This window comes from Strongylocentrotus purpuratus, unplaced genomic scaffold (genome assembly GCF_000002235.5).
Source record: "Strongylocentrotus purpuratus isolate Spur 01 unplaced genomic scaffold, Spur_5.0 spur5_scaffold_8, whole genome shotgun sequence".
Classification (NCBI taxonomy): domain Eukaryota; kingdom Metazoa; phylum Echinodermata; class Echinoidea; order Camarodonta; family Strongylocentrotidae; genus Strongylocentrotus; species Strongylocentrotus purpuratus.
In genome coordinates this window covers 5,971,430-6,115,608 of record NW_022145614.1, presented here as the reverse complement: position 1 = coordinate 6,115,608, position 144,179 = coordinate 5,971,430, and the positions used below count along the sequence as shown (strand labels likewise).

Sequence of the window (144,179 nt, the reverse complement as noted above, 5' to 3'; positions counted from 1 at the left end):
AATAGTTTTGTATAAAACCAGCAACTTTTGCAAGCAGAAATCTTTCATGAATTTTGTGAGTGATGTGTGAGTTTGTTTTTTTTTTGCCATAAAAATGCCCAATGTTTACAATTCATTAAATGTTCTTGTTTAACAATAAATTAATATAAGTAAAAGTTCACTTTGTAATTGCAGTAAATAACCAACAGGAAGACACATCACCAAATGAACATAATGTAATACATTAAACGTTTTTCATTTGAACCCTTACATTTTGTGCAAAATATAATATTACCATTTCAAATTCCATTTGCATGCATTTCCTCATCCATCTTTCCTCCACTTAAAACCCATATAATCTTATTGCAAACCAGCAAGTTTGAATTATAATGAAATAAAAAGAGATTAAGAACAGGAAAAGGGGTTGTCAAGTTGATTTGTAACTCTAATTATGAAACAAACTGTAAACAATTGTAGAAACAGGACAAAGAACCTCAACATGGAAATTGAACACTTCCCATTGACAAGCACTGATAAGCCCTACCAGCCGGGCCATGTCTCGGGTCGAGTCTCGATCTGGTGCACAGGCAAGGTTCAACTTCACAAATTGGCATCAGAATATTGTGTGAAGTTAATGCTGAGCAATCTCACATAAAACAGAGTATGTGGGACATACTGTGAGGAAATACTGAAATGGCATGTGAAATTAGCTTTATATTACTTAGCAGCCTTTCAGTTTTAAGCAGGACTCCATATTCTATCAGGTGTTTGGCAGATTGTGTTTGTTTGTCTGTTTATTAGTTTTCTTTGTTTTGTTTTGGTACTGTTTTGGTATTTTCTCTTCTAACTTTTTTAATACTTTTCATTTATTTTATATCTAGCTTTATATAATGGGGCCAGTTAAATATTCAACTAAAGGGGATTAATCAAAGAGGAAGCAACACTAATAAAATGAGAATATCGATCCAGCCTCAAATCTAATGTCACTTTGAGAATTTATTGAAAAAAATTAAATTGATTGTAAATCTAACATACCCTTTGAAGAAATCAAATGAATTGTGCAATTTTCAAACGTTGCATAAAGAGTAAAAGCTAGTATATATATATATATATATATATATATATATATATATATATACCCCAAAAAAAATGTAATTGCACAAAGTAGAGGCAGTGTAGGCCCTATAAATTCTTCTAAACAAATTTTATATAATTCAGCGTAATACTTACTGCCCTCTCTCATTTTTATTACAAAACTATAATTCATGACATGATATACATGAAATTGACACCAACATTTTAAAAAGGTGATTATTTCATCTCATCATTATTCTTTGGACAGTCTGTAACGTCAGACTATCGGGAGTGGAAAGAAAGAAAGTGCAAGTCTGAGATGATTCCTTCTAGTTGGTTTATCAGGTCCATCAATCTGTCTCTTTCTATTCCCTCCCTCTTAACCTCTTCTCTACCTACCACTAATAGAAACAACACAGCGTAAATTGTAGCCTCCAGTTTTATGACCAAGGCATAATACCAATGTCAAAATGGGGTAATATGCCCCCCTCCCTCCCCTCTCCACCCCTCTTCCCTTCCCCCTCCATCCTAATGGCTCTCTATGTGCTTCTCCTCCTCCTAAGTAACAAAACTAAATCTGTTTGTCCTCTATTATATCATATACCTCTGCATTTTTATTTAGAAAAAGTTTAAAATATTATCTGTTGTTGTTTAATCGAAAGGGGGTAGTCAAAGTCAATACATGCATGTTTAAAACAAAATTTAAAAAACGCATTCCTATTTACTTTCTCCATTTCCCTTAAAAGTATGAATGATTTTTTATATGCTAAACAATACTGATAATTAATTCTATTTCTAGAGTATTTTGTATCTTTTACAATGACCAAGCAAATGCTAAGTCTCTATTCATGTCATTAAACAAGTTAATAATAATGTTGTTATTCTTGTTAACTTGCATCTACACAAAACAGGTAGAGTATAGTGGCATTACCAAATAGTTAGGCAAACCAAGAACTCCCCTTTATAATCTCACACCCTCCCTCAAGAAAGTCACACAGTTAGGCACTTCTACTTGCCATACACCATAGCTTCGGATAGCAGCTGAGTGGGAAATCCCTACATTCAATGTGGGCGGAGTCAAAAGTATTGGTCATGAATATTCATTATCTTAAGAAACTGTAAAACTCATACTTGGTTTTGAATGAATGTTGCCCTCTATTGGTGGGAGTTTCTTTCATCCAAATATGTAGAATTTTTTGCAAATAGGGTGTTCTATCTGCTCTTGCATTAAAATTAGTTATATTTTGTCTAGGTTTCAGTGATATAGAACAAATTGTTAATCCTTTTTTTTTTGGTGTGTGTGTGTGTACTTCTTTCCCTCTATCAAACTCTCTCTTTCTAAAGAAATGTTATCATCATCATGATAAACATACATTGCTTATACTTTTTATAGAAAATATAGTAAAATCGTGTGTTAAAAAGGGAAATGCAAAATATCCACATTATATGTATGTTTAGGCAACTGTACAATATCCATTTTGAAATCAAACATGTTCATTTCTATTGAAAAATAAACAAGGGAATAAATTTCAGTTTGCATACAGTTCTGGACATATCATTGTCTATTCTGACTATTTAACCAATTTTCTCAACAGTAACTTATCAACAAAGTATCACTTTTATTGATTTTGAAAATATTTTCTGGAACTTTTTCTTCTTCTGGTAACAAAGATTAAAATCTGTTCATTTTGCTATAAGTAGTCTATTAAATATTTTATGTACATCTATTTATGGGAAAGTTAGATCATTTGTACAAATATTAAAATCTGTTTATTTTGCTATATCAAGTGGTCTGATAAGTAATGGTGCATAATTTCTTAAATTTGATATTCTAGGAAAAAATCTCTCTATTTAAGATTAAAGAAAATCCATGGTGACCCCTCAGCTTCAAATCATTAATAAAAAAAGGGGGGGGGGTATTAATGGTAAAAATATTCATTCATGAAACAGGTAGAAGAGAGGAAATGTAAAAAAGGAAAACAAATCCTGGGTTCAGTTTCACTCTTTCACTGTTTTTCTTATTCAATATCTTGAAAATCATTTAGACCGAAACACCATTACCTTGGAGATACATTTGAATACAGCAACAGGGTCATATTATTGTATTCCCCTAACAGGGATATGTGTAGTTGGTACTGTCAAATATCAGTTATATTGTTCAAAGGTTATGTCCAGTCACAACACATGATCACCTTCATCAAAAAAAAATAGATTGTAATCCTGTTCATATTTTGGGCATAGGTGAATTTTAAAAAGGGCATTTGCATATTATACAGAAGAAAAACAAAAGGGTGATCTGTATTATTTCACTTCGAATTTGCTTAAAATCCTAAACCAGGAGGATATCACCTTTAAAGGGATCGTTTAACAATGTTAAATCTGAGATACACGGCCCTACGTGTTATCAGTGTCTGTGATATGGTGTAATATTGAAGCCCTGAAAAAATTGCGCTTCAAAATGATCAAGAAGTGCCTCAAAAGAGTAAAAACCTTTGAGTGACCGGTTTTACCATACTCGTTTTCCCCAATAGACCGTAGTGTTATGAAAACCGTCAGGCGAACGGTTTTCAAAATTTGTAATTCCAATCAAAAATATCTTGATAATCAGACAGGCGATCGGCTTGTAAAAGTCATGGGGTTCCTGACTGACCTAAAGGTTTATAATTATCATTGCATCATGAGCTAAATCCAGAATTTTTGTCAGAATCTGAGACAAAGTTACCGGATCCCTTTAACAGTTGTGAGCATTTTGCTTTTCATGAACACAATTAAAAATTAAAAGGAAAAAAAGGAGTACATTAGGAGGGGGTGGCTCATCAAAACAGAACATAGGCTTGAATTTGTATTCATGTATATATACTTCTTGTCTTCTCTAGTAGAAAAATATTCATGAATTCATGAATGCTTACATTCACAATATGGAATGAAAAGAAATATGGTATAAGCGAATAAGCCCCCTCCTTTTATTCCACCCCTCCCCTAAAAAAAAAAAACTGCAATTATTTATCATGGGGATCAGTACAATACTAGACCATACAACAGACAGCAGTAACTGCTCTCTCTAATCTGTACAAAAATATTTAAAGCAAAACAAAATGACTGATAGCCAGAACTACCAAACATCTAAATGCAGGACTACTCAGAAGTACTCAAACTGTCTGTACTAATCATGTCTACATTCTTTTTCTCTTCCTATTCTCTTTCGCTTCTTTTCCTTTTCCTTATAACGTTGAGTAGCCCAACATTGACTTTGCTTACCCTATAAATCAGTTTCTTTTAGTTTCTTTCACTGAGTTTCAGTACATTCCGTGAAATGGAAAGGATTGTAGTGATACCTCACTCACCAATCTTTTTCAGAACCGCTAGCAGGGGGTTAACTCTAAAGTGCACCTATTAAACTAACGACCTTCATTTTTTTTCCCCCTCACAAAAAATCAAAGTAAAGTAAACAGAGACAATTTGAATTGTCTGGTTTTGTAATCATACATTAATTGATCAATAAGGCAGCTGTAACTAAATTACTTACATTCATAAGTGGAGAATACAAGAGGAATCTTAGAGGATGGTGAAGAGTGCTTTATGATGAAGCCTTATTCTGTGATATCAAAACCCACTTAGTAATCTAGGAGCTGTGTTATGCTCGGTGACAGGGTCTTTACTCCCAGTTCACTGCTAATAGCCCGAGAGCTTTTAAGCTTGCAGCCTTCATCAGGTTCAAACTCAAAGGTGTATGTTGCGTCCCAGAAAGTATATATGCATCAGCAAGCAAACGCAATGCAACAGGTTGAGCACTCGCTCATAGCCAGAAGGATCTTAACTCGTATTATTTAAAGATAAAAGTTAAATACTGTTCTGGAATCTGTTTTGTAAGGTTTTGAAAGGTGGTTAAATTGTAAATAGTAATAATTTTGCATTATGAGGATTGAAATCGTTAAAACCATGACAAATTAAGTAAATGCTGCTGAAAATCATGAATAATAGAAAGGATTGGAAACAGATATGGGTATAATGGGAATACACAAATATATGGTATCAGCATTTTGTCTAATATCATGAATTATTTCTAGTCATATTCCAAATACAACAAAACACTTCAAGAGCAATTATTTTATCAAACGAGACACTGCTACTATGATAATCTTCCATACCGGATTTAAAAGAAGTAGAATGCTTATAAACTCTTTCCATCTTTACTAGAAATCTACTCTTAACTCCCTTCTTGCTCCAAATAGACAAAGTCATGTAGTATCTTGGAGATCATCTCTATTTTGGATCCATTTCTGTTACAGTTTGTGCCTGAATAAAAATGACAGTCTGGTAATAGTTCGGCTGTTCCGACAACAGAGTTTCTTGTGTACATTTCTGCAATAACACTAGAGATATGATAGAAACCACAACCCAAAAAGATCAATTATTTGTTTCAAATTTTTAAAACTGGTTTCAAATTAATACATACATGTGCATAATGTCTCCGGTTAAAAGTAGAAGAGGAGGAAGCACATGCTTTGCATATCCTAAAAAGGTGTGCTTGAATTTCCTTGTTTCCTAATTTTTTCAGGGTAATGATAATAAGTATTCTTTCTAAATTCACAAGTCCTCTGATTCAGTGTTTCATAAAGATGAACAAGCAAATTAATTTCTATTTTGTGACTCTTTGGCAACTTAATTGAAGTTATGCTTTAACAGTAATAATAAAAAAAAATTGATACATATTATTGTTTTTATATGATTTTTGGTTTAATTGTTTCATTTCAGACACATGGAGCAGATTTGTGGGTTTATATAGAATTATGGAGCTAAAATATCCTGAAAGAACAAGGAAATGAAAGTGACAATAACGGAGGTCATATGAACACAAAGCCATACCTCAACCACTCACTCAATCTCTCTCAAAATAAATCTAGCTACAGGAGTCAGTGATAGGCTCAGATTGCTAGTCCACATTCTTACAAACATAGGAAGTATGTATTACATTGTTAGTGTTGGGAGACAGGCCATATCTATTACTCCCTTCGCTCTTGTTTTATTTACCTCCACCCCCCCCCCCCTCCTGCTGTTACTTCTCACTTCTTCCCTCTCACTCGAACTCCCCTCCCCCTCGCCCCAAAGATCCCCCACCAGACACTTTCTTAGGTGTTTTTTTTAACGCACTACACATTCTCTCTTTATGTTTATCTCTCTCTTTCTCTCTCTCTTCCTTTTTTTTTTGAGGGGTGGGGGGGGGGGGCAAGGGCTTCTTTTCACTCCCACTCACTTTCTAATCAATATTCTACAGCCTCTTTTGTTTACTCTTCTCTGTTTCTCCCCTTCTGTTTATTTTCTTTCCTTCCCCCCCCCCCCTCCCTCGATTATACATAATTACATGTAGTATACTTCTTTCTATGTCTATTTTCTTTCTCTGGTTCTGCTATCGCCCCCAGGCAAAGACATCCTGGGACAGGAGGCTAGACAAGGAAAGAACATTGGATATTCATGTCACACTCAATCTGACTAACCTACTGCTAGCAACTATCCAGAGGTTGCCTAGACTCCAAAATACAGTCTTTATCTGATTTAACTTAAAAGATTAAATACTATGTTTTGTTATTTTCAGCTGTGATGTAATCATGCAGAAAGAGGAATTCATTCATGAGAACTAACGCAGTATTAGGTTTTAAAAAAAAGAATTACTACTAATAAAGGAAAATCAAGCAAGTGATTTCAACAAAACACCATACAATAGACACTGCCCATATAATATTACAGTCCTAACACAATTTGGACTGATTGTTTTTCAAAAAATGATATGAGCATCTATAAATCCCCAGTCCTATTTAGTACTTTTTCTACAGAATAATTCCCAAAAGAAATATCTTCTGCAGATTGTGCATTGTAGCACAGGGAATCATAACACAAATCTATAAATACAAACATGAATCAATCGGAATGTAAAAAGTGTGAATCCCTTTCTCTTGGAAAGAAATCAGAAATTTCAACCATTCCATCATGCATATCAGTTTTTATCACTCACAAAGGAGGGAAGCTTGGAACTAGTACTGTATAACCCATTCTTGTAGGCTGTAGGAAATTGTTCAAATATCTTCATGTTCAAATGAATTTATTTTTAAGATTAATGATAATGAAAAACTAACTTATTGACTAAACCAAACACCATTTTTACAAATTTCTATACTACTTCGGCTTGTACAGCCTACCAAAATAATTAACATTTCATCTTGACCATTCAAACACTACGAACAAGGTCTTTAAAAAAATGTTACTGTGACATCCATGTTCTGAGGTTGACTGGGGAGGAGAGGCTAGCTCTAGAGCAGGACCTGTCATGGACCAAGGACAGTACCCACTGGCGCCTAATTGGGGGTCTTAATTGGTTCTGAGTCTGGTGTTTGGCCCCCAGTCCTAAACAAAAGGAACTGATACCGTTACTGATAGGTCCACAGCTCAGATTCAAAAGGACATTATTCAACATTATCAGTAAATCATTACAAGGAGCATGGACCTACTACAAAAGGTGTAGTGCTAGTAGGTCCATGATAGTAGTCTTATCTATTTATCAATGTTATTCAGAGACTAGTACATTAATACTGCTTCAGAACATTTTGTAAACCTATTTATCTATATAAAATTTGAAATAAGCCATTTACAGTAACAACAGATATTCCATCGATACCCGTATGATTTTCAATGGATACAAGTTTCTTTGTTATTTTCATAACAATATTTAAAAGCTAAATTAAAATATTGTCAATCATAAGTATATAGAAATGAAGTAGCCCTTTTCAGCCCACTTTCTCTTCCACTAGCTCTAATGATGTCTCCCTTCTGTTTCTGGTTTGTCAAAGTTGCAAAAATTTCAGACTATATTCTATTAATTATCATCCTTTTGCCATCATTGCCAGTAAATTTAATTCAGAAAAGTGTGATATCTCATTTATTTAATTCTGTATTTATCAATTTATGTAACACTAAATTTGATTTAAATGGAAAATTGGTGATCCACAAAGCACTGGTGTTTAAACAAATTAAAATATTGAAAAGTTAGCACAAAAGGAAGGATCCATCTTTGGTTTTGACTTTTAAAACAATGTCTCTCATTGCAGACTTTCTTCCAGGTTAAACTTGCTCACATATACCTAAAATACAACAAAATAGCACTTGTGCCTTTTTGCAATTTCACTGTGTTTATTGAATGTACACACACTGAAGTAGGAGGATAGATTTTGAGAGGGGCGGAGACAGTAAGCTATATTTGACAGTTCTTCCCTGCCCTCTGTGACCTCTAGGGGACGAGTCATGTGACCTAACTGAGGCCATCCTCAAATAGTCACATAAGAAAAAGAACCATCTAGTCACACTGCTTGATTCACAAAAACTAGACAAAAGTTATATATAAATATGTCAAAGGAAAATTAGGAAAAATGAAAGTACTATAGTACGCATTTAAGGGCATCTAAGGTCCATGTAATCCACTGAAATATCAAACTTTTCTTATTATCTTACAAAAGACAGTTTTATCCCAAACGACATCTAAAAAAAATGCAAAAACCTTGATTAAAGAGGTTAAATTTCTGCAATTCTGGTTCTCCTTCTTAAGAACAAAACCCTCTCCAGCTGACAAAACTAACTACATGTTGTTTCGCCATGGTGGGCTAGATGTACGTTTGCTATCTGATAGCCTATTAGCAAAATAACAATCATTGTGAAGAACTACACCATGCAGAGGTCTAGATACCTGATACCGGTTCCTAGGGTTGGTCAGAAACAAATGACATTGATCAGTAATTTAACATAATTAAAATCATAACCCTACAAACAGACCACCACGACTCCACCGCCTCGTGGCTATGCACCCCCGGACTTCAAGACACAAGCGAGTGAGTCGGCTCAAAGATACAGAAGTATTTAGAAGGCCAGGGAATAAAGAAGTCTTAGAGGAAAAAAAGGACAAGATTGTTTGGATTGGGCTGGCAATTACTCCAGGCTTTTCACCTGATGAGAAGGCACTTGCCAAGGACCCTCCGACCCTGAGGTAAATCTATCCTGGTTATTGCACTGCTCATACACGATACATGCTACAAACGAAGTGGGAGTACACTTACGGACAGCTCAACGACATGGGCTCATATATTTGAACCTACAAGCAGCACAGAGCCTGGGGGTTAGAGTCTACAGCGCGAGTGTGTATGTTATTCTTAAGCCCGACATAGGGGGGACATTGCCGCCCCCTCCATCTCCCTTTATGAATACGGAGGGGGGCGAACTCCGAGGCAACCACATCACCTCTGGCGACGAGATCGGGGAGACAGATAGGGAGAGGATCAGAGTTTTGTAAACACAACCCTCAATTCAGCTCCTCCGTCGTCTCTATATTCAATCAATGCATGGAGTCTATAGACCTGTACAGTCAGTCGGTCTGAGGAGTATTATCTTTTCAAAACTTTACAAGATTTCCCTCTCACATTGTTGTTCTAGCGATATTGATATGTGGGCTAGACGTACAGAGGAAAGGATTAGTACCATTGGCCTGCATGATTTAATTGCAATTTCTTGCCCGAGAACATTTATGATTCATCCCTCAGATCTGGCATGATAAGTTTTAATAAAACATCTCTCGCGACTAGAGATCTAATACACGATATACACAAAATAACGTCTCTATCAAACTGTCTGTATGCGTCACAAAAAACATGCTTTAACTATTCATATGACTCATTTCTTATTAAAACTTGCATAATTGTGTAATACACATATTAGAATTTCTAAAAAGAAACTGAATGACAAGGATTAATCACAGACAAAAATACATCAAGCATGAAAGCATACAATACAAAAGTAAAGAAAACTATTCTGAATACTTACAAACTGTTGTTGGTGATGGTTCAATATCCAAATTTTCCAGCGATGAACAGAAAGAGCCAGTAGCAAAATCGAGAGACAAAACAGGAGAAAAGAGAGAGAGAGAAGAACGATTAATATTTAGCCAATTAAACTTTAAGGGCACTTATGAATTAATACAAAGAGTAACTGGTGTACATGAATATAGATGTATCAAACAATAGCGCCTAAGATAGAGAGAGATGGAGAGAGAGAGAGAGAGAGAGAGACAGCGAGACAGAGAGAAAGGGGGAGAGAGCAATTGTTGGAGCACGAAGGGGCAAGGCGATAACCCCCTCCCCCCACTTCCCTTATATTTGCATCATCCATCTTCTCTTCCATTTACTCATACTCCATCACCAGCAATCAATATCGGTGTCATCATCATCATCTAGATACCAGTGTCAACCTCGTCATAACTATACCAGCCTCATCATCTTCCATTAACAACCTTACCCCTGATGATGAGAGAGAGGTCAGAGCCACGGCCGCCGATTCATCTGACCTAGATGGGCGCTTCAGCGTGACAAAGGAATATACATGACTCTTGAATGATATGCTTTCATGTTGGTCATATGCAGGAATGTATACAGGAGCATATTCAGGATAATCTTAAAGAGGGGGGGGGGGGGGAGATGGGCATTTTTATTTTGTCACAGCTAGAAAATTATTTTAAAATAATGTCAATGAAAAAGGGGTCCCCTTTCCACCTTTCTCATAAGTAGGGGTGCATAGCAATCATGCCCCCTCCCCATTGCTTACTATGCTAAAATTGATGATTGAGGCCATCCATCCCATTACCATTTCAAACCCTACCCCTCCATTGGTAATACTCCTTTTACCCTAAACAAAACTGTTTTAATTTAAATAAAATATAGTTAACAAATTGTTGGCAAGCTTTGGATTTAGATATTTATCATAAATCTGACAAGAGTTTCACTAATCAAAAACCAATGTCAAAAGTATAAATGGTATATTGCACATTGATGATAGCACATGCCTCAAATCCCTTCCTTTCTTTTTTGATTTTCCAGTTATAAACTTGCAAGTGAACTTTCATCATCAGGACTATAGGATGAGGCTTTTTTTATAATTCCTCAAAAATTCCATCATCCTTCCCATCCAGTTGTAAGCGGGCATCTAATGCACCTCTATCGCACATGACCATACTCGTATTAAGAAGTTCTAGATGGAGTGAGACACGGTAGAATTACATTCTATTCCTCTTTACGTTCCTTCCTATCACCCTATCGCCAAATACTCCAGCTCATCAAGTGTTTGCCTGACGAAAGTCCTAAGAAAAGCGTGACGTGACAAAACCGGGCCCATCGCCATGACAATTTGATGGTTTCCCCCCTCGTCTCCGTGGCTGGAGCTGCCAGGGGCGTGAGGAGGTTTGGGCATGAATGCCGGCATACCACGCACAGGTTCCACTCTTAATTACTCAAGGAGTCGCCACTTGTTTGACCAGGCCAGCCCGGGTAAGAAGCATGCGATGCACGCAGCTCCCTGTTTGAACAGAAGTGTGTAATCCGCATTGATCGCGCTAAACGCGACCGAGCTCTCATCCTAAAGTGATGACGGCATTGACTTATCTCTCCCTCCTATACCAGTCACTCTGCCTGCGCCAGGCCGGCAAAGAGAATAAAGCGCAATCATCAATCACCTCATTCGGCGGTCGTCCCAGGGAAAAAATGAAACCGGAGAAAAAACAACCAACATAAAGCGGGCCTTTGTCGATTACGTCCAAAATCAATGGTTTCTTTTTGTGGGGATATGAATCCGCAGGGAAGGAATGCTGTTTGAAGATGGATTAGGGGTTGTACGGAGTAGTGAGGTTATTGTCAAAGTGTATGTACAGTGGTAGTATGAGTCAATAAGAGAGAGTCGGTCATACTGCCTTCCTATAGCAGTCCATCCCAGAGATACCTCAAAGGTATGTCGGGTCTTATACATCATCATCTTCAACCAGTCTCGTCTTCAGACCCAAGGGATGTTCACTTCAGCAGGACATGGTATGGTAGTCTCACATGCAGAGTTCAGACCCATATAATATTGGCTTCCACACACCCTGACTAACCTAGTCTGATTCGAACCCTCCCCCCAAAAAAAACAAAAACAAACAAAAAAAACAACATATTATCTGTTTGGAGCCAGAAGGGCATCAACTCATATACTTAATCACAGAATCAACACCCTTCTGGCTCTGAGCATGATGATATGCATGTAGGGCCTACATGTAACCCGGCTCATTATCATACCTACATCCTTGTGATTACAATTTATACAAGCCGTATTATTTCAAACATTGATTATTGACTAGCACATGTGCTATTATCTGGCCCCTTTTACCAACCAACAGTTTCTCTTCTTGTATATGTAAAATCATTGTATGAAATATATGTATTGCTGTTGGTAAATAAATCAAATCAAAATCAAATCAATTTTAGGGAGGCACGATAGCTCAGTCGGTAGAGCAGTGGTCTCGTAATCCAGTGACCCGGGTTCGAAACCAAGGCGATGCGCTAGTGCCCTTTGGTAAGGCATTAATCCTCATTACCAGGTCCCTCAGAGAGGACCTAAAGATGTTGGCCGTCTGGTTGCTTACTTACAAGCATTTATGCTTTCTTAGCAGTCAGGTAAAATAACCACCACTACCCCATGATATTTGAGGTTTATGCTAACAAATCAAATATCACCTTATTTCTGACATTAACTTCTACCCCTCCAACCAAGAGTTTGGTTTGTGAAAGAAGTCCAGATGGAATAACTAAAATCATGTTTACAGATACTTCTTGCTTTTCCTTGAAAATAAAGTCATAATCTTTCAAAATATGTTGATATCTTAAGTAGGCTTAAATGTTCTAAACCATTTTAACACAAGAGGCTGTTTTTGCTTATAAATGCTTTAAAATTATTTAGTGCTAGCTTATACGAGATATCCCATTGTCAAAGTAATTTGCAGGATATAATTTCACTAAACGTTTGAATCAATTCTTCATTATTCCTCAGTGTGCTTTTAGCAAGTATTAGGCTTTTATATAATCACTCTTACCTTGGATAAATGTACATTTAACCTGGCATAATGACAGACAAATCTTCTCAATCTCATAATTTTGTTTCCCTTTTTCCAAGACCTTTCTTTCTGATCAAACATGATAATAGAACACAAAGGAAACCAAAGTGGTCTTGCTAAGTATGCAACAGCCAAGATGTGTCTTTACTTCAAATACTCCATTCTTAATCTGACGACCACAAATTGACCACATTTGCAGGTTTAATTTTGCAATGGCCACAATTTCTTTTCACATCTTAACATAAAAAGGTCATTTTGCCGCAAATTACATGATTTCTAAGTTGTTCATATATTTCTCTTGAAAAGATTGACTAAAATGTTTTCAATAAATTCCTCTTTTTAAAGGTACTATGTCCCATTTGCAGACCAAAAAAATGAAAAAGTTAAATTCCAACTGCATTTGAAAGATAATACTAATTTAGAACTTCCCTAAAAAAGGTGGGGCTTGAAAATGTCTTCAAGTGGGAAAATAACGACTATTAGTTGTCAAATCGACTTTAGGGCTATAGAGCCCAAAAGTAATAGTCTTGATTTTCAGACAATTGTACCGAATGGTCATACGTTTTATGCTGCGCAAAGATTCAATCAGTTTAATCTTGGCCATCACAAGAAGTGGGTTATTGATGTAGACAAATGCTCATGTACCCTTTACAACTCTTTTCATGTATGTTATTACCAAAGAAGAAAAAAAGACAGTCAGTCACTCAATAGTGTCTGACAGTGAAGTCTAGCAAGTAAACGGGTTTCCTTGCATAATTTGAATATGAGGACACTGCTAACGTTTAAATTTCACAGATAGGACATACATGACATATTCATAATTCCTGCAAAGTTCTACAGCATTTGAGGTTGGCTGCAAAAGGGACATAGTACCTTTAACTAACCGCCTCCTCTTCAACTTAAATAAAATCACTGTGACCCTAAATATGTTGCAACAGTAAGTGATACAAGGAATTTCTTAGTTTGCTTCTTTCACAAACAATCTTAAAATTATCTTATCATACTCTTCATAAGTATGGTAATGGTTCATTTCTGCTTCTTGCAAATCATAATTACATTTCAATTAATTATTTAAATTGCCATAGCACATTATACACTTTTGAACATAAACTTTAATCACATTTGAATTTACGGAACTATTAAGTAAGTGTCATATTTCAATTTCCTAAACATCAACTCCTACTTTATACCCAAGCATATCTTCCCCAGCTTCTTACATAATTTGGGGGACCCTGCACATATTGTACCCTGATAATACTCTGTATACAAACTTTCTCTATCCAAACAATAAATCCTTTTATTTCTTTCCTTTAATACAACCATTACCATCCACATTAAGAATATCAAGTAATTCCCAATGGTATTTCCAGGTATGTTTATGACTGTTTTTTTTTTATAAAACCTCTTATTTAACTTCTCTGTGATTTTTAATCTCCCAACATTAACTAAACATGTTTGTCTGTTTAATGCTCAATTGCCTCAAAACTTCACAAACATTTGAACATTTAAAAATAGATTCTTCTAGGCCCATAAAATTTAGTGATAGCAATTTGCTGAATAGATTTACCCTAACTGTTTCTTAAATCCTACTTTATATTTTAGGCATGCTTAACCAATATTTAGATAATCAATCTGACCCTGGTCAGTTGTGTGTTGTACAGGTAATTTCTGATTTTGGTTACTATCACACTCAAACTTCTCAAGGCTCAAGCTAAACATTATGTGATTTCCCCCCTCTTCTTCCGGTAAACCCCATCATTCAAATCAAACATAAGAGAAGAATATCAAATAAGTCCAGGTGACATTACTTGGTATATTTATAGCCCACTTTTCAATTTTTTCTAAATTTATTCTAAATTCTTAATCTTTCGACATTTACAGAACATGTTTGTAGGCTTAATTCTCAATTGCCGCAAAACTTCAAAAACATTTCCAACATAAAGAGGTTGTTTTCGCCCATAAATTATATCTCTAAATTTCCAGCATTTTGCTAGGAAGAGATGCAATTGAGATCCAAGGACGCCTACGGCCAGTCACCTCTTTTGGCCATTAAAGGTGTTCCAAGCGGTCAATAAATAAAAAGCTTATTATCCCCATTTACATTTAAAGAATCTTAATCTCCCTTTGATCCCACTCTGAAGTACGGCAGTCAGGCCCTCATCCTTACCTCCCCTTCCTCAAAGCTTTTGTGTCCACCGACAACAGGTTTACTTCAACCCTTTTGCTTCCTCCTCCCACTAAATCTAATCAAACCCATGTAATCCTTCATCAATGCTCACCAAAACATCTTCAGCAACAGATGACAATCTTCTTCTTTCTTCCCTTTGCATTTTTAATTTTCTCACTCTCTCTCTCTCTCTAACTCTCTGTCTCTCTATCAATCTCTCAACCACAATCATAAAACTCACAGGATTAATTCAATTAAAGACATCAACACTACACTGCTATTTCACACCTTCGAAGACACCTAAATCGCCGATGAATGGTCCACAGGACAATTGAGCGATAGCTACGATGCGCCCTGCCAGGGGTACCCTAATCCATCTTCTCAAGGAAGCACTCCACAATCGCTCATTGATGGACCCCCCGACATGTTGGAGTAGGATGCCAGTGTCCGGCTTATCCCATCAATGTTTTCATCTCCTATATCTACCTAGACCCCGGCCTGAAAGCGGAAATGTTTGTGACTTGCCTTTCACAACGAGTCCTTCACCGTTGACATGTGTTCTACACTGTAGGCAAACAGGAGGATTTCATCCACTTATTCTTGTCGTTCCCTTTTATTCCCTGACTTGTTTGTTAGTTTCCTCCACAAGATGCTCTCCTGATCTATCAATGTCTGAATAACAGAACTTTTATATCAGATATAGATCATCATAAATGGAATAGTGTGATGGATCAAGTTTTTTCCTTCTCCTCTCCTCTCTCTCTCTCTCTCTCTCTCTCTACAGTACGTCATCCACTATACCATAAATGTACTTTAGGTAGGGAACATGATATCAAGCTGAAAGATAACATTCATCAAAAATGTCCTTAAAAGGTAATAATTTTGGTTAGAATGACATACTAATTTTGAATAAATTTGGCACGAAAATAATAAAAAAGTGCATATTCCAAAAGTGTATTATGTAAAGTATTGGAGTATTAGAAAAACATGGTACAGGTATTGAGCATACATTGCATACTCAGAATTAATCTGCATCAATCTGAAATGAGCTGTTTATGAGCTGTGTAATAATTAGGTGTATTTGGATTTTATATATTTTGTAATGACTTTTCACATTATCCATCAGGTTGGGAAGTGGGAGAATACAGAGAAGAGATAGGACAGACTGAAGGACAGAGAAAATAGCCAAAGATTACGTATGAAAACAAAGAAATTGAAAAATATACCTGTATATGACACAAAAGGCAGAGAAAGAAGGAAAGCTGCAGACAAGATTAACATGTATTTAAGTCTTTAAAGATAACTGAATAATACATTTTTTTTTTTAATGTTACAGTCTTTTCATTGTTGCATAATTCTTTTTTTCGGTTCATCTGAGATAAAAAAAATTTCTTCAAATAACGAAACACAAGAGCTCAAATTTGCTTGAACCTAGGTAGGTCTATACACATAAAGAGAGAGAGGATGCATGGTCAAGGCATATTCCACTATCTAGCAGAACAAATGATTAAAGCTTGTTAGGGGACTCAATACATGAAAATGAATGAATGGGACCATTCTTTGTAAAGAGCAAGGAAGGTGCGAGAATTGCCACCTTTGCCCCCAATAACGATTTGTACGATGACAACTCTGCTGTTAGAATCTCATTGTTTGGGGGATGGGGTCAGGAAGGGAAGGATTCTTATAGCGGCTGTATATAGACAAAACCTGGGGGGTGTTTCACAAAGATCCTAAGTTGAACTAATCTCCAAGTTGGACTTAACAATTATGGAAAGCCTTTAGCATCTTTGAAAATATTTTGCAAAAGTTATTTCAAAAGGCATAAAATGTTGATTCAAATCATTCATACTTCAATTTTTGCTTTTGAATATATTTTATTATAAGGCTACCAATGGCTCTCCATAATTTTAAAGTCCAACTTTAGAATCTTTGTGAAACACCCCCCTGCCCGTGTTTGGGGACTAATCTTGTTAACACCGCGCAAGCCTTATACTCACCCCCTGATGAGACCAAACCCCGCCAGAAACGAGGCAGCGCCACGGCAACAATAACCAGGCCAGACGATGATTTAGAGAGAGGCCCGATGTGGAGAGGCAATTGGTCAGAAGGCAATCAGGCATGGAAGACACATTGAAGCCAGGGGTTGGGTAAGAGAGCAAAAGGGAGGACAAAAAAAGAAAGAGGAAGAAATCATAAGTTACTGAATTAAAAAACAAAAAGACTCATAGAAAATAAGATGAAACTGATGCAAGGGTCACTCTGTGGCCTGGACCCACCCTCCTCAGGTCATCACCTTTCTTCACCTGAGCCAATTATTTGTAACCTCAGGGTTTCACCATCACTTCATGTGCTTTACAAAAAACAAAGGCAAAGCATCACTCTTATCAGCAAATGTGTTAGTCCAGGCTTCACCCTTTGAATTATTTGCATAGGTGATGCTTCACTTTTGTCAGTTTTACATAGGTGAGGCTTCACTTGTGTCAGTTTTCCATAGGTGAGGCTTCACTTTTGTAAGTTTTCGGCCGGTCTGAAGCTTCACCACTGTTTCACCATACTGGCCATTTGCATAGTTCAAACATTGAAATCTCGCGAAAATATAGGCTAAGTTTTATGCACAGATTTCGTTAATAATCAATCGTAAAACAGGGTCGGAGTAGTACCGTCTCAAAATGATCGGAAAACTCTGAACTTTCTATTTTTTTTCAACTCACCTCGCAAAAACTTGGGGCCAAAACTTGGCACGATCTGCGCTGCGCATGCTTGGTACAATACCGACAGCTCGTAGGCTACTAGTCTCGTTTCCAGACTTGAGGCTGGCCTTTCAGGCACGTATACTGCGAATACTCACGCAACTAGTTATGTGTAGGAGACTAGTAGACTACTCGAAAACGATCTCGTGAAATCTCGAAATCAGTTTCGCTGGAGAAAAGTTCGGTGACCTCAGGACGATCACTCTGCGAGTGCATGAGTGACCGGAATAAAAATTAAATAGTTGTTTTGAAACGCACGATTTCGACATGATTTCGACATATTTTCGACGCGACCGGTAGTGGCTTCGATGTCACATCACCTGAACAAACAAGGCGACCGATTGGATTCGATGTCACATCACCAGAAAAAAACAAATTACTCGTCAAAGCTTCACACATTTCATCAATTTGTATAGTAAAGCTTCACCCAATGAAGAAAAACGAACGTTAGGACTTCACTACAACAACAAATAGGTCAGGGTCAGGCTTAGGCGTCGAGTCGACGTCGATATTTGGCGACCTCTGAGGAGGGTGGGTCCAGGCCACAGAGTGACCCTTGCATGAATGTATACAACTTTTTGCACCTTAAAGAGAAGGTTGAGTTCTGGGAAGAGGTGAAAAATAATTTGTGAGCATTACTCATTCTTCTTATGCAAGTGTGGAAGAACATCAGTTAAGACATGTTCCCTGAAAAGCATGGCTCTGCAAATGCCTTCATATTCTAAATATGCATGTAACATCGTAAAAATCGGGGGGGGGGGCCAGCTTTTTACGCCACGTGTTCGTGTAGTCCCATATACATCTTTCTTTGCAAGTGTTTGTAACTTTACCAAGACTTGGCCAAATTTCTTATCATTTTGATGATTCCAGAACCTTGCAATACACACAAATTCTTATATGCTAGATGATCAACCTTTTCTGGTCGGTTCCACATCGTTTCTTTCACAATGCAATCGCATGACCAGAGCTCAATTTCATCTTTAAACATGTAAGCAACATATGCAAAAAGAAAATCATGATCAAGTCGAAGGGGCCGTTTTAGAATATTTTATTTGATATTTTATCCCATATATTACCAAAGTAGTTGTTAATTCAATTACCCATTATTCCTTAGTATCATATGAGATGCCACAATTGTACAAGCAAATGCTTTTTAGTGGACCCCTCTGTTTCCAAAATGTATTCCTAAATTGTTGTAAATGTTTACAATTGATTTGGTAATGTTTTGTTGGAAACATAAATAAATTGAATTGCATTAAATTGAAAGTATAATGTCCTATTTGACATACAGCCCCAAAGTATGATTTTCTTTCATGATATTTTCGTCTGATCCAAGAAGTAGGACTCTGAACTTGTTATAATTATTGGATTAACTAAGATCTTTCATCCGGTTTGGAAACATACAATGAGACAGAGTTTACTTGCCCAATGGGATTACTGGCTTTTGGTTGCAAGTGGGTTAAAAACAACACCTTGTTTAAATTACTTCATGTTAAAATCAATGCATTACAAACTGTCAAAAAATTCATGTAAAAAATGAAAAATCATGTTCCCAATATAAACTGACATGCTACAATAATCTACCTTTACACCCACATACACTACATAATTGATACATCGTTAAAATAGTTTTTGTAAGAGTCACATGTAAATGTCTATTGTGCTCAAATTCATTGTTGTTGTTTTTGCATCCTGTAAACGACATCTGTTAATCAACGTCAAGCAACCTAATCACAATTTTAATGGATTAAAAAATTACTAATGGCAAAATGAAATTAGAAAGCATATAGTTTCAGAAGGCTAGAAAACAATAAGCTGGCAAATAACATCATTAAATATTTTGCAAAATCACATCATTACTTACGGTGATAAAGTCCTGTGGGCCGGTGATTGATGAGGTGATAATATGGAGGAAATGGAGAAAAAAGGGAAGGAAAAACAAACATAGAGTTAATTGTTTAATACAAATGAAATAGCCAAGAGTGGAAGAAAACAGGAAACATTTGCTTTTACGATCATCAGAGTATACTTTTCATATTGGGAGAAAAGGGAATTTTGAGGTATAGACTTTGTACTGTTGTAAAATCGTAAAGAGAATATTTCCCAAACATGATTCTATGTGTGAGAGTAAAACAAATACAAAAATTATGAATAAAAAAATTATTCAGGACTACCAACAGTCCATTTCAGGACGACACACAATCTCAAGAAAGAAAGATTCCCAATCCTCCCCCTCTCTCACATGGTGCAACCATGAGCCTACTGTATAACACTTATTAACTGACAATAATCTTTCTAAATCCATTTACAATGCAACATTGCATAATCACAATACTATTGATTGCAATTTCAATGAGTACATTTGTCTAGAAAATATTTCATAACATGAAAATCTTTTTTTCCAAAAACAATTTTTTGCATTGTTTGAAATCATTGTAATACATGCAAATGCTTGTGAAAAACAATAAATGATTTATAAGAGGGAGATGTATGAAATAATAATTTCACCCGCATAGCAAAGTTCATTCTTCCACTCATCTATGACTCATATACAACCTTCTACTGACCCAAACAAGTGAAGTCAAGTGAAGTTCCTAAAAAGTTTATGGTTTTTATTTGCCTGACCTAACAATACATACACAGACAGGCTATCAAATTAATACTACAAATGAAAACAAAATTCTCTGATAAAGAAGTGGAAAAAACATCTTTACTGTGAGAATATTTTTGCACTACATTTGCTAAATTACAGCGTAACAGCCGTGTAAAATTGGATCACAATGACATTCCGCTTTTAATCACCATGATTTTGTCCGAGGGTAATCTCCGTTGAAGATGAAACACAAAATAATTTGTAGACGCTACCCCCGATGACAATAATTGTTGACCGAGAATGGGGAACACAATATTTGATGACGACAATTGACTAGAGTTGATATGCCCTAGTTGCTTCTTTGCATGGTAGCGGAGCCGTGAAATGCGAAGAAGAAAGGCTATTATGATCTCCCTGAGCAAATAGTAATTCTCCATATTGTTTATGTGTTATTCTGTTGTTTTTCTCTTGCAAAACATAATTCTATTTTGGACTAGAGAAAGAGCAGCTGTCAATGGCCTGCGGAAGTCATTTACAGAGTTTGGATTTAACAAATTAAAAAGAAAGATCAATTAACTCTCAAAAAAGTGAGACTCAATCAAATTTTATGATGTTGTTTGTTGCATATTTGTTTTGATTACGTACATGCTTTAGTATAAAGGCAAATGGAAAATGAAAAGTATTTGTTACAATATTTGTTAAACATTCATCATCGGTTCAACAAAAAAAAAAAAATATTTATAAAAATTATATGTATGTTTAGTTGCAACAAGAAAGTTTTACAATATTGATATAAAAAGCATTAATTTTAAAACCATTTGCACGTGGTATTGATACTTCACAATATATTCACAACAACTTAATGGCTTTGCTGAATTTTGATATAGTTCTGAAAAGAGAACTTACAAAGTAATAAACTAGATTGGAAGCAAGCTTCATAAATATCTAAACACTGGTGCCAAGTTATTGAAAAAAAGGTTTGAAGCTATGTCTACTGAAATAAATTATACAGGTACCACCAAACCTTTTTTCTACTTTAAACTACATTAATCAACATTGCATTAAACTACTAATGGCTGAAAATATCACGCAAGAAATAATGGCGGAAAACCCACAAGTCTGATCAACCAAGCGTTCTTTGTCCGCCATAAAAGAAAATAACCTCAAAAAGTCAAGATGGCCGATTTAATCTGCTTTTGACAATGAGGAAGCTCGTAATGACAGGATATACCGCGAGCAAGAACTATAGTTTTTGGTTCGTACATTACGCAAACAAGAGGTTCGCCATTTGTTGCATCCTCCTCTCGAACAATACAGTCAATGGGTAGGAGCAAACCACATCCATGCATCAGAACCTCTCATATCCTAAATGTGTTTTCATCAATTGCTTTTATGCCAAGCCTGTACTTGTTGAATGGGGTGGGTGCTTTCCCACCCACCATAAATGTAGAAGCCATCAACCTTATTATATAGAGAATTTCTATTATGAATAAAGTTCCTCTTTTGTACTCCCCCCCCCCCCATCCCCTCACTCGATCCCTTTCAATAAGTCTTTCTCTCCCTCTCTCTCTCCCTCTCACTCTCTCACTCTCTCTCTCTCTCTCTCTCTCTCCATCTCCATCTCCATCTCCATCTCCATCTCTCTCTCTCCCTATCTCCCTCCCCCCTCTCTCTCTCGCTCTCTCTCTCTCTCTCTCTCTCTCTCTCTCTCTCTTTCTCTGTATCATTTATCAGGTACATGTACTGTTAGATGAGATGGGGTTTCTACCAAAATATAAAGAATGATCAATGGACATTTCTTTTTTTATCAACTTGCAACTAATAGATCAAAAGGAACTAAACGAATGCAGACAAAATGTTAAAATTTCACACAATCAGATTTACCAACCTAAGATTAGAACTTTTAAAGGTTTGATATAACATTTCCAGAGAGAAATCAGGAATTGCTCTTCAAACAAAAACTTCATAACAACCTAACATTTTCCATTTCTCTTAAAGGATTATACTTTAACATAATTACAAGAGGGTCCACAAATGATTACATTCGATCCAACGTATTAAAATGTATTGGCGAGTTTAAAATTAAAATAATATTTCTTGGGAGGGGGGGGGGGGGGAATTGATGAATACCCAAAACAACAGTTAAGAAAAAGAAGGAATGACATAAAATGTAGTCGTCCTCTACACAAATTTTAAAAATGTAGGAGGAAAGTCCGGAAAATGTTTAAAATCCCATCAGTCATTCCTAATCCTTTTATGAAAATATGTCATAATGTGAAGTACACTTGCATTATTTGTGTACCAGTTCCCAAAGTTTGTGAAAGCAAATGTAATGGCTCATTTGAGTTACGTGTAATGAGCATTGAGGTGAAATTGGCAATTAATCTTAGCACTATCAACCCACACATAGTTACACCCCCCCCCCCCCCACATAAAAAGGCTTTATACTACTTTAGAGGTTGCATGCAAGACTAGACCGATTCTTAATAAATCATTTTCCAAACAAACTAAGCTTACAAAACACCCCTCCTCCTCCTTTTCCGGAAAAAGGATGCGCTTTGTGTACCCCATAAGATTGGCAGCTGTAAATGACCTGTGCAACAAGTTTACACAAGGTCATACTTTTGTGAGGTTTGCATGGTTTCATTTTTATTGCATGCCAAAAAGTGATTTCTGTAACCGAGCCTTTTGATTGCGGGTTGAAATCTTTTAAGATCATTACGCAAATATTAGGAAATGAGTTGTGTAGGCTGAAGCGTTCCACAAGAGACCTTCATGGTACAGGTTTGTATAACCACAATACTAATTGCTAGCAGTCAATAGCACTTTTAATGATTCAACTAATTTGTTTCCTTTGTATATCTTATGTATAGTCCTGTGTCCCATTGGACCTTCGTCTAATTGGTCCATTGGTTTATTGGGCGTTGGGTTAGGTTTTCATTGGACCTAGACTTAAAATTCTACATTTCATTCATCCTACACTCTGAATATCTTTTTATTAAAATCACATTTAAGACAGGAAATATAATAAATTCATTCATTTCCTTGAAACCTTGAATTTGAGAGTCAAGCTCAAATAACTGTTGGCTGAATGCTACACATAGATTTTGAACAAGCAAATCAAATTAGTTTGTAATAATTCAAACACGTTTTGGAAATTGGAATTACACCAAAAGCTGAATTGAGATTAATATGAAGATGTTATTACAAGAATGAGATATGCAATAAGTATCATATTGGCAACATAAATGAACACAACAATAAACCTTTTCTTCATACTGTCTGTAATCTGGAAAAACACTTTCAAAGCAATAGTTTCAGAGCAATAATTTCCTGCAGATCACAATTCTCTGCATACAAACTATATTACTTTATGGTCAATGAACTTCAGAGACAGATATATACCGTACTTTACGCTTTATGATTTTAGAGATGGATATACTTGATGGTTTATGAGCTGTAGAGATGGAGATAGAGATAAACACATGTTATTTAGCTAAATTTATTTGGAAAAAAATTAAACTGCCATCTTTCATTTTGTAATCATAAAAATGATGTGTATCTGTGAAACTTCTGTGATTGTGGTTTCATGTTCTTAGTTGTTGTTTTTGTTCAATGATCATCATGATACATGTAATAATACATATTTTTGTTAATGCTTGTAATATGATATAACTTTTAAATAACATTTGGATATAGGAGTCTATCTGGATTACAGTCTATTTGTGTATCAACACATTCACATGGTTTCAGTTAAGCTGTTACATGTATATAAAGTGCTGACATATCATTCTAGGGATCACAAACTAAACAGTAATCATTAACTACACACCAGGTTATGGAGAGACAAGTTTGTCAAAGTGCATTGTGATGGACCAAACTTAGACAAACCACCATTTGTACTTGAAAGAAATGGACACATTACTCAGTATCCCCTGCGGTAGAAATACATCTGCAATCAGACATTACAAAATTAGTAATAGATTGTTGATGATCATACACCGCTCTACAAACAGAATGACAGAATGAGTTAATTGAAAAAAGTTATGTATTGGAAAGTGCTACCGACATAGCTGAATCCTAATGCATCAAGAAGACTTTGATTAAAAGTACATCTTGTGTGTGTTCAGTTAATGATCATAGGATAGTTCTCGTGGTCATCAACCTTCCCAGGACTCGTCAAACTTTAACCACATACACTCTAGCAGAGTGTCAAGACCTTCATCAGATCGGATGAGCCTCCTAATCAGGGTTATTCCGCATGGACTGCATCGTCTTAGTGCAGTGACTTTGCACTGTGGTCATTAAACAAGGTACCTCTGGAAGACAATCACTATATACATCACAACGCTCCCACTCCGCCAATCCTTCCTTAAGTACATGCCAGAGAGAGTCCTTGTCACCCTGAATTTAGCTCCTAGAAATGATTATTCAATCGTAGGACCTTGACGCAGCCTGGTTCCTCATCATCATCATCAGCATCCCCCTCGTGTTCCTCATCCTCGTCGTTCCGTCCGCGGAACAATGGTCGCGCGGAAGGGGCGCTCTCCGTTTCGTTTCGGAAAAGGCAAGGACACGGCTCATTAGCAGAAGACGATACCCACAAATCAGCCAACAAGGAGAAAACACATGTAAGCTCGATCGGGGACGGCTCATGGTTTTGACATCAGGGAACGGAGGAATATCACGAGCTGATGATGGAGAGATGATGGGGTGATTGCCTCCCAATCATCTCCCATTGTTGTTGCGGAGTTTGATGATGATGGTAATATGATGAGATAGGCAGGCTTGGGGGTCACCCCAACCTGTTCTTTTGTTTCCAAGATGAGTTGGAAGCACTATTTCCATTTTGTGTATACTTTGCTCTGTACTCGTGAGAGTTTTCCACAAGACAGACAACATGATAGTTTGCAGTGGAACTATGACAGGCTGTGGGAATATATCACCCTTGTACTTTTTTTTTACATTCCTAATAAATTGTTGAATAGCTGTAAAAACCAAAAGGAATCATGCTCATCATGCTCAAGATTTACTCCAACATAAATACAAAATTGCCAAACCAATAATAACACCTATTCTTTTCTATTTCAACTGTATGTTATCTACCTGTCAATTACAATCACAATTTGCAACATTGAAACTGACTTTGAAAACGACATTGAAAATAACTTTCATAAGGGAGCACATAACTGTGAACCTGCATTCCATGTTTAATGCACACAGAAATATGTTCCATTCCATTTCATTTTTGTGAAATTATCTGAGAGTTGTAGAAAGGAAATGAAAGGTAACAAACATGAAGAAAAAAAACTGGCAGATAACTGAGAAAAGAATAAAAAAGGAGAATTTTAAAAATCAAAGTGACTGAGAAGATTTGAGAAGTAGATTTTGATTATAACGGAAACAATCTGAAGTATTCTTTACACTACATCCAACTAAACTGGCTAGTGGAACAGAGATAATAAAATAGTAACAACTGCATTTTAAAATATTATCTTAATTCTACACTCTAGCTTGCACAATAGAATACAAGCCTCAGCAAAAACAATACAACAGAAGTGAAAGTAGATGAACAGGGTAAACAATTGAAACAAGACACAAATGGAAGGTATTAAGGATGCCCGAGAGAGGAACAAGACAAAAAACATAGACAACAAGCGTAGAAATGGAGTGACTTCTTTTTTGGTTGTCTAGGTAAGGCAAGACTGAATCAATCACACACAGCCCGGGGTGAAGATTACAGCGGATGTGTCGGAGAGAGAATTATCAAATCAATATCAGGTCTTGAGCAGCTGGGTGAGACGAGATAGAGAGAAAGAGAGACAGAGAGAGACAGAGGGAGACGGAGAGAGAAAGAGAGGAGACAGAGAAAAACAGAGAGAGAGGGACAGAGAGACAGAGAGAACAAGACAGAGAGAAACAGAGACAGAGGGAGACAGGGAGAGACAGAGGGAGACATAGAGAGAAAGAGAGACAGAGACAGAGAAAGACAGAGAGAGATGGAGAGAGAAAGAGATAGACAGAGACAGAGGAAGGATCAGGTAGCCCAGCAACAAGCGGGATTTATCCCATGATAAACTAGTTTTCTGTCTTGTGACATACATTCTAAATATAATCAAAATGTTAGATGTTGCCTCATTAAATGTCTAAAAGCCTTGCGGATGCTGTAAACGAATGTTGTCTTGTAGGATTTGAACACTGTTCTAACTAACATGTGAGAAAGCAGTGCCATCAGATATAGGGCAATTGTCTTTCCTGAATGAAGTTTTATATTTGTATCACTATCCACAATTAAGTTTTGATGGTTTCAGACATACTGGATATCATATCATAAAAGCAAACAATATCATGAAAAATAGACTGGAAAGTGTGAGGGTGTCTTCATCTTTGAAATTCTTCACTTGATCAGAAAGAAAGAAAAATTCAGTTTATCATTCCAGTGCAGCTAGAGCCACAATAATTACTGCTAACAAACTGTTCCATAGATATAACACCTAGGAAATGTATTTGTAAGTGTTTGTATATCTCTTCCAATTCCGACGATTCCATTTCAGTGATTTTCATTCCTGAAGTTATCAGCATGGAGGCATATTCAATTATTTTGGTCTCCACTAGGAATTGTAACACTTGAATAATATAACCTCTTCATTCTCATTCCAAACAAGAGCATATCTGTGCATGTTATCACACCAAGGATTGAAAGAAATCCTAAGTATGCCTGCTGTTCTTTCAAATTGAACAACGTCAAGCATGAACAATAAAAAAAGGTCCCCAATCTTCCAAAACACCTCCCCCACCGATCCTCCCTGAAAAGATAACAAGTCGATCCTTTTGTGCAAAAAACTTGCGAATTAAATTTAGCTTTTTTTCAAGGTCATGATCGACACTCTCCATCAATGGGAATTGCCATGTAGCTAGATGCCTACTGTTTGAGTGGGTGTCGAAGTAACACCTTTATCAAATTCTGTCCTTTTTGCTATGAGCGGCTTGGGACAGCTTAACAAGTTCGGAAACAGAGAGTCAACAAACAGAATCACCCACTGCTACCAGCGCGCTGATTTGATGTCAGAGAGGTGAGAAAACCAGCGTCAAATGGAGGTTGAAATGTTGGCTTAGGAAAAGGAAAATGGAAAAGGTTTGTAAACTTTGTAATTGCATTCCATCCGAGTGTAATGATTATTTCCCCAAAGTGAAGATCATCTTCAAACCGGAACATCTTCAAAATGGAACATACCGGTAACTTGCAAGCAGCTATACAGCCAAACAGACATACAGACAGACAGACAGACACACAGACAGAGAGGGAGACTGAGAGAGTGAGACTGAGAGAGGGAGACCGAGAGAGTGAGAAAGAAAAAAAAACATCTCACTGTACTATACAGTGTATTCACATCTCCTTTGGATAAGGACAAAGTACCTTCATTAACATACAGCTTGATCCCTGACAATGAAACCAGAGCCAATTTGCGGGGCAGCCTAAAAGGATGTTTAATGTTCGGATCAGCAGATTCTTTCTATATTACATGCCCTTTGTCATAGAAACCCCTCTCCAGCTGAAATCAATACTTCATTATGTTTATGAGATGTAACATACCCACCCTTTTTCATCGATTATCAACCAACTTCCACATCAAGCATCTTTAGGAAAAGAAGGAAACAAACAGCATTTCCATAAAGGATCGCATGTGCATTGATGAAACGTTTTGATAAGGAGTTCCTGTCCCTTAGCCCCTCCCCAGGGTTCTACTGTACCACACCCGGGAGCCTGGGGAGTGCATAAACAGGGATGCCGGCTGCGTCTGGCCCAGCCTAACACGCCTAGCAGCTTTGCAGCATCGGCTTCCAGGGGGTTACGTGGGAAGTGGAGAGTAATTAGCACAGTCACTCCAGGCTTCTCCCAGCATCCCCTCCGCAGAGCGAACCACAAACCCAGCGGATCACAAGACGGCTACACAAAAGAAGGGGAGGGGCGAGGGAAAAATTACTTTTTTTTTTACGAGGGCTCTTTTCAGATTTTCCCTTAAAAAAATAGCCCCCCTTAATTATTTTGCGGTGGCTATTTTGGAGCTCAGGGGGGCTTTTTTTTTTAAAGGTTGTATTTTTTTTAAACGCAGTTTTACCTAATTAAATTCCAAGCAAAGGCAAATATAGATACAATTGTAGCGTACATATGTCATGTAGAGTATTGCAGACATTCAGATACCCATGATTTATTCACTTTGTGTTAAACGTGTGGCTTTATGATTTACATATACATGTAACTAAAACTTGTCAAAAGGAGTGTTTTGTTTAACTGTTCGTTTTTCATATCCTCAGAAAATATTATCACTGACATGCGGGCTAGGAATTAATTTTTTTATGGGGGCTACTTTTCCCCATTGCCTAAAAAAAACCAAGGGGCTACTTCCTTAAAGCCATATTGTAAGCTGTAACAATAAGTTGTGTTTTTCCTTAGCCATCATACTACTAGCAACCAAATTGGTAGGTAATATGTTATTTAGTCTTTTTTTCTGTCCCAAATTTAATTGTTATCATGGACAATGCAATCCCATTAAAAAAAAATGTAGACCAACTCCCTTTAAAATTGTGTTATTTAGACCATTTATAACCATTAAATGTGAGTAAATATTTTTACTGTTGTCCCACATACCGATGTAGGGTCTATTTGTTATGCCGAAACATGCAAAATCATGGCCTTATTTTTTTTTTATAGACTCTAATTCTAAAGGCCAAGCCAAAGCTAGTTTCATTTCGTAGACAGAAATTGATGTCATCATCCCTCATGACAATTGGCCTGGCATCGATCGTATATAAATAATTTAATTTAATTAAACAGTTGTAAGAAAGATTCTGAGGAGTAGGAACATCCTTTATATATTTATTTACGGTTTTTTTTATAACAAAATTCAATTTCTGTGTACGAAACTTGCTTTATACCGATTTTACAGGAAAAAATCCGGCATTGATTTTGCACGTTTCGTTATTACAAATATATCAGTAAGTGGGACAACAGTAAAAATATACTCGCATTTAATGGTTTTAACTTATAAATAACACAATTTTAGACGGAATAACATTTTTTTAATGGGATTGCATTGTCCATGATAAAAATTAGGGCCAGAAAAAAGACTAAATAAACATATTACGTACCAATTTGGTGCTAGCAGTTGAGCTCTCGTCACTCGCAAATACTTATTTGCTTCATACAAGGAGCGTGCGGGCGCGCGCTGGAGCTGAGCTAGTACGTTTCTGTGTATTGTGAACGTGTGCGAACTACGTATGCATTCATGCTGTGCACGAAACTACATCGGGGCCGGTGGCCTGTCCGGCCGCCGGGAGCTTAGGCGCAGGCAGGCGGATACCGCTGTAGATCTAGCTACAGTAGGTACGACCGCCGATCCGCTGCAACTCACAAAACTTTTTAAATGTTGATGGAAGTTTCTAGTTTTGGAGTTGGTAGTTGGAACGGAGATTTCACTCAGACACATCAATAAATTGGTTTATTAATTCATAGGGAATATCAATTTATGGCGGGGGCGATTTTTCAAGATATATTGATTTTTTTTCGCCCTCGTCTTGATTTTTACCGTGGCGATTTCAGAGGTTTAGGGGGCGAATCGCCCGTCGCCACCGTGTATTTTTTTCGTTGGTGCAAGCATAACACCAAGGTGTCGCAAACAGGTGTTAAGGAATTTGGGAGAGGTGCGGTGGAAGCAACACTTGACAGTTCAGAGGAACAACATTCTCTACTTGTTGACTTTAAACATCCAAAAGTTCAGCTAAGAGGGGGTAAGGTGACAACACTGTGCTCAGAAGTGTACAGTATCAATAGCAGAAGACCAAGGTGTAAAACTGTTATTCAAAATGTTCTTGAAAGTATTCTTAAAGATATTCTGCAATGTATTAGATCTGCCTAATATCCAAAGTTCACAAAACAACATTCAATTTTCAAGCAAGTGACGTAATATCAAATGAATGAGTGAGGCACGATGGCTCAGTGGTAGAGCAGTGGTCTCATGACCAGGAGGTGCTGGGTTCAAAACCAATTTGATGTGCTATAGTGCCCTTTGGTAAGGCATTAAACCTCGGAGAGGAATTAAAGCCGTCTGTCCCCTGGTTACTTACTTACAAGCATACAGATGCTTTCTTATCAGCCGGATACAAAAAAAAAGCAAGCAAATACAATGACATAGAAATTTGAGATACGCATGGTATCATAATTAAAGAACTGTTACCTATCCTTATATTAGAGAAAAGTTTGGAATTCTTGACATGATATCTCTAATTTTTCAATATTCTGAATTCTAACACAATATCATTGACCACTTATAATATTCTTGAGCTGTGTTGCTCATCTGGTATGAAACATTAGTCTATGTATGTATTCACTCTGCAGGAACTACAAAAGCTGATTTTTTAAAAATAAATGTAATGCTTCCTGGGGAAAATTTCAATTATTTGAATATATTTGTGGCTTACACCCAGTAAATAAGATTGATTGATCGATCTTATTTACTGGGTATAAGCCACAAATATATTTAAATAAATAAAAGCTGATTTGTTTCATAAATTTGAACCATTTCAGATTTTTGTAATGGTATTTCACTATAAAGGGGACTTTGAATTTATTAATTTTACTAAACTATTTGTAAGGATTATTGGATATATTCTAATGAAAAAGAGAATAAAATTCAAGCCAGGTTCCAACTGTGGTTGAACTCTGATGCTACTTACTGCATTTCTTCCATTTTATTGCGTTTTCTGAACAAATTACTTTGATAACACTTTTTCTTTGGTGATAAAAGGCAACCATGTCAATAGTCTGCCAAACACATGTAAGCTGATAAAGCGATCAAATCCCAGATCAATTTCAATACCTGTTTGTAAAGGTGAACTGATTTGAATGGAATAAATTACATGGAAATCAGCTCGGGAGATGGAGCCAGAAACTAACAAACCCTTTTGTGATTTATCGGATAAAGTATGCTTGCATCAAAAGGAACCGCCAGAGAAGGAGCAAAGCTGGTGAAGAAAGACGCACCATGGCCCACCTCCGTGTTTGGATAAGCTAATCACAACAAACGTCCGGTGAACTTGATTGGGTAAATTCTACACCCCTCCGAAGCGAAAGACCGCTAAAGTTAGCACGGAGGATTAGCCCCGCATTGGGGTGTCGCTGAGCAGAAAATTCTAACGGTAACTCCTTTTGATTTGGACAAGAAAAGATCAGCAGCTACATACACAAATCACTTAACCTTGGGAGTTGTTAACAAAGAGAGAAAGAGAAAAATGGAGCTGTGAACAGAAATCTTTTCAACCTATATTGTAAGTTCCTTTGTGTCAGTCTCTTGTAAACAGTTTAGAAGTACTACTTCAGGCCTCTACTCCATACAAAATATTTGTAAAAGGCTTCAACCCACACCACCACAGAATAATATTGCAACTCCTTTGTAGTTCAAAGTACTTTTCTGGTTCATTAATTTAACATATAACTTAATCAAGTTATTGCAAATAGTGGGGAGGCATGAATCTGGCATCATTCAAAACCTCAACTTTGTATGAACAGATTTTATGGTCATGCGACTCTTTTTATACAAGAATCAAACAATTCTATGTATATGCCTGATTACCGGTAGCCATATAGTGATAATATTCATTAAAGCAAAAGTATGCACCAAAAATCATGGCCTAGATTTTTCTATTTGTTTGCGGAGGAAAAATAAGATTAAATAGAAACATAACATCAGGTATTATTTTTGTATTATGTCGATAGGAGCATTGTATGATTTTTGTTTAAAGAGAGATGACACATTCCTTTTTCATAAATGAAACAACCAAAATATGTCCATTATAGAATACAGTAACCAATCACTGGCTGTATTGCTAACCGGAAAGAATTATGACCTTTTCTCTCTATCAACTGAATGAAATATTGGGAATTCTTGTAGCTTGTTATTCTACTTCTATTCCTTTTAAAACCATAAAATTTAGAGTTCAAAAGCGAAAAAAAAACCAATATATTTCTGTTACAGAATACAGTAACCAATCACCGACTGTATTGCTAATTGAAAGGAAAAAAAACTTTACTCTCTCTCTCTCTTTCTCTCAATCGAATGAAATATTGGGAATTCTTGTAACTTGTTATTCTACTCCAAATTTAAAACCTTTATTTCTTCTTCTTGCTGATGTTGTTAAAAGGGGCTCTATTTGCAATTTGAAAAGAAATCAATATTTCAAGTTCAACAAGAGTATTTTCAAATATCATTTTCAAACCTTCTAAAAAAATTGCTCTCTGCTCCATGTATATTTTTTTTCTTCTCTTTCCTCTTTTTTTTATTTACCTTCTTCTATTTATCATTTCTTTGTCTCTCCTTTCTCCTTCTCTTATCCTATCAAGAGATCTTGCACAAATCTGAGTCTCTCTGATATGATCAAAATATCTGACGGCCTCAGATTCTCCCAAGAAGAATCAACCTGCATGCCTCAATAGAATCAACTGTAACAACAGCTTGAGGCTTGGATATGGGTCTCTTTTAATTACACTGGGGTCAGTTTAGGTTAAATATATGAGAATATCCATGACACCTTCAAAATCAAGTACATTTCAAACCTATATGATTCTTTTTGAAGCATAAACATTTTAGTTCTTATAGCATTCAATTCTTATTAAGTTCTTGTTGTATCAAAAGATCTTCATTTTATTTTATGATGCAATCAGAGAAAAATTTAAGTTTGTTTTGGGTTATGTATAAATATGCAGGCATATGAGGCTTTTTAACAGGCCTTTCTTCTTGGGGGTAAAATAATTACCATAAAGGTCATTACATGTGAAAATATATTTTTAAGTTATTAGCACTCAACTTGTATTTATTAATATTTTTTGTAAAACAGTATTCTTATCAGATTTCTTTTTAAAATGTTGTTTATTAAAGTTATGCACTATTACTTGGTAATAGTACATAAATGAACTTGAAATTTCAGGCAAGGAATGTGATTTACCAAAGCAGAATAAATTTACATTCATTTGATTCTACACAACCAAACACATCAATTCGTTATATATCACATGGATATTTTAAACACTTATGGGACAACCGGTAAGAGAAAGTATGTTATTTTGCAAATCAGGACACTATTAAAAAAATTGCTACCGATCAAAAATAACATTTTTTTACAAAACCAATATTTTTATAGCATTTCGTACTTCCTATATGCGAATCTTTGCTTCGTACCCATACCATGCCAAACAATGCACGGTGTATGACCTGGCCATATGGTTTTATTTACGCTACAATTTGTAGGTTATTTGTCCACGCACCGAGTTCTTTATCAACCCAACACACCCCTGGGCTTATGCCAGTAGCTCCACAATCTAGAATAATATTTTGAAAACTAGGTTAAGAATGATTGCAAGCGGAGCTGTCAAAAGACGAATCAACCAGACTTGATATGGAAATGTGATTATTGGCGAAGATAATAGTCTAATATTAGTCATATCGGCTAAGTTCGTTAAATTGTAAACCAATTTGCAGATGATACAATGATCTTTTATTTATCAAAAATGGGATGACCTCACAAAAGATCATGTACACATTCTTTGCACTTTCTTACCGATATAAAGCAAGACAAACTGGTTCTCGATAATGATAAAACCAAACCATGAAACAGGATTGAAAATTGAAATCTATATTCTTGGAAAATGTGTCTCTCTCCTCTCTTTGATTTCACTGTACAGGAGAGTCAGACACAAATTACACTAAAATGAAACACCTTGTTTTTAACAGCTGCAATAAAAACACTAACCAAAACAATTGGCTATATCAATCAGAATTAAAATGTAGACACTTTATTTTATAAAGCTAGCTTTTTTGGTTCCTTGATGTATAATATACAATTTATAATCTATTATTTGAAAAATTGTAAACCTTTGTTTTCTCCCCCAATTCCCTCATTTCTTTAAATTACAAAAAAAAAATCGACAGAGAGAACATGTTATATATATATCCAATGGAAAGAAAATATGCAACAAATAGCAGAGCTGCCAACCTCCAGAACAGAAAATCAGTAATCACAAGGCTCAAAATCAGTAATTTGGGGTATAAATCAGTAATTTCTTATGCGGCGCTATGAATCTAAAAAAACGACACGCCAACACTGCGCGGACGCATGATTATCTGACATTTTTGGTGATTTTACTCACACAAAGATGTTAAGTATTGAATTTCAGGTCATCACAACACAGTTTATCATGAAAAATGGCTCCTATTCACAGCACTCGCTACGATAAATCATATTTAATTCATTAAAAAAAAAAAAAAAAAAAAAAAAAAAAAAAATCTTGTTTTTTTTTTTTTTTTTAAATCCGTAATTTGAGACAACATTCCGTAATGGTCGTTAATTTCCGTACCAATTACGGAAAATCCGTACTAGTTGGCAGCTCTGAAATAGTCTTAATATTGACTTTGGGAGTAATATTGACTTTGGGAGTATTATGACCACTTTTCATTGTGGCGTGATTGAACAAGTTGATGCGTGCGTAACACAATACATTTCCATTTGTTAACTACACCTCATGATATGTTCAAGAAGAGAGCATCTGTATATATACGACTGAAACAGGCCCATCTAATGTTGGCTAAATTGTTTAAGGTCTCCTCTTAATCGCTTCCTCTTTCGCCCAAACAACTCCTATAAAACAATCAATGATGTGTTAAACACCCAGCCAGCCTCACCAGGGAAATCAGCCCCGGCAAAATTAAATTCAAACGGCTCCATAAATGTCATTTTCGGGGAGGCTTAGAAGCGCGTCAATGCTGGAAGCATCCATCGCCGGCCCGCTGGAAGCGAGCGAACGGGGAATCTAATATGGTGGCGCCTTCGGGGAAATCAGGGACAGATTAATATTGGTGAAAGCAGATCAAAGTAATCGTGTTAAGAAACTAATCTGGGCAAGCGGGGAGCAGGCCGAACAGCAGTTTTAGCTGCTCCCAACAGGTGTAGTGCAGTCAGAGACTCTGTTCTACACTAATACGACATCATCCGTAGTACCCATGCTAAAGGATGCAGCATCCCGGTAGGAGGCACTATAGTGGTTAGCTAGCTAGCTAGGATAGGCCATTGTACTGATGATGCTGCTGCTCTCTATCAAAACATCAATGCCTTCAAACTTTGTTCAAGGGATGTGAGGTTGGAAACTTTCCCGTTTTTATTAATCTAATCAGCGTTTAGATGTATACAAAGCTCAAGTTCTAAATTGTTCTTCTTAATCGCAGCATGAATGCCTCAGAACTTTGTTTAAAGGATCAGTGAATAATTGTGAAGCATTACTTCAACATTCTCTTCAGAACATAACTTTCTCTACAGATGCCACAAAACTATGTTTAAGGGATGTCAGAATGGGTAGCTTTTTCATTCTGATTTAATCTACTAACTTTTCTCTGCTTTTGATCTCAAAAGGGCATAGTTCGACATTATTTTAACATTATAATTCTCTCCATTTTCTCTTACTAATTGTAGATGCCTTCAATCTTAGTTGACGGATAGGTTTGGTTTGATTTGATTTATTTAATAAAATAAATATCCATTACTTTTTGGTGGATAATATTCAAAGTCATACTTTAAGATTATTTCATAACTTCCTCCACATTTACTTGCCTTATATAGTTCTTACAGTTCAAGATTAATATGGCAGCTACGGCCACAAGTTGAAGTAGAGAACAAGCATTCTGCCGTGAACATATATTAGATAGAAATATGATAGCTGTGAAGTCATCTTTAGAATTAAAAGAAAATTAACCTAGGATATAATACTATTTTTGAAAGTATTATATAAACAAGACTCCTGGCATACAGTATTTAAGTTTGAAATACATACAATCTTGATTTCTTCCCCACCTATTTCCTACATGTGAATTAAAGTCATGTTATAACCAAAGTGGTATTTTTTTTTTTTAATTCTCTAGGCCTATATATAGCAGTTGCTTTGTTCCATTTCCTACATTTCCCACAAGATAATTTACAAGTGCATTTAGTAGATCGTTGTCCCAGATATTTTTGACATTATGTCAACGGCTTTTAAATGTGTAAAAATAAGACAAAGTGTGCACCTTATGCTCTTTTTTCAGTCCAGTTCATTTTACAAGATAATAAAATCCAATGAAAGTACTCTATCTTCTGTTTTCATCTCATATTCTGAAGATCTAATTTCATCTAATTGCATTTCTTCATGGAGATTTAAAAACAAAAACACCTCCCCCATTTAGTAATTGGTGTCTTGACTGACAGGTTTGATAAGAGAAACTTTAAGGAATTGGGCAGAGTCAAACCTTAATCCTGTAGTTGAGGTTAAGGAAAAATGAATTAAAAATTTGTTGGAAAGCGGATAAAAATGAGCGTTAAATGAGTGGAAAGGTGTGTGTGTGAGGGAGGGTTGTTAGAGCATGAGGGAGGATTGAGAGTTAAGGTAAACACGGCAGTGATTTGTACCCCTTTTGGGAGCCAGTAGTGGATTACTCCGTTAAATCAATCATGAGGACGGTTTGACGCAACCGGACGATCGACATTCAGCGTTCTGAACCCACATCGTAGCGCAGATCACCAAGCATAAGCGCAGAGATGATCAGCGTGGAGCTGCTACTACTACTACTACATCTGTTGAAAAATTACTGCGAGGAAAAACCCATGACTAAATCACATTTCCCCTTGCATGGATGCATGCAGAGAGCCTGTGATTCTTGGGAAGGGGTTTTATTCTCCAAAGGCTCTCTGTCATCCTGTGTCGACCGCTGGCTCCGCTGCACAAGCCAGCCGACTGGAAGAGCCAATTTTCCCTCTCCGCTGAGCAACAATTGGAGGTAAACGGGGACTCCCTTGCCCTCCCTGGAGAAATCAGCGAGGAGAAAACCCTCGGGTCTACGGCCAAAATTACAAATTCATTGGACGGGCTCATCACGGTATCGCCGGGTGTTAAGCGGACGTATGGAGATGGGGATTACAGATCATATACCGCCGAGATTGCGCTCTTGACGGTGATCATACCCACAAAGTCCTTGGATTGATTTCATATCCTCCCGATTCCAAGCAAATTACTCCCTCGGTCGAAAACCTACAAACAAACCATTACCTCATTTGTTGGAATATCTGTATCGAATGTCTCGCCTATAAAATGTGGTTCTTCAAAAGAAGGAACGACTACAAATGATCATTTGTCACACGTGACCTTCCCTCACTTTGTCCCTATACCCACAAACCGAGGTAATCACATTTTAAAAAAGGAGGAAATATGGAACTGAATGAGACTTTCATTGCTGACAGCCAGAAGGGCAATTAAGTCTTTGTTAAAGTATAGAAATTAATACCCTTCTGGCTCTAAGCAGACGTCTCCTATTTTCCCTTGTTTTTTGTAAAGAGGAGGACATATCTACAGAACATGAGGGACACCATGATAAATTTACACATGGTTTACATAGCAGCCAAGAAAAAACAGGTATTTTAGACACAAGCTAAAGAGAGGCCCAGGAAACATCTAATTCTCCTTTGGAATTAACTTTCAGCAATGAATACAAATGACATCCTAACCAATACTAACCACCAACTTGTTTATGGGAAGAATCACCACCTTGGGTGACAAAGAGAGGAGATGAAGGGAGGAAAGAGATAGGGGAGATCAAAAACGAATAAGAGAGGAATAGAGAAAGAAATTATAAAAGACAAAACATAAATACATACTTAAATTGAGAGAGAGAGAAAGAGAGAGAGAAAGAGAGAGAGAGAGAGAGAGAGAGAGACAGAGACAGAGTGTGGGGACAGAAGAGGGAAGGAAGTATAGGGAGAGACAGAAAGATATAGACATACAGATAGATATACATGCATGTAAAGAAGAGACTAAGATAAAGAAAGAGAGAGGGGGAATAACGAAATTATAAAAGACAAAACATAAATATATACAGATATTGAGAGAGAGAGAGGGTGAGGAAGGGAGAGGTAAGGAAGTATAGGGAGAGACAGAGATACATGCCTGTAAAGAAGAGACAAGATAGTGAAAGAGAGAGGGGGAATAACAGGATGTGAGGGCATTGAAAGAGAAGAGACAGAGATAAATAAATGATAAATGGGCACAAGAGAGTGATATAAGACAGAAAAGAGGGGGAAAGAGGAAAAGAAAAGAGAAACAGAGAGAGATAGAGAAAGAGGGGGTGAGAGATTGAGTGGTCGGTGGGGTGAAGAAAGGGAAGAGTATGGAGATAGTTCATCAATACTTCAAGACTCTCGCTGCCTGGCGTTGCCGTGGAGGAGTCCCATGGTGGGTATCAGCGGCTTCTGACTAATGAGAAAGAATGCTCAAGTTTCAATTTCTTGGCACCGTTGTGCAAATCCCATCACTTTCATAAATCACCCGAAAAAGAAGCTCTAAAATATGAATTTTTCCTCATCAATGATTCAGGGGCAGCCGGGCAATAAAATACGCCAAAACCGATGCTTCTTACAAGGAAAGTAGATGTCTGATACCCCGTTACAGGCTTGTTTCTTGATATAGTTTGAATTACGGGCTGGAAATAATGATCCTATAAACAGGGCGTATATCAAGTCAAGGGTGAAAGGATTGACTCTTCAAGAAAGAATATTGGATCGAGGGAGGGAGGTTCAAGTCTAGAAAAAGGTATTTGCTTTCTGGGCAACCTCTGAAATGTATCTTTGATGCTTGCTTCTTTCTGTTTAGTGTGATGTGAAGAATTTGATTAGTATGAAATTGAGGAGATACAAAAAAAAAAAAGGCTTTCCTTTTTAATTAACTTCTCAAAATATCATTAAATTATCAACTTAATAAAAATTCAAATGCTATCCCATTTACCACTTTCTTTCTTTATTTTCACAAATTGTAATATTGAACATATTCCCTGCTGCTTGATAAGCATAATTTTATGATTTTCTCCAAGATTTAATATGACCTGAGGACTTCTCAATGATATATCTAACCTCCTAACTCTTCAATTAAAATTGAAACACAAAATACTTGCACTGTCATAAGTAACCTTTGGAAAAAATAAAGGAATTGTTTATTAAATGCAAGTTCTCATCTCTTCTCTAGCCTCTCCCTCTCCCACCCCTTTATGATTTACAAATTTATATTACATATAATCACCCCAAAATATAAAACTAATTACACATCTTCCTTTATAAGAAAAAAAAGGCAACAAAACTACAGAAATTCTTTTCACAACCCCTTTTCTCCCTATTCACGATTACAAACACATTTCAATAACTTGTAGCCAGGCAAAACCTGAAATATAGAAATAAACAAATAAAAGGAAACCAATGCGAAGAGTATTGGGCTCTGTTTAATCTAATAATTTCTATTAACAGTTATCATTTGTAGCTTTCTTTGTCCAAATAAGTGATTTAAGTCATTTCAATCTGGGATCAACCGACACTATTTGGGGCGAAAATGGAGGCATTTGAGAAATTAAACGGTGCAGACCCGACGGGGATCCTGGCATTGAGTGGATAAATTTCATTAGCAAGTGCGTGGTGTGGAGAAGTGGAAAAGGGGAGCAAACATAACGAGCTTAAATTTGATAGATGGGGAAAGGAGATTCTTTGATGCAAACCTAAGGATAGCGAGAAGGAGATGGATAAAAGAGAAGAATTGGAGACGTAAATGTTGAGAAACAGGAGTAGGGGAGAAAGAGAAAGAGAGTGAGCGAGAGAGAGAGAGAGAGATAGAGAGAGAGAGAGAGAGAGAGAGAGAGAGAGAGAGAGAGAGAGAAAGAAAAAAAAGAAGAGAGAGATTTAGTAATGAAGAGAAGAAAGAGGGTGTGAGAGAGAGGCATGCATGAAAACAAGATATATGAAACAGAGGCAGAGAGTTGGGTATTGGTCTGATAGCTGAGTAAAATAACACATGAGTGAATAAATACAGAGATTAAACAGGCAGAACAGAAAAAAAATAGAAATAGAAATAGGACTGGGAGATGAAAAATAGGAGGGGCATTCTATTGAGATCCCCTAGATGGCAAGAAGAAGACCCCCCCCCCCCCCCCCAGAAGAAAAAAAAATAAAAAAGTCAAACAACCCCCTTTCTAATTGATTAGTGACTATACAGATATTATTTATATGGGATTTCAGATAAAAGAGGACAACGGCTTTTTGAGGATGTACTATGCAATTGTTTTGATACATGAGAATGAAATCAAGACAAAAGGAGCGATGAAAATGATAAAGACGATTCATAAGGGAGATAAAGAGACACTAATAAGATAAAAAGAAAAGAATTTTATTTTATTTTGAAGTCAATGTAGTCCCAACAAAAGTAATCAGGTTGAATAAAAGATATTTCACAATAGGGGCATATAAGCACTCAGGGAATGATTACCACCTATCCAGATAAAACGATAAAATTTGGGAGAAATTAAAGAACCTTTATGTTCAAGCTGAAAGCAAAGAAGAACTACAATATCCTTAGAGAGAAAAGGACTGAAATTAGGAAAGGCAAAATCCAATTGAATGATGACTGATTTGAAAAAGGCGAATCCCTTCATGATTGCTCCCCTCTCTACTCTACCTTAGCAAACCAATGTACTAAGTCTTCGGGACCCAGGGGCTATTGGTGCGTATTAGGGCTGATGAATATTTGGAGTGAATGAAATTATTTTCCAATAGGGGGGATTAATATGGGCCCATGGAGGCAATTACTCAGTGGGAGGGCCGGAGAGCGCGTCTGCTGAGCTGCTCGCTCGTCCACCACAGCTCGGCGATGCATCAGTGGGGTACGGCAGGGGATGAAAAGAGCAAGCGTTGGGTAGGCGGTCACAATGACTCTAAGACAAACTCAAGAACAGCGAGTATCTTTACGGGGGAGGCATTGATACATTCTCTCCTCTGCCGCGAGAGCTTTTGTCTAGCGGCACCTGAAACTTTACCAAACATCAAATTTGACACCAGGGTACTTGTTTTTGTTTCGCTATCTTTATTCCCTTTCATTCAAACATTTCTTCAAAGTCTTTGAGCTAAACTCCAGCTCAGGAAACGGTTTAAGAAAACTGATGCCAGGCAGCTGTAGGTATGGACACAATGCCTTGATCCAACGGTTATTCTTTCAACCACAAGAACTGCTGAATATCAACATTAAAGATGGCATAGATGGGCGGTGATGGGGAATTAATGCTACTCACTAGAGAACATGTGTCAATTCAATTTCAAGTTCAACAATCTATGATTAATTCTTTGCTGAAACTATAAAGTTCTCTCAAAATTACACCCAGGCACTCTCCTCAACGTTGCCAAACTGTTTTCATCGGTTTCAATAAGAACAATCAAATTACAGTGGGCAACCCCACTGACATGGATATGTTCCTTTCATACTTGTATTCACACTCTACAACCATCTGCAGAAAGAAATTTCTAACTTTCTTAATTTCCCTTCTTGATTTTATAAAGATTGACCGCAACAACATTAAAATATTCAAAATTGTGGCTTTGTTATTACTCATGTTTTCTAACAGGTGACCATCAATTCTCTCCCTCTCTCTCTCTCTCATACACTTTCTCTCCCTCTCTATCTCTCTCTCTGTCTGTCTCTGTCTCTGTCTCTCTCTCCCCTCTCTTTATGTCTGTCTGTCTGTCTCTGTCTCTCTCCCACTCTCTCTCTCTCTGTCTCTCTGTCTCTCTCTCTTTCTCTCTGTCTCTCTCTCCATCTTATTCTTTAATTCTGTCCTTATACGAAGCTGCAACATGGTTTGTTTTCACAAAACAATTAATAATAGAAACATAGATCTTGAGATATGAAGGAAGACATCTAGCAAATAAATATGGCTGACAATAAATGATCTATCCCTTGGATCTTTTCTTCTACATCTGATATAATATGAATTATGTCAAAAACCATTAAGAAATATCAAAATAGCCAGAGATTGGTCTGACATAGCATCGAGCATATCATGCCAAAATAGTGCTTCGCATTGGCTTTGTAACCTATTGTTTCCATAACTTCTGATAAATCAAAGCATTGAATTCCCATTTATTTCCATCCTGAATTAAAAGAAGGTGCAAATATGTGAACACATCCCTATTTACACATTCGCTTCTATCTTATACAACTCATTGCGCTAAGACACCTTCACGTTGCCCCGTAGGTTCGGTGTCTGAACGTTGATTGATTACTCAAACAATGATTAATGCATCCACTTATAGGCAAAGTCTTCCATGTGATTAATGGCATGCCTAATTGTATGAACTCACCCAGTGATAGAGCCGCTGACTCCTGCGCAGTAAATTGATTCCTCGAGATTCATTTTATTTGTGATTCATTTTATTTTGTGATTCAGTCCAGAGAATCAATCAATGTGTTTGATAACATGCAGCTCTTGCCATTCATAAGAATTTTTTCATTCCCTTGTGATATATTATTCTATAAGTAGTTCTTTCTACTCATATTATGAACATAATTTTACTTGTATATATTTTATATTTTACAACAGATGCTGATATGTTTTACAAAACCATTACAAAATAAAAGAAAAAACATGAAAATCAATAAAGGTTCCCCCATATACTAGTGTTCCCAGAGTGAATCCATGTGCATGTTATTGGTATTTGAAAATATATTACAGTAGAATCAAGATTGTTATGAACATTGATCAAATGCATCGTGATTGCAATATAAACGAAAAATACAATTCTTGAGATATAACCACTTACAAAATGTCCAATATAACTGGATTTCCCCTTCTCTTTCAAGAATAGAGCATTCAAATGATGTACATGCATCTACATCCTTTGCTAGTGCAAGAAGTCAAAGAACAGCTTAAATCAATTACTGAAAAAACTATTTCAGATTAATCAAACATTTTTCCTTTATTTGCCTTCAATTTCTATTTCAATATTCAATGCATAAGCATTATATTCCTTTATTTATTTGCTTGGAAAGTACAAAATGGCACTTGGCTAAACAGATTATAGGAGCACTTTCTGCTACCACTTAAGATTACTACAATGCATTACAACATCAAAGGGGCCTAATGAAAATGCAAATACACCTTGTTATTAACAAACATGTACAACAGATTGGTTGATTTTCAATTTTATTTGAAGCTATATAAAGAAATTGGGTTTGCTTATTGGAGGATGATATCAAACAATAGAAATGGTTGTGTGTATGATGGATTTCAAATCTTGTTTGAATAGATCTGGGCCTCTATGAATCTCTATATATTCAGGATTGAAGATGTTGTCAAAAATTGTCTTTCTTTGACAGTTGAACATCTGTATATGAACACATGTCAAACTGCAAATAGTTATACAGTGTACATATACTGTGTCTCCGTCTATCCTTCTCTTCGCTCAACCTGTCTTTCTCTTTTTCCTTCTGTACCCTATCCCTCCTTCTCTCTAGTGTTCTTATTCTTTCTTCCCCCTTTCCCGTTTCACCATTTTCTCTATTTCTCTCTCTTCTTTGCCCATTTCTTGCCCCCCCCCCCTCCTCTTAACATGGCCATCTCCATGTCAATGTGTTCTGTCTATTTGTATCTCCCTCTCCCTCTCCTCTCTCTTTCTCTTTCTCTCTCTCTCTCTCTCTCTCTCCTCTCTCTCTCCTTCTCTCCTAGCTAGCTCTCTCTCTCTCTCTCTCCCCCCTTTCTCTCTTTCTTGCGCTACATTTCTTTCTTTCTCTATCTCTCTTTCCATTTTAGTCTCAAGCAACAACATCTAACAAGCCCAAAAATCAGAAAACTTGAACTCAGATTTGAACCAAGTCCCTTTCCTGTGGGATGTAGGCCTATGTCCTTAAACCATGCGCACAAATGATTGGAGTTCATGGCAGAGTGTACAGAGATAGGGGGTATAAAGACAAGGCATGGACATGCCAGAAAAGTGCGGTGATACAGTCATGATTAGCGGAGCGTTGAGAAGAGCGTTGCGATGGTTAGAGAAGGGGAGGGACGACTTGGGCTTATAAGAGTAGTGGTCGTGACGGAGAGACAGAGAATGGAGACGGACGAGGTGTGAGCGTGTTAAACAAGCCCTCTTGGAGTTATACACCGGACACTCTGTAAGCACTTGGGAAGTACTTGGGAGGAAGAGAGAAGGGGATAGAGAGAGAGATGGGATTGGGAGGAAGAGAGAAGGGGGTAGAGAGAGAGAGAGATGGGATTGGGAGGAAGAGAGAAGGGGTAGAGAGAGAGATGGGATTGGGAGGAAGAGAGAAGGGGGTAGAGAGAGAGATGGGATTGGAAGGAAGAGAGAAGGGGGTAGAGAGAGAGATGGAATTGGGAGGAAGAAAGAAGGGGGGTAGAGAGAGATGGGATTGGCTGTAGAAAAGAGTCTAAGATGCATCATTAGCAGGTGGAATCAAAAGAAGGAAAAAGAAAAAAGAGAAAGAGCAAGAGGATAGGCTCAAAATGGTTAAAAAGATGAAATTAATTAATTATGATCAGTAGGCCCTATACATCTTCGATTAATTAAGGTAGATGATGAGAAAGTTTAAATTCATATTAAGCAACAAAGATTATCCTACAAGAAGAGTGACCATGCTCCATACTTACAATTTGTTTCGTTATTTAGGGTTTATCAATTCTCTAAATTGGGTAGGGGGTGTTCCCATGAATATTCCTCTCTTCTTTCTCTAGAGCCATTGTTAATCCCCCCCCCCCCCCACCCTCTCTCTCCTCCCCCTCTCTCTTCTCTCTCTCTCTCTCTCTCTCTCTCTCTCTCTCTCTCTCTCTCTTTCTCTCTCTCTCTTTTTCTCTTTATCTTTCTTTCTCTCTCTCAATCCCCTGAATAGTCTTATCACAACTCTATGCTTCTCTATAAATTAAATGTTACCAAGTAACTCCTTGTGCACACATAAAAGTAAAAAAACTTTTGTGTAAGAGCCAAAATGTAGCAGACTCTTTGATAATCAACAATGTGCAATACTTGATTCTAAATCTTTATAAAACACATATTAGCTATTCTCAGCATAATTCTGTATTCAAATAATACAAACCACAAAGTATTCCTTTCAAAACCCAAACCTCAAATCTGTTTTGTCCAACAAGAAGTTGCTCTTGTAGCCTTTTTTCCTTGGCTCCTATTTATGAAATTTCTTAAAATTCTGTTTTGCTAATTAACCATGCACTACTGGCGCCATTGTATGTTACGGATTAAAGGCTAGAGGCCCATTGACTAGCACTGTTTCCTTCGACTACAGCCAATGTCTTTCCCAAATTGTCACATGACAGATTTACTGACTGAGAGAGATTTATGATACATGTGCAAGTCTCTAAATTTGCCAGAAGTAAATTATTTGTTGCCCACAGACAAAAAGGATATGTTGAACTTACTAAAGACCATTCCTCATAAATTGACATATTTATGACCATTTAATCTGTATGGAAATCCTTCAAAATGCAAAATGTGCACTTGATATTCTCCTGCTATTACTGGCACCACGGTCATTATGCTAGATTATTCAATTATTACAAATAGCTCAAAAGAAATGTACATAAAGCTTTTAGAAAGGACTGCTGGAAATTAAAATTCTGAAAATTATAGTCCCATTTCCAATGTTGCTGATGCTTGAAAAAGAAAGGGGAAAAAGAACACGGAACCTTCTTCCCTTTATTTGGAATGACCTATTTCTGTTGGTAATGCTAAAAGGCATTGTTACAAAACAAAACAAAATGATTATTTAGTTATTAGCAAGAGAGAAGAAAAAAAAATATTGTGCAAAGCTTGTTGAAGTTATTTGCGAAGATTTAAACCCCAAAAAGGGAAATAATTACTCATTTTGTGAACTACAAAACTTGTTTTGCAAAATTAAAACAGAGCAATGCAGATTGAAGTTTTTGTCACATACACGGAGAACCAAATGGATGCTATTAGTCATATTCCTTCACATTTATTGCCCTTTTAGCTATCAGCAGGTGATACAAACAGCCTTTTCACACACAGCTAAAATTCTATAAACATGATTAGTATAAACGTGTTTGAAACGTGTTTAAACTAATCACGAGCCTTTCACACACAGAAATTTTGTTGCGATCGTTAATCGTTTCGTGATTAACTACTGCTCGTAAAATGCGCAGTAGTGCCATTGTGCATTGAAGGTCAGGTCATATCAAACAGAGCGGTCGCTCCATCCAGTTTAAACACGTTTAAACACGAAAAACCTTTCACACACAAAATGTCAAGCTCTTTATATACGAACTTCGTATCGGTAGCCTGCTTTTAGGGGCGTATGCATCGCGACTTCGTATCTATCCCAACATCGTATAAACGATGTTCACACTGGGAAAATTTTTCTATAAACATGTTTAAAACTGTTGAGTGATTCTAATCATCTCTGGAAACGATGAATTTTAGCTGTGTGTGAAAAGGCTGAAAGTTTGACCAAAATGAATTATGTTTTTGTTTTTTCTCTCTGTATATAAACCTTTGTTGGGGATATTTCAAAAGTACACATCATACCCTAATCTCCTCTATCTCTGATTTATTGATCATCAAAACTCTATAAAAGTAAATTTACTTAAGAACTTTCCCACAATATCATCAAGCATTTTAGGATGAAATGAAAAAAATTCATGGTTAGTGAGGTGTGTCCCAAAAGAAGCCCTAGTGTTAAGCTTACCCACTTTATTCAAAATGGCCGTTACCCTAATTTCCTTCTAATGAGGTTCTCATTATATACCTCACAAGTACGTCAATCCAGTTATTGTCGCAGCTTTTAACTACGGGAAGTAATGGATTTTGATAATTACATTGCAGAGAAGAAATACACACATATGTCATTTTGGTAAATAGACCACTTATCAAGTTAGATTTGACGGCTTGGAGGAAGTCAGGCAGAGAATGACGTGGGTACCGTTCGGGAGTGTGAGAAATCTCATCAAAAAGATGGAAGTGCTTTTCATTAAAGCCCGCTCAAGCGGTCATCATCAGATGATTTCTAATCATTCCGTCAATGTGCAGAGGGAAAATCACAGTCATCAATATGTCTGATTAAGTGGATATCTTTCCTTTGAAACGACCCTCTGTAGACTCATTTGTATGCAGGGTGCAAACGAGGTGATATAAAGCAGTCATTAAGAGGGAGCCAAACAGAACTCTGGCTGGTGCTCTCAATGTGTCGGAACACAATACCGGTTGTTGACAGAGTCGCGCTACATCCATTAAGGCCCCGCGATTGGCTGCGATTTAGGCCATCTAATATTCATGATGTAACAACTCTGTATCATTTACAAAGCACAATCAGAACAGAGATGGGCCTGGCACTTATTTTGCCAGCGTGAAGTTCAATGTGGCTGGCTGCTAAATGTACCATCATGGAAAGGCAAATGATCTTTTCACGCTGCGCAAGCCGAGAAGTGCATCGTGGTTTGTGCGATGAGGTCAGACGATGAGCCATGGAGACATGCACCACCGGTCGAATCCCGTCATCCTAGCGCTGCTTCCGGAAAATCCAATCGGTGCAGACAATTAAACGATACACTGTTTGGTATTCATGACGGCTCACCGTGATCTTCAGAAAGACCCAGTAATTTAATTGTAAAATTGACCCACGTAGTGACTTACAAACTGCAAACCTGTAGCGGTAATACTCTCCTAAAGACGTCCAGCTTCTAGCCTCTTTATTGGCAGACAAAGTAACATTATGAGAGACGGTGAAAACAGATTCCTGATCAATTAGACGAGAGACTAGGCATGGATTTGGGACTGTCATGGAAGAATGACAGGTGATGAGAACTCATTTACATCTTGATTGGGTGATGTGGACTAACTGACTACCCAGAACTGGGCCATGCAGTCTCAGCCATTCCTCTGGAGGATGAGTCTAAGAATAGGCTAAGATGGGTGGATGATAGGTGGTCGAGAATCAAATTTTAAAGAACCTAATGCATGAAATTCCTGCACTTCCGATCTCGACTCCCAAGAAAATTCCACTCACGTCATTCCCCCTTTTTAATTGTTAGAATATTATATTTTAAAGAGAAAAAGACCAATCTTGAAGTAAAGATCAAAACAATGTGTTTTTGTAGTTTATTGGTGGAAAATTGTATGTACCTATTTTAAAGAGAAAAGTAGAATCCTGACATTGCAACTTATAAATATAGATATTCTTTTGATGCTATAATATATATTGTCTCTTGAAAACAAAAGGGAAAAAACTCTTGATAAAATATATGAGTTGTACTCATCTTGCTCTGAGCAGACAAAAAAAAATGAAAATCTTTTTTGCTTAAAATGAAAATGAATCTTCCACCCTACTTACTCCATGAATGGAATGCGATATCCCGCTATGATTTGGTGGTTATCTACATGATAGAAGTTTAAGAACTCAAACTATGTTTCTCTAACATACCAAATCATATATCCAATAACTGGATACAACATTCCAAAAATGCCAAGTGGTAAGCTTGACTAAGTATGAATAGATCTCCAGCACGCTCCTATCAAAAAGAGGGCTTTGCAATTTATGATTTGAGGAGAATAAAAAGCAGGACTCCTCAAAGTACAAAAGGACAGGTTTCCTGCGAGTGAGCCGAGAAAAGCAAATCGTCCTTGACTTACCATGCTGCTTGGAGCAACCCGCTGTCCTAACACGGCTAGCTCTTTAGGAGTCCATGTGGGCAGGGTGCCCCAATCAAACGAATCGACAGGTATCACACCTCTAGATCAAGCATACCATCACCTCCACCACACCAGACCTACTCCAGCTCAACAACAATCATACCCCCCTGGTATCATTCTCAATATCCAAGACCCCAACACCTCATTCCAAACCATTGTTGACTCTTGTCCAAACAATTGCCTTCCTAGGCTTCAATTAACCGCCGATACTTTCCGGAGATAAAGCAGTATCGATCGGCCGAGGAACAAGATTTTCAGGGCAAATGTGAAGGGAAATCGGGTTTTCAGTCAGATTCGACGCCTCACCATCTCCGCAGATGTTTTGAGGGAGCTGGGACCATTGCAGGGTGTCTTCGTACGGATATTGGCGAAAAACTGCTGTGTAATTGAAAGGATGATGATGGTGGGTGGGAGCGGATAAGACGGGAAGAAAGACGTAATGAGAAATTTAGAAGGTGGATGTCACCAAAGGGCATTGTACAGGTGGTCTCTGGCTAACTCATTCCCTACAGCAATAGGAACATTACATGGTTGATCTATATTTGATTCAATTGCCTTTTAAAGCTGATTGCCTATATATTAAAGAAATCAACGCATAGACACTCTCCAGCAAGTGGTCATATAGACAGGGTGAGAATGCCTTAACCCACTCTAGGCCCCATCCTCTAAAATAATACACATAAGACATAGAGAAGAAGTGGATCAGGGTTGTGAGGGTTAATCAGGGAGTGGATGACACAATGGGACTTGGTTTGGAATCAGCAAGAGGTCTCTAACAGGTGGTTTGGTAAGGGTCTTGAGACGGGCGTGTTAGCCTTGAAAGGTGCTTCTTCCTCCTCAACTCCCCCATGTCAGGCAGAGAAAGGGACAAGTGAGATACAAATGTGTGACCTATCCTCCACAAAAACATCAAGGATACCCAGAGTGAGGGTGATGAACTTCCCTCACGGGCCTCTGAAAAAGAGGAGACTTTCCATCAAGCCGGAAAGGAAAGTGATTGGATTTCAAAGAAATGGATAAAGCGATGGTAAAGAGACGCATAGGATCTTGTGTTTACTTTTAAGAGAGGTTTAGATAACCGCTTATGAGCTAGAGCCTGGTAAAGATTGTTACACCTCTAACTCTCTGTGGGTAATATGCTTGGGAGTTCAATATTATGGCGGCTAAGATGATGAGGCGTTAATGAGAACAAGCGGTGAGATCAAAAGGATTTCAGGTTTCCTACTGAGAAATTAGCATGTGTGCATCCTGAAAAGATGAAAGGGTTCAGAGTGAAGCAGACCAGTTTTAATGGTTTGCACAACCAACTTCTGAAATGACCCATTAAGAAATGAAATAAAAAATAAATAAGCAGGCGTTAATTAACCCTGTCAAAGCCCGAGTTGCAATTCAGAACTATAAAGAACTGCCAATAAGTTATAATGGGAAGTAGTATTCATCTGCTCTAAAGTGTCGTCCCTGGTCGAGACAGCTGCAGAGTCAGAAACAGTCGTTTTAGAAAGATTACAATATTTTCTAACAAATAAATAGCCCTTTTTCACATCATATTATAGTAAACTTTCAATTTGATTTGATAAGCATCTAGATATTGATACTTCACTCAGTCCATAACTCATCTTTGAAAATTCTATCCTGGTCAATGGATTCTTTTATGCACAAAATGAATGCACCTTCTCCACTCCCTCATGGGTATTTCTACCATATGGTCCCTGTGGAGGAATACTACAAATGTAGAGTCGCCGTAGCTACTATTGTCCTCTTATAGAATCTCTCCCCGGGTATGGAGCGGCAAGTGTTCAAACCACTCAACTACAACATTACTGTCCTTGTCTGAAAAAAACTGCTGGTTATGTAAAACCTTCTTCCAATGTTACAATATTACTCTGTCTCTTGTCTCTAATTGTCTCTTGACTAATTTCCTCCGAAATTATAACCAAATAACCTACCAGTAGTTATGATGTACTACCGGTACACACTATTACTAGTTTCACAGATATAAGATGAAAATGTACATTACACTCTTGTTCCATGAACTTAAGAGTACATTTTTGGTTTGGAGGGAGGAGCCAGGGGGATTTTCTGTGTTCCATATGACAAGAATACATGAACAATGTTTCTGCTCTTCTCTTTTTAGAAACACTGTTAAGTTTTCTTCTAACGGCTTCCTGAGGTGGAAAATTTCCATCACACCAATTCTAAAACTCTTGAAGTCACGATGCAAGAATGTGAGAGTGGATTTAGTCCTAGAGAGCAGATGACTCTATTACAGTCACTTAATGATTCATGATCGGATTCTACTTGCTGGAAGCACTGATTCTTACCGCTATCAAACACACGACACCCCAAATATATGACCAACTCATGAAGGAAAGAAAGAGAACAGCTACACTGACTTCCAAGTGGAAAACAATCTATTTCTGGGTGCCAAAACTTCCATGCAATTATCTCACTAGTGTCAAAACTCCTTTCTCATTACTTCACGTCCATTTCAAGTTTGGCGGACCCCAGAGTGGCGCGGTGCCCCCACACCTTCCACGCGATTACACGGGCTCATGATGAGCTCTCACACGTCACGGTGCGCACGGCGAGCGTGATGCGCGCCGACACTTCAACCACGGGGAATTCGCTCGCCCACCCTCCGCCGACGACCGACGTGAGAGCTGTCGATTGGATGGGAGAAGAATGTTTGAGGAGAAGGAGATGGAGAGGATTGTTGGGTAATGGGATGGAAAATGTGGCAAATGATACTGCATATCCCTGCCTACTCAGCCATATGTTATGAAAATATGATAGTGATACCATGATAATCTCTAGAGTAAATACAGACTAGGAAGTCAACAAGCCAACATATTGTCCAAACCAAGAAAACATTTTTTTCTTATGTCATCCCTCTGACTAGCCACCATCACACCTATCCCGTAGCTATTTGAAACATGATACATAGGGTCAATTAAACTTTTTTTCCATAAACATATCCTTAAACAACAATAAACTTTATATCTTAACATAATATGGAATTGGAGAATTTTGAAGATCTGATAGAAAAGGGATGTTCTTTCACCTATTGTATGTCAAATAGGCCTCCATGGATTTAGTTTTAATAGCAATCACATTTTGGGCTAATTCCTGGTTCTCTCACCCTCTAAAGAAAGGACATATTAAGATGAGATCTCATATGGATATAAGGCTAGGTCATCTCCGCTTAAAGAAATGTACAAAATGCAAGGGGCTAGTAAAGAAACTACTCACTTCTACAATCCTGGTGTTCAATATGATTCATAGGCTATCCATCACTTTATATCTTGGGACATTATACATCATAATTCTATGTTGCGCTCTAGAAGAATGGATTATTATCAATACTGTCAATTATCCAATTCATCAAAGCTTGTAGAGCTATCTATAACTCAAAGACATTTGTGTACCGGTAGTTTTCATACACATAATGAATCTGACAAAAATAAAGGAATAACTATTCATACGAATTCACAGCCGGAGTTCTCCATTCATGTAGGCCTATACATACATGATTGTACAATCACAAATATATCCCTGACATGAGATATCTCTGTGAGTCTCCGATGAGTAATTAATCTCATCAAACCTCTGTAAGCTATGACAGTCCGCTCCTCTTTAGACACACAGGATGTCAAAGGTCGCGTTTGCCAAATCAGGGCCCCTTTATGCGTCCCCGGGGACCATCGTAATATTTCTGCTGGTGAAATTGGAGACATTGTTCATAAATTCAAGCGACGATGTCATTACCATCTTGAGGAATGGCCGCCCCGCGCCGCTGCTCCCATCGTCGATGATGACGGCGACAATGCTGCCCTCTCGTACCGGCTGATTCCGGCGCATGTTTAACACATGTACGGCCGGCGCTGCGTGCGGGAGCCCATTCATCACTTATTCATGTCTTCTGTCTGACTCTCCCCAACACCGCAATGGCCCAAAGTTGTGATTGCTGCCATATTGGATTACGGCTCTAATTTATCAGCCATCCGATGCGCATAGACGGGATTTTCAACAACACTCATCTCCCCTTCCATCTTCTCAAGCGTTTTCACACCGACAAGGAAGTGGTGATGTATCTAAATAGATATGATCAAACACCTTCAGTGTTATACACATTTGGATTCCATTCTATCCCTAACCAATCATCCTATTTCTGAATGGAAACCGACATTGTGTGTTTATCACAGAATAACACAATGCAATGAATGATGAAGCATGAGGAAAGCTCAAAGTAAAGAACAAAAAATCTGGTGAATTATAAAATTTAGAAGATCCTTTTAAGATGTTGAAGATAACATCTATCAAGAATTAAAACTAGAATTAGATAGCATTGGATAATTAAAAAAAAGGATGTATTTAATTGGCTATATGCTCCAATGAATACCTCATATAAAACTGACTGATCAATCATGACCTACTTAAAACAAATGGAAATGAATAATAAACTGGTGTAAAGAATGCTCTCTGGGTGTAATTAATAAACCTTGATGTAAAAAGCAATTTCAATCAAATTCACTCTCCATTGTAATTCCTTTGAACTTCATGCTTATGGTAGTATTTAAGAAGTGAAATTGATATTCTTCTTCGTTATTGAATACAATGTGGTGATGACGAAGATGATGATGGTGATAAAGATGATGTTTATGATGATGATGATGATGATGATGGTGGTGGAGGTGGTGGTGGTTGTAGTGATGATGATGATGGAGGGGGTTGTGGCGGTGGTTGTAGTGATTATGATGATGATGATGATAAATACATGTTCATCACCCATGTGCTACATCTGGAGTGTGGAGACTGATAAAAAGATACACACATTTTAATGAAATCCATAGGATCGTGATTAAATTAAATTCATGTGCAATACATTACACCATTCCAGAACTATGTCACTTAAGGTCAATCCAATCGATTTTGATAGGTAGTGACTGGGACTATCTAAGCATGGAGAGGGGTAATGTCATCACTGCCTAATGAAGGAACCACCATGCATAGGTCTACCGAGGCTAAAATGAAATCATCCAGTCGTGCCAAGGATGATAACACCTTTGTGAGGTATGTAATATCAAGCTACCTGTCCTCATATTAGTCCTGAGCAGTGACGATCAGTGGTGTAGCCAGGGGGAAGCGCCCCTCCCCCAATTGAATGACAAAAAAGGAGAGAAAAAGTAGGGAGAGAAAGTGGGGGAGGGAGGGGGAGGAAATCTAAGATGATGATGTGACCCATTTTCATCACACCATCCCTTACACATTGGCCTCCTTCTCTTGTATTTCATCCATCTTATAGAGCTCCGAAGTGTGACGTCACGTTGTCGGGACAACGAACGGGTTGGCTCTACACTATCTTTTCAAAATGTCCGCTTACGTACTTTAGTATGGGCCAGTGTTTTGTTCCCGATTGCAATCATCAATCCGAGCGTGAAGTCTGCCGTTTTTATCGATTTCCGAAGGATCCACAAGTAAAGCGAAAGTGGCTTAGACAAATCAGGTAAATAACTTATTTTTAGTATCTCAATTTTGGGTAAAAATGACGTTAAAACAGTTGGCTTTTTCCTCTATCGCACGCCCAATTATCCAGCTGTATTGGGTGCACGATACCCCTCTTAAGCACACAGCTACGCCGGCGCTAGGGCGGCGGTCCTACTGTGGTCGCGCACGCTCACCAAATTTTATCCGAAAAGCCCAGTGACAACATCGATCGAAATACCGACTTTTACCCCAAACTCTTCAATATAACTTATACTCTGTTGACCTTTACACATAAAGGGATGAATTGTTTATGTTTGTGATTGAGTTACCTCTCTTAATTGTATTTTAAGAGTAAGATTATAAATAAGAATAAAGTAAAAAATAGTAGACCCTCTGCTGGCTCTCCACTGGCACTAGGCCTAGATCTCGGCTCTACACTAGAAACTTTTATCAAATTCAACATTTTTGGCAGACCAGAGCCAAGTCAGATCAAGAGCCAGCCATTTAAATCAAAACGTAGTAGTCTTATCATTATTATTTATTAACCTAGGCTAGAGGGTCTAGATTGCATAGACTCTAGATTTTCTAGCAGTATTAAATTGAATTGATGAGAGTTTTAGTAAAATTAATTTGAATGCCGTAAAACTTGATTTAACAAAATGTTTTGAAACGTCATATATGTTAGACTTGCATTAAGAAAATGTGTACTTATTGTTTTCTTTCTCCCTTTTTTTTAAGGCGTGAAGACAAGGAGCCGACCAGCAGTTCGAGGGTCTGTGCATGTCATTTCCGCGACGGCAAGAAAAAGGGAGGACCAGAGATCTTCAAACGTAATGTCGACAAGATATTTCCATTAACGCCAGCCCCTAAAAAGAAAGCTACCAAAACTAAACAACTGAGTACTGCTGATGCATGTACGACAGCAATAGGAATTGAACCAGCTACACGCACTGATCCGGGACCAAGTGAGACAAACAGACTCAAAGTTGATAATGTAATCTTGAAAGTACAGTTAGAAGAGACCTCAAAAGAACTGAAAGATCTTCAAACCACTGCCGGTTACAGGAGAGAAAAATACAGCATAGAATCATTGACAGATGAAGTTGTGTGTATGGAGACAGGACTCCCAAACAAGAAAATTCTAGAAATTGTCACCGGGTACCTACAACGTTTTGAGGATAACATAGAATATTTCAGCGGCTGGCGAGTCAAAGCAATATCATTCCAGGACCAGATCTTCATCACGCTCATGAAGCTGCGCCAAAACTATACAAATTTACATCTATCCCAACTATTTCACACCAGCACTGCCACAATCCGCAACGTCGTCATCACATTCCTCCACATCTTATTTGATCTACTCTACGAAGACACAATGAAGACCGTCCCATCCCGCGAAAAGAACAAATTGTCCATGCCAGACGCATTCCAACTCTTTGGGAGTTGCAGAATGGTCATCGACTGCACCGATGTGGAAATTGCTGCTCCGAAGCTAATGAGCGACCAGAAGAGAACATACTCTTCATATAGAGGAATGCATTCCTTTAAACTTCTCCTTGGTGTAGCACCAAATGCTGTGATCACTTATTGCAGCAACTTATTTCCAGGGTCAGTGTCTGACAAGGCAGTAGTAAAGGAATGCGATATCCTAACCCATTTCAAGGCCGGCGACCTCATCCTTGCGGACAAGGGTTTTCTCATCCAGGACATTGTGCCACCAGGTGTTGCAATCAACATACCCCCCTTCCTGTCTAACGGCAAGTTCAGCGAGAGTGAGGTGAAGATCACCAAAAACATTGCGAAGTGCCGGATCCACGTGGAAAGAGCCAACGCCCGCCTGAAGGACTTCAGGATTCTCACTTTCATTCCCCCCTACCTTAGGTGCTACACTGAAAAGATTGTGAAAGTCTGTTGCTCTCTAGTCAATCTACAGCACTCCCTCATCAGAGAGATTAGAGACACTGCCGATAACGAATAGGACTTCTGAATTATGTTAACGTTCTGCATAATATCGACTCTAAAGCCTCAACAGTAGATTGTGTTAAGTTTTGATCGTGTTTGCATGGCTGAATAGTAGTACTACTGAATAGAGTACATGTACAGGGTGTATGTGTGATAATAACTTGCCAAGTTTTCTTATTGTGACATGGAAATTTGTATTTGATTCTGTCTAGAGAACATTTTACTGCCTTTATACAACCCATGTGTATGAAATGTTCATATTGGCTGCTTAATGCGTACTGTACTATCTGTGTATTTGTATTACGATAAACTTTGAAGCCAATATGCTGGTATATTTCATAGTCTGATTCATCTTTGTATTACTGCCTTTTATTTGCTTGCCTACTATGAGATGCCAAAGACATTATTTGATAAACAGTACAAAGTTGGCAAATGTTTGTGATAAACTTTGTAGTTTGATGTACATGTACATATGTATAAAACTAAGCAATAACATTGTTTCTTATTTCAAGATATGCAAATGTATTTCAAACAATTTTTCTGTGTTCCAAGTATGTATGAATGATAATGATTACCTTCATGCCTTTTGAACATTTCTTATTGCCAAAAGAACATAAATTTGATATTTCTTTTGACAAGAACTATTAATATACGATGATGAGAAGTTGATGATTTAATTTTTGGACATGCTAGTTAATTCAAAAGCTGATATTCTCTGTACAATGGGTACACTGAAAGATGATAATCCTAATTGTACATTTAATCCTGTTCATTAGCTACTTAAAGCCAATTTGCTGGTATATTTCATAGCCTGATTCATCTTTGTATTACTGCCTTTTATTTGCTTGCCTACTATGAGATGCCAAAGATATTATTTGATAAACAGTACAAAGTTGGCAAATGTTTGTGATACACTTTGTAGTTTGATGTACATATGTATAAAACTAAGCAATAACATTATATTTTGCTTGCCTATTTTGAGATGCCGAAGATATTATTTGATAAACAGTACAAAGTTGGCAAATGTTTGTGATACACTTTGTAGTTTGATGTACATATGTATAAAACTAAGCAATAACATTATATTTTGCTTGCCTATTTTGAGATGCCGAAGATATTATTTGATAAACAGTACAAAGTTGGCAAATGTTTGTGATACACTTTGTAGTTTGATGTACATATGTATAAAACTAAGCAATAACATTATATTTTGCTTGCCTATTTTGAGATGCCGAAGATATTATTTGATAAACAGTACAAAGTTGGCAAATGTTTGTGATAAACTTTGTAGTTTGATGTACATATGTATAAAACTAAGCAATAACATTATGTTCTGCTTGCCTATTATGAGATGCCAAAGATATTATTTGATAAACAGCTGATTATATGTTAACATTGTTTAATAAAAAAAACAAGTTCAATTTAAACTTTCTGTGTTCTTTTTTAGTTTTTATATCCTTCCTGTTTCTAGTGACATTGTTTAAAATTGAATTGGTGCATGCACTGAAGCCTCATTATAACAAGGTTCCTCTGTTAAAGTCCCTCTAAAGTGTTGGGAGCCCATGTCAAAATTTCATTAAAATGGTATCATATTGTGCAAATATTCCCTCCCCTCCCCCCCCCCCCAAAAAAAAGAAGAAAGTTTCAATACAAATTTTTATAAAAGAATAAATAATTAAGGTTTTCTGTTGTACCCCCCCCAAAAAAATTTGCTTTTTTTTTCTTCATTCCCCCCCCCCCCCCCCCATCAATATTAAACTTAAAACACATTTGTTTTGAAAATCCTTGCAGAAATGTGTCTGAAATGACCACCTCTTCAAATTATTATACGATTTAAGTGAAATTTTGCCATCAAATTGTTGGGGCACCCAACACTGTAGAGGGGCTTTAATCTGTATTTGTTTTATTTAATTGTTATGAAAGACACAAGCAAACACCAAAGCACCTGCTAAAAACGGAAACGCAGTCAAGTTTATAAAATGGAAGCATCAAGCATGTACACGCAAAATTGTCACAAGTCACAACACATGCACTATTGCAAACACAACTCATTCTTAACATTACAATAGATTATAAAGGCTAAAAAGGAAATCTCAAAGTCACAAAATGATTTTATTGAGCAATAGATTATAACTATGACATTTATTAACAAATAATAACACATGTCAACAACCCAGCTTGTAATCTGTCACAACATGAGACATAAATAACATTTCAAATTTGAACATTAAGCTTCCTAAATAGAGATATCATTTGAAATATAAATTATCAAAAAGTACATGCGAGGCAAAAATAACCAGAATTGTATAACTAAGTTGTTCCACTAAACGAAGGTTTCACAATATTTCAAGATGCATTTGCATAGATTAATGGTTTGGTTATAATCTAAATATTACTTTTTTGGCAACAAAATGAGTTTTAAATTATAATAATAATTAAAGGGTACTTATAAAAACCCTCCCCAAATAAACCTACACATTAAAATACATATGAAATATACATTGATGTGAACAGAGTATTAAAGTTTATCATCAAAAGAAATTTTGAATAAATGTTAAGACAAAAAAAAAAAAAAAAATCTGCTTGCAAGAATTACCAAGTAATTTCATTATCCCTGATTATCTAATAGTAGTTGTAATTTTTAAATTCAGTAAACACTCATGAAAAAAAAGGGGAAAAAAAAAAGAATTATTCTGTATTTTAATCATTAATCAAAAATTGCAATTAAAATACAAATGTGTTTTTTGGCCAATATACAAATAATATATAACACCATAACTGGGTATTATTAGTGATAAGTATGTAACAATAATCCAGAAACATCAGAACATTTGTAAGGATAATATTGTGTACATTCAGAACGTGAACACTATAATAACTATATATCAATTACCGGTAGCATGGAAAATGTTTCACTGCAAAATGAAAACATACATGTAGTCGTTATATTATATTGTAGGGCATTACAATGTAATTTACAACAACGAAAAATGTTGTTATAATATATAGAGTTCATCACTCATTCGCACCCAACAGTCTAGGGAGAATCTCTTCCCGATGAAAATTCTCCAAGTACTCCAGATTGTCGATCCAGGATGCATCTCTCTTGATGTTCAGGACGAGTGCTTCCTTTGTTGTCCACACAACAAAGTAGCAAAGGTCCCTTCGCGTCAAATGGAGCTGTCCTTGAACTTGATGCCAATATTGGTGGGTCTCCTGAAGTTTGTAGCTCCCTTCTTCATTCTTCTTTATGTAGAAGTCTTTTCTCTCGACCGCCTCCGCGATAGTAGCATTCCGCTGAGTGAACGGACACTTCACCTCCACGATGGCATCCTCACCAACAAGTCCGTCAGGAGAGGCACCCAGTACCCCTGACCGGGACAGCCAGAGTCCAGAGTCAACCACCTCACATTGCTTGGCTGCCTTTAACGCTTTGATGCCCTCCTCCTCTTGGATTACGCCCCAGTTGATGGATTGGACGCCGCTAAGGTTGTAAGTCCCTGTGAGGCGTTTGATAAGAGATGGTGTCACTCTTTTAGCCTTCAACACAACCCCAAAATTGCTAGCAGTTAGCCTCCCTTTCCTGAGTTGATGCCACACAGGGTTGTGTCGCTGGCCCTTTGTTGATCGTTCGACAGCTTGCTGCTGTTGCACAGAAATTTTAAGTTTGTCAAGAAGAAAATCGACATTCAGGTTCTCATTCAGGAAGGCTGGCGAAAGAATCAGTTCTTCTACAGAAGGGACTGGTAGTGGCTGGACGTCAGGCTCTGGGGATAAAAGCCAGTACATCCCGGTGAATTGGCCACAAGTCTTTAGTTCATTTTGAAGCCAGTTGCGGTCATCATTGGTAATACTCCTCGTAAGAGGGTTATAGTCCTTTGGTGGCGGGTACATCTCATCAACAGATTTAACGGTTGCTGGTCCCTTCTTCTTACGCCACTGGCATTCAACGTCTGTCCTGCTGATGTTGTGGATGCCAAAGATGACGAGGGTTGCTGCATGGCTGCACTTGTAGTGACCACGCGGACAGTCGCACCTTGACGAGGTAATGCTCTTCTCACCCAGCTGTACCTACAAATTAATTTGAGAAATAAGAAAAAGAGAAAACCAATTAGAATATAATAACAAAATAGCACAGAAAATGCCAATTAAAGTCATAAAGTTATTTAAAAAATAATGTTAATTCATTGTGTAATCCATCCATGTAAGTAATAATTATATAGAATTTTTAAACAATAAAATACAAACATATTTATTATATATGTTTGGTAAAAATGTTTGGTAAAAAATTGGTAAAGCACACTGGAGTTGGCCATCGTGTCTAAAGCTGTGATTTGTCTTTAGTTATGTTATTGTTAGCTCTGATTCTGAATCTGGAGTGAAGGCAACTGGCTTTCGATCTTGTCTATTTTGCTTTATTTTTAAAAGGATATGATCATATGCATGGACTAAGTGATAATCATGTTCAATGAGTTAGTATTCAAACCGAGAAATATATCACGGAGTTCATGTCACAAACTTTGCAAAGCCTAGTTCAATTTCAAACCCCCGACAGTCGTTGAATTTACTTTGCACAAACACAAATATGCGCGAGTGGGACTACCGTCTGTAGTCCCACTCGCGCATATTTGTGTTTGTGCATGTGAAGACATGACATTTTTTCGTGAACTACAAAACTCACCACAACGTTGTAACTTTTGTCTTTCATGCTGGCTCTAACAACTCCTCGTAGTTCACCTGGAAAATAATCAAATTTCTCTACATGGTCTGATTTGTAGTGGTTTTCCCCTCGTTGCAGTGATTTCGGCTCGTCTGAAAAAAAAGATGCTAAGGCTGTTATCGAAATGGCGTCCATATTTGCTAATGCAAAGTCAATGTAAAAAGCCGCACGCACGCCGTCGAGCGGTTCAGCCACGCATAGCAACCTTTTGTGTAGAGCCAGTCAAGCGGTCGTCCGGGGGCAGTGACGTCACGGCTTCGGTACTCTATTAGAATGGTGCCCCCATCCCTCTCCGATACTCCCCCTCCCCTTATAGATGACTTGACCCATGATATGCCACTGGTGATTGATAATGACAGGTCATAGCTGGTAGAGGAGCTATGCTCTGAATACCATGGCCATGTCTTTATCACTTTAGATCATGAAATCACTATGTGCCTGCCTGCTTGGCAGAGAAGGGTACAAAGACAAATTTAGGTCACAGTTCCAAAATGCTTAGTTTACAAAAGGGCGTGATCGCTCAGTCAGTAGAGCAGTGGTCTCGTAATCCGGTGACCCGGGTTCTAAACCAAGTCGATGCACTAGTACCCTTTGGTAAGGCATTAATCCTCATTACCAGGTCCCTCAGTGAGGACCTAAAGCCGTCCGTCTTCTGGTTGCTTACTAACAAGCATCTATTGCTTTCTTAGCTGTCAGGTAAAATAACCACCACCACTATCTAATCTAATAGAGAAGTTGAAACCCAACATACAGCTAACATTTCTTGAACTTCAATTTCTATATTTTTTCAAGATCTCTTGCATTATTCCACAAACAAATCTGGGGATCTCTTCTAGATTCTTCCCACGATTTCGGGCCCTGGTGATGTGTGTAATTCATGGGGTATCGTTCGCCTCCCGTGATTTATAACCGGATAGAATTTTCTTACCCGGCATCCCCGGTCACGGGTAAAAACAGAAGCAGAATGCACAAAAAACATGCATAGGGATTCACATGTAGATTAATTTCATGCTTGGTGTTATAGATCTACAGACCTAATACATCATGACTGACATCGCGGATAAACACCCGAATACTGATTGAGGCTGCGCGTGAATATCTCTTTTTATTAGTATTCCAGGATTTTTGCATTTTGATCACTGGGATTACTCTTAACTCCATGACGTATCATTTCATTATTAGGAGTTGATTTATTAGATCTATTAACTTGGAGAAACTATGTTGGTTGGGGATTTGATATGAGTATGGATTACAAACCCCTCTTTCGTGCGTAACTTTTGAGTATTCAGAAGTCTGTCGCCATATTCATTCCTCATACACATTGTATGCATCTAATAGTACATATTTAACCAGTTTGCATGCGTCGTCTATTCTACATTCAACACAAGATTATTTCACATACTTCATAACAGCGACAACAACAAAAACATTCTGCAAGAACATTTTATAAATTCTTGTTTTTTAATAGAAGGGGACATTCACAAACATTTCAATGTTCGCAGATGTGAAAAAAGGGTATTTTATGTTTTATATATTAAGGCAAGCAGTTTCACCAAAAAGAATAATATAATTCAAAGAGGAACCTGCGCATGGTTTCATATCAGGCAAATGTCGCGAAAATTAGGTACTTTTTGTGAATGTATATTTGAAAAGCCAAAATAGGGACATCTTTGGAGCACATTTTGTACCTATTTTGAGGCAAAAAGGGCTGAACAATACAATGTTTTGTTGTTGAAAGTCTGGAAATAGGGGGTCACTCTAGACTCTACAAACGATCATGTGCTACCCCTATTCAATATTCTCTTCATTCTCTCTCTCTCTCTCTCTCTCTCTCTCTCTGTCTGTCTGTCTCTCTCTCTCTCTCTCTCTCTGTATCTCTGTCTCTCTCTCTCTCTCTCTCTCTCTCTCTCTCTCTCTCTGTATCTCTGTCTGTCTGTATGTATGTCTCTCCCTCTAACCCTCTCTTCATTGATGCTACAATGAAGAATCGAGATGCTCAAGATCCAAGACAATAGATGTAAGACAATAGCTTGGTGTGTAACCTTCTGAAGACTGGTCTGGTTCTAGAGTAACGCTTCAAAATCGTTCATGCAGTTGCTGAACAAGGTCTCAATAAAAATTGTACAGAGACTCAAGCTTTTTACACGAGTGAATTTACATACATGTAGGCATTATCATTATTTTTGTCGCTACTGCAGTTTTCCATTATCATAACTATTTATAATAATCCTTAACAATTTACTTTTTTGTGACAACGTAGAGACTCATGTCACACTAAAGTCTGCATGAACCTTTCCCCCTTTCTAAATAAAAGGAATTACACTAGTTAATTCTTATGTAAAGATTGGATAATATGGGGTCCATTTCCAAACCCATGTTTCAGATACTGGAAAAGTATAATTTGTATAGTATTTAACTTTTATATATTCAATACCAAATAAAAGAAAATGATAGAAGAACTGTAACAAAACAAAAAAAAAATTAAAAAGAGCTTTCATATATTCATTTTATCTACAAAATGGTTATTCTAGATGAGGGGTGTGGTTCACTATTTTTGCTCATATGTGGTCTCATATGCCAGATCTACAGGCGCTTCTGAAAGTTTGTGATATACAGCACGGTTACATACTTTGATGCCTTCAAACATCATCATCACGACAAATCTCTTTCAATTCATTGCCACCATTCACAATGAATAACTAGACGGAGCTAAATAAATGTCACACCAGTTGTCCGCATAACCTTAAATAGAGAGAAACCACCACGCTTAAGATCCGAGACAAAAGACTTAAGACAATAGCTTGATGCGTTTAACCTTCTTAGGACAGGTCCATTTTTAGAGTCGAGCTTGTAACCGCTCATGCATTGCCCTAGAAGGTCACATCAGCAAAGGGAGGGGGTGGATGGTAGACCAATTTAGGGACGGGTGCCAAGATTTCCCGCTGGGTTTGGACAACCCCCATGGAGACCGACCAAACTGTAATCTGGTAAGACAAAGTGCGGTCTTGTGCGGTTACTACCCCCTCAATGCCAACGCTATGCCAGTCAGTCATTCGGGTATTGATGAGGTCTTGTCACCTGTTTGGAGGCTATACTGTTTTACAAGACCTCAGAATAAAGAGCATCTGCCTGTCTCCCACATACCCCAATCACACCTGATAGATAAGGGGGTGTTTCACAAAGATCGTAAGTCAAAATTAACTCTTAGTTGGACTTAACAATTATATAAAGCTGTTAGCATCTTTGAAATTATATTGTAAAAGTTATTTTAATAGGCATAAAATGTTCATTCTTTGAAAATATTTTGTAAAAGTTATTTTAAAAGGCATATAATGTTCATTCAAATCATTCATATTTTTGATTATCAAGGAGATTTCCTGTTCTTGATGTGGAATTTATTAAAAGTCTAAAATACTTGAATTTTTGCTTTTGAATTTATTTATTTTAAGGCTGCAAATGTCTCTAAATAATGTTTAAGTCCAACTTAGAGTTAAGTTCGACTTGGGATCTTTGTGAAACACCCCCTGTCCTATTACAAGATGGGGTTCAGAAGCTGATCAAGGGTTGACCAATCAGATACTGCATGATCTCTAAAACATTCTAATTTAAATTTGCTGGAATTACATGCATATTTAAGTCAAATGATCTTTAATAAATTGTTTGTTCAGAGCCAGAAGGGCGTCAATTCATATCATTTAACATCAGACTTAAGACCTTATGACTATCAAAAGATGAAATTAGGCCCAAGGCTAGGTACAGACTTTAATATAAATTATAATATTACAACGCAAGCCAATGTGAAGAGTTGAAATATATGTCATGAGAAGTGATATCATCAATTTCAAATTTGAGTCAATTTGAATATATTTTATGTAACTACAAAATTCACCACTAATAAAAAGTAGAATGGCACATAAAATATGAATGGCCTCATCCATGTATCTTTCCTAACTGAAAGACATTCCAAACCTTTTGTCCAGCTTCAATGCACATCCAGTTTCTTTAAATGAACTGATATCAAAGGGGTCTGGTCACTTCATTGGTGGATTAATCCTAATCCAAGGGGTATCCATTGTTCCTGTATTGATCCAAATTTGATCTCCAGACAGGTGAACAATCGCACAATACCCCCTTACATCAATCCAAATCAACCTCAGCATGTGTATCGGTCTGTAGAGCCCCTACCACCACCACCAAAAAAACTCTCCCCAACCGTGACTGACGAGAGGGGCCACTTCCGAAACAATGGAGCAGCCCCGAATTGATTTTTGATCTCTTAATTAATAATTCAGGCAGTACAGGACTGGTAGCACATTGCCCCGTTTTGGGGACACTCTTGAGTGATGAATGGTAGATAATTGATGGAAAGATGTAACATCGTGGCGGGCAGGAAACTCGGCGCATTAGCAGGATGAATAATTGACATGATATGGTCAATTTTCTCACAATGAAAGATGAATAATTAACGAGATCAAAAGGTCTTATCGACTTCTCAAAGCTCTTTCTATCACTGAGCAATGAATCGAACATCGATTTGTAGGAAATCACTATTACCACGGTGACTCACACAAGTTCTCACTCGAGACAATGGGCATTATTCCTTTGCATGATGTCCTTAAAATCTACAACGGATGAGGTCCCAAGGTTTTGGTCGCTCCTGTCACTGCCTAAGGTTCACCACCAAACACTAGTTCCAATAAAAAGTGGTTGCTACAGCATCTATTATTAAAGGAAGCACTTAACATTCATTTTGTTTCACAGATGAAGTCATTACATATGCATCAAGCCTGAAAGTACTCATTTAATACATGCTCTTCATCATTAATAAATGTGTTTTTCTTTCATTAGCTTATCATGCTTGGAATTTTAGATGTTTAAAGGTACTGTTTGTGAACTTTAAGTGATTCAAAAAAAAATTAAGGACACTAAAATATGCATATTATGAGTGGAATTATAACTACAACTCTCTCCTCACTGTTGACACAAAAAATGATAATATTTATGATAGGAAACATTGCTTGAGTTCAGATTTTTTTATCATCTTTTCCCCCCCTACATCTGGCTGATGACAACAAATGGCTAACTGTAAACTCTGTCACTATGGTGTCATCTCATTTGGTGTTTACAAACAAAGTATAGAAAACAGAAAAAAATTATCCAAACTAGGTTTTTTTTTCCTACAATGCCTTAATCTAATGGTCTGACAGTTCTTTTCTCAGTGTTATAAAGGGAAATAGGATTATTAACAAAGAGATTACACAATATCTAATGAGACTAGAGTCCATCAACAATGCCAAGAGCAAATCTGGCACCGCTTGGAGCTTGATGCATGGCTGTTAACTGGCCACCTAAGCGCAGCTGCATTTGAAGATTCTTCCTCCAATGTCATTACACGTCAAAGTGTCCAGTTATTGTAAAGACGCTAATGATGACCCTCTATTCTTCTGAATGTATGGATTAAACCTCATCACTGTACTTGGCCCAGGCCCAAGTTAATCAATGTTTACAAACACTACGCAACAATGCCTTTCAAGACAAGGTCTCTGCCACCACAGCTAAAGATAAAAGGGTTGACTTTCTATGAGTAAAGAAGAGATATTCTCTCATCAAGAATAAATGATAATGGTATCTAAAAAAAAGGAACATCCAATCTGGCACCAACGCATTCAATCTGGCACCAACGCACCCAAGCAACGAAGTGGGTGATATTAGACAGCCAAGGCTAGACAAAGTCATAAGAACACCCAGAACAATGTGGACATAAGATGGTACTGAGACTTGAAATTAAGACCCTTGTGTGAAGATATTTTTGGAGACATCAAGGGACCTCTACTAGTATCTGAAACTTACAGAAAGAAGATTGATTGATTGCTTAAAAGAAAGGGGACATGTAGATGGAAGATAGATGTGTGGAGGAAGAAGGGGAGAAAGTGGGAGAGATAGGGAGAGGGGGGAGAGGGGGGAAGAGAGGGGAGAGAAGGGGAGAGAAGGGGAGAGAGGGGGAGAGAATGGAGGAGAGGGGAGAGAGGTGGAGAGAGAGAGAGGGAGAGAATGGGAGAGAGGGGATAAATGAGGATAAATGAGGAGGCACAGAGAATTTTAGAAAGGGGAGAGAAGGGGAGAGAAGGATGGAGGGTGGGTCTGAAAGTGAGAATGGAGAACGGAAATAGAAAGACACAGAGGTAAGGCAAGTGATATAGACAATCAAATGAGATGGAAAAGAGACAGGGACAAGAATAAAAATGTAGAGATGACACAAAGACAATTAATAGCTTTTTTCTTGTTTAAATACTAACACTGTATATGTACAGTGCAGACTGTCCTTTTGTTGGTAGGCAACCTCAAATCACACATCAACAGTGCTAAGATAGACATCTAGGATTAAAACAAAAATACCATGAGACAACGACCCAAAGGGACAAAGGGACACAGAGACAGCTACATCATATCCACTTGACATTGGGTCTAGGTGTTTGATAGTTAATCCACATCACATAAAGGAGATTACTCAGGGGGAGGGGATAACTAATCCACAGGCACCTTGCTGTCAATATTGTTGAGTACGATTCAGAGAGCAAAAGAAGAATAAACCTTGATCACCTTACAAGTAATTAGTGAAAGTCAGAGTAAAGACTTGCTTAATGCTGATCAAAATTGTTTGATGCTACAAATTAGATTGTGAAAGAGCATTATATGTTGTAGTTGTACAGCTGTCCCAATAAACAATCAGCCCATATTGTAAAAAGAACAGAATGAATGTCCTTTACTTCTCGAAAAATTTCATATTGTTGTTGTAGTTATTCATTGCAAAGATATAGATGGATAGTGGCCGTCACCGAGGAGCTGTTACCATCCTACAAAGTCCAACTATTCTAAATCCCTAGAACTAGATTAGTTTTGCTACTTAACCTGTTTCAAGGCCAAATTTTTACAAAATGTTATTGGGATCCAGTCTATAACATACATAATTTTATGTACATCAACTTCTAAAAACACAATCACTCACACACCTCATGTACTTTTACCTCTTCCAACAGGCATTCACACAACTTTGACATACATTGGTCAATGCTCATGTCTCTCTATAAATATAAGATGCGTTCACTAAATCACAAAAAATGACAAGAAACATAGGAGACGTTCTATGTTTTTTTTCTTGAGGAAGGGCACCTACCTTTTTCGTTGCTAGCCCAGGCTCTTGATCCAGTAGCCCGATGAGAACCGGAACGTTGCCTTTGGCAGACTCCAGCATCCATTGCCTTTCTAGGGGTTCAAGCTGAAAGATGGAGGGAAGGAAGAAAGAAACTGGCTGGAATGAGTAACTCTCCAGGTGACATCAAACTACGGTGGAAACTTGTTATAACAACTCACTGGGATAAAGAAAATTACCTGGTCAGTTGAAATCTATTAGATCAGACCCCCAAAAACAATAGAATATAAATTACACCCATGCAGAATATATATTATGAGCGTTTGTTATAACAAGGTTTCCACTGTATAATTTTTTTGGAATGAGATAGTCCTACCTTGAGTTAAAACTTCTTCAACATTTCCATATATAACATTGCTAGAAATATATTAGAACACTATTAACTATAAACAAGATATATTTAGACCCTGTCATTATATGTATATGATCTCATGATCAGGAGATATCTAAAAAAAAAAATCCTTTTGCAGTTGTTGGTGAAAATATTCACTTCTTTCAAAATGAATAAATTCCTTGCAAATGCATTTATGTACTAGACTGAAGAACATGAAGATATCTATTTTCTGAAATGTGAGTAGGAGTTAGTTCAGACTGTTTTCTTCTTATCTGTTAATTCATTGTACATTTTATTTAAATATTTACTACTAAACTTGTTTGGCACTGCTGATGACTTTCTTGCTACTTACCACCAGGTCCTGAAATAATTCAAACAATTCAGCAGTGTCAAGATATGCCCATAATAAACATAGCTAAGAACAATATATCTAACATAAATAATAAATAAACTGAAGAAACTGGTAAACAGAACATGAAACACAATTCATAATTGACAGAAGTAGAGCTTTCAAAGTCAAGCATAAATAAACAATTTAAGTACAAATATAATGAACAATCTAAGCTAATCGAAAATAGTCACATTTTATTTTCAATGAGGGGAAAACCTTGATGAGAATTAAAGCATGCATTAAGTTTGGTGAAAGTGCAGTTTGCAAGAGTGTATGCTGGTGCTAAAGTGATACATATCAACAAGGGCAATGGGGCAATAGGGCAATAGGGCAATAAGTGATTGAAAGAAGTATCTAAAAGAGATCACACATAACTTTCTTCAGAAAATTACAAGAACATATTGTATTTAAACTGATACATTGACTACATTACCTGTAGAATATGCACAACAGAGTGAGTAAGATATTAACTTTGTGAAAATATAAAGTGAAAAAAGGAAAAATGACTTTATTTGAGTGTCGTTTTAAAGAAAAAAGCAGCATTTATATTTTTTTACACAATTGAAGGAAGAAAATTTCAAACTGCCCGATATACTCAAGTACATATTTTCTTACTAAATGTGCATATCAAGAATTTTTAAAATCATGACAGTGCATATTTGACAGACATTAATCAGGGCCATGTCTTTTAAGTGCAGTGGCAATTGGTCTGAGTTGGCCATTGCTTTGTACATAAGAGATAAAAGTAAGTTTGCAAATGACTGTAGGTCTTGTCATCAATTTTAATACATTGCAACATTTTAAAAGACAAGGCCCTGAACATCAGGGAGAAAGCCAAGTAAAGCAAGAAAGGTGCTTTTTAGAAAGAAAAAAAAAGATGATCATATACAACCCAAATGTAAGATTGGTTTTCTTCAAAATGGGGCATCTCTCTCTTTCTTTCTCTCTCTCTCTCTCTCTCTCTCGCTCTCTCTCTCTCTCTCTCTTTGTGCAAATGACACATATTTGTGCAGGAAGTAGATTGTAAAAACAACAGTGTTTACCCATGTTATCCTGTGAAGTCTGATATGAAGTATTGTTATACTACTTTACCATCTACCTTAGATAGCAGGTTTATTTTTTTAAGAACATTTTATTTTATAGAAAAAATATGTTGCTCTGTGAAAAAATGTATGCTTTGTTAGCACGATTCTCTACCAAGCTCACCTCTTTACCAATAAAACCCCCTTTTCATATGCATTTGGGGCAAAGCATGGGTTTAGCTTGTACAAATGACACTATGCCTTTCTACTAATGATTGTTCTCATTTAAAACAGTTATTTTTGCTTTTTGCAAAAGGGTTAAAACGAATGTGTTAATAAAAACCATGATCAATCTCGGGTCATATTAATAAAAACTTACTAAGCATAGTTGTCAACTAATCTATGAAATCAGTTGACAACTACATGCAGCTTTAAACAGACGATCTTATGAATATGGGCACTGTCTTCTGCCTAGAAATCATACAAGGGTTATCACAAAATACATCCAATCACCCCAGAACAATCCCTAGATTTTGTCTGGAAATACAAAAAAACAGATGTTTATCACGTAACAATTATTAAAAAACAGCCCTCAAAGATAAACAAAACTTTTTTATCAGGAACTATCATGCATCAAAAGAGGAAGTGCAAATGGAAAATAAAATGAAATACTAAAATACAAGTTAGAATAACATAAAAATAAATGTTTCATATTTCAAAAACATTTAGGAATTTCATAGTTACCATTAAGATGGAGAAGAAAAGAAAAATCATTACAAAGAAAGAGTGATGCAAAAAGATACAAAATAATAACCATGGTAAACAAACACAAAACTAACAACCTTGTAAAAACACCAAAATGTAAAGAAAGAAACAAAGAAAGAAAGAAAGCAAAATTAAAATTTGCACGAGAGAAAACTAGCATAACTGTACAGTCATCAAAACCCAAGTTTGAAATAAATATATATACATGTAATTTTGTTTTAAAGCATAGTAAAAAAAAAAATGTAAAGAAAAAATTGAAAGAGAGAAAAAAAGAATAATATTCACACAAATACAAATGATAAAGAGAATTTTACTAAGACAAAGAAGAGTTCAGCACTAAAATAGTTGTTTTACAATTCAAATGACACAAGAACACCTTTATGAAGACATATTCACACAATAAGGGCAGAAATTGTAAGCATGTACAAGCTTTTCAACTATATTAGGTGATTCAAAGAATTAAATTTCCAAACTTGAGAGGAATCAAAATGTTGCTGTAAACTTTGGTTGCCACCCCCACCCCCCTCCTCTTTATTTCCCCTTGGTTAGGAAAACAATTCCACCAAAAACCTATCTACATTTAACTTTGTGACATCTTATGGAAAGTGTTTCATACAGAATTTGTCCAACCATTGTCATATTAAAAAGGGCATCAAGCTAATGGTTCATACATTTAAATGTTTGAAAGTCCACACTTTATGTAGTGATTGATACAATTTTAAAGTTAGAATATTTTTTAAAAAGCATCCATTTTGGAGCCTGTCTTCTGAATACTTGTGTGAATATGACTTATAGCTAAGAATGCTGTAAAACCACTAAAAGAAACAGAAAATAATAGAAAATAAAAGCATGTCAAATTTTTAAATCGAGAAAAGAAAACAAATAGGCACTCCAGCTTTCAAATTTGCTGCTCATTTCTTCCGTCACCAAAGCACCATGAAGCAACACCGCAGCAATGAGAAGAGGAAGCAGCGAAAAAAGGAAATTTAAAGTGCAGAACACGAACGAGAGCGAATTCTCAAACTTGTCTGTTACCTTAGCTGGGGTGTCTGGATATGAGTTTCCACTACTAGTGGACTTTATGGACCGTAACGTGTCCGATGATACGGATTCGGTTAAATCCTTTGAGTAAGCATGGAATAATGAAGTGAAACAAACCATTTCATTAAGAAATTTGTTCAGTATTTTATACACTTACTTGGTATGTCTAATAAACACTGTAATCACATTTAAGACATGCTCAATAATAACTTTAAAAAAATAAAACTCTTTTGGGGTTTGCGCATTGTACAGTTGAGGTATGTAAACAAGATCCAGAGTCATTAAAAAGATAAGACGGAAAAGCAATGTGATGCACAATCAGTAATGATCTTCACAAATTAGTATAAACAAAATTTATGGTCATGATCCGTTCTGAAGTTTATTTTTATATTGAAATTACAAAACATTATTTGATATTATTGGTTGAAGAAAAAACAAAACACAAATTTTAGGAAAGAAAAGATATAAAGTTATAAACCATCACTGAAATCTTTCACAATAACCTTGGCTTCATGGTAAAGTAAACAACATTAAAAAAGCCTTTTCTTCCATGACAGTGACAATGTGACAGCAGTAAAGTGATGTTGAAGAAAATAAACAGATGATCCTTCCTCTCTTTTTCTTTTTATTCTCCTGGAAAATTAAATGTTACAGCGCCACCTTCAGTTCACTTTCTAACTCCAAACCATTTTTAACTAGGCGTTGTGGCGTGCGCCTGTAATCCAGCTAAAAAGTGGAAGTTACAAACTGATTCAGCCGAGGACTCAGGTTCGAAACTGAGTCACGTCTTTCGGATGGTGACGTTTAAAGGTCGGTCCCAGACGTAAATAATCATATCTGATTGATACACGTCTGTAAAAACCCAATACACACACACACACACACATTGATTTCTTTAGGTAAAAGTTACATAAGTTTACAAAAGGTGAAGATGTTAGTGGTGACGGATCCAATCAGGTGTGTTTCTGAATCAGGGTGTGGGGGTGTAAAAACACCCTTGAAAACTCTTTCTTCTTCTATATTACCATTCTTTTTTTCCTCTCTTCGTCTCTCTTTTTTGTTGTTCAATCTCTCTCTCTCTCTCTCTCTCCCTCTATCTCTCTCTTTCGCTCCTTTTCTTTTTTCCTCTCTCTCTCCCTCTTTCAATCTCTCCCGTTTCCCTCCCTCTCTCCCGTTTCCCTCTCTCTCTCTCTCTCTCTCTCTCTCTCTATCTCTCTCTCACTGTACTTCACATGAAATAATTAACATAAATAAAATGAAGGGGCAAAAAAAATCATTTACATCTATAAATTGAGTATGGTTAGTTAAATCACAAAGACACACACACACACACATAAACAAAAAAACATTAGTGTTACTCCTTTATCCAATATTTCCAGTTTTGTCTTCCTGTTACCATGTTCCAAGTAATGTCCTTCTGTTAACCTACATGCACAGCAAAGTGAGTTCCAGGAAAAACACTACATCAATGCAAATGAAAACGTTTTACTTGATCAGTAAACATCAGAGTTCCACCTTGTGTTATTGCAAACATTAGAAGTGCCAATAATGTTCTATCATGCTATAATATATACAATATTTGTTTTATTTGTGTTTTTTAAGTACTAGGGCCATACATGTAGTTCATAGGAAATTCTAAGTGGGGCACGATCATTATTTGAAAATCAATATCTTCATTAATTGGGATAAAAATTAAAAAAATTATCATTCATACATAATAATAATACATGAGATTTATATAGCGCCATTATCCATTTTAATTAAATGCTCAAGGCACTTTGTCATTAAGATAAATCCGCAAATGCCTTTATAAAGTGGAAAATCGTTTTGTTTGAATAAATTAAATCATGACTAGTTTTTTCAAAATAGTATGTACCGGTATGCAAGATTACATTAAAAGCTTGTTTTCTATGGAACTTGCCTTTGACAAAGTTCTATTTTTGTAAGTCATTTATGAAAGCTACCAAATGCAGCTTTAATACAAATTTCAAAATAGCTTTCTTACACTCAAGATGGCTATTTCTGTTCAACCGTACTGTCTATAAACAAAACCTTGGGAATTTGGACATTATCATTTATAACTAAATAATAGCTTACAGGTGTACTAAATACATGTTTGGTATTTCAGTAAGATAAATTTTAATCACTGGTCGTTATATTCAAGGGAAGAAAAATTACCCAAATTAAATCTGCAAATTAATGTGCCCTCCATCTGAAAAAGATTTATACATAAGGCTGCACGAACCTCACACTTTATTTCAAAATGTGAAATTTGACTTTGATTATTATATATATGCAATCTCGGTGAATCATTCCTTGGTGCAATAGTCGGCAAGGCGTGTGCTTGGTGCGAAAGTGTCAAGGTTTTTGAAAAGTTTAGAGTCTTATTACCTGGTGTACCTCATGGGTTAGGTCCTCGTTACTATCACTGATGGAGGAATCCTGTTAATTCAAGTCACTTTCATAATTAGATTCATAATATTTAATACTTACAAACATATGTTTTACTTTAAGCTTGAGAATCATATCAATACCATAATATCACATATGAAAAAAAGGAACTGCTGAAAAAATGCTTATGTGACTGTTTTTGTTGTTACAACTGTTGACTGTTTTTTTTTGTTTAAAGAGTCAAAGGGGCAATAGTTCATTGACTTCTAATAAACACACCCTTAATGCCTTTCTGACTATCAATGATCAAACTGTGATAACACAGGTAATTGATGGGAAGAATTATTACTCTTTCCTCATTCCATCATCTATCTGTTGATACTTTTATTTGGAAAACAGTTGCAAAGCCATCATTACACTCCAAGTCCACCTAAGCAAGATAATAACAAAACACTAGAAAATCAGCCTAAATCTCTTAAACAGGCTCCAAATCAGAAGTTCTAAGTATTCTCTTTACATCGACTCAAATCAAGCACGCACTATTCGACAAAAGAAGGAGTCATCTCCTCAAAAGCCGAGCACAAAACAAGAAGTGATTCTTTTGAATGAACAAGAGGCCGTGATCTTCCTGGCTCCACATTAAGGCTACTTTAACTTGATATTACGCCGGGACCTACAGCAGGGATTTTTCTTCTATAAGACCCAAGTAGACACAATAGCGAAGAGCACTTGAGGAACACAGTATTAGGCCGGTGAGTGGAGTAATCTGAAAATTTGTCTTAATCTGTCTTACAATCAATCTACTCCATTATGTAAGACACAAATTCAACTAATAATGACTCTTTTATGATGTACTACCAGGATACTTCTTGCCTGTTCACACAGATATAGAATAGTTTGGGGTTGGTTGATATGATCCTTATCTGATGTGTACAATGCAAATATTATCATGCCAAAAAAAATATGCAGATAGTTGCAATAATTAAACTTCAATGTTTCTGTACCACAAAAGAGACTGTCCGGACACAGTTTGACAATAGACCATTCCATGAATCTTTCTCTAAATTAAACAAAATTCTCTCCTTAAAAACAAAGACTGCTTTTCATGATCAAAGTAAAATGACTGTCTGGCATAGCAACATATGTGCAGCAAATTCAACATGCACTCTGACTTGAGTGACTTCCATTTGAAGTTTTAAAAAAGACAAAGAAAGAAAGATCTAGTATCAAATAGTTGGCACTGTATATATTCATAGCAACAAAAAAAAAAATCATACCTAAACATGAAAGCATTTGAAAACAGGGCAATATAATAAACAATTGAACTTGTGTCATCCCCCCCCCCCCTCCCATACCAATCAATTCTCACTTATGTTCTTAATGATACAGCCACTATGGAAAAACACTATTTGGAGCTAGTGACAAATGTGTTCAGATCTATGTAAGATTACATGAACTGCATATATTTTGTAATGTATTAGGGGCTGTGCGTCTCTGAAAATAGACCCTGAATAAAATACACCTAGCAATGTGAACTTGCTCCAAACCCAGCAAGCTGAGCTTGATGCTGACGAGCGTCTTTGCTTTGACTCAAACTCCTAAATGCCCTGCTTAAGAAGCTTCATTGAACAGGGTAATTACAGTAGAAATAGCATCAGAAATAGCATCATTAGTAAGATTTGAATCCCAATTCAATGGTAGATGACATGTACTTATTTCAATGGATTTCAATGGTTCTTCTATTTTGTTTCAAATCACCCAGTCACTGTGCTTCTATACTTTTCATATCATACAAACCTTCAATATACAAGTACATTACTTCAGAACTTTAAGGAAATATATTTATAGCAATAACCACATGTTATTGATCACGATTACAAAATAGATCCCTTGTTTTTCAAAATTAATGACATCTGTATTAAGCATGAAACAAGACAAGAAATATAATTCTTATGCACTCTGGGCCCGTTGCACAAAACTGACCATTGATGGTAACTTTGCCATCAATGGTAACTACCATGGAAACCTTGATTTTGATTGGCTGTTGAGCCCTGTTACCATGGTAGTTGCCATTGATGGCAAAGTTATCTTATGACTGAAGTCTGAACTAACAATTTAAGATTTCTTCAATCAATACCCAAACCATACTCCCTCTTGACACTATTGAAATTATGTCCATCATGGTTATGATTTATACATCTTTTAAACTGAAATACATTTATGAAGAGTCATTGACCAACCCTCCATAAAATGAATAGAAAAATCATTTTATACATTTATAACTTTTGATTATAAACATACAACTTAGACTGTAACCCATCAAAGGGTTGAAAGAGAAGGAGCATAGGTACAAAAAAGGGAGTCCAGTAAAAGGACAAATATAGCAAGATACAGAGAGGAAAAGAAAAAGAATGAATGAAAAGAGAAGAAAGAAAGAAATAAAAGAACTAAAGAAATTGACAGAAAAATAGGAATCCAAAGCTGTGTAATCACATAAGATTAAAAGCTCAAGCATGTTCACCGTGGTAAGAATACTGTGTGGGCTCAATAAAAACCATTCATCACTGTCCGAGGGGGAAGATAAGGACCATTGTAGGGCGCTTTTAACAGGACCAGAGCCATTGTTGGACCGGTCTGGGTGGGGGTTAGGGTCCCCGCTGACCGATACACCCCCAAATCTATTCTCATCAAAAATGGGAACGATTCTACAAAGGTAAAGAACCTGCTTGAAATAGACAGCCTGATGTAATTCCTCGGAGTAAAGGCCAGAAATGCAAAAAAACAAGAAGTCCATTATTAATAGAGTCAAATCTATCTTACACTTACAGAGAAATCATAATGTTTCTGAGAAGTGAAGTATTTCAGCAATGTATGCATCACATTTGACAAATGCTTTGTAGATGTGTATTTCACTGAATAAAAATGAACCACATCGGACTATCGAAGAGGAAATTTGTTGGACTTATCTGATCAAAATTTTAGCAGTGAAATTCACTCTTAATTTTCTGGTTACCATTAAAATTGATCATTTGGCCAAGTAAGTTCATTATTACAAGTTATACTCAGGTAAATGTGCAGAGTACCACCTAAGGTATTATTGGAATAACCCAAATTTTGATTACAATCTTGATCCAACATTAGTTAATACAATGATAACTATTTACCTCAAAACTTTGATATACTGTAAACGCTGTTATTTTCGTGTGATTAAATTTTTGCGCTGAGCATCTCCAAAACATATTCGCAGGTTCTTAAAATTGTGATGCATGCAATTCAGCCCGTTCTAAAGAAGTCAACAAGTCAAGAAGAAGTCATGCTTATATTTTCACGAGTTCTAAAATTGTGCTTGCCGATCTTAGCGCGAAATCCGTGAAAATTAATGTACCGCAAATATTTCCGCCTTTACAGTATATGAGGAATTCAATGCCCGAGTACATGTCACTGTGTGTCAAAACACATATTGAATGAAAAGCAGGGATACAGAGAGCCCTTTGACTAATGATTACCACACACTGCTTTTGGGATTGGTGATTAGTGGATACAGCCTCTTAACAACCTACAATCTGAGTCAAATACCATTACGCCTTTCAGCTCAAAGAATTGTTTCCAGTAAACAAGCTTTGCTAGAAGACACAAACTCTTTTCTCTGATTAACAAGAGATTCCTTTCTCCCCATCCCTCCCACCTCTAAGTATCCCTCCTCCTTCTCTCCATTGATTGAATCCATTAAGCAGACACTTTAAGGAGGTTCCTCAATGGTCATTGGGGCACCATGGTCATTTACAAACTTTCTAATGATGGCCAGGGACACTAATGGTCAGTTTGGAGTGGTCATCTTCAAATAATCATGTGGGGAAAAGTTCACAACGGTCAGTTTCTCGTGATTTATGCTTAAATGTCTTGAAGACAAGCTTTTTGGCATAAAATCTTATATTCTGGTAATTATAATGTACACATACCTACATGTCATATGTTTATGTCATGAACGTAAGTTTTATTGAGAATCATAGAAGATTTAAATGAGATTTCATTTACCCCATAAAAATAACTGAAGTAGAAGTATTCTTGCCCCGAATAATGCTCATGAACCATGTTTCACAGTTCTTCAAGGCTATCTTATTGATAGAAGTGCATCAAATATTATATAATGACATCTAAAAACTGAGTTACTGCGAAGGTTTGCAAGAAGAATGGATTGAAGGTTAAAGGGGTCTCTAGAAGGATATCATGCTTCAATCCTGGAAGGTCCTTAAAAGGTTAAAATCACAGTTTCTAAACGAACCATATGTGAAAGGCTCCTTCTGTATTGTTGTCCATCTTGGACCAAGCCATTGCTACCTGTCTTGCGTTCTCCGTGTTTAGATAATAAATGATCGGTCGATTTACAAGCCCCTTTCCCATTCATCGACACCCATCCATCAAACCAAATACAATTCAAGACCTAATCTGCTGCGAAAAACTATTGCAAAGATTAATGGCCACATTCCCCAATACTGTTCTTTCTGCTAAGATCATAATGACTTCATCGACGACACGAACACTCGAGAAATGCTTTCCACGACATCTCCTATTTTTTTCCTCCCGTCTTTCTCTTTCTTTCTTCCACCTCTACATCCTCAAAAACCAACACACTACACAAACAAGCCTAATGATAATCACAGGAGCCACACTTGAATGCGAGATGGACACCCATTTTTCTTCTTTTCACTGGTCGTGTAGAGACACTAATGATGATTACAGAATAATTTGGATTAGGTGGAGCTAATACCCTTAGTCTCCACCACTGCAAATTATACATTTCAAACTATAGAGGCTCACAAGATTTATGATATTGCCTGTCTGAAGCTTCATCTAGAGATTAATCGTTCCGTGACGTGACGGAGACGAGGAACAACGAGAGAAAGGCAAAGAGAAAGGATAGATGGTGTGAAGGGGAAAAGAAAGTGATGAAAAACACAAAAATAAGGAAGAAAATAGAGGCGGACTTGAAGCAGAGGGAGAGACGGGGAGAGAGAGAGAGAGAGACGGGGCAGTACGGGAGGGATGGAAAACAGAATATAGAATAGAAGGGTAGAAAAGAGGTACCAGGAAGAAAAGGGCAACTGCTATTATACACATACCGATGCAAAATGAATGGGAGAACAGAATTGAGAAATTCCAATTTTCTGAAATTCAAAAACTTCATGAAGGTAAAGATATAATTCTTTTCGTTTATACAGCATTAATTGTCTTTATCGTTTTCTCAGAGTTCAGCTTCAAAAGCACTTTTCTTCCACAAGGGTAGAAGCTTTGAAATCAGGTGGAATAGATCGCACAAAACTAGTGCCCAAAGAAGATTTGCTGGCTATGAAATGAGATTGTCAGGGTTTCTTTTTGCTAAAATGAATACTAAGGCTGTGATAATATATGCTGGAGCCTGGAGTCCAAGGAAAAAAGACATGTCCGGAATGCAAACAAATTGCCAACAGTGAATAAAAATGTGTATATTTGTTGGTACTATTAAGTCTAATCAAGGTACATAGTAGAGATACTTCTTACTTCCGTGTCCTACAAATATGGTTCTATATCCCAATGCCATCAAACTATAATTTCCAACGATAATGCATTTACATTATACTTATCTTTTCATGCCACTTTATTTTGCTGTGCTACCTTTATCAAAATAAAATTGAATCCAATAGGTCAACGGTGCCCATTTTAGACATGGTGCACTTTGAGTACATAAGACTCATATATATATGTAAACCCACAGAGGGAACATATATATGTGACCATATTGGTTGGTGCCTAAGGCACACAGACCTTGCTAGTGCCATTATCATGATACATTATGATGGTCATGTAAAAGGTAGCATCCTGATGTTGAGGTTTAATTCACTTGAGTTCCATTTAAGCAAGAAGTTGATTTAAGTGATTAGGGTTCAAACCCCTGCTGATGCTTGTGTCCTCAGGCAAGGTATTTCATGTATACCTATATGCATCTCTCTTCAAACAAATATGTAAGTAGAGAAAGTGGTTGTCTGGTATGTATTCCCTTTGACATTCAGACTTAAGCAAGAGTACTTTTGGAGCGTCATGGGTATCAGTGCAAGAAGAAATGAAGAATGCTCATAAAACTGTATCTTCATTATCAATCTATGAAACATTTGTGTAAAATGGCATCAACCACTTTTTGGACCACCATGGTAATTAATTGGCTCTTCCATGTGCTAACTTTCACAAGTGAAGCAAAAATTGAGCAAAATTCTTCTATGAAATTACAAGAGGGCACTTTGAGGGGCACTCTGACAGACAGGGTATTGCCATGTCTTACATGCAACACTCCTGAAGAGCGTTTGAAGTGTTTACAGCATTTTGGGAGGCATCAAGCACATCTGGACCACCCCTGGCACCACTTGATCATGAAAAGACAGAAATGAAAGGAAATGGAGAAAACACAAATCTGAAGGTTTTGTACATAAAAGGAAGGAATTCAATTGAATTCAATTGCCAGAGTAAGAGCAGGTTTTTTATTCGGTATTATTTGACTCTTTTGAGCTCAGGAATAACTTGTACATTCCTCAACTGATTCTTTTGATTAGATGATGTTGCGTCATCGGACATCTGTATTTTGATCAAGAATTTTTATATATTTCTATCAGCAAGAACTTACTTGATGAGATTCTGATCTAAGTTAATCAGTGGAGTTGGATTAGAATGTTGTAAATGCATTGGTGAGGGAGAAATGAAAGTGACGAGAGAGAGATAACATTTGGGGGGAAATAGTTTCCATTATTTCCCCGATCTAACAAAGCCAAAGTAATATATCACACATTTCGAAGGTCCTCTTATTTGAACCTTTGCTTAAATGTGGGTGACATAATTAATCCTTTTCCTCGCCATGTCACTCATCCATCCCAGCCTTCTAAAAGCAACAAAATATTTACATCCCAAGTTGGACTAAAATCCTTTTCTCTCACTTCTGCCTCACAATGGTAATGAGTATGGGGGCAGGCACCCCGAGGTCGATTAGAACACGCCGCACAAAAGCTGGCTTTTACCACCATTCATGCTAGGTGCTAAGCCAGGCGACAGGCAGAGACAAACTGGCTGAGAAGGTGTGCAGAGGACTGGCTACGCAAGAGCCTGGCATGACTGATCCCATTACGCTCCCTTCTTCTAAAAGTTTGCCCTTCTCCCAAACTTTTCAATTTCTCCACTCTTCTGGAGTTTTCACCCCCGCTAAAGAGGAGCTCAGACTGTTGTGGCAGATTTAAGAGCTAATCCTCCTACTAATCTGTCTGTGTTGGTACAACTGAAAACAGTTAAATCCCTGCAAGACAATGGATTAGGGAAGAAAGGAGGCATGGTGATGAGGGGTGCAATGGAGACACTCTTAACAGGATTTAGAAACCAAAGAGGTTTGTTCCTCATGGATTAATCTACCTTTGTCCCTGCTCCCCTCTTATCTAAAATCATTTCCGGTTACTAATGTCATTGAGCGTAGCTTTCGTTGAAATCAATTTAAATGCGCGACACATAGATATATATTATGACAGCTCTGCGAGACCTATTTGGCTCAGTAAAGATATATATTATGACAGCTCTGCAAGAACTATATGGTCCGGTAAGGATCAAGAGTTACAAACATGAAAGTAACGTCAAGACTTTAATCATAGAGCTTCAAACATGAAAAATAACATGCCATTCAACCCTGGGAGGTGCAGAGTTGAGGTCTCATAGGTACCTGAATCAAAAATAGAGATTGCAGGTTCAAACTTATCTTAGAGCTTGCAACGTTCTAGATAAGAGAAGCATTGTTCAACTCCATACAGAGGTAATAAAAAAAATACCTAAACATACATGTCTTTGGAGATGGTGGACATGAATTGCAAATGCTTCAAACTCTCCTGTAAAGTACAATTTCCATTGAATTTAGTATAATGAATACAATCTAAATTACTCCCCTGCAACTGACGAAAGTGTTCTTATTGTTTATGACATTAAAATGGTAATTGTGATTCTTGTTAAAGCTCTCAGTAAGTTAGGAAGATAAAGCACCCATAAAGTTAGAGAGTTATCTAAACCTGCTGAGAAAGGTCACAGCTATTTCCCAATCTCAGAACTATTAATAAAGAACATTGTAAGTGGAGATGGTGCACATATTGCATGCAGGCTTGACATCAACAAAAGGGTACAATGTCATTCCTCTACAAAACATGACTAAACATTAAAGATTCACAAATTTCAGGTGGAGCACATATATAGAGTGGGTGTGGTCTTAATCCTTTGAAGTAGATAATGATTTTTACATAAAGCAGAAAAGAACACTACCAAAGGTTATCACAAGTGAAAAAGGAAGAAACATTTCTAAGAATATGGGGGTGGAACACTCATTGTTTGAAAGATTACAAATTTGTAGAAAGTGGGGTAAACGGCTAAAAAACTAATATGGTATTGAGAGAACAATGCCTCCTACATAAATTGCAAACAACAAGATTATAAAGACTTTCAAAGAATCAACCTAAGGCCAAGTCAATAGCTTTGTTGATCATCTTTTGATATCTGTGAGCACTACAATGATCTGTTCTCTAATCTGAATTTTATTTCTATGGGATACAAAATACACAATATGATACTGAGAAGGTAAAAATCAGTGCTTATTAAAAGCTCAAGAATTTTTCATAAGAGAAGGGTGGCATACATGGTGGGTCTTAACAGATATCTTTTCTTTAAAAAATAATTTTAAAAAATATTTACATGATATCTCTGGTGGTAATTGTATCCATGGATTCCTATACTAAACCCTACCCCCCCCCCCTCCAAAAAACAACTTATATTCATATTCAGGGTGATTGTGGAATACATGGAACCTATCCTAAGCCCTTACAGAAAGAAAAGAAAGAGAAAGAGAAAAGGAAAAAGAAGAAGAAGAAATAGTACCTGACTGGGTGTGCCGTTCTCCCACAGTTTAAGGGCCAGGGCCCGGTAGGCTCATTATTCACAGGTCACCATCTCCCAGCCAGGCAATACGGTAGGCCCTACATATCTACACACAACACCATGACCACCAGAAATAATTTATTCATAAAAGACTTATTCCTGGGAAATGCATTTAATTGCGTGTTGTCTTGAAGAAACCCAACTCTGGAGTTACTGGGAAAACCAATGCTTAGATAGGGTTCCTTAGTTAGCTTCTTTAGTTAATTGCAAAATTCATCCATGCAAAAGATTTTTGATTGGGATGAATTTATATACAACATAGGACATTTTGACAATACTCTCAAGTCGTACAAATAACTGATTACAATTTGTTTTAGGGTAATTATAAAGTACTATCAGCGTGCCATATTAATCATTGATCACTGGGAGCGAGCCATCTTCTTGCTGTAAAACAAATGGAAATTAGTCACATATCTAACAGGATTTCACAAAGCCCTGTGTAAGACATATCTATTTTCCATTTATTTTACCCAAAAATGAAAGACCACTCGGTATGACCAATGAATAATGTTTCTTTCTGGTATTCCTAAATAACTAACATAAAACAAATTTTCATCAACTATTTGTTATGTTGGTAGACTAGCAAGTTGTCAAAATGTCCTTTTGCAAAACATGGAATCCCTAAGAAATAAATACTCTATGGGAGATGGTGCATATTTACTGAATGGGAGCCAATCACATTCTCATGCAAAACTTTCAGGACCATAGAGAAAATTATACCCTGTAGAAGAGATGGTGCACTCCGCACTCATCTCGTGAGGATCCCGTGACTCATATGCCTGGCAACAACTGCTTCATGGTGGCCACCGAAAGTGTTCTACCATTTCATTTACCATGAAATAACATTGATGACAGATCAACCCAGAAACTGTCACTACCTGAAACTTTGTGAATTGTAATGGACTGATTTCCACTGCATGAAATTTCAAGAATCTTGACTACAGTAATTGCAAAATTCATTAACATTTTATCCATGCAAAAGTTTCTGGGTTGGGCTAAATTCATATTTAAAAAGGAGGTTTTGACAATACTCCCAAGTCGTACAAATCACTGATTAACATTTGTTTTAGGGTAATTATAAAGTACTATCAGCGTGCCATATTCATTGTTCACTGGGAGCGATCTGTCGTTTTGCTGTGAAACAAATGGAAATTAGTCACATATATCGAACAGGATTTGATGAAGGCCTGTGTATGACATATCTATTTTCCATTTATTTTACCCAAAAATGAAAAACCACTCGGTATAACCAATGAATAATGTTTCTTTCTGGTATTCCTAAATAACTAACATAAAACAAATTTTCATCAACTATTTGTAAAGTGGGTAGACTGGCAAATTGTCAAAATTTCCTTTTTTAAAACATGGAATCCCCAAGAAATAAATACTCTATGGGGAGATGGTGCACATTAACTGAATTGGGTCATGCACATTCTCATCCAAAACATTGAGGAACATTAGAGAAAAATAAACCCTGTAGAAGAGATGGTGCATTTCGCAATCATTTTTTGAGGATTGCGTGACATATACCTGGCAACAACTGCTCCATGGTGTATTCATATATTCAATTCTAGATTCAACACTACACCTAACCCATACCCTAACCCATACCCTAACCCATACTCTAACCCATACCCTAACCCTAATCCTTACCCTAACCCTAACCCTTGACCTAAACCTAATCTACAACCCAATTGCAACCAGAACCCTAACTCCATAATAAAGCCAGGAACAATAGTTGCCAGAAGATATGTGGGATAGAAACCCACCATCATAATAAATGATTTCTCATAAACCCAGTATCCTCACTGAGGAATACTCCACTGGGAGTGGAGAGAGTGCACATTACACGAAATGGGCCAGTATTCTACCAATTTGATTCAACCCTGCCACTTGGACTCAGTAAATTTGAACATTGAGAGACCTAAACCTCGGTCTAACTTTCATAGTTAAACTCAAGATTTACCCCTTTTAGTGAGTTTCTATCTTACCAGAACTCTGTAAGGTAGAAACTCACTAAAAGGGGGTAATTCTGAAAAGAAATTAGCTCTGAAATATAATGGAGAAATGTCCACAGGGGATCCAAGAGTCAACATTGTGGACATATAAAGTATATGGTATGTATTTCATTTTGTTTTACTTTCTATACTGGAGTCTATGGATGGAACAATCTTTACATTAAAACAAGTGGTCTAGAGTGAAGGACCAACAACTTTTCAAGAAAGAAAGAGATAACCTTGAAATCAAAAATACAAATAAACTATTTACCTTAAAAAAACCTTATACATATATTTAGGGTGATCATGGTATACATGGAACCTTTCCTAAGCCCTTACAGAAAGAAAAGAAAGAGAGAAAGAGAGAAAAAGAGAAAGAAGAAGAAATAGCACCTGACTGGGCGTGCCGTTCACCCACAGTTTAAGGGCCAGGGCCCGGTAGGCTCATTATTCACAGGTCACCATCTCCCAGCCAGGCGTTATACCTACACTAAACACCATGACCACCGGAGTATTAAACAAAAAAATCATGAAGTATTTGATCAAACCTATTGTTCTGAGTATCATCAAGGATTGATACTTCACTACTGAGACCTAATCAAAGATGATATAATTCTAATAATGTAACGTATGTGTGCATTCATAGAACTCCATTATCCAGGAAATATCCAATGGGGATAGAGAGGGTGAAGTACTACATTATTATTATTATTATTATTACTTATACTGTGCTTTCCCATAAGGCTCAAAGCGCTTAAAGTGAATGAAAATCAATATTACATAAATACATATAATAAGAAAAACAGTCTTAGAACTACAAACTGCAAAAAAAAAATGAGTTTTTAAGGCCTTTCTGAAGGTAATAATGCACTTAAAGTGACTGAAAATCAATATTACATAAAGACATATAATAAGAAAAACAGTCTTAGAACTACAAACTGCAAAAAAAAAAAATGTGTTTTTAAGGCCTTTCTGAAGGTAAATATTATACAGCACTTAAAGTGAATGAAAATCAATACTACATGAATACATATAATAAGAAAAACAGTCTTCTTACTGCAAAAAAAAATGTGTTTTTAAGGCCTTTCTGAAGGTAAATATTATACCGCACTTAAAGTGAATGAAAATCAATACTACATGAATACATATAATAAGAAAAACAGTCTTCTTACTGCAAAAAAAAATGTGTTTTTAAGGCCTTTCTGAAGGTAATAACTTATGGAGACTGCCTAATTCTAAGTGGTAGATCATTCCAGTGTTTTGAAGCAGATCCTTTCACCGGCTAATGTGCGGGTAACTGAATATGTGAGACATTTCCAAGGTGGAAACACTCCATAGAGAGTGGAAATCAGTTCAGAAATCATCTTGAAACCCAACAACAACAAATTTAATTCTGGGTCAAAACAATGATGTAGGAATACTCCCAAGAGATGTATTTAATCATTCAATACTAATAATGACCATATTCTGCTATTGTAAGCGATGTAGGGGTTTTTTCTACGAAATTGTAAATCTACGTGATAAAACTGTCCCATATCAATGTTTTACAGTATTTGATAAGTGAAGGCAGCCCCCAGATTGGCCTAAAGATGATAATTTTCTTCAGGAAAGCAGAAGTAAAAAAGTAAGTGTTCTTCATCAAAAGAGAACATTTTGATCAATCACTTGCTCGATATTTATTGGAGGCTAATGGCCGACCCTTCATGAGGTTAAAACTTTCATGTCTACAAGACAAACAATCTTTAGACATGTAGACGGAGATATATTGCTTGGAATGACAGCAAAGATAAAAGAAAACTTGTTTGTTTCTTCTTGCATCAATAATTTCCTTGTAACTCCTAGCAGCTGATCAAAGACCGACTACTTTAATCTTTTTCGCTTCAAGGAAATGTTTGGCTCATGTCGAACAACCTACCGAACATGTGCAGCAGAAAGCTGTCTTTACCTAATTTCTTATAGGCAATCCATGATATAGTTGTAAATATCAAAGAAAACAAATAAACAATAACAACTGGCAACAACTGATGATAGAGATAAAGCCTCAATGACCTGTCAACCGAAGTCATTTTTCAAACAGGAGGTAATCATCAGAGCATAATCCGCAAGTAAGGCACCGGGACTCTTCACAATTGATATTACCTTTATGGCCTTAGTCCATGAGTTAATGAGAAATCTGTTTCTACATCAATGTTTTTGTTACTTATACCCCTCTTGTTGCGGAACCCATTGATGGAATGACTGATAGGGTAGGTATAAATCACTATCTAATCTCGGGCTGTGGGCGACCACGATACACCCGTCGTCCGCGAAAGAAAAGGAAGAAAAAGCTCTTACAAACGGAACAAAGGCCGGAACGACTAACATGGGGAAATTTGTCAAGCAGGGTAATGGATCATCGATGATGAGCAACGTTCTCAAATGCAGGCCGATAATAGGATGGTTATGACAAGCCAAAGTCATAAATTGTACAAGTTTATTAATGTGATATGGTCGCTCAATGCTTTATTTCTTCAAAGGTGTCATTGTACACATGTGATTTCATTTTCTTTCCGAGCTCTCAAAAGGCAATCCCTATTCAAAACTCTGTTCAAAGGAATACAGTAGAGGGAATTGACCTGAGGTTTATAATCGATAATACACCATGAACGAATAACTGCAGGAAAAGTTTCAAAGCACCATTATAAAATAAAAGTTAAGATATTTAGAGGAGTAATACACGAGTCAAACTGCCGACCCATTTAAGGTGACCAATTCTTGGCCATTCAGTGTAGGGCAAACCAGTTTTGTAGAGTAATGTGTCGATCGGGTGTTGGGATCTGGATCTTGGATTCTTTTCCTCCTAAATACTCCGAAGAAGAGTTTTGACTGGAGGTGTTGGAGGGTGGACGATTACATTTTGGAAAAAAGATGACAGGAATACTAATTTCACAACAAACTACTCACATAATGCTAGAAGCTACCATATTTGAGAATATGGAAAACTCTTCATTTTTTCCATACTATGACTATGATGTAAAAATGAAAATCGAAAAAAGAAGGGATTCTCTCACTGAAAACAATATCTTTACATACATTCATGTACAAGAAAAATATAGAAAATATTTTAGGAATTCAAGATTTGTCTGAAAAGATTGTGATAAAGTGGTCAATGACCTAACACAGCAAAACATGTCTAACTAGATGGAATTTTGACTGCGCGCAGTCGAAAATGATGCCTCCGCCATAGAGCAATTTAAACAAGTTTGGAGTTTAAATCTCCAGTGGTTCTTGAGATATCATGATAACAATCTCAATGTATGGAATTTCATAAGTTGACCTCTGTGACCCTTGACCTTTGACCTACGTGCTCCAAAATCTAATCAGATTGTCTTCCTATGGTGATACACACTATCATTAAGTTTGAAGTTTAAATCTCCAGTGGTTCTTGAGATATTATGATATGGTGATACATACTATCATTAAGTTTGAAGTGAAAATTCTCCAGTGGTTCTTGAGATATCGCGATAACGATCTCAATGTATGGAATTTCATAAGTTGACCTCTGTGACCCTTGATCTTTGACCTACGTGCTCCAAAATCTAATCAGATTGTCTTCCTATGGTGATACACACTATCATTAAGTTTGAAGTTTAAATCTCCAGTGGTTCTTGAGATATTATGATAACAATCTCAATGTATGGAGTTTCATAAGTTGACCTCTGTGACCCTTGACCTTTGACCTACGTGCTCCAAAATCTAATCAGATCGTCTTCCTATGGTGATACATACTATCCTTAAGTTTGAAGTTTTTACATCTCCAGTGGTTCTTGAGATATCATGATAACAATCTCAATGTATGGAATTTCATAAGTTGACCTCTATGACCCTTGACCTTTGACCTACGTGCTCCAAAATGTAATCAGATTGTTTTCCTATAGTGATACACACCATCACTAAGTTTGAAGTTTAAATCTCCAGTGGTTCTTGAGATATCATGATAACAATCTCAATGTATGGAATTTCATAAGTTGACCTCTGTGACCCTTGACCTTTGACATACGTGCTCCAAAATCTAATCAGATCGTCTTCCTATGGTGATACATACTATCCTTAAGTTAGAAGTTTAAATCTCAAACGGTTCTTGAGATATCGCGCTAACAAACTCAATACAAGGAATTTCATAAGTTGACCTCTGTGACCTGTGACCTTTGACCTACGTACTCCAAAATCTAATCAGATCGTCTTCCTATGGTGATAAATACTATTCCCGAGTCTTAAGTTTAAATCTTAAATGGTTCTTGAGATATTGTGATAACGGTCAAACGGGACGGACGTACGGACGTACGGACGGACGTACGGACGGACGGACGGACGTACGGACGTACGGACGTACGGACGGACAACCCGAAAACATGATGCCTCCGGCACCACCTTCGGTGGCGGAGGCATAAAAATGCCCAAAAATGTTAACAGGATTTAATACTAATCACCGACATCAAATTGACCTTGCATTCAGAATGATGATTGGTGAAAAAATAGGCATTTTCTTTTAAAAGCTGTGCTTGACGGAATCCTCAGTGGACCTCTAATGGTCGGCTGTAATCCACTTTAAACTAGCTGGTCATGTGACTTTCAGTTTGACGAGCTGAGACCCTGAGATGAGGTTTTCATTTGATTGATCTCAAAAGAGAGATTATCACTCCATGTTGGACATAAGGACTCAATCCTCTATAGATGGGACTAAACAGATGACATACAAAACCTCTCAAGTGGATTTCCATTTCAGCATTAATGAAAGAGAGAAAAGGGACCCAACCCACTCTCTTTCTCTCTACATTTATCTCTCTTTTTTTTCAAAATTTTAAAAACCTCTCACGAGATCTTTAATTCAGAGGGGGATCAGTCTTGACAAAACATCATTTTGTTCTCTCTGGTGTTTAAGCGGATGTCTGGTGGATTGGTGGCCGAAAAACAAGTTTCTAACCTCTCCATCCCCCTACACTTCAAATGCTGTCTAGAATAAGAAAAGATTTCTTTTCCATTTCTTTTTCTTGTTTTCAAACAAAAAAGAAGGACGACGATTTCTGCTATGAGTGAAAGAGAGAATTATATCAATAGGGTTAGTCTTAATCTGTAATTAACTCTTGTAAACAACTCCAACCCACTCATACTTTAAATGCTCTTGCATAAGTCATCTATTTTCAGCTATTTCAGATTCAATATATTACTGAAATTAGAATTCTCATTAGAATAGTCATGAAGATAGTAATAATATCATTACTATAAAAAATAATAACTGATTAACTTGAATGCTGAATCTTTTTAAGACTCTTTAAGCCATTAAAAAGTTTTAGCTGGGATTTGAATGATTGTTAGGGCTTAATATCACAAGATTAAAATAAGTATAACAGTAAATAAAAATTCCTTGGTTCAAAGTACATTAAATAAACCTTGATTCTAACGTACCATGTAGAGCAAAAGAGGGAATAATTAATTACAAACCTTATGCAAATTCTGATTTCCTTTTAATTTTTTAGCTACAAATATCAAATATATCACATGGTTAACCTCTAAGAGGACCAATACAGGAGGTATGAATGCCCTGTGGTCTTTTTTTGTTTCCATGATCAAGTAAACGAAATCTTTCCTGTATGGGATGAGTCGATTATCTATGTGATGTTAATAAATCCTTAACGACAAAGACCACCAAACGATAGAGCAAAGATCTCGACAGGTTTGTTGACCCGATGGTACAACGGTTCAAACATAGCCAGCATTAACCTAGGAACAATAGACGCCACCAAACAACCCCCAATCTATAGACAAGAGAAGCGCAATCTCATCAATCACACGTAATACATGTTCAACTTGTCACTTAGGATTCAAAAGACGAACACAGGTGTCTATTGTGACAGTGAATAGGTCCCGCACTACCCCGGGAGCATCTCCCCGTTCCTGTCTTTTATGCCTTCTCTTTCGGGGGCTACCAGTGATAAATGAACGTCAGGCTTCATACAAATGGGGAATTTGGGATGAAAAATGTCGGACAGATGTAAATCTAAATCTAGCTTAAGGGAGATGAAGGTAGCTGTGAATCGGGATAACCGGTCGGCTTCAGGCCAGGCAGACACTCTAATCTTTTCATTCAAATCTAGTACAACAAATTATATCCTAAAAGAAGACTGCCGTGCTCGAACCGTCTCTCTCTCTCTCTCTACATTGCATTCCAAACTAAAATAGTTGCGTCTCTGCTGTGATAACCCATGTTTTGTCACGGTACGTTGCTGAATTTCTGAAATACTGTTGACTGGACAAAAGGCAAACCTTGCAAAAGAAGCTCATTCAATTTCAGAGTGAGCATTAAAAAAATCAAATCAAATGATACAATGGAAATGGCTTCCGATAATCCCTACATAAAGAATGAAACAGAAAGAAAGAGAGTTTGATGTTATTGATGATCACATGAGGCTCTCTTCTTTCTTTAATTTTTATTCTTTACTTTCAGTTTGTCGCCAAGGATAAAAAAGTTAGGGTAGCTTGTATAATGGGCAATTGATCACATGGGGATAATTTATGAGCCTTTGGAGTGACATTAGAAGCTGATGACTTGTTGGATATATTTTGTTTGAAGAAAGAAACATGCCAGGATTGACTACCATGCTGCAAATGATACCACCCAACTGGTACATTGATGGATTTTAATGTTGGCGAGTTCTCACAAAAATAAGATCCTCGCAGCACGTTTCAACAGAGCTCTAAAGTCATCAAATTTTATTTAACAAGCACATCCAATACACGACTAGGGCCGGCTCGATAATGACTTCTCACAAAAAGTTAAAACCCACATGAAAGATAAGTGGGGCAATTGGCATGCGGGTCCTAAAGAATCACAAAAGTTTATATTGCACAAATTGTGCAGAATTAATATGTTTATGAGGATCACAACAGCGGCAGATGAAAGCAGGACGGGCAAACATTCCGGGGAAATTAACTTCTTATCCACAATCAAGTTATTACCATTTAACCTAGAGCGCAGCAAGAGTCACATTCTCAACAATGCAATTCAACATTTTTCACAGAATTACAAAGACCAAAATTAGTCATTACACACTCAATTGCAATCTCAATTCTGATAAGAATTAAGGGACATTTATCAGACTTTATTCGGTATTCTTTCTGGAATTATGAGATTGTGGGCCACATACATAAAGCTTTTATAGATCAAGGAAAAAAATCAACCTTTTATTCATCTTTTTATAATGAAAAATGTCAAATTGAGACTTCTGCATGTTGACAACCTCACCTTAAATGAAGGGGGAAAAGGTGACATTCTTCATCATTCTCAAAACATCTCAAAACATTTTTACACAGTGATCTTAAACACATGTTGATGTTACTGATATACATGACCAAATACAATATTTTCATTGAAATAATCTGTGAAAGGATTGCTATTTCTTATCCTTTAATGCAATAATTCTCAAAGGATTCTGATGATTTTCTGATGGAATGGTACTATCCTGTAAAAAGACAGTGCAATTTTTTTCTTCAATCACAATTCAAATATAAAACATGAAATGAACTATAATATCCTCAATTAATTAGTATGTTCCCAAACTGAAATATAAAAAAGAATACTCACTGATCCAATCATATTGTGCTCTTCATCGTCATGGTGATGTGCTGGAGAAACTCCATTTTGTACAAGTTTCTGTGGAGGAAAACCAGAGATGATGTCAAATAAGATCATTAAAAACTTTTCTAAACAAGATGATAATGGCTAATGACAGATTTCTGTAATCTCTCATTCCAATTATTTTAACTTCTACATTTTCATTCATGGTCATATAGTTTACATTGGAATGGCATTTTAAAAACCCACTAATAATGATATCAATAGGTAGATGTCATACGGTTAAACCAATGAGCTTGTGGTTCCATGCATTTTAAAATAGCTAAATCACTAAATCATTATGTTTTACTCACTTCAAATAGCTCATCATCATCATCATTATCATAATAGTTCTCATCATTGTTGTTAATATAGTCGGCATGCTTTGGTCTATCATAATCATCCACAGAGAATGTCCTTTCGAGATATCCATCAGTGTTCTCTTCAGGCAAAAAGCATGCCATATTTAACAAACTTAGTCCTCTGTTGTTTCTACTTTATATACGGTAAGTAAAATAAATTCTACAAACATGTTTGTGCATGCACATCAACGATACCGACAAAGGCCATATAGTGCATTAAAATCATCATTGCACAATAATCATTGGTAATAATATGTTCTAATGAGGGTCATTAATCAATATTAATATGAAACTAAATACTTTAATTCTCAAGCATAATTCCCCATTACTAATTCAGAGAGTATCTAAAACCCTTACTTGTCAAAGAATGAAACCAATGAAACTGATAATCACTAAATAATGAATTATGAATTGCTTGAACAACAAGATTACATACAAGGACAATTTGAATTCACCCATGCCTAGATCTTTATCTTATTCTCTTATAATACTACATAACACATTTTACACACTAGCCACTAATGATTAAAAATTTGTAATTTCTTTAAATCAAAACTTGAATTGCTATTTCTTATGTAGAGAGGTATAGCAGAAATCATACCTATACTGCAAGTACATATAACTTAACACCATTCAAGAAAAGTGTACATTATTCACTTTAGGTAAGCCTACATATCATATACTTGTACTACTTTACGTCATATGATATCTTAATGTCCTACATATGTGTAGCACTTACATTTAAACCCAAGAAACTGAAACCCATCTTTGCCGGTTTTAAACTAGACCAAGAATAAGAAATTGAAACAAATCATTTTATGGATGATTTGGAAGTGTCATTTGAAAAAATTAACATGTGTCATTATAGGTGATCTTGAGTTATCTGGTTTTAAAGTAATCTTGATAAATAGAATAAGGATTTCTTTTAAATCGAAATGTGTGCTAATATTATAAGTAATTGAAATTTACTTTGAATCACTGAATATACTGTAAATAGTTACTCATATATATAATGGTGTTGTTTAGACAAATACAATGTGAACAAAATTACAATAACTTGCTGGAATCTAATAAATCCATGAAATCTGTATAACACCGGCCATCCTATATTGTGTACTCCCCTTTTGCAATATTACATTTGAACTCTAATAAAATTTTAACCGAATTGCTTCAATATCAGAGGCAAACTAAGGAAGGAAACTAATGCAAGAATGATAATAAAACATGGAATGTACAAATTGTAACTCATTTTCATAAACGATAAATGATCATCCGTTTGGAACCAGAAGGGGGTTCAACTCTTAAACACATCTTCTCCCCGAAAAGATTAAATATTAACAATTTTTAATTCACAAAACAACAATTAGTGAATTTGTATTATTCTCATTCTTTCTTTTCTCGCTCCATCTGTCAAGTGTCAAACTTCATCTCGTAGGATTAAACTCTCTCTCTCTCTCTTTCTCATTCTGCAATTTACCCGTCTTCTTCCCCAAATCTCACTATAATCTAGATCAGTCAATAAATTTGTGAACACAATTACTCCGAGTGTCGAGAGCAGGTAGTAGTATTTCTATCTTCGCACCATCTGCCAAGTCGAGCCTTCTCCAAACACTGTCATGTGTCTTGTGAGTGACAAGGATCAAATTCTCAAGATTTTGTTCCCCACTGACAACACTTCCAAAGTGTTGATACATAATCTGGAAAAGATTTAAATACCACTCTGCTAGTATCGCTTTGAATTCACACTTTGATTTTACACTTTGATTTTGAGATGTTTAACAAAGATACTGACCCAAATCATTAACCTTGGCCTTTCCGTGATTTGGCCCGAGCCTAAAACCTTGATATTCATACTTGTGACACCTATGAAATATGAATCTTTTCTTTTCGCTTTTTGTATTATCTATTGATGTATTTGAAGGTGAGGATTTCAAAAGAGATGACTTATCACTATAACTTATCATATGAGTCACACTGTACATGACCATTAATTCACCCCTCGCTCTTTCTTTCTCTCTCTCTCTCACTCTCTCTCTCTCTCTCTCTCTCTCTCTCTCTCTCTCTCTCTCTCTCTCTTCCCCTTTTCTCTTATCCCTCTCTTTCCCTCTCTCCCTCCCTCTGCACGTCTCTCGTTCTCGCTCATCCCCACAAATAGATATCAGTAAGAATGTGCTACATATACTTTCAAACTACATATTTACCAATAAAAATATAATACTTAGAGTGTATAATATTACTGTCTTCATAATTATAGAACTGTTGTCTAAATTGAGCAATGAGCGAAGTGCTATAAAAATAAAACAAACAGAGCGAACATTTGTAAAAACATACCATTTTAGGCAGTGGGATAAGATAATATTTTCGGTTGCTTCATTCAGAAGATATTCATTCTACATTTGCAAATCTGGTTTGAGAAATGCATACGATTGAAACACCTTTGCTAAGCACAGATGAACATGCACTGCACATATTTTATGTTTGATCTATATGGCTGGTCAACATTTTTTCTTTAAAAAAAAAAAGTATGAAAACAATTAAAACAATATAGTTAGAATCCAAATGCAAAAATGTGAATTCTGATATTTTTTATCAAATCAAAGATTATAGCTGCAAGTACTTGCAAGACAGCAATATATGACTGGCTTGAATTTAGAGCAGCCCCTCACCTTTGCAGTCTTGGGTGTGCGGTTGCCCCCAAGCTTTGGGGTGAGTTGAGCCGCCGAGACTGCTTCTTTTTCTGCTTCTCTCTCAAAAAGCTTTCTTGCTCTTTGAACGCTGGGAGAACCTTCTGGTTTCTATAGCAACCATGTACACCAGTAGACAGGCAGTGCAAGAAAAATAGTGAAAGAGCAACACCGCAAAAAGGAAAAAAAAAGCAGGGTGCATGTTATAGTGGGAAATATAAAGCAAAGTTTGGTAAACATCGACAATAAAGGGGAAACACAAATGAGAAAGTTTCAAAACTAAGACATTTTGGGGCCAGGACAATACAGGCACTAACAGAGTGTGACAAAACATGGACAGCAACAAAATCATGCAGGAAAATCCTTCTTGAGAAGCTACTAAACATGTAATTTCTTTTGACTTAGTTTTTCTATTTCTAGATGAGAGAAATTACAATGGGAGTATATAATCTACTATTGTTTTGAAAAACACATTTATGTAGGAGGTTGTATTTTTTAAATAAAAATACATGGCAAAATAATGTTAAGAGAAATATCAAAGAAACAAGAGATTAAATCAAAATTTGTAAATAAATCTAAAATTTACTTTCACATTCAATCAAGCTTCTCCATGTTAAATCTTTACAATTTGTATAATCTTGATTGATATACATTAATAAGACAAAATAATAATGTGATATAATAACATGTATATCATTTAAATAAAAATAAATAGGTTATATGCGTGTAATGATATTTAAAGTTAGATTGGTGAAGATACAGTTTTCCATTTATATTTACTGGATCAACAGTTGAGTTATCTCCTATTGCCTCACACAACGGTTGAGCAATACATATTTCAGTCCATAAGAAACAAAGTTATTTGTGGATTTCATGCATTGCTCATGATAACTCTTTAATCATATTCAATAATTGCATAGAAATATGTTTCTGTTCCATGAGTGATGTGTATGCTAAGACGTAAAGCCCTGAATGATTGAGACAGATCTTTTTCATGCATTTAGATTTCAAGTTCTCTCTAAAAGATACAAATAAAGCAGCCAAACTGATTTTAAAAAAGCATTTTGAATCTTCAATCAAAGAAATTATGAATCTGGGAGGTAGATATCATTAACTTCAAGCTTACATGCTAGCTGAATGATAATTCCTCTTTGAAAGAAAAAGAAAGGTAAGAACAGGACTTAAAAAGTCACAAGCAAATTCATCATCACATTCAAACTGAGCCAAGTGTTCTGCCTTAAAGGTACTATGTCCCTTTTGCAGCTAACCTCAAATTCTGTAGAACTTTGCAGGAATTATGAATATGTCATGTATGTCCTATCTGTGAAATTTAAACGTTAGCAGTGTCCTCATATTCAAATTATGCAAGGAAACCCGTTTACTTGCTAGACTTCACTGTCAGACACTATTGAGTGACTGACTTGGCTTTTCTTCTTCTTTGGTAATAACATACATGAAAAGAGTTGTAAAGGGTACATGAGCATTTGTCTACATCAATAACCCACTTCTTGTGATGGCCAAGATTAAACTGATTGAATCTTTGCGCAGCATAAAACGTATGACCATTCGGTACAATTGTCTGAAAATCAAGACTATTACTTTTGGGCTCTATAGCCCTAAAGTCGATTTGACAACTAATAGTCATTATTTTCCCACTTGAAGACATTTTCAAGCCCCACCTTTTTTAGGGAAGTTCTAACTTAGTATTATCTTTCAAATGCAGTTGGAATTTAACTTTTTCATTTTTTGGGCCTGCAAATGGGACATAGTACCTTTAATGTTTTATATAAAAATTGTTGTGTGGTGATATCTAGCGTAGAAAGAGATATTCTGAATTAGATTTAAATGTAAACAGAGTTAATCCACCTATCACATAATATCGCATGTTTTTTTGCTGATTTTAAATCCTTTTTGATTACAATCATTCATCATCCTGTTTGGAGGGATAACATTCATGAAGGTTGTATTAAAGACTGCAAAAGATTAGGTATGGTGGGAAAATACAAATTCAAATAGTTTCTGAATTTGCAATAAGGAGGATAAAAGAATAATGTAGCAGATTAAAAATACATCCTAATCTGTGTGTGCGGGCAAGTGTTGAATCCAATGACCGGGGTAATAGTATATCTGTAAAGCGCTTAGAGACATCGTAGATGTAAAAGCGCTATATAAAAGTGGAATATTATTATTATTATCTCAAGTTTTTTTGATCGGTTATCTTAACATTAAAATGCAATCAACTCAAAGCCACATGTCAGTCTAGAAAAACCAATTATTTTTAGTATGTTTTGAAAGAAAGCTCCCAAAATTGAGTTTTATTTCTAAGCTATATATCACCATCAACATCACAGCATATCTTTGCATGCACTCTCAGTGTTAGTTAGCGCTTTAAGAAAGTTGCAAGAATTATCTTTGACAATTTCTATTTTTCAAAGACAAACTGGGTTGCATCTCTAAACTAGACATCACCTTCAACTTCAGAGCATACCTTTGCATACACTCAGGGTTAGTTGGCGCTTTCAGAAAGGTGCAAGAGTTATCATTGCTGATTTTTTTTTAAATTTTTAGAAGCTAGCTGCAGATATTTCTTGTGATTGTCCAAGGTATCCTTACCTGCATTTCTGAGACGGCTTGTGAGATGGAGGGAGCGGGTGGCATGGAAGGAGGAGGGGGTGTCGGCTCTTTGGAAGGTTCTTGCTCCATTCTCTCACTGCTCTCCATACCGATGTGCTCTTCTTCTTCTTTCTTATCTTCATCGGTTATCTGTAGGATAATGGATTGGGATCTTATTTTAGGATTGTCAAATCGAAATGTTTTAACCCTCAAATTTGGTATAATGCTACTTGGATTGTTAGAAAGGCTGTTACAGACATATCGTGTGGACTTGAACTATGCGCAATGCCGCCACCTCCAAGCACAAATAGGGGAATTAAAGTAGTTTACTTAATTTTCATAAGATCATAGGAATTTCTTGACAGTACATACTGCATTGCAGGAGCTAATTTCATATGTCAAAAAAGACAATTTCCAAAGTGAGGACACTGTTGATTACACGTCTTATGAAAAACATACCCAATGCAATTCATATGTTCTGGTTTCCACTGACCAAGAATCTTTCCTGTCGTACAATACCAACTAACAAACCAACAACAAAAACAGACAACTACACTATAGTCTTGAAAGTTCAGTATCAGTATAATTTGATTCTCAGAGAACCAAGTCATTCATGAACGAGGGGGGTGTTTCACAAAACTTGTCATCAGTGACAAATGACAGTTTTTGTTAAAGCTAGTGAAATTCTTGCTTCTGATTGGTTATCAGCAGAGTTGTCACTGATTTTTGTCATTTTTCATTAAAAAAAAGGCTTTGTGAAACACCCCCCAGACTATGGGAGTACCGCTGTTCTATAAAACAGACCTGTATCTCTACCGGAGCCGGAGGTATATCATCAGGCTGAGGAGCTGCCTCGGCATCACCCGTTGCAGAAGTGGCAGTGGTGGCAGGGGTGGTGGTGGTGGTGGCGGAGGCCGAGGAGGGTGAGGAGGAGGATTTAGGAGGAGTAGGTGTCTGTAGCCTGGACTCCTGCTCAAATTTATCCCTGGCATCTCTCACTCCCTCAATCTGACTTAGTTCTTCGGTCATTTTCTCTCCGGCTCTAGTCTGAAAAGGTAAAGAAAAGGAAAACAACAAAAAAGGAGTGAAATTCAAAGCAGCCCTAGAAAGAAACATTGCAAAAGCAATTTGACCATGACCTCCTCAAAAAGTCATCACTAATTCAATACAGCACATGATACTAAAAATGTGATGTTCGTTAGGTGTTATGCATACAATTCTTGACTGTAATGTAATGATAATAATAATAATAATAGGCATTTCTATAGCGCCGTCTATCTTGATAATTCTATTCCGAGGCGCATTTATTATTACCCCGGCTTTAGCCTAGCTGCCGTTTATACAGCGCTCCAGCATTTCAAGGAATTAATTCCTGCCAGGTACCCATTTACTTAAAAGTAACACAAATGTCAAATTAATTATTTGATACTTTTGATGTTGTATTCATCCATTTATCTTTCATCTCCCTTCTTTTAAAGTAAGCACATTCTTGTTTTTGGTAAGCAGCCCAGGGACCCTCAACCATTTGCCACACAGAGAGAATGATTAACTAAGAATCAAATCCTTAATGCAAGGATATTTGCATACTACATTGAATTATAAGTTATAACCAAAGACCTTCTGGGCCCAAGACCTTTTGATCCAAACACTAAGCTTCTACAAATGCATCCTTATGGACTAATATTTGTGCCCTCCTATAGGGATTAGAGACCAATGCCAGAAAAACAAATCAATCTAGAATTGTTTTCCTTTACATTGTGTCTTATATCTATATTACTTGTAAAAATACAAAATTATAATTTCCTCCCATAATTTTGTATATATTTGCAACAAAAAGTTTTACAGGCTACTCGAAACCAAGACTGATTCCACAACAACAACACAAATATATCAATTATACTCATAATTCCATATTTGAAGATATATGTATTTTGTGGGGGTAAAAAAACATTATCATTACTGAATATGAAGCAGACAAAAAGCTAATGTACAAAATTGTGATTGATAGCAGTTATCTTCTGCCCTCTACCCTTAGGGTTAATAATGCAAAGCATATGACGTTAAACCTTTCATCCAACATGTTAATAATCAGCGGTTCATATTGTGATGTACATGTATATGGGCATGTAGGATATGACCTAATTGCATAGTTCTTCCTCACAAACTGTGAAAGAAAAACAAATAACTACTTTTTGAAGAATACTAAGCTCTAATTCAGGCATCAATCTTATAGCCTGGTGTGAAATAATACATTTTGATAAACAGGACCACTCATATTGGGATATCATGTAAGATATGACCTAATTGCATAGTTCTTCCTCACAAACTGTGAAAGAAAAACAAATAACTACTTTTTGAAGAATTCTAAGCTCTAATTCAGGCATCAATCTTTATAGCCGGGTGAGAAAGAATGAATTTCGATAAACAGGGCCACCGATATTGGGTCGAAACAAAAGAACGAAAAGAGATCGTTTCTCTCGATCGCCTGGCTCCGTTTCCATCTATTGAGACTGAGAGGATAATTGCTTGCACTAATGGGAGCAGGAAGGGACGCGTGATTAAGCAGGTATTTAATTCCTTATTTCGATTCCATTGAGGATTCTCTCCACCTCATTTATCCTATGGGGAGGTCCGTTCACATCATGCCAATTAAACCATCTCAAAAGTTCCTGGATATGGGTATTTGTTCTTAATAATAATAATAATAATAATATGTCTTGTATACCCAGGGTAGCCTCATCAGTATTCATACTGTTCTCCTTGAGGGCCCTGCAATCAGTTCTTTACTGCAAAGCGCTGCTTGTAATGCATTTTTTTTACATCTCTCAATGTACAGATAATTTAGTCAGTATTGTATTTATAGATGGATATGATAGATATGGAATGGGGATTATGGAGTACACTCACACTTAAGAGTTATATGTCTACTGTTGATAAATCCGTATAGCGGGATGGCTTAGACAGACATATCTTGACTTATACAATTCACTAAAGAAATAACAGTATAAATAATGTCTTTCGATCTTGTTTAGACAAGATACTATATATACATGTACATTACATTGTATATTCAGACTAGTTCATTTACACTACTTTCTAGTGTGTTGCATAAAGGGACTCTTTGCAAGCCCAAATTCCATTGGAACACATGAAGAAATTTAACACGCGTTTCAATGCGATGTCCAAATATTATACTAATGACAGCTGGTAGCAACAGACTCACATTTACTGACTGCTCATCTGTTTTTTCCCCAATATTCAATTAATACACAGCTTTCCTGTAATGTAATGTCTGTAAACAATTCGGTTGATGCGCATGTGTGAACTGAACAGCTCTCGGAGTACATCTTGTTCTGCTCCATTTGGTCATATTGACCACAGAGAGATTAATAGTCTATGAAATCACAGCAGAAATACACAATCATTTATTCCTGTTTTGAAAGAAATGAAAAGTCCTTTTTTTAGTCTGGCATTGTCAGAGTACACCACAATTATCTAAGCTGGTATAATCAACCCTTTCATCCATAATTACAAGCAGAATAGAAGTCAAAAGGAGGACAAAGTGGGCAGCTTGAATCGTCGGATGCTGGTTGTCATGGTTTTTGCATGGCTAGCCCTGTGTGTGCCAGGATGTGCGAACAAAAACAATCAAGTAATAAAGGCACTGCAGGTGAATGAACATCTAATTAGGATTATCTTTCATCCTATAATGAGTCTGTCAATTATAATGTACCCCCTTTTTATCCAAATCTCTTTCTCTCTCTCTCTCTTTCTCTCTCTCTCTCTCTCTTCCCCCTCTCCCTCTCTCTCACTGCACTGATAATTTGTTTATCTGCTGTGCCTATATTCAAACTTTTGATTGCACATGAATACAAATTAAAAGGAACAGCTATCAAGGGTTTATTCATCCCTCCTCTACTTTCTCACAAATCTGTCTTTCAGAAATGCAAAGGACTTAATCAGTAATTGAGATTGGTCCAGATAACTTAAAGTTAAACGATACAATGTATTTGCTTTTTTAATTGGCTTCTTTAGCAGTTTGTTTCCTTCTCTCTTTCCCTCTAATTTATTCTATCTTGCCTTACACTTCTTCAGAGTCCTCTTCCCATAATTCTTTCCCATTCTTACCATCCGTCTTCACAGTCTTTTTACACATGAACAAAAGCTCCTACTAAGAAATTATCCAGCCAATTTGAGTCAAAGATGAATATGTACTGTACTATACTATATTGTAAAATTAGTTAATTTGTTTGTTTGTTGTTGTTATATAACATGATATGTACTTTTAATGCCCTGCATTTTTCCAGTAAAATGGAATTGTCCTGGGCTATTGTACCTTCTCCTTTGTTGTGCAAGTTTGAACGATAAAGTGATGTTGAAAAAATAAATACTATACCATATTGTAGCTAGACCAGACAAGTATGGGTGTCATTCTGTCTTCAAACTAGTACCCTTCACACTGGTAGGATGATCCACCCAAACTACATTTAAGGACATTTCAAGAACACTGACAAGAATAAGAGGATCCTTTTATACCTCTTACTGGATTAAATGTATGAACTTGGGCTCGTCGTCCCCATACAGACGAGGATCGGCCCTCAGACCTTGCTGAACAAAATTGCAGTGTCAAGTCCTAATTATAGCCAGTACAATACTCACATTAACTACAGAGTGTTGGTCCACTGGTCCTGTATAGATAGGTGCTGAGATAGTAGGCCTAGGACTAGTTCCACCCTTAGGCTTCGGGCTACTCCTACCATTCCCAGAGGATTCATTCTGATGTGCAGAGCTGTGATCGCGGGACTTCTTTTTCCGTCTGGCGGGGGCTACGGGTTCTGTTTCCATGGGTTGTTCCGGGGCTGGTGGCGGCCATGACGGTTTGGGGGCCTGTGACTGCGCAGACCTGATGATGACATGTTTGGGTTCTATCCACTCCCGGTAGAAGAACTCGTTCTTCAGGACCAAGAACTTCTCACCCTGTAAGGAAAATATAATCAGAAAAGAACAAGTAATATACCTGATTAATGTTCAGCTGATGAAGAGAACTTTTTAGTCTGATAGTTTGTTTAACTCATACACTAGTTAGTTAATTGGTTAAACTAGATTCCTTTGAGACTTGTCACTACAAGAAGTCCAGAATATAAAGGTCCAAACTAATCAATATCTTAATTTAATATGATGAAATACATTTTCTGCAAACCAAACACATATCAACGGAAATAGAGATTCAAAAATCCCAATCCAACCAGTAATGCCAAGAATGTATACCCTAATCCCTGTACTCAGAATCTATTGGTGAATGACTTCAGATATGATTATTAAATTAAAGGTGGAAAATGGAAAATGGTATGATGACTTTGAAGTTCCTTGCTCAATCAGGTTTCCCTAAATAGCAACCCAGCAGCTGTTCCCATTGCGGTTTGGATCCCGGTCAGAAAGCTGTGGTGGTAGTGGTAGTGATGACTGGCGTAAAGGGGGAATCCATGAGGACCAATACTGGGCAAGAATGCTCTTCTCTCCCTTCAAGACTCTAATCCCATCACTAAACCATGTCTAATCTTAGCTGGAGGGAGATTAATGCTCACAAGTTTGAGTAGTCCCAAGTTTAGTCATGTTGTGAAAATGAGGTAGAAAACTGCTTTACAATTTGCATTGTGGATGTTATATGCTGGGGGCAAGAAATGTTGTCATAAGCATTTCTGTCCAACCCTTACCAGCATATTCTTTTCTTCATGAATTTTTTGTCGACATGGAATGACTTTTCAATAACATTGATAAAACGATTAAGTCAACAAGAAACAAAAGATTATTATCAAATGAAATCATTACTTTTTCTAAATTAATGTGACAATTTGTTCTATTTACAATTCCTAAAATATTACCTTTCAAAATCCATAGTGCATAAATGTACATACATGTATCTTTTTGTTCTGTTCTGTACCAAATATCATATACCGTAAATCTCTATGTATAAGACGCACCTGTGTACAAGACGCACCCCCGATTTTGAATTTTTTTTTTGTGATTTTAGAGTGAAATTTCCTAGGAAAACATACAAATAGCCAACATTTGATACAAAATACATGCACTGCCCGCCCTCGCAGTCTCGTCGTGAAAATTAGCAAAATGAACGGATTGTACAGTCTGCAACCATCGATTAGATCAAATATGGAATATCCTGTTCCACTAATCTTCAAGACAAACGTTACACATGTAAAACTGATGCTCTCTTTCCCTCCGGGCCCGTCACTTTCCATTTTCCCTTCCATTCCGGCAACGGCTTGTCCAAGCAAGAAGGCTAACAGGGCGCTTACGTCCATAGGGTGGAGTCCAAAAGGAACTGTCTTTTAGTGTGACAAATCCTTTGACACTTGTCGCAGATCGGCTTGGGATTGCTATCACTGTTCCGGTGTGTTCAGACTGGAGACTTGTCTGAAGAATAACAAGATCACTAGCCCTATTTCTGATCAGTCTCTTGGGTTAGGAAGCAAGTGATATCAGTCCAAGCAATAAAAGCAACAAAATGTACTGACATCTATTTACTCATCTATCTCCAACATTTATGTTCCTAACTTTTGAGAAAAGTAACCTAAGTTCATCACACCTACATGTACAATGTATTGTCTCATCATATAGACAATTTCATACAAATTACAATACATTGCAGAGCATTGCTTCATGGTCCTTCAAAGAACAACTGACAATGGATACTTCAATTCACAAATCATGAATGGTAGAATACATATGGATGAAATCTATTATCTATATAAAAGTTATCGATGTATCTGCAAGGTCATTGGGTCATCAAGAGCAACAGTTCCCTGACTGTCGTAAGTTCTTTAAAACTCAGAGAAAACTCAGAGAAATGAAACTTTTAAATCATAGCACCTGCATTAGTATGCTACAATTTGGGCCATAACTTGACTAGCAACGCCTTAATTACTTGATAAGAATGTTTCTCCAGAGGAAAGCTATATTGCGCTAAAACAGAAATCTTATTCTGACACCATGAAGATGGAGTTTGCTGTTCATACAAACTACTTTTTACCTTATTCAAACTTGCTTTGATTAGACAAAGTTTTGAAACATTGTTGATTGTTTCTAGTTCTTTTTTTTACAAACTACGTTTCACTTTCAACAGTGTGAACGTAGGTACAGGCTTACCAAGCGATCGCTGCTGGGCACAACATCACAACCCACGGACCAAAGTCTAAGGGATACAAGCACTTTTGCCTCATTTGTAGGCTGTCGAAACTACTTAGGGAACAAATGTTCGTCCAGAAGAGATAGCTAGACTTGTTTCAGGCTCTGCTCGGGCAACCAAACCCTGGATAGGATGTAAGCCCTTCCTTGTATCATCCTTAACAAATTACCTCGTAAAAGTCACACCAACAAACATTTCGATGTCAAATGGATGAGGAACAGATGATTTTGGAGGGGGTATTAGGGTGTCTAATTAAGTGTGGGAGGAATGGGAAGGGTGGAGATGTTTTCTGGCAAAAGTGACAAATTGCTTTCTATTTGTATCAACTTGTGATGAATATTAATGACCTCATCCGCCATGTAGTACATGATTTCAGTAAACATTTATTGAGCTGATGTGACTGGCTAAATTCCAAGAACATTTTTTTTTGTCTTTGTTCAAACCAAATCCTTGTCAATCAACTGTACTTTAGGAGACTAAAGAGTGAAGAGAGTCACGCTATGTCTAGCTATAACAGAAAACTTGTTTATGAACAAGGCATATTAGGTGTTTTCTAAACAAATACAATTCAATTCAATTCTTTAAAGTCTGTAAATCATAAAAAGAAAATCGACCAAACAATTTTTGCCTCTCTTCAGCAAAATACAGGGTAAAAGGCTACACCCTACCCTTGAGTGACTGGTCCACAGTTTCCAGTTTCCAATTCCAATATTCAATGATCAACATGAAATATAGATATATATATCATGAATTTTAATTTTACCAAATTTATGCATTTATATCTACAGAAACATAGCTTTAAAGTATCAAACACAAACATTTAGATGTATTGCAACTGGGGAAAGTAAGACACTAAGAGCAAAGGCCTTGCAAGCACATTTCCTCCTTTAGCCTATAATGTAGATCCATTTCAAATGTTTGTGTTGTGTATATCTACAGAAACATAGCTTTAAAGTATCAAACACAAACATTTAGATGTATTGCAACCGGGGAAAGTATGGCACTAAGAGCAAAGGCCTTGCAAGCACATTTACTCCTTTTGACTATAATGTAAATCCATTTCAAATGTTTGTGTCGTGTATATCTACAGAAACATAGCTTTAAAGTATCAAACACAAACATTTAGATGTATTGCAACCGGGGAAAGTATGGCACTAAGAGCAAAGGCCTTGCAAGCACATTTACTCCTTTTGACTATAATGTAAATCCATTTCCAATGTTTGTGTGGATCAGTGTATGCATGTTTCACCTCGATGGAGAAGGAAAGAAACACGTTAATGTGATTGATCAATCACCTTTGATTGCTGATGGAGCTGTCAGCTCAAAGAGTTCCATTTCTCTCTGCTTCGCTCGTAATCCCCTGACGTGTACAAATTTGAAAAATTGCCGTGTTGAGCACTTCTGCGATCCGAGAGAGAAGTTGGACACATGCTGGTGAGAGGTCTCTTTGCAGGGGGGCACGATCGTACATGCCAACCATAAACGCCAATGTGTTGGGCTAATTTTTCTCCGTCAGGATTTTTGGCGGGATGTGACTGAACGGGGAGGGATGATCAATTGATTTCCCGATCGCAGCAGGTGCGCGTTTAAGACCCCAAGAATGCTGCTGGTCCCTCTGGTGGTTGCTCCCACAGAGGGGGTGTCTTTCCCGGGTTCCTCTCTCGCTGGGACCTACAGGTGGCTCCGACGTGAACAAACATAGCATTGATCGATCGCTTCCCTCATTGGCACTGGCTGCACAATGCAACTCCATAGATTTCATTTAATCTTGATTCTGTTTCTTCAGATTACGAAAAGTACAACTGGCACACACTCTCCTCTCCCCCTCCCCCCCCCCCTCCACCAATTACCAATCTCTCTCTTTCTCTCCTTCTTAGGTAACGTCTCCAACCCATCTTCATCATCACCTTACGTTCCACACCCTCTATTCTTCTAATTCATCATCCATCCTCTATTCCGTGTCCATCTTTAATAGCAGTCGTCTTCAATCACATCTCATACGGATCATACTATTTACCTCCTATAACTTCCACAAGGCCCCCAAAAAGAGAAACATTCCTACATGTGTATAGGTTGAAAAAGTAATTCCCACATCCCCCACCAGTGTCTAAATGCATTTGTCGTTGTACACATGTATCGCTCATAGCATCAATTGCATGGCACTTCAAATTGATTGTTCTCAGCTTTTTAAAGCCACATAATGTAGAGAGATGACAGGCAAATAAAATGTTTAAAAGTTTGTTTGAATTTTGTACTTTTCATTTTTATTCAGAGATTTGGATGTCTGTCAAAAAAAAAAAAATGCTGTCATATCATACCTTTCAATGCGTTGATCAACTAGATCATGCTGTGAACAGGTAGAGTATTACATAATTACCAAGACAGGGGGCCCATTTCATAGTTGTTTGATTACCCATTTCATACCAATTAATCTCAAATACGTTGGTCAAAAGATTCACAAACGTATCAACATAAATTATTATTTACCTTCACATATCTGTCAAAGCATTCCTTTCTGTCCAATAATTTTTTAGTTCCTATAATATATTTGTATTATTACTGTGAAAGGATTGAAATCTATATCTTAGTATGAATTTGTCAGTGATATAATACACAATGTATCAATTGACTTTAGCTACATGTATGTCGATATCCATGGCTGGGATATAACATTTTGCATCCCCTCTGAAGTTGAAGTTATGTATACATTTTCCTATCTCACATACTTGCTCCAAGGTGCTAAGCTGCTAGTTTTGCGAAAAAATATGATACCGTTGAGAAATACAACCGCCTTGTGATATATATATCTGTACAGTAGTCTCTCATATCCTCTGTTTGGAGCCAGAAGGATGTTAACTCTGTGTTAAAGTATAAAGTTAAAGGTAAAGACCAGTTATGGTCATGCGATTGCATTGTAAAAGAAACGTTGTGGAATCAATCAGAAAAGGTTGATCATCTAGCATCTGCAAGGTTCTGGAATCATCAAAATGATAAGAGATTTGGCCCATTCTCACTTCGTAAAGTTACAAGCACTATACACAGAAAGATGTATATGGGACTACCCTATATCTCTCACAGACCATGAGAGAAACAAATTTACCAAATATATGAATTAGTAGGCAGTTTCCCAGCAAATTTTTTATCATCATGTATTAGTCAAAACATATTCTTTCACATGATTGGTAATAAGAGCTTCCAATTCATTTTTTGAAATTGGGGCGTTTCCAATACTGGTCTTTACCTTTAATGCTCTTCTGGCTCCAAACAGAAGATATATTACATTACGCTTCCCTCAAGTAATGTTAACTAACCTAGCTCATATTAAGAGGCAGTAGATTAATAAAAATCATAGCTTAATTTGTTAATTCTTGACAATTTCACACTGGCTCAAATGAATTGTATGTCCTTAACCTGTTGAATCCTGAATGCTCTCATTCCCATAGGTTTTAATACAGGGAGGATTCCAATTTATGTTCAGGGTATGCATGCAATGGGTTACGTGTAAAGTGTGTGCATTGATCAATCACGACAACTTGTGTAAATCCTGCATATTAACTTTGATATAACGCTGCAGTATACCAATAGCAATATTAAATTCTCTTGTAAATGATAAACTATATGCAAATTTTAATGTTTTCTTTAAAGGTGCTGCGTTCTCTAACAGAGCAATAATCAAAGAAGAAGTAAATATAAGCCTAAAATAGGTCACTGCATGACATTATCGGTACTTCATAATTAAACTTGATTTGCCAGGTGAACGATGATAAAGTTAACATATATTGCAAGACTAACTCCCACAATGTGGGTGGTATATTTTCTGCTATTTTAAGATTAGACCGTAGGAACTTACAGGAGTATATAAACCATAACCCCATAGATAATAACAAACGCTTCAGAACTACTAATTCAAATGCACCTATAAAAACATGGTAATCTGATCGTAATCCCCGATGCTTTGTGGTTTACACATTTATGACTGTTTTGTTTGCTTGCTCAAGCCATCGTGAACTCTCGGACGACATTTGAAAATGTTTCGTAAGCGTTCATCCGCGTCCTACAAACGGAAAACAGGAACATTTGTGGCACGATGTGAAACTATCAAACTATGCACACATCTGATTTTACGTAGCCGGAGTCACAGACACAGAATCCTCTGGATGGCAATAAAAACATCCTGTCTAATCCGTCGATTATCGATACTGACTTTCAACTTAGTAGTTCCAGATTTAGTGATGTCATCGTATGGAAAGCTAAAGAATACTTCACACCCCTTGTGAGGAAAACAGAAAGATTCTCTTCTGGTAAGACAAGATCTTCCTAGTCTGAAGAGACAGTCAAAAGACATATGACTGGATTGAACATTTACAAAAGGCCTGTCTTCATCAGCTCGAGTTTGACGAGTAACCAGCTATTTTCAGACTGGATATTATCCTGAAGCTCGAAATTGCGTTTTCACCAGACCGATAAGCTCATCACAAACTAGCTCGGACGGGCGCAAATTATCCCGCTATTTCCTAAATAGCGGGATATATTGGAAACAAGACCAAGATTTCTCTGGATATTTTCTCCACCAAATATTCCACTAATAGCAACTGTGGCCTGATGAAAACGCAAATTAGCTGGATAATTTGCGATCAGGATAGTTAAAATAGCAGGTTACTTGGCAAACTCGAGCTGATGAAGACAGGCCAAATTGTGTACTGCCTTTTTTAATGGATTGTTTCTCTCAAATTCTTTCTTTTTAATACTTCTTTATAACTGATTATTTTTGCAGGGGCAATAAATAAAGTCACTTGTCATATTTAGCAGAAACAATCAAATTTTTCTGCTTTTATTTTTCTTCATTTGTATGAGTAACTTTTTTTTCTTAAAACTTTGTGACTTTGTAGTACGATAATTTATAAATGTTGAAAATGACTTAAAACCTGTTGACTACTGAAATTTTCTAAGCTAGAATCGGGAACACGAAGCACAGATCGATTTGGTAATTTGCAAAATATTTTCTAATTTTTTACCGGTACTATTTTATTCCAACAAAATACATATTTTTATTTTTTCTTCCTGTATCTCTTGCAAAAATCTGCATAAGCAATCACAGAAACACAAAGCCCCTTTCTTGCACTTTTCAACCATCAAACTCAAACATACAGCATGCATGTATTAACAAACTGATCAATAATTTGTTTTAATCATTGACTGTGTACTTCTTAACTTGTCTATGTCTTTTTAATAATACAGTTAAATTACCTATTTTATGGTACCTGTATAATTCATTGCAGGAAGCCAGGAAGAGAGTGTAAGGGGTGAGTTCATACAAAATCAACTTTGAGAGAACAATTGTTACGAGAATATCCTGGCAGGAACCTGAACTACACAAGTGTTTTAGTTTTACACCACTCAACATGCCCTCAAATCATTTTAAATGAGGCCTACTCTACTCGCCCTTACTCACTCAATTTCTCCCCATGGTACATGTGCGTAACGCATCAATATGGACCCCTTCTCCCGAAATCAGTGGATAAACCAAAAAAAAGACGAGAGTGAAGGACGTTTGCCTCCTGAACTCTGTGAAAAGCCACCATGAATGAATTTTGTCTCTAAGTTAGCCCTACCAAAGGAAATTTCACTTTGGTTCTATATCGTACCATGCTCAATGGGCTGATAGTTATTATATATGTATGAGGGGAGGGACGGTTTCCCTATTAGAAACCATGGACCTGGTCCTATTGGTACTGGTTTCCAGGAAAGCTTTGCTTGGAAGACAGGAAAGACAGCACTCAGAGCAATTAAAGGTGTAGCCCCCAAAAGGGACGTAGCCTGATTCCACCAATTATGGGGGCACTGAAACGATTGGGGGCACTAGTCTTACTCAGAAAACGAAATGTGCATTTACAAGGCTGCGAGTTAGATGGTGGGTGCAGTAGGTGTACTTGGCGATCCTTTTTCCCACCTCCCTTTCCCTTTCATCTTGATAGACTTTTCAAATGATTTTAATGTGTTGTATAATTTGAAAAAAAGCCGTAACGTGCATCAAAGTAAAAGTTTGAAATCATAAAAGAATTAACAAATCTCTAGTTTAAAACTCTGATAAAAGGTGAACCTTCGAAAAAAGATGAGTTGTCGCGCGTAACCTCTCCTCACCTGACTCTGACCTTTACAGGGGGGCACACGCCCACTAAAATGTTTGACATGACTACGTGCTCAACCTGCAGATATAAGCGGACACAGATCTTTGATTTCAGCTGAACCCATCTCAGATACAAATGACGATAACCAGTACCAGATTTTGCCTCTTTCTTGCCTCATTTCAGCGAGTGCACAAAGGGAGAAATGAGCAATTAGATTTCCTGCTATGATTTCTGTCAGGAAGATCGCAAACAATGAACGAGCTGAGGGACTGACAGTGAACGACACGAGAGAAACATGGAAGCCAGCCCCATCTCAAAAGGGGAAAACAGAATCACTCAGTTTTCGGCTTGGATTTCAGTCTTCTTCCTCCTCCTTTTATGTTTGACATCACCCGCCGTTCTTCTCTATCGCCCGCTCCGATCGGAGAGATTAATGCAACAAAGGAAACCCAGACACTCCTTCATTCAAAACGCAATGCCATGTTCACATTTTCTCATCATCGTGATTAATGTGATTTGGAAGCTCTAGTGAGTACAAACATCAAGCACACATATAATTATGGATGTTCATGTATACATGTACGGTACAAATAGGCAGGGCCCAACACTGACTTTTTAGAACTTTTTAGAGTCTGTACATTATGCATAATCCCTGTGTTAACTTGTTGAAATTCTGGGGTCCAGACTTCGATTTTGGGTGCCTACATGTGTCCCGGGCACCTGATAGTGCCAAGCCCTGATTTAGATAGGCCTACAGTCATTGTAACTCTACAGCAAAAGGGAATTCCCCATGCTTGTCTTGTACTAACTCTAAATAAATTATGTACTTGTGACATCTAGACTATATAAAAAAAATAATGATATTTATATCTTATACTTTTACAACAAACTTTTCATATTGGACAATATCAATTCATTCATAGTGTAGATGTGCTTGAATCTATTTGCAGTTTCACATACAAATTATCATCACTTACTGGATATCAAGAATAAAGTTATTCATGAGACGGAATCTTTTTGGAATCATACCCGTACAGATCTGTTGAGTGTGAACTCAGCTAGTGACATTTTAGAAGCTGACTGATAATCATGATATCTCTGGATCAGCTAAACATTTGGAGATTAATCTGTGTATTCAGCAAAATGCCAAGTCAATCTGCACTTTTCTTCTCAAAGAATCCAATGTCGGCTTTTGTCTCAGACACTCTTTATGAACTTCAAGCACCAAGCCGACGACGTCTTACGCCCATAGGCTTCTCTATATTTACGACCATCGTTTTTTGTGAGCTCAAGAGTTATCTGAAAGTTGCATCTACGTGTATCGGGGAATGATAAGGGCCTTGCATGAAACATGGAAAATGATTTCAACTTAAATATTCCTTGTTTGTTATTCCAAAACGCATGGAAACGTAATAAGGTCCTATACTGTATAGCGAAATACAATCATGTGTAATACATGTATCTTCGTGGTTTCTTGCAATCTCTCAACGATCTTAAAAGTGATGATCATATTTGCAATTAAAACTGGATTATAGCCGATTTTCTAATTTTCAAAGTACCTATTAGAGTCATATATAAACGTTTTACTTTGTAAGTGGGAATTCTTCATGACTGAGATGCTGAATGAAGTCAATGGTCATATGAATAGTAAAAGTAAAATTGCAAGGAATTTAATTCTTTTAGCTTTATTTGTTTAGAGCACAATGAAACTAACAATTCTAAGCACAATTACTTAAATATATTCTTTAATAACTAGTGTTACAATTTAGCTTAAAGGATGTGTTTGATGGGTACACTTATCACAAGCATATATCTCAACAAAATTTATCTTAGAAACTACGGTACACTATCTTTTATTAGAAATGAGTTTCGTTTAACTTTAAGTGAAAATGATGATAGGAAATTGCTATCATTTCTTGTAACAGCTACAAGCCTGGCAAATGCTTGAGAGTGCTGAAGATGATTCATTGACCGTCTTTATTTCATGATTGACTGCAGATCTACGAGACGTACTTGACACCACCGTATAGATACTGTATATCGTAGCAGTTAAAGATGATTTTTCCGACAAAAAAAAACAATTACTCTAAAAAAAAAATCTATAAAGTACAACCATATAACAAGACCTCTGAGATTTTCATGATATCAACTATAAAAGTATAAATAGTTGTCGGGAGGGTAGGTGTCCTAGAGGATGGTTGTCGGGTAGTTGTCTGGGGGGGGTCGTTGTCCGGGGGGGGGGGGGGGTCATTGTCCGGGCTAGTTGTCCGGGGGAAGTTGTCCGGGGCTAGTTGTTCGGGGGTAGTTGTCCAGGGGGTAGTTGTCCAGGGGGTAGTTGTCCGAGGGGTAGTTGTCCTAGGGGGTAGTTGTCCTAGGGGTAGTTGTCCTAGGGGGTAGTTGTCCTAGGGGGTAGTTGACTGGGGGTGGTTGTCAGGGGGGTAGGTGTCCTAGACCGTTTATTATGTACAAAACTGTCACTATTTTCTGTTTTTCTCCCAAGCGTCTCCACTTTTTTCGTCTTTCTTCTAGAGTAGTTCAGGAGTGATATGAAAGTTTAACAGAATTCAACCTTCTCTTTAAGGTTTAGGTTACGTCAACATTCACCAAGGTGCCATAAACTTGAACATCTCTATTACATCTAATATCTTCCAAACAATGGCAATTCAAACCTCTTGTCAAGAAAAGTACACAGGTGCATAAAACCACACCCAGCAAATATACTGGTAAATTGAGCATCAGTAATTTGTCCCTTTTTGTCACCAAAAGCGACAATTTGATGCAGCAACAGACGTTGGGTAACTCAAAGTAATGCAGCTCCTCCTTGAGCACTTCTGACATATCAACATAAAAAGTTAGAATTCAATCCGACAAGACTTATTCCACTCCTTGCTGATACGGTTCATATCATCAGATAGATTCCAATATGTGGCAATGCTTTAGACTTGCTTCCAATTACACAAGCTGACAGCGAGGTTTTGTAACCCTTCCCCTTTGGTTTTCTCTCCCGTTCTCCGAGGGAACAACATTGTACACTTTGTATTAGAAAGAGGAAGCCTCTGCACCGGGTTGATTCCCTCACAAGTGTTGCAGATAATTAATTTGACATGAATCTCTGAAAAGAACACATTGTTTTGTTGCACTTCACACCATTTAAATGAAAATCAGAACTGGGCGCACTTGGCTTTGATAAAGCGCAAACTGTTGACGTTCTGAATGTAACGTGAGACTTCCTGACTTGTTAAAAGAATACATGAAAGTCTTAACGCTGATAAGAGTCGTCAAAATGGTTCTTACAAAAAAAAACGGGAAATAAGAACGAGGGGTATCTTGTAAACCAATTACTTCTAACATTCAATGCCAATTTTCTTTACAACTGTTTTTCTTTACGAGCAATGAACATTATCACGCTATGTACATCACCAACTCCCAACATTTGTTCTTCGGGGGGGATCTGTTTAGACTTCAAACTTAATAAAATGTTTAAGAAATACAGAGACCTTCTTCTTCTGTTAACAGATGGTCTGTATAAGACTCTATAATTGATGTGTAGAACTAGAAAACGAAATAAAAAAACGTAAATTACCTTTTCCGACTTGACTGTTGCCACTTCATTGATGTAATCTTTGAATTTCTGCCTGTTCAGAACTGGAAAGAAACAAAGAAAGAAATCAAATGAAATTATGAAGTATGAATCTGCAGTTTCTGGTTTTAGCTGCTGAAGTTGAACCTAGGAAAAACGCTAAGAAAAATCCAAAGGAATTACATTTCTGTAATCAAATGTATATATACCGGTATGCACATTTAATTGCTGAAGTCAAATTTCATCTTGCTCTAGAATATAATAAAATACATTATCAAAAATTACATATATGTTGATATCATAGAAATTTTCATGAAATTTACTCTCTATATGTTCACTGTCGCACTCCAAGAATGAAACAGAAACTGTCAGCAGTTTTTATTTTTTCTAATTCAGAGGGCACTTTTTAAGCTCACAAATAAGTATGTACACGTGATATACCCTTACAAGTATACAGTGTGAAGATACTGATATGCAGCTTGTACTTGCAGGTGATTGCACTCCCATGATTGCATGGTTACATAATGTAGGTCAGGTAACTTTGAAAATAAAATAATTGACCATTTTTAACCACCTTCTTCCCCTCTTTACTTATCATATCAATATAACTTTTCTATCTCTAACTACATTTCACTTCACATGATAATGAACAGCCCGTTTCCCGAAGGACAATTTACACCCTCCAAACAGTGGATAGAGGATATACCCAGACTAACAACCACTCCCCGACTGTTAACAAAAACATGGATTCTAACATAAATTGGGCTTGTTTCACTTTCGTATGAGCCCTCCCAATAGAGATGAGTGTCCGTAGAACATGAAAGTTGATGAATCTGAATTTTTCTTTCCAAAGAATACCCCCATATTTGCAATTTCCTGAAATAAAGTGTTATTGTTAAAACTGGGAGGGAAAGAGGGACGTACACCGAGTACAAGATGGAGGAAGCCTGATTAGACATCGGGAAATGCCTTAAAACTTTGGACACTGTCAGATTTAAGAATTAGTCACATGCCTTGGTTTCACTTGACAACTTTTATCAATTCCTCTGTAGATTTCCTTCATTCACCAAATAAATCATTAGATCAATATTATCGTAAGTGAATTATGACACAGAATGAACCCGAGATTGAGCATGATATTGGCTTGCTTATCACAGCCTACTGGCCAACCCTAAACAAAACTCTCTGAGGGCTCTAATCCATTTCAACAAAATTATTTGTACTATGAAAATAAAAAAAAGACATTGCAAGGATTACTTGGTGGCCTACAGGGGCAATTTGAGTTTTAAGCCAAGTTGCACTTTTCAATATTGTCTTTTGAGCACTGCTAAACTATCCCTTACCTAACAAATACAGGCATAAAACAGTATGTTTATGACATTTAGGAAGGGTGTAATAAGAAATACAGAACATATTTTAATAGTTTCTCAGTTGATGTAATGTCTATATTGTCAATTTTTGCTTTACTGAAGATTTTTACTAATGGGTTTGTAGAAAAAGGGGACCAGCCTAGATAGGTCAATGGCCCTTTCTGGTCCCTCACATCCCTACTCTAGTACTCTACCCATTAATTATTTTTTAGTGTTACTGTTGTTGTTGTATTTATTCTTATCTCATTACATACTTTATATATAATGCATTTTATATTATTGTATTTGATAGTTATATTGTTGTAAATTTTGTATTGGAAGTGAAATAAACTGAACTGATTTCCCTTTCCATTGGTAATGGTTAGCACTATGAACTTCCTTCCTGCTTGAAAAGTACATACACAAAGTCTGGAACTAAATTCTGGAACTAAAGTACTGGTAGCGTGTTTTCAACCAGTGTACAGTGATATTTGTGACAAAAGTGTATTTCTATATAAGTGTAAGTACAGTATGACAGTACAGTAGTATGAGTTAAACATACATGTACAATTGTACATGTAATAAGCAGTATGAACACACATTACACAAAATTGTAATCATGTCTGTTGCACTTAATCATCCAATTTAAAATAAGAACATTTTAAATTAATTAAGTTAATGCAAAACATTCAACTGGAAACACATGAAATGATTTGTGATTTGTGAAATCACTGTTTTCACTTGAATACCATACAAAGAAATAGATGAGAACTGGCTGTCACTTGTAAACAAAAATTCTCAAAAAATGACAAGGCTTAAGGCTACTTGAGCCATTCCCTTTCACTATAATGTATCTATATATATTATCTCTCATTACTCTTATGCCCCTATAACTGGCCACAATGGCTTACCCCTAATGCTAACTTTCAATTCCTGCTGTACATGTTACAGTGTATGTATTCATATTGACAAGAAAGCACATTTTAAACTATAATGTATACATCTTCACCTTTTTCTTCAACTTTTTTAGTACCAGTATATATATATATATATATATATATATATACATACCGTACATGCATGCAATGGCAATTGTGTTCACAATAGTGAACATAAACTCTACATGTTTTAGAAGAAAAACACTGAAAAATTCACTATAAAAAAAATATTCTTTACAAAAAGTGAATCCAACAAAAGATAAGCTTAAAGTCTATTCCAAATATAATTTCCTTGTAAAAGATGCAGAAAAACAAAAGAAACTGAGCAAAAAAATTAAGTAAAATCAGATAACTAATAAGGAAGTTATGAATTTTTGTTAAAGTATGAAAAACTATGGAACTTAGAAAATCACTACACAAATTGCCAATTTGGTTATCAGTTTGTGACGTCATTGCCTCATTTTTTTATCAATAGCTCTATAAATTTTCATCCCGTTAATTTCCCTTTTTATCCTTAAAACCTTGATTTCCCCATGTAATGCCTTTGCCATGGTTATATGATTTGTATTATATTGCGTGCATGACATTTCACAAAATCTTATTTTAACTTTGAAGAATTGATATCATTTTCTGAATATTGTATATTCATAATCATTGATTTTTATCTAAATAGCTTATCAAAATTCACATATTTCAAGATTTAACTGAAAAAAATTACTCTATATTAGTGCATCCACACAAAACCATATTACTATCAATATAACTTGGATGCTGGCGTGAAGAAATACAATTTTAGGGGGAAATTGGAAATTGGAAATTTATGTTATCAATAAAAAGAAAAACAATTAGTGGATAGTGAGGCAATGACGTCACAGATGAGATGCCAATTTGTCTTGTGATTTATCAAATTTGTTCATGTCATTAAAAATTCATAACTTTCTTATTAGTTATCTGATTTTGCTTTTAAAAAATTCAATTGATTGGTTTGTCTGTTTTGATTTTTCTTCTATTGAAAGTCAGTTATTTTTGGAGTGGACTTGCCCTTTAAATGAAAGAATACTAATATATTATATTGGAGAATGAACTGGGCATGAAAAATTCATCTATTGTAAAAAGTTAAATTTTGGTAACCTTTCTGACCTGCTCAAGCCAAGTTTTAGGTTTAAATTTGTACTGTTGCCTCATACGTAGTCATTTATTGGGGCATCCGGGTCCAATCGTTTTTCAGCGATTTGAAACTACTATGGCTCAGGCCAACATGTAGGATGTACAGTGTATCATTAAGGAATGATATCACCCTGCTCAGCCACCCCACCACACACAAATTAAGCAAACGTACATGTACATGTAAGTCTGTATCACACTGATAATCTTACTATCGGTACATGTAAATATCAATAAGTCTGGGTGCGGCCTATGCGCAACAACAGTGAAAATCAGGTCACCTTGAACCATGAATTGGCCGTCAAAACAGCACATATGCGTACATTTGGGACTACAATGACTACACCAGTTAATGTACAATGGTACAGGACATTTCTAGAATAACTCCAAACATCTTACGGACAATTTTGTGTTGCATTTGGTAAACGATATACAGTCAAACCTGCTTTAGTGACCACCTGTCTACAAAGACCACCTGTCTACAAAGACCATATTTGTTGTTTCCCTTGAAAATGGTTTCTCATTAAAACATGTACTTAAGGAACCTGTCTACAAAGACCACCTGTCTACAAAGACCACTTTTTGTGTTTCCCTTGGGTGGTCGCTATAGACAGGTTTGACTGTATACCCCTACCACAGTGCAATGCGAAATAGCATGAAATGGATACCGAACAAAAAAAAGTTTTGTCAATCTTGTGAATAAATGTCATGACTAATTTTTCAAACAAATACTACCAGTAGAACTAGATCAAAGTTTGTGCTGTCGCATCGCTAAAGTAAAGACTGCAACAAAGCTACCGCGCAACGCAACTACTGCGCATCCACTGTCTGCACGCGCGAAGTCTATTTTCTTTGTATCCATTTCAGGCAATTTCGCATTGCATTGTGGTAGGTAGGGGTATATATCCTATACCAAAACTGCCTGCGATACAGTACTAGCTTCAAAATCAACAAAGATTTGCTAAACTACAATCTTTTTTTTAAAGTAAATAATCCATTTGGGGTTTGCTCCGCTGAGACTAACGCTTCATTGAATCCCTCTCCTACATTGACTGAAGTCCGTGGTGCGCAATATCATAGTGGGACTATGTACTAACCTACAGTTCAGATGCATGGCGCAGCTCTACACCCATTGCACTACTTTTCCTTTGGCCAAAATTTTGTTAAAATATCACAAATGCCAGGGAACTCACCATTACAAAATCTACTTGCAATTCAACAAAAATGAATGAACTTGAATTAAAGGAATAATCTTCAAATTTCAAAATTTTCTGGCAAAAAATGCAATGAACAGTCTTGTCTAAGTGTTTTGACTCAAAACGAAAGTGTGTATGTACGATTGTACGGGCAAATCAAAACGTACATGTATGCGCCAATGTGCACTAGCAGTAGTGCTCCAATATTAAAGAAATCATCATTTGTGTTATGAATTACATGGCATTTCTTTCATCACAAAATATTGAAGATAGAATTCCTCTACTTCACACAAGTCCATGAAAGTTTCTCATTAGCATTAAAACAGTTTCTGATTTTATCTCATGTGGTATTTGTGATATCCACACTTAGCTTGGGTAAAAAGACAATACCTATGCACTTTAACTGCAGATGAGTGTAGTGCTCCGCCAGGACCGCCACTTTGCCGAGCTAGGACCAATGTATGCGACGCTTGCGCATTCACTATACAGCATGCATCCTATCAGATTCGCTTGCAATGTCCCTCGGCGAGAACAGTAAAAATGGGGTAGAATCTTAGAACATGTGGGGTTATTTCCAAAGTCTGGTAAATACTCTGCATTCACACCCTGGACTGCTATCAGCAAAGCTTTTGTGATGCAACAAATTCAAGACTCGTGGTTCAATCTACATTTTCAAGCATGAATGTCATACATTACCGTATTCATTTACATCATTCAATACAGCACCAAATTGTAGAAAGTCTACTGTCATACTTCCTGATCAGCCACATCGGCATGATTGTGTGCATTTGTGTATAATGAGCGTATTGACTGTTCATGTGTGCAAATGCTGCCTATTAACACGTAGTCCAGTGCTAGAGGTCAATACGCATTTAAGCATTGACTAGATCTATGTTTTGCTGGAGTGCTTTTGCTGACCAACTGGAAATTTGTGTGTAAATTGGCATGCCTGTTCAGAAGCTTTTGCTATGCATTCAAACACCTATCTATAGTAAGAAGGAATTTTTTTTATTTTTGATATTCCAGCTGTACCTAAATATGATATGAAACTCGGTAAAAATAAACTTATCAAGCCAATTACATTTTACAATCTTGGGCATAAATTATTTCGCTCTCACAATACACGCAAAACAGCATGTGGGACCACAGTGAACACTATTCTACACAATCTGCATTATGCGACCGATTTAAATCATTTTCAGCTGAATTTACCTTTGAATTCGGGATCATTTAAGTACTTAGAAAAGTGGCCGACAACTTCCACATTTGTAGCCTTTCCACCATTCGATACCAAGAATTTCTGAACCGCGTCAGCTGAGAATTCCTCTTCCGCGTCCGCCATGTTTGTTATTATTTAATTGCGCTTGCGCAGTGAAGTCCAACCCAGCTGATGTTTTCCGAACTTCCAGCCAAACATCGTGAACGTGGTACTGGTAGTGGTAGCAAACTTTCCTGGTAGACTGATAAAAGCAATTTTAGATCCAGGAAAGGGCCGAAGCGGGCGTCTTCACCCCATTCATGTAACTTTGGGGGCTTTCCGGGGGCTTTCATAATATTATAGGTAATTTCGCCTCTGGAAAGTGTGATTGGATGATCGGGGGGGGGGGGGGTGTCTGAGATGTTATAAACCTACTAGTACTTATAGTATTCGAATATAGATTCTCATTAACATCTTCATACGTAGGATGGCGACAGGGCTGGTTTGCTGACAATAATTAGTTTTCACAATTTATTAATGACACCCTTAGACCAAATTGTGTTAGTCTTTACGATTTTGTAAAAAAAAAAATTAAGAGAGATAGCTAACTTAGGCTTACCCCTAAACGCATTAGTAATCATATCTGGGCAGGTCAAAGCTATTTGGATTGTGACGTACGGGATATTTAGAGACTTTAAACAAGAAAAAACAACAGATGAAATTATTTATATGGCTATCTTTTGGTATGAGTCTGTGGCTATTATGGGCTAGTTTATTAGTGGAAAGTTTTAGTTCTGATTAACTCTTTAATTCATTTTTAATGTCATTAATGTGCTGCGTGACGTACGGTTTGCAGCGTCCCGAATATCCTGAATATTTGCAGTATCTTGACCAGCCACATTTGATTATTCTTAATTGTATATATCATTTCCAGCAGTTTATTTGAACTAGTAACAATTCTTATTACCAATTTGAATTTGTAGTATATTTACAGTACTCTTGTTCAGCCACTCATGATTATTTTTATTTATATACATATTCTTTTCCGGCAGTACTATTATATTGTTATTTTTTTGTATGTTTATCTTGATCCTGTTATTTCTTGTTTGTTTTAAATATGTCATTATTGATGTACCTTTGTCATTTTCTTTAAAATCACAAATGATATGTTTATTTGATGTATTTACATTGTTTCACACGGCCCAAATGGAAATCAGTCTTGTAACTGTTTGTGCTTTTTTAACCGTGTATAAATAAAGATATCAATTCAATTCAATTCATTATTTTAAAAAAGGCATCCATTTGGTTGGTAGTGACGTAGAGTGAGGGTAAAAAAAACTGGGGATATTCTCCAGGGTATCATTAGACTGCAAGCGCAAAAGGGGGACTATGTTAAAATCTTAATCTATAGTAAAGTGCATTTAATATATTTTTTAAGTTGAAAGTATAAATCGAAATATAACACTCCATCGCTTTGTGTCATCACGTAAAACTTGGTTTTGTTTGTTTTGTTTGATTTACTCTTCTTTTATTTGGTTTGTTTTGTTTTCTCTTCATTTCTTTTGGTTTGGTTTGTTTCGTTTTGTTTTTGGTTTGCTTTGTTTGGTTCTGTTACGTTTAGGTTTGTTTTGTTTTTTTAAATAAATATCGTGAATCTGACAAAGTGGAGTTGTATGCGTTTTCTTTTCTAATCAATGAATGAGAAAATGTAAACATACGAAGCAATCACTACGCCATCCATTTTGTTATCCCCTATCTTCTTATCTTATTAATCTAGGATGTCCTCTGTAAAACTGAGTATTTTTCTTACATTAATTATTCCGCAATTACAGGACAGAAAGTATTAGGCCTACATTTTTGAAAATTATTATGGGCCTATTCATGAAAACAGAAACAAAGTGCTCTTGTATAAATAACATAATGATTTGTGTTAAAATTATTTGGGCCTATTCATGAAAAAAGAAACAAAGTGCTCTTGTATAAATAACATAATGATTGTGTTATCGGATTATATCAAATTTTCCCAAATAGATACATTGCTTCTCTCAAACAAAAATCTTTTTAATCGACTCTTCTTTTTGTTACCCTTCCATAATTTTTTAATTATGACTCGGTCACAATCCATCATTTGCAAATACACATTTAAACAATGAGAAGGCTGGACTGAGCGAGAGCATTATTCATGATGACCCATTTTACCTTAGAGAGCCCCTACCAAACTCTTTCCAATCTACTCCATAATATTAGCTGGAGGGGGGTTGTATGGTGAATTGATGGAGTCATATCTGAATACTTTTCCAAACATGGCATAATTTGCTCCCATTGTCCCGAATATGATGATAATAAATTGTATGTAGATGTAAGTCCTTCTGTATTTTGAACGCGGACATGGTGACGAGTTTCTTCCTTTTCTCTTCCTCTTTAGCAAATTGGGAGTGCGCCCTCAGCTAGTGTAATTAAAAGCCGTACTTATTGCAAGGGAGTCCTGTGTAATGTTGTATTTCCAACACACTTAGGATAACATTTAGCACGCATTCCATTTTTTTTAATTACGCATACATTCATTTTTATTTTCCATTCCCCAATCAAAGAAATTAATTCAGTCAGTAATCATACTCAGATTTCATCTAAGCATATTGGTCTTGTTTATTTTCTACTTCTGTCTCTATATCGTCTTTTAAATCGAAAGGATACACTCTCAAAACACTGGTAAAAATCATGTATTAAATCTTGATGGTGTAACAAAAATAATCAACGGTAATAGAGTGTGGATCAACAATTTATCTCTATTGCAAACTTTTTTGTCTAATAATGTAAAATCGGTTTCTTGACACGCTTCTCACGTCGTATTGTCTCAGACGTCAATCATCATGTTTATCCTTTTTTTTCTGCAAAAATGTAAATAAGATACCTAAATGACTTTTTAGTTTCGCTCAAATAGTAGCCTACATCATCATTGTTTAAGGTTGTGCAGTATGTGCTTCAACCAATCTGTTTCTTTCTTTTCTTTTCAACTAGTTTGCTTTCACCATCCGATGGCACATAAATGTTCCCTATAACAATCGATTGCATTGTCAAAAGTTTTTTGTGTGTGTCTGTCATGTATGAGTCTTTCAAAAGACCCATGTTTCACTGAGTAAGTTTTGTGTTCTTTTTTAAAACTTGGAAAGGGTCTTTATTTGGTGCGAAGTGCGAATTCTGTATCCAGAAACTATCCCCATCACATCTGCAGGGCTTTTAACATTAGATGTATAGATTATTGCGCTTATGGGAGTAATTACTCTTTAATTAGCACCGGGCCACTGATTTAGAATGTGTACACAGGTCTCGTTCGTTTGTGTGTTTTTCGCGCTAAAGCCCACAGCCTTTTGGTCCTCATTTAGGCGATTATTGACAGACCTAGTGTTCTGTTTAGTTTCTTGACACGCCCGATCACAATAGATGGGACTGAAGAAAGGATGTCAGTCGAGGCCCGATAGCAAAGTGTGAAATAACTTGCCACAATACAACGGAAATGTCAGGGTTTATTGTTCTCTCTGTTTCTACAAGACACCAGTGTCATCTTCAGGTTTTATTGGCGAGAATCAAACCAGATTGCAGGTGTTCGTAATGGGGGTCTTGGATTTCTATGGTTTTTCTTGTCGTTTAGGCGCTAATGTACTCTACCGATTTTCAATGTACGGTGCCCCCCCCCCTTTCGTAACAATTAAAAGGAAATCTATCTTAACACTTAACATACATGAACCGGATTGGACCTGTACTAAGGCTATGGGAGTGATAGTAGAATTCAGTAGTCAAGAGGTTAAGCTAATATATTGTTTTTCTCAATGTATCAGTCTATTTCATTTGTTTGTTAGATCTTGTGGTCGATATAGATAAAGAAATTAAAGGAACTCTTTTGTTTGTTTGTTTTTTCTTCTACCAATATAGGCCTCCTTTCCACACCCCACATTCGAATCTTTTATTTTGACTAATTTCCAAAATTTATGTTACATTTAGTTTGAAGCGTGTATAAATTACAGTAGGCCTGGTTCAAAGGGGAGACATATTTATTTATGAGTCGGACATGACACCGATTTCATGTCTCATGAACTATTTGGAACAAGTTTATCTCGTTTTCGTTTTAGACTATTAATGTTCAAAGAAAACGTATACAATCCATGAACTTGATAACGCTACTTATAGTTCTTTTTTAAATCATATACCTAGAAGGTAAACATCTTCTTCAGCCATCCCGCCCCCTTGTTATACATTAAATCGTAACCCTGGCTACTTGATAGTATCCTGCATTTGATATTATGTAGGCCAATGAAATGTGTGCTTCCTTTGCTCTTTTGCATAATAAAAGAACCAATTATTTCTTTACAAGAGCAAGTTTTAAGAAATAAAGACAAGAAGGTGTTTAATCATTATTATTCAAATAGTTAGGTGGTTAAAGTACATTGCAAAATGGTCTTGTTCACGCTCATCCTTCTCTCAGGAGCATATCAACAATTATGAGGATTCTGTTTCAATAAATTGATTTGACTTGAAATTTGATATGATTTGACTAGATTTAATTTTATTTATGATGGAGTTCAGGTATCTTGTGTGGATACGGCCCCCTGTTTACCACCACCACCACTACCCCCCCCCCCCCACGCCACTCCCCCGTATAGTTAATTCCATCGACGGTCATTTCCACTCTACTCATTATAAACATTAAACCTATTTTCTTCATGCAGAATTCTTTATCTTTCTATCACTATTAAACCATCGTTCACTTACTCTTTGTATTAAATGGGGCATTAAAAGTTTTTCACAATAATCCAAGTATATGATGCAATTTCAAGTGCAGTGAAATTGGGAAATGCAACGCACTTGATTGGTTTTGTTATGAGAAACCAACTTCATTTCCACTCTACTCATTATAAACATTAAACCTATTTTCCTCATGCAGAATTCTTTATCTTTCTATCACTATTAAACCCTCGTTCACTTACTCTTTATATTAAACGGGGCATTAAAAGTTGTTTTCTATAAACCAAGTAGGATGCAATTTCAAGTGCAGTGAAATTGGAAGATGCAAAGCACTTGATTAGTTTCGTTGGGAGAAACCAACGTCATTTCCACTCAACTCATTATCAACTTTAAATCTATTTTCTTCATGCAAAATTCTTTCTCTTTTTGTCACTATTAAACCCTTGTTCACTTATACTCTTTATATTAAATGGGGCATTAAAAGTTTTTCTCTATAAACCAAGTAGGATCCAATTTCAAGTGCAGTGAAATTGCGAGATGCAACACACTTAATTGGTTTCTTTATGAGAAAGTTTGCTTTCCAAAATGACTTGCTCTCATTGGTTGGTTGAACAATAAGTTAGTACCGACCAGGAGTAAATAAAATTCATTGTGTGAAATTAGTAGGCCTATTTCGAAGGATATGACATGATTTGTACGACCTATATTGGGAGAAGCCATTCTCATCCTCAGCAAATTGGCCCTATCAGATTACCTTAATAAACCCTTAATAAACTTCTTCGATGTAATAAATTAAAAGGCGGCTCCTTTTAAGCTAATAAAGAGGCCTCCGTGAAGGAGCAATGGCACTTCATTAAAGAGAGTAATCTGCTGGCAGTACCTAGTTTTCTAATACTTTAATTTCCTCCTTTACAAACTAGCAGAGTTCATCAGGTACTCGGATAGTGATATAGAGGCCATCTACAGTTTCCTATTGTAATGCTAAACGAACAGAACAGTGTTTACAAGAGTAATTAATGAAGAATACTACTCTTGGTCTTTTCAGTTAGTCGGCAACTTCAGTCGGATTTTAAGACGGCCAGACAATAGCGAATGTGAAGGGAAAGTCGTAAAAACTTCGAGCCCGGTCTTCCCCGCCGACAAAGAGAGAAAACTCTCCCTACAAACTTTCTGAACGTAAACGGATTAGAGCGATAGAAAACAATACATCACTTGCTACCAATGGGCTTATTGGGCACATTGTCTTGTTGTGGTATCCGCTTAGGGACCTCTGCCCAACGTGGATCAGAAAAGACACAAGAATAGTGAAACCCAAAAGAAGAGGGGGTTGGATGTTTTTATAAATGCGATAACCTTGTTGTGTGCCGTTTAATGAGAGTCATCTTGTACGCCAATACAACCCGTTAAGCGGCGCTCAATTGTATGTTTATGGATGCGATTAAAGAAGCAAAGTGGCTTTTCATATTGACTATTCAAACCTTAAAACCTTGTTAAGCGGTAGGTTTCGGTAACTTGAAAGCATACCGACGAGAGTGAAGGAGAAATCACACAAAGCACCCCAAAGAATCGGAAATTCACCGCCTCGTCGTTTACCCGTGTTACTTATTCCATTGATTGAGCCATCACCCCATGTACGACAATGATCGAATCTACCATTCTCTTCCTTTACTGGTATAATAAGAGCCTACTAAAATCAGTGCAGGGTAACAAGGAAGAAATCATTCAAAAGACAACAGTGCATCTCTAAAGAAATAAATCCATTACTGTTCTCGTGGAATTGCCTATCAAATATTTTACGAGGTCTTTAATTAACTGCTTATGCCCATCATGGTGTCATGATTCAGGTAGTGTACAATAGTATTGCATGGTTTGTAAAAAAAAAAAGTATTAACACAAAGAAAAGATTATTTTGTGAAACCTTCACATCGGAGTTTCACGAGTATTTTGTTTACTGTATTTTAACATGATGTTGAAACGAAGTTTTAACTTTTTTTTAAACTCATTTTTCGTAAAGAGCCGAACAGAATCATTGAATAATTATTTAATCTTGGTCCAGATGGTAAAGTGTTTGTATTTAAAAAAAAATTAATTCCTGTTTTATTTTTCACTCATGATCACTAGTGATAAATACTCTTTCTATACTTCTCTTACAACTACTACTACTACTACTACTACTACTCCTATACTATTCCTGCTGTTGCTGATGCTACTAGTACTACTACTATTAATAATGATAATGATACCGCTTATCATTAATAATGATAACGATACTACTACTAATAATAATACTCATAATAACAATAATAACAGTACTGGTAATAATACCACTAATAATAGTAAACCGCCTTTGAGAATCAAAGTACATTCTTGTGCATGTATAACAGATGAAATTGAATATCAAATCGAATAAAATATTCCTTTACTTCGAGTCAATAGTAAAGACTTTAAAGTACTAGATTATATTTTTAATATATATATATATATATATATATATATATATATATATATATATATATATATATATATATTAATTATTATATAACCCTCTGGTCGTCTATAGAAAATACTCAAATAAGGTCATACTCATAATAAATCAAGCTTTTGGTACAGTTATTACACCTAACATTGATTGTTCTAATGATACCGGGAAAATTAAATGTAATATATCCCTGGAAGGAATATATATATTTAAACTAGAATCATCAGACCAGCCATGGCGCTACAACCTCACATAACCCCATATATTAATTACATGATGAAGGTATAAAAGCATCATGTCGAGTGGGAATAATTATTATTTTATTGCCTATTACATTTCGTTCACAAGCCTTTGTTAATATCTTTACGACTTGTAACAAGGTACTAAATTCTCATTTTGTCGTACCCTAATTGTAAATCTACCGAAGAATCGCTATTCAAAGATTTTAATAATCATTCATAATTGCGCGCTTACATGCATCCAGCAATGGCCGGTAGAGAGCCTGTGGAATAACGTTTCTTTTCATCCTCAGCAGATAAAGATCGGTCGTAAACCATATCAATACATCCCAAAACAAGTTGTTCAATTATTCTATTAATCCAAATTGACCCCAATAAAATATTCGTCTCTTACATTGAACTGTTATTTTCCCAGTCATAAGACACGGTTCTTTACAAACTCATTTATTGAATGAAATCGGCGTTTCGCTTTTAAATACAAGCGTCATCCGATGAAAAACATTATAAGATGGTAATCTCGTTCAGCTGTCGCTTTTTAAATATATCATAATAAATTAATTGTTAATTAATTATCTACAATTAATGTATATGCAAAACAGCACAAACTTATCATTTCTGTCCTAAAAAGAAATAAGGGTCAGCATAAACTGGAGATATAAACGTTTAACCTTTCACCCACTAACTGATTTTTGTATTATTTGTTTGCTTCTTTTTGTTTATCCGTCGGCGTAGCTCCCTTTCTCTCAAATTTTATTTTCCGATTTGAGTGCAGATTTAATCTGGTACCATGGGTCATGTTTTGTTCATCTCTTCTTTACAGAAGAGGGGTAGAGTCCCATGTAAATCCGATTATATCGGAGTAATTATCCGTTGGAGGGCTTCTTCGTGGCTGTGATTGTGCTTCTAAATCCTTTGCTTCCATGTTGCTATCCGAGAGACGACAACGAGTGGTCAGGAAGGAAATAAAGGTTGCTTTAACGTTTATTAAAATGGCCGAATTTTTATTTCATTACCGGTTGATGTTTATCTGCCCTGGTTCTCTCTGCTTACAAATCAATTGAAATAAAATCAATTTATTGATATAAACTTCCATAATTGGGATAATAGTCATATACTGAATCAGGATAAGATTAAAGGAATCAAAATAGAAACAAATGCGAACTCAAAACAAACGTCAAAATATATCAAAAGTTGTCGTATTAAGGTGTCTAATGAAGCAGAACAGGCAATAGGATATTATACGCCTCCTGTCAGAATATTCCCGTTAATTTTTTTTTCCTCTCGTTTATATTACTTTATTTCCAGGAACACAAAAGTATTTATTAGTATCTCTTATTTATCAATATATAAATACTTTCGTAGTTATTTTCACAATGCACAGTTACATGATTTGTTGATATTACTTAATGATGACACTGTTATTTCTGAATTGGGAGATCATCGACTTGCATTTTTGTTATCCATTTCAATACCTTCCGCAAGTCAAATAATATACTAATACATGTACCAAAAGTTGCACTTTAACACGATTGCAATAGTCTTGTGCGTCACCTAATGAAACATCCGAAAACGTCAATTACATATTACGTAATCTGACCTTGATTTCGTGAAAGTCTTTACTATTGAGTTCTTTGTGTTTTGGCATGACGTATATAATGCAGCTCCACACCGCACTATGGTGGCCCTGAAGGGACATCGCGAATAGACTAAATCGTGAAAAATATGCGATAAAATTCACGATATCGTCAATTTTATCGCATATTTTTCACGAAGAAATTCACGAAATTGACGATATCGTGAACTTTATCGTGAACTTTTCACGATGAAATTGACGATATCGTGAATTTTATCGTGAAAAGTTCACGATATAAAGTTCACGATATCGTCAATTTTATCGTGTACTCTATCGTGTACTCTATCGTGTACTCTCCTGACGGGCGCTTCGTAAACAAAACCAGCCCTAGCTGGGGGAGACAGAGAGAAGGGAAAAAGGGAAAGGGAAAGAGAAGATAAAAGGAAAGAAAGAATAATAAGAAGAAAAGAGGGAAACGGGGGGGGGGAGGCGAAGGGCTCTTGCCTCCTCCTCACTCCCCCCCCCCCCCGTCAAAAATAAATAAGGAGAGAGAGAAGGGAAAGGGAAAGGGAAAGAAAATATAAAAGGAAAGAAAAAAGAGGAAGAAGGAAAGAGGGAAACGGGGGAAGGGCGAAAGGCTCTTACCTCCCCCCCCCCCCCGCCAAAAAAAATAAATAAGAGAGAGAGAGAGAGAGAAAAAGGAAAGGGAAAGAAAGAAGAGGAATAAGAGGGAAACAGGGGAAGGGCGAAGGGCTCTTGCCTCCTCCCCCCCCCCCCTGCCAAAAATAAATAAGAGAGAGAAGGGAAAGGGAAAGAAAGTATAAAAGGAAAGAAAGAAGAGGAATAAGAAGGAAAGAGGGAAACGGGGGAAGGGCGAAGGGCTCTTGCCTCCCCCCCCCCCGCCAAAAAAATTAATAAGAGAGAGAGAGAGAGAGAGAGAAAAAGGAAAGGGAAAGAAAGAAGAGGAATAAGAGGGAAACAGGGGAAGGGCGAAGGGCTCTTGCCTCCTCCCCCCCCCCCCCCGCCAAAAATAAATAAGAGATAGAGAGAGAAGGGAAAGGAAAAGGGAAAGAGAAGATAAAAGGAAAGAAAGAAGAGGAAGAAGAAGAAGAAAAGAGGGAGACGGGGGCGAAGGGCTCTTGCCCCGTTTCCCTCTTTTCTTCTTCTTCCTCTTCTTTCTTTCCTTTTATCTTCTCTTTCCCTTTCCCTTTCCCTTCTCTCTCTCTCTCTCTGATTTATTTTTTGGCGGGGAGGGGGGGGGGGGAGTGAGGAGGAGGCAAGAGCCCTTCGCTCCCCCCCCCCCCGTTTCCCTCTTTTCTTCTTATTATTCTTTCTTTCCTTTTATCTTCTCTTTCCCTTTCCCTTTTTTCCTTCTCTCTGTCTCCCCCAGCTAGGGCTGGTTTTGTTTACGAAGCGCCCGTCAGGAGAGTACACGATAGAGTACACGATAGAGTACACGATAAAATTGACGATATCGTGAACTTTATATCGTGAACTTTTCACGATAAAATTCACGATATCGTCAATTTCATCGTGAAAAGTTCACGATAAAGTTCACGATATCGTCAATTTCGTGAATTTCTTCGTGAAAAATATGCGATAAAATTGACGATATCGTGAATTTTATCGCATATTTTTCACGATTTAGTCTATTCGCGATGTCCCTTCAGGGCCACCATACCGCACACAGTAAGCTTCATATTATAACCCCAGCGCCACCCGAGATCCATTGGTCTACCACTATGCCAGTCAGGTATTTCAACAATTCAATATTCATGACAAGTGTGTTTCGATATCTTCTTTATTTTAGACGATCAGAGGGATTTGTAACTGCAAAGCTATTTATATAATCCTCTTGTACTTTTTTGAGGTCTAATTATTGTCGATCAAAATGCTGGTAGATCTCTTTTGCAACGATAAGTATAATTTCCTTCAATCTCATTTACTGTCCACACAGAATTCTCATTCTTCAGAATCTCATCCACCCTTCCCCTTTCTTTCGCTACACACATATTGTACATACTACCCCCTATATCCCGCCCCCCCCCCCTCGTCTCCCTCTCACATCTCTTTCTCTTTCCCTCTCCATTTTTATCTCTATATATCATCTGTCTTTCTGTCCTATTTCTCTCTCCAGCCTCCCCTTATTCAAGTCTCTCTTGTTCTTTCTTTCTTTTCCCCTCGTTTTCTCTCTCCTTCACTCTTCTCCCTTCCCTGCTCCCATTCTCCCCATTATCTTCCTCTATACGCTTCACCATAAGCAAACTCTTGTCAACGTAACCCTGCATGCTGGCATAGAAAAGGGTTGACAAACCTGTCAATGTGGTTTCAATACATGTGTTTAAATCATGAACTACATTTGCTGAATTAAACAGTGGTGTATAAGATGTTAATTCTTAAAATATCAGACTAAATGTGTGGTCCAAGGCCATAGAATGATTACATCTGTCATTTAGGTGATCTTTCAAAGAATGGTTCTCATTCTAAAGTAATATGATTGTGTTATAATTATCATTATATCGAAATAACACAATTTATTGAAATAAAGAAAAAAAATCCGTTGGATCTACTCTAGATTAATGTGACCCTTCCGACCTCGAAATGTTACAAAACATTGTGCTTCGTATGTAATGTATTTCTATTTCCAATTCCCAACCGCAACAACTGTCCAAGAATCAAACCCAGGCGATTTTGATAGCCTTGTGCGTCACGTAACGAAATATGAATGTTGATTTCTTGAGAGTCTTTCCGGTCACGTTTTTAAATCTGTCATTTCTTTTTCTCTCTTCTACATATAATTTTCTTCACTCTTTTAACCTATTTTATTTTAGTTCCTTAATGAAAATCGATCAAACTCTCAAGTTCAATAGATATTTTTCCAGTTGTTATCGAATTGCCCCAAGATAGAATTCACGCTAGTCTTTCCTTTAGTTCTACCACTATAAGGAGAGACGCGTCCGGGAGGTTCAGGATTCCAAGTCGATCCAAGTCGATGCGTTATGGTATATTAAGGCTTTAATCATCATTAAACCAGTTCCATCATAGAGGACTTAAAGCCGTCGGTCCCCTGGGCAACGTTTTACGAAACAGTCAGAAGTACACGTTCACCGACAACTCATTAAAATGCATGTATTCGAGTTAAAATGTGTTTCCATGGGATGTCAGTGACGGCTTTGTGAAACATGGTTTCTTTATAGTAATCAGGTAAAACCGACCAACAAACCAAACCAACGGTGAAAGTAGTTCGGTTACATGCAGACCAGCCGAGTATAGGGCTAAGACCGGTCCATCAACAGGTATTAATACGCGCTGTTGGCAGTACATAAAACACGGCTTTGATTTCTCGTTCGATTAGAGTCCTGAGATGTATGCTTGCTAATAGCGGCCCGGTGGCGTCAGGGGAGGGACGTTAAGTGATGAGAGGGGTTGGTTGGTAGGAGGAGGACTCCTCCAAGCTGGACATCAAACTCCCTTTTGAATTTTTAAACCTATTTAGAGTTTTATGAGGCACATAAGTGGACAAATGAATGTTTATCACATGCTGTTATCAACATGTAAAAACTCCAACAATACATCATTTGAAACACCTACATTTAGGATAAAACAATGGAGAATGTATCAAATAAACTATAACATTTCTATATGACATACTTTAAAAAAAAAAACACAAATTGCGATAATCTACATCTTATGAAACATATATTTATACAAATTATGCCGTTTCATCTTCTGATAGCTTTATAAAATGGGTGAAAAGAAAGCTAAATTCCAAGAGATAAAACAATGCATCCAATGGCACGCGCCATTACTTTACTATTTTGTTTGAATAATATTTTTTAATTCCACACTTTCTCTATTGTTTTGGTTTAAAGTGAGTTAAAATTGTAACCTTGAATTCAAGCATTATAACACTTCAGTAACATGTACACCATTATATTCAAATTCTTCAGATTGTCTGTTTTTCCCAGCATCGTATTCTTTCCCCCTCATTATTTCACCACTAAAGCGCCCCATCAACGACAGGTCGATGTGTGGGGAGACTACCCGTCATCTCTCGCTATCGTTCGCTACGCTTGTAGGCGGACAATTAACTCCTAACTGTGCGACCAAAATACGATGGCTGATAATACAAGACTGTTGATGGAGTAAGATAAAGTTCTTGACTCCTGTGTCTTACGCGGGGTACAACTTGATAAATTCCTATTGCAATGCATACCTAGTTAAATAAAATAACACTTGGACGTGCCCAGATACCCATTTACGCCTAAACGATACAAGGGATATGTCATCATGCATAGAAAATCGAACAATTTAAGAAATTGTCCTTTTATTTACTACCGCTATATAGAATCGAAAACTAACGGAGCACTGTTGTTCGTTTTTAACTGTCTTCGTTCGCTCTTTAAAATAATTTGATAAAGTCAATTGGTATGATGAAGGAAATTCAGCGAAAGGTAAAGTGTCCGTGGCTTAACATTTTTTGGAAAATAAATGTAGCTTAATTAAAGATCTAAATATAGCCCAACATGATAAATCGATACTTTCTTAATACATTATCCTCCACCTTCTACTCTCTCTCTCTTACACGTCATAAGTTAAAATACATCTCAAGATTATCTCAATAAAAAGCAAACAAGCATTTCAAAGTCAAAACGCGTAACATCTACCAAAACAACTTTAATCTGACAACTTTTTATTCTATCTACCAAGAAGCAGAATAAAAACACCGGCCTTTGCCTCCCACTCGCTCGCAGGCGCCATGCTACCAAAGGAATAAAAGAGGGATAAAACTTATCCCCTGTAACAATGCCCTTTTACCACTAATAAATGGCGTAACAGATAAACAGAATCCGTTTCTGAATACTACGAATCGGAATGCACTTCTTAAGTGAATCAATCAATAGAAAGGAGCATCGCCTTGTAAGACGAGAAAACTCGTAAGTCTACCAAAACATTAATTGTTTTTAATTTGAAGGAATTTTTTGAACGCGTTAACTCTTTTCGACCACCGTGCTGGTGACGCCAAAGATAAAAGTAACGGGAGGGGGCAGCGGTGAGGGGGCGACTGGATTATTCTTATTATCAGTATACAAGTTTGATGGGCAGTATAACCGTTGAATTTGTCATCAGATAAGCATCAACCATACAATAATATATATCAGAGCAATTCCTTATTATGATTGAAGTTTCTTCGTTTAAGAATCCTTTTTGAAATATAATTATACCCCTGTATACAAAGGCATTCTAAAACTTGTTTAATTTTCTTAATACATTCTTCATTTCTTGTTACACGATTACTCACGATGATGGCAAATTGTAAAATGTCATTAAAAAGGCGAAATCATTTATAATTTCCATCAATTTCGGTAATACCAACTAATTTGATACAACTACGCTATTCATTTTCTTCAGCTTTTTGAATGATTTTAATTCCAATCTCAGATTAGTATATCTGTCACAATTATGAATTTGCTTTACGATTATGAGGCCAATTGATAATTGATATTAAAATAATACACTTGTACTCTGTCTTTATTCCTTTTTTTTGGGGGGGGGGGTGGCCGGGGAGAGGGTAGCACATGATGATCGATCAAACAATATATTGATGATGATACCACCCTAGTGGCGGCGTCTGATCTGAAAAGACAAAGATCGCTAATCAATATTGATCTCATTATCCTTCATAATGTCTAGTTTTAACCGCATGCGGATGCCTGAAAGATGATGTCATCCTTTCTTGGTCAAATTCAAACAGTCTCTCGCTAATAATGGTAGCTTTAAAGTTCTGGGAATGACGGATAACTTATTTCTCGATGAATCACAGAGTTGTTTTAGATTACGAACGAAAAATCTGCCCGGTGTTTTTGGTTTTTGTTATGTGCACTTGTGTGTGTGCCCTTTTTGTTTGGGGTGGTGGTAAGTGCAAGATATGGACAGCGGCCTCACTGCCAACTTTTAGATTTTGCGAATCAGCAGACCAATCAAATGGTTCACTACCTCTTGAAATACGTAACAATAATTAAAAATAAACAAAATACCAATACCACCAAAACCAACAAAATAAAAGCAAATCGCATCAAGGACGTATCTGTATATTTTGCACTTATTTTGCCTATAGCTGATGTTTGTCTTTAAGCTTCACTCCCTGGATTCCGAATGGAAGATGCTGGTTATTCTTGCAATTCATCTTTCCGTTTGTGACACCTTCATAGTTATTGATCTACATGTATTTTAATAAATAAAACACAACCATGTAACTCTATGTATATAAGATCATGTGAATCTCATTTGAGCTTTCGTATAAGTGACAAACTAAAAACAATCAAAACCTAATCAATTAAAACAAGTAAAAGTTGGCTTGAATCAATATCTTATCACAGTTAGGCAATGAACAATAACAAAAATACCGGGCAAAAATAAGGCATGTGTCCAATAATATCGCGGACAGTGGTTTTTGTGTTTTGATCCATCACAGAATAAATTCAGATGAATCTTAATGTACCATCTTTACATCGTATAATTATGTTCGTCATTAATGTTAAGATACAATACAACTTTCATGATTGTGTATATCATACTAATCATTAACCGTGATACAATATTGATGGTGTACATCTTGGGCAGTAGAATAAAGCACTTAGTATGATTTTTTCCTATGTTTTACTAATAATGATATAAGTTATCAGTTGGCCTTAAAATTGTAATAATGAATTCATAATTTTAACAGATATGCTAATCTGAGATTGGAATCAAAATCATGTTTAGGTCCATTGTCTTAGCTCTTGTGGTAATTTTGATCGGTGGCGCCAAACACCACATACCTACCGCCATGCGTGGAGCACAGCAGAGGCGCCATTGGCCGGTCGGAGGCGCCGCGAGACCCCATACCTTACATACATACAGTATGACTAACTAATTCCGTAGGGAGTTACGACGATTTCTGCATCAGCAGAGCTGTATATCATCGAGTGATTATTGTTTTCGTGAGTTCAATAAATACAAGTTTGGTTTCGAGGAGGTTGTAAACTTGTTGACATTCATGTGCAGTGTCATTATTTCGTTTCGATAGACAAGAATTTAAGCCAACTTCGAAAAAGCTTTTTATTGGAAATCAATGGAGAGATATGACGAGAGTTTCAGAACTAAATGAAATATGTCTAGAAATAATTGGACAGTCGATCAGAGACCAATGTTTCTTCAGCGCTCATTACTTTTTGATGACGCTATTTTTAAGAAATGAAAACACACGTAGAATCATAAAATTGTGTATCTTATCATTAATGAAAGAGAAATCAAAGAAACCAGATGATTTTAACAAGTTTACCCTACACATAATGTACACGTAAAGATTGAAACGTAAGGCAAAATATTGTAAATCGACTTTATCATTTTAAGATTTGTGCTATTCTATGAAAATATATTACTAAAAATAGATATTCATACTCCTTAATAAATATACGAAATGCACCCTTTTCATCGATCACCCCCCCCCCCCCCCCTCCCCCTTGTCATTTCAATCTATTTTTACATCGGATGTATAATATAATGATAATTATGTAAAATTTAGTTGTTTTTTTTCAATTATGTAAGAATAAATAATCTGATTTACTTCCTCCTGACATCTCTCTCTCTCTCTAGCTCTCTCTATCTCTCTCTCTCTCTCTCTCTCTCTATCTATCCATATATATATATCTCCTTGTCTCTAGCTCTTTATTCCTTCTCTCGCTGTCTGTTTTGAAATTATTCCCCCTCTCTCTCCCTCTCTCCTTTATTCTCTCACGGAATCACTACAAAAAATCATACAGCATCCACCCCTCCTCCTCCTCCAACAACTCCCATCATCCGCCACTAGCTGTGTCCCCCTTTCTGATTCGGAGGGGTTTCCAGTGGCAACCTCCTAGCCCGCTACTGAGCGCGGCTGACCACTGCATGTCTGGCCCGTCAATTACAAGCGGCGTTCGGCTTGATCGATCGACTTGTTTATGCGCTTCGTCACCACTCCTGTAACGATGTATGCAAACCCAAAACAATTTCCTGACATTCGTAGGGTACAAAACAAAAAATCAGGTCATTATGATATAAAACCATTGCGTTGCAAACACCCTAGACGGATAATTCTGTATACAAGTTCATTTAAAAGGGAGGAAAACAGGAGAGAGCGAAAGAGGGAGAAAATGGACGGAATTTGAAATATTTTCTCCTGGGACCATAAATTGTATCTCTAGATCTATTACAGGAAATGTTGTATTTGTAAACAAGGTCATTTACAACCTTATCTTACGTCCATATAAGGTCGTTAACACCTTTATTTACATAGTTGGTTCAAGGTTGTCTGGACTTTAAGAATAGAGCAGCCGCCATGATTGTGAAACCAGCTTTTATATTTTTACAACTTCTATTAAGGTTCGTTATTTGAAAGGCTTGAAAAGACATATAAAACGCTTGAAATGCTAATAAAGACACACAATGGGAAATAAAAGTCACCCGACATGCCTGATTGGTAAAGATATTAAATTATGAATGGGTTAATAATATTAAACACATGTATGTCTGAGACTATAGGTGCATGGAGGAATAATTGCAGAATTCAAATGAAATCAATATTAATCGATCATTGATATTGTAATAAGGAAACAAGGGAGGATTTTAAATCCCATTGCTTTAATGAATATCCAAAGTAAATTCAAAAATTGAAAACAATTTGATACATTTTGATGCATGCTGTTTTTCTTTCACAAGGGCGAAAGTTTCATTTAGGAAAACATTTTGTTAAATATTTTTATGCTCAGATATTGAATTACGATGATCGTAAACAAATAATGACATCTATATTTTGAACACTTTATTTCGATTCATTTGTGACCAGTTGCCTAAAACAGGAGGAAATGGACTTTGCTTGCCTTTAAGACATCTTTAAGACACAAAATTCTCCTGTCAATTTTTTGTTCATAGTCAATTTTTATTCTGTTAGCATTACTACAGTGTATTTTTAAATACTCTGATTATCATTTATACTATTGATTTCATCTAAACCATCCCTTTAAATCGTTTCAACCGGATCTCCATTTTGACACTCTAAACAAAGACGACTTGACATGGAACGAAAATAGTCCAGTTTAAGCGTCACTGGAAACCTAAGAAGAGGTGGATGATAGCAGAAGGCATTCCACTGGGCAAGCTCCCCCTCATCAGAGAGTGACGAGTTTGGGAACAGTTCTCCTCGGCGATGACAAGGTAGATCCCGATGTTTTTACAGGGCTTGTAGCAGCAGACATAACGATACTTTTGGATATGTATCAGTGTATGGCCAGCAGACGACAGCAGACTACAGTCTGTTGGTATTACAAGCCCGCGCGCCAATAAGCCCCGTCGGGAGTGCACGGTGCGTTAACGCGATGAAAGACGCGCGGCGACGGGAGAGTTCGGACCTGGCGTGCTCGCTAGGTCGGGGTCATACCCGAGAGTTCATTGCCGACTTCGCCAGGCATAGGTTATCGCTACTCAGGCGCCAGGAACAAACTCCAAACCAATTTGTCGAGGGGGAGAACACATTCCCAAGTCTTTAGGGGCCGTGAAGAGGAAGAGAACAAACGTTACAAGATGTTGTTAACATCACTACCCCTTGTCATTCGCCCCCAATCTATACACCACACTCGAGCTACGTTACCGCAAATCTTTCTTCTCCGTTCTGTCTTCTAGACGGTTAATTTACCTTGAACGTAAAAACATGTGAAAGCGCGCTCGACTGGAATAACGATAAGGATGTAGAGTGAGAAAGAGAGGGAGGGAGAGAGAGAGATAAATGACGTTACGGAAAGGTAGATACGATTTCCAAGTCATTACACGTCACTTTACATCAGATCGTCTGCAAGGAAGAAAGCAAGATGACATCTAGGCATAAATAAAGGTTTCGAGAGAGAATCATGGCATGGTAAACATATGAGGAGATAGCGAGGATATGATGCGTGTGATAAGGATGGTTTGGTCGAAGAGTTGTTCACATCGGAAAGCTGTTCTCATATCTTAGATCATAATATATACGTTACAAGTAGATTGAATGGTCAGGTTTAGCTATTTTCTAGAATACATACGCAATGCCTTTTTTCTTCTAAATTGTTGATTAATCAACTGTTTCTACATCTTTAGTAGATCGCTGTGCTATTTTTTTAACAATTCGGTCTAGTCTCCTCCCATTCCAATTTAAAGATCACAATTTAGATATAAAATGTTTATTTACTAAGGCATATTTGTCACTCTAACGTGTTTAATATCAATATAGGGTATACCAACCAAGTACATATTAACTATTTCATTGCCTTCAAGAAAATCATGAACAATATTTTGGAAAATTATAAAACGCTTTGAAGAGAAAACCCCAAAATATTATCCAGTGAAAACCTAACTGATTCATGTTTCTTTGAACCGGCCATGCGAAAGAAGAATGTCTTCAAACGACTGTATAATATTTAAAAGAACGTGTGACATTTAATTTGTATGTTTATGAACTTTTTGATGATGGTAAATATAATGACTATGTATGTGTGTGTTTGTGGAACAGCACGGTCGTAATTTGTCGATGTGAGCAGGGGCGATCGGGAGAATGAACTCGCATGGCGGCATATAGTACGACGAATTATAACCTTTATTTGTCAATTCTCATCTTCTAGACATAGTTACGTACTAACGTGGTGACCATCTCCTACTCCAGCGTCTTAAGATTTTAATGTAAACAGGGTTGCATATGACGACTCTAAACCTTTCGTACTAATTTCTTATTTCCTAGACCTACAATGATAATGTGATGACTGTCTCTAACATTATAGTTTTAATAATTCCATGTGAAGAGGGGCGAGGGCATCGGAAAAATGAACCCACACGATGCTAAGGGACGACACCTAACCTTTCGTATTCAATTCTTATCTCCTAGACCCACGATGCTAACGTCCTGCAGTGGGTGAGTGCATCTCACTACGCATCGAGACAAGATGGCTCATCACAAGTCAACCAGAAAGAGTTCTTGGTTTCTAACCCAGTTTTTTTTATAAAAATGACAAGAATATAAGAGGAGTATCAAGGGTACTTTAATAGGTGGTGAGGAGGGAAGGGGAGGGGATGGGGCAATCAAAATGACTCATCACAGACGAACCAGAAAGAAAGTTATTGTTCCTGGTCTATCATAACTCAGATTCAAGAATAATTATAAAATATATCTCGGGAAGTTCTAGACCATTTTTAATGGGGGAGGGGGTGGGTAAGACCCTCTTTGCCGAACGTTTTCCAAAAATTCCCGAACAACAAAAAGCTTCTAAATGCATCTAGACAATATGGCTCATCACAAGTCAACCGGAAAGAAATTCCTTGGTTTCTAGTCTGTTGTAACTCAGGTTCAAAAACTTGACAAGAAGATTCACATTATGGGAGGGGGTGAGTTCGGACCCGACCGAATTTTCGTAGCCAAGTTGGATATAATTACAATCAAATCCAAATGTTGGATTTTACAACAGAATTTTCGAACAGCAACGCTCTATACCCTTTATGATTGTGTGGTATATGACATGGGCGCTTATTGACTATACGGGGCATTTTGGAGTACGTATTGAAAAGGCAACACTAATTTTCAGGCTACCAGAAAGAAAATAATGTGTACAAAAACGAGTTTCTTCCCTTCGCCGGAAGAGCTTAAAGAATAGGGATATTAAGGATAATAAATGTAAATTGTTTGGGCTATTATTCCCTCTGTGCGACAAAGTTTAATAATGATTTATTTATTGAATAGATTTTAAAAAGAAAACAGTATTTCTCTTGGTTGTTGCAGTTCAAAAACTGAGGATTTAATTAAAATGGAGAATTTACACTGTATTAAGTCCATTTTTCAGAGTAAATCCATGTTGACACATCTTTTTGTAAAGTGACTTTAAAGCTTTGTTGGAGAGGGAACAGGGCGATTCGGTGTTCAAATACAGACCCTTTTCTTGTCTTTGAATGGTATTTGATATCGTAGATAAATCACATTCGGGAGCTGATGAATAGAAACTTGGGTTTGTTCACCCCTTTGCGGGCCGATTACAATACATTACAACACAAAATACTTGTCAGACATAATTCGGGACCAAGTTCAAAGCCGGGCAGTGCCTTTCGTCTATTTGTTCGGGGTTGTCAGCGAAGAAAAATGAGCGATTTGCTCTGAACACGCATAATGTCGCCGAAAAGACACTTAATCCAAGGCCATACATCATCGCACAATACCACCACTGGAAGAAAAAAATGGAGAGAATGAAAAGAAAGAAAAAACTTTTGCGACATTCCTCGACATGTGTCATGTTGGCAGAATAGTAATTACCCTTCAATCCTGGGTGAGATAAACTTGCCCTACAACACCGCATGGTTTTGTTCGCACTTGGAGTTTTACACAAGTAAATTATTTTCTGCCCCGGAGCCCGTTCATTCACAGAGCCTTCAGCTAGGGATCGTTAAGTCGCGTTTGGATATCCATCATACTCTCCTATTATACCACTTCTTCTTTCTTTTCCCACTCCACATTTGTACCCTGATGATGGCAGACCTCTATTCTTCTATTCTTGTTTTATTCTTCGTCGTCCTGTGAATTTCAAGTTTGCCCTCGATGACCGCTTATAACCCCGAGCGAGAAAACCACGACAACTCAACTCCAGTCATGTCCCGGGCTTTGTAATAACCACTTAGATCTTTTCACCCCTTTCATCGACGAAATATGAAAAACCGCTGGAGAAGAATAGAATTTCGAGTTTTCTTTCTTTGCATAGCTCTTGCTTTGATTCTTTCTTTTGGGGGGAGGTTACAATGGGAAAATGGGTCAAGCCTTTTCGAGCGACATGTTCGTCAATTCAGGACAGGCTTTCGTTTCTCAGTGCTAGGTGCAATAACCGATTGCAGAACAGAATTGGGTTGGTTTCGGAGTTCTGTAGAGATAAGGAGTATGGGTGAAAGAAAGAGAAGGGAGAGAGAAAGAGAGATATGGGGAAAGGAGGCTAAAAATAGCATTTGTAATCTGAATATAAAAGACATTATTACGACGACGACAACGATGACGATGAGACTCCAATGAGGAACACATCTATAGTGCACTCAAGAAAACACATATTGGCATATTTACTCCAACAGTTATAAAACTACCTGAAGAGCCAGATGAGTGTTGTCATGTACAGTAGTTTGAATCAACAAACAGGGTTCCATCTTATAAAGATTTGCGATTGATCCGAATTAATCGCAAGTATTCCAATCAATCGCAAGTTTGCAGTCTCATATCTCCCACATACATAGTTGCGATTGATCGCAACTGTTTATTATCCGAGGCCCTGTTAATAATTGTTTAAAGACAGTTAGGCACCCACACCCCCTCAATACACACAATATAATGTCACCATCCTTTCAGTGAAAATCGTTGCATGAAATTAGTCATCCCGCTTTCAGGTTTTATCAAGTGACCTTTATCACTCAAACTTGTTCTTAATGATAATGCAAATCAACAATAAATATTGCGTTCAACTTTGTAATTAAAAGGCGATACGGCGCAAACTTTCCATCTCTAACTTTCTATAGATTAAAAACAAAAAAAAGACATTTTTTTGAGGGATGAGTTCGTTACCATGCGCGTGATTGGACCACCTGAATCACATCGTAATTTTAGA

At 36.7% G+C, this 144,179-nt stretch overlaps 3 protein-coding genes across 3 annotated transcripts; 1 reads left to right on the top strand and 2 right to left on the bottom strand.

Annotated features, from left to right (window-relative positions):
• Window positions 1–54,505: 54,505 nt before the first annotated feature.
• LOC105436844 (putative nuclease HARBI1) lies at window positions 54,506–56,577 on the top strand. The gene is made up of 2 exons (XM_011662855.1): window positions 54,506–54,618; window positions 55,338–56,577. The coding sequence occupies exons 1-2, from the start codon at window positions 54,506–54,508 to the stop codon at window positions 56,575–56,577; spliced, it is 1,353 nt and encodes a 450-aa protein (XP_011661157.1).
• A 2,999-nt stretch (window positions 56,578–59,576) lies between these two features.
• On the bottom strand, window positions 59,577–61,417 carry LOC100889156. The gene is made up of 2 exons (XM_011662854.2): window positions 61,243–61,417; window positions 59,577–60,632 (listed from the first exon to the last, which is right to left on the bottom strand). The coding sequence occupies exons 1-2, from the start codon at window positions 61,414–61,416 to the stop codon at window positions 59,577–59,579; spliced, it is 1,230 nt and encodes a 409-aa protein (XP_011661156.2). The 5' UTR covers window position 61,417.
• A 1,927-nt stretch (window positions 61,418–63,344) lies between these two features.
• LOC575096 (ankyrin repeat domain-containing protein SOWAHA) lies at window positions 63,345–121,660 on the bottom strand. The gene is made up of 11 exons (XM_030975583.1): window positions 121,496–121,660; window positions 115,640–115,701; window positions 103,384–103,701; window positions 99,529–99,771; window positions 98,725–98,874; window positions 96,094–96,222; window positions 93,036–93,104; window positions 74,436–74,486; window positions 72,039–72,125; window positions 68,421–68,557; window positions 63,345–63,378 (listed from the first exon to the last, which is right to left on the bottom strand). The coding sequence occupies exons 1-11, from the start codon at window positions 121,623–121,625 to the stop codon at window positions 63,345–63,347; spliced, it is 1,410 nt and encodes a 469-aa protein (XP_030831443.1). The 5' UTR covers window positions 121,626–121,660.
• Between the last annotated feature and the right edge of the window lie 22,519 nt (window positions 121,661–144,179).

Bases quoted from the DNA above. Each gene is read 5' to 3' on its own strand.
- LOC105436844 (XM_011662855.1), top strand. From the start codon at position 54,506: ATGGGCCAGTGTTTTGTTCCCGATTGCAATCATCAATCCGAGCGTGAA. The intron at 54,619-55,337 runs GTAAATAACTTA...CTTTTTTTTAAG, and splicing joins AAGTGGCTTAGACAAATCAG to GCGTGAAGACAAGGAGCCGA.
- LOC575096 (XM_030975583.1), bottom strand. From the start codon at position 121,625: ATGGCGGACGCGGAAGAGGAATTCTCAGCTGACGCGGTTCAGAAATTC. The intron at 115,702-121,495 runs GTAAATTCAGCT...GTTTCTTTCCAG, and splicing joins AAATGATCCCGAATTCAAAG to TTCTGAACAGGCAGAAATTC. The intron at 103,702-115,639 runs GTAATTTACGTT...TTTTCCTTACAG, and splicing joins CAACAGTCAAGTCGGAAAAG to GGTGAGAAGTTCTTGGTCCT.
- LOC100889156 (XM_011662854.2), bottom strand. From the start codon at position 61,416: ATGGACGCCATTTCGATAACAGCCTTAGCATCTTTTTTTTCAGACGAG. The intron at 60,633-61,242 runs GTGAGTTTTGTA...ATTAATTTGTAG, and splicing joins ACAAAAGTTACAACGTTGTG to GTACAGCTGGGTGAGAAGAG.